Here is a 144179-nt window from a genome sequence, read left to right on the forward strand (position 1 = left end):
GAGAAATGGGTAGGGATTTCCAATTGTCTAGGTATGATTTCAGCTTGGCAATAATAGGGATAAAGTTAAGAGCATAAAGGTCCAATAGTTTAGTCGATATATGAATACCTAAGTATTTAATGGAAGAAAGGGAAATGTGGAAAGCTCGGAGAATAGGCAGCGATTGAAAATAAGAGGGTGAGCCACTAATGGGAAGAATCGCTGATTTGTCTAAGTTAACTTTGGAGCCGGAAATGGAGCCAAAAGAGGAGATAAGATTTAGAACAGCTGGAAGAGAGGATGCCGGGTTGGAGAGAAAAAGTACCATATCATCTGCATATAGGGAAATTTTGAGTAATTTGGAACGAATAGCAATACCTTCAATCAAAGCAGAAAGCCGTATAGCAATCGCCAATGGCTCTATGGCAATGACAAAAAGAAGGGGGGACAAAGGGCAACCCTGGCGTGTCCCGCGTGAGATAGAAAAGGCAGACGATATGGAACCATTACAGGAAATTTGTGACAGGGGGGAGTGATACAGTGTTTGTAATATAGAAATAAAAGCGGGGGGGAAACCAAACCGGCGTAAAGAAGTGAAGAGGTAATTCCAACTTATTAAATCAAAAGCCTTTTCGGCATCAAAAGAAAATATCAAACTAGGAGGAGTAGAAGAGCTCGAGTGGTGAATCGCTGCCAAGATTTTCCGAACATTAACGACTGAATGTCTACCTAAAATGAAACCGGTCTGATCCGGATGTATAATCTGGGGTAGATATAATTTTAGTCTGTCAGCAAGAATTTTAGTAAACAATTTATAATCAAAGTTTAATAAAGAAATAGGTCTATAGGATCCAGGTAAAGATAAATCTTTGCCCGGCTTAGGGAGTAACTTAATAATCGCTGAATTAAAATAAAGTGGAACAGAACTGGTAGATATAATACCATTATAAAATGCAACCAAGTTCTCACCAAACCTAGGCAATAAAATCTTGTAAAATTCTGCCGACAGACCATCTGGACCCGGGGCCTTCAATGGTTTTGATTGCTGAATAACCCTTGTGACTTCTTCGATGGAGACAGGGGCCTCCAATAGTTGGGAGAATTCTTCTGGAAATTGGGGAAGGGGTGGAAACATCCAAGATCTGGGGAGATCATCATCATTAAAAAGAGAATCAGTGCCCTGAGGGTCAGAATAGATGGTCTCATAGAAGTTTTTCATAATATCAGTGATCTGGTCGCTGGAGTCCGCCACAGAACCATCATCTCGGCGTAAAGGGTGAACTAACATAGGTGGTTGTGAACCTTTTAATAGATTGGAAAGAAGACGGCCAGTCTAGTTTCCAAATCTATGAAATTTATAATTAGTGGAGAAAAGGGAGCAATCACTTTTGATTTTAAAATATTCATCAAAATTAATCTTTGCAGTGCAATAAGCCAACCTATTAGAAGGGGTAGGGGCAGATTTGAAAGATTGATAGGATTCAGTCAATTTAGACTGTAAATCAAGATAAATGGTAGCTAAGCGTCTATTCTCAGCCGCTAGGTAGGAGATTATGACACCACGGAGGACCGCCTTGCCTGTTTGCCAGAACAATAGCGGATCCGAAGTTTCACAATCTAAATTAGCATGTTTAAAGTCCATCCAGGCGGCTTCAAGTTTTTGCCGAAAAGATATGGACTGGGACAAGTAATTAGGGAATTTCCATAATCTATAAAGGCCCTTGTCTACTGTAGTTTGCAGAGACAGCCATACTAACGCGTGGTCAGATAAACCTATGGGTTCAATGACATCTTGCACTCTGGGGAACAAGGAGGTAGATAGTAAAATAAAATCTATGCGGGAAAGGGTTTGGTGAGCTGCCGAGAGGCAAGTGAATTCTTTTTCAATTGGATTCATAGCTCACCAAACATTAATTAAGCTAAATTGTTTAGAAAGCGCTGGTTTACCCAATTTAGGGAGGGAAATGGGAGTCTTTGAGGTGGAGGACCTATCGAGAATCGGGGAGGAAATAAGATAAAAATCTCCCAATAAAATCAGGGAATTTGAGCTATGCTGTAATAATTTGGCCAGAAAGGCAGTGAAGAAGGATCTTCTATAAACATTTTGAGCATAAATCGTGCACAGGATATATGGGGAATTATTGTTTAAAATATCAGTAATCAGATAACGCCCTTCCGGGTCAGCTACTGAATTAGAAATAGAAACGGATAGGGATTTTCTGGCTAATACAACTACACCTCAGGATTTAGAGTTATAAGGTGCGGCAGCCAATAATTTCCACCCAGTATTTGTAGTTTCAGAGATTCGCTGTGAGTCAAATGAGTTTCTTGGAGACATATGATATCTAATTTTAGTTTTGAAATATAAGTAAGAATCTTACGTCTTTTGGCTGGGGAATTAATTCCTCCTACATTCCACGTGCCTATGCGAACGGACATTTAAGTGATGGGTGATTAGTGTAGAAACCGGTTACGAACATCCCAGCTTGACCTGTCAGGTAAATAAAAAATGGGAGAAGGGGAGGGAGAGGAGACAAAAGGAGAGGGACAAACACATACATAGGACGACATTAAATGAAAACAAATACAGATCTGCAAAGTTAAATCCATTGCCATTGAAAGCATGGCAAATATTCAATGAATCTAACAGCGAAACACAATGGGCAAGATTAGCCTCTATAAACAGAACATTGAGAAAGAATAGTAACTAGGCCTCGTAATCAAGCATTAAACATATTATCAGTAGTATATCAGTAATATCATGAAATATGACATAGTTGCATAACGTTTAGTAATGAAATTTTGACGAAGAGAGGATTTCTTCATTGGGAAAATATTTCAACAAATTAGAACAAAGTAGTGTCATCATGAATGTTGCGGAGGTTAGCGAGTAGATGGGGGAGGATCCGCAATATCTCCAAGGGGTGCAGAGCGTCTCTCTTCCGCTAAGAAAGCCTCCGCATCAGCAGGAGTGTTGAAATCTTTGTAAGATGAACCATCAAACAGCCTGAGCCTGGCCGGGTAGATCAGGGCAAATTTACGCTGGTCCGCTACTAAGCGGGAGCACACTGGGGAAAATGCCTTGCGGGCTCGAGATAACTCCACTGAGAAATCTTGAAAAAGGTATAACTTCGATGACTCCCACGGAATGAATTTCTTGTTGCGGGACGCTGACCAAAGTAACTGTATGCAAGTAATTAAGACATCGAAACAGAACAACTCGAGGGCGGGTAGAAGTAGTTGAGGAATGTTGACCCACTCTATGAACTCTCTCAATGATGAGATCACGGCATTCAGATTCAATTCCTAAGAGAGTCGGGAGAGTGTTACGAACAAAGTGAGCCAGAGCTGGGCCCTTGACCGATTCCGGGAGCCCCCCTAGGCGGATGTTATTTCTCCTGGACCGATTTTCGAGGTCGTCTACTTTGTTCCAAAGATGGTAGTTGTCTTTTTCCAATTTGGGAACTACTTGTGTAAGATGCGAGACGTCTTGAAACAGGGTGCCGACCCTATGTTCAGTTTCAGCAACACGGTGAGTGAGGTGCTGTAATTGAGAAGTTATATCTGAAACAGCTTGTGAGAGTAGCTGACCCATGGTCGCCTTAATAGCATCCACCACATCGTTATAAGTAACATAAGAGTCCTGAGGAGCCACCGATTTTTTGGCAGCAGGAGATAGCGCCGCAATGGCAGAATCAGAAGACATGTTGGGATCCGCCCTTCTCTTTTCCTGGCGTGGTTGAAGAGGTTGCGTGGATGCAGAAGGCGTAAGGTATTTTTCCATATAAGCAGCAACAAGAGCAATAGAATAACCGAAAAAAAACTCTATAGGTGATAATAGTGAAAATGTCTCTACTGAAGTAATTAAGATGAGGCCGGTGAGTGAGGCTATCAACTCATTGTATAGATGAAATCACATTGCAGAGTACATGGGTAAATATTCCTGTGAGAAAGCCTTCAGAAGCATATGTAAATACACGAACAATGCAGATGCACAAGGTAATAGCCTGACCGGCAGCGCTGCAGGGGTCCTTGTCAAATATAGAGAGCTTCTGGGGCAAATCTCAAGTAGTTCCAATATGTGGTAATGGAAATCACAGGAACCGGGGGGTTAATGTGAAAGATGACAAACTTCACATGCAGCTACAGACCGGGAGTACAGGGGAATATCAGAGGGTGTAGAATGTAGAATAGCAGAGGGTGTACCCATTAGTTGTACTGAGATGTTTATTGTGACATCCAGCGATATGTATAGATAAGCACCAGCAATTTGAGTAATAAAATAAGAGGCTGGGGAGTTGAAACTGCAGTTATGAATAAACTAAAGTTAATAGCTCAGTCTTTTGTTCACAAGCTGGGAGGTAATGCAATGTGCAGGGAAGAAAATGGCCGCCGTTGTAATATACAGCCTGTGGGCAGCTTCATCTGATGTGCCTCTCACCTCTGTTATTGTGTAGAGAAGGGGGTGTTTATGCCCCTGTCCTTGGAGGTCGTCAGGCCAGGAAGAGAGGGCAGGAATGTGCAGTTGATGTCCTAATCAGGAACGGCGTCCGCGGCTCCGAGCACCCACTAGCCCCGCCGTGGAGCTCAGCCGGCGGGCCGGAGCGCAAACTCGAGTCCCCGGCTTTTCTGGCAGGAGAGGCCGCAACCCGGAGAGACCCTTAACAGTGTCTCACGGCACCGCAGCTCACCCCGCACTGAATCGCCGGCGGCAGCAGGGAGCAGGGATGTGGGAAAGAGGGTGATTGGGGTAGGTGGAGCAGGTAAATGGGGCTTTTAGAAGGTTGCTTAGTGGAGAGCTCACAGGAGGAACAGCTATTCCCTATCCCGGTCAGGCCACACCCCCCCAATAAATTGAAATTTAATAAAGCTTTTGTAAATTTTAATGAGTAATAATAACACAGAGCTTCTCAAACGCGGTCCACAATGCACCCCAACGGTCCAGGTTTTAGGTATATCCATGGCCCAGCACAGATGGTTAAATCAAATTGACTGAGGTACTAATTAAGGAGGTGATTCAGACCTGATCGCTGTGCTGCTAATGTTGCTGTCCTGCGATTGGATAGTCGCCGCCCAAGGGGGAGTGGAAATTCACCCATGCAAGTGTGCGATCGCATGTGGGCAACTGCAAATCCATTTGCACCTCACTCAGTGTGTGCACAGCCCAGGACATACTCCTACAGTGCTGAAAGTACTTCTTGATCAAGTCAGGAGCTGACGTCACACACACCCTCCCTGAAAACGCTTGGGAACCCCTGCATTTTTCCGGACACTTCCAGTAAACAGTCAGTTACCTCCCACAAATGCCCTTTTCCTGTCAATAACCTTGCGAACACCCATGCGAATGAAATTTTCGCACCATCCTGTCGCAGACTGGCGATGCACGTTGTTGTCAGCTGACGCACGTGCTTACTGCGGTTATTACCTGATCGCCCGCTGTGCGAAAACGCACAGCAGGGATCGGGTCTGAATTGGGCCCTAAGTTACCTGTGGCCAAGCATGGATATACTTTTTAACCTGGAATGCAGGGGTCTCTTGAGGGCTGCGTTTGGGAACCTCTGTAATAACATATGATCTATATATGCATAGGGATCAACAATCGGAGGTCCAGTATTGATTTTGATTATTATGGGATCATCATCTATGCATTGAATAAAATTAAATATTGTGGAAATAATATCACTTTTTTGCGGGATCGATATTATTTCCACGCATTTGCAGCTGCAAAAAGAAAAAAGGTGGCAAATGCGCAGTTGAAAGAAAAATACTGTGTCACGCATGCACAGCAATGAAAGGGTTCGGTATGAAATACTGGTGGTCTGGATGCCGACGGGCACATGAACGCGGCGGGGGTAAGTATTTTTACTCTCCCCTACTCTAACCCTCTCGGGGTGGCGGCGAGGGCTAACATTCGGGGGGGGGGGCTAAGGCTAACAACCCTCTTTAGTGCCTAACCCTAATCTCCCTTTGTGCCTAATCCTAACTAGTGATGAGCGGGTTCGGTTTCTCGGAAACCGAACCCCCCGAACTTCACCCTTTTTACACGGGTCCGAGGCATACTCGGATTCTCCCGTATGGCTCGGTTAACCCGAGCGCGCCCGAACGTCATCATCCCGCTGTCGGATTCTTGCGAGATTCGGATTCTATATAAGCAGCTGCCCGTCGCCGCCATTTTCACTCGTGCATTGGAAATGTTAGGGAGAGGACGTGGCTGGCGTCCTCTCCGTGTATTGTTGATGCAAATATTTGTGCTTGCTTTACTTATTGCTTAATTGTGGGGACTGGGGAGCAGCTGTATATTAATATAGGAGGAGTACAGTGCAGAGTTTTGCTGATCAGTGACCACCAGTTTTATCCGTTCTCTGCATGAAAAAAATGCTCATTATCTGTGCTCAGTGTGCTGCATATATCTGTGCTCACACTGCTTAATTGTGGGGACTGGGGAGCAGCTGTATTATATAGCAGGAGTACAGTGCAGAGTTTTGCTGACAGTGACCACCAGTATACGTTGTCTGCCTGAAAAACACTCCATATCTGTGCTCAGTGTGCTGCTTTATTGTGGGGACTGGGGACCACCAGTATAATATTATATAGGAGGAGTACAGTGCCTGAAAAACACTCCATATCTGTGCTGCATTGTAGACAGTATATAGTAGGAGTACAGTGCATAATTTTGCTGACCACCAGTATATAATATATAGGAGTACGGTACAGGAGGCCACTGCTGTACCTACCTCTGTGTCGTCAAGTATACTATCCATCTATACCTGTGGTGCATTTCAGTTTTGCACAGTTTGCTGACCACCAGTATATAATATATAGCATTACGGTACAGTAGGCCACAGCTGTACCTACCTCTGTGTCGTCAAGTATACTATCCATCCATACCTGTGGTGCATTTCAGTTTTGCACAGTTTGCTGACCACCAGTATATAATATATATGATTACGGTACAGTAGGCCACTGCTGTACCTACCTCTGTGTCGTCAAGTATACTATCCATCTACATTCTATACCTGTGGTGCATTTTAGTTTTGCAGTTTGCTGACACAGTGACCACCAGTATATATAGCAGTACGGTACGGAAGGCCACTGCTGTACCTACCTCTGTGTCGTCAAGTATACTATCCATCTACATTCTATACATGTGGTGCATTTTAGTTTTGCAGTTTGCTGACACAGTGACCACCAGTATATATAGCAGTATGGTACGGAAGGCCACTGCTGTACCTACCTCTGTGTCGTCAAGTATACTATCCATCTACATTCTATACCTGTGGTGCATTTTAGTTTTGCAGTTTGCTGACACAGTGACCACCAGTATATATAGCAGTACGGTACGGAAGGCCACTGCTGTACCTACCTCTGTGTCGTCAAGTATACTATCCATCTACATTCTATACCTGTGGTGCATTTCAGTTGTGCAGTTTGCTGACACAGTGACCACCAGTATATATAGCAGTACGGTACGGAAGGCCACTGCTGTACCTACCTCTGTGTCGTCAAGTATACTATCCATCTACATTCTATACCTGTGGTGCATTTCAGTTGTGCGCAGTATATATAGTAGTAGGCCATTGCTATTGATACTGGCATATAATTCCACACATTAAAAAATGGAGAACAAAAATGTGGAGGGTAAAATAGGGAAAGATCAAGATCCACTTCCACTTCGTGCTGAAGCTGCTGCCACTAGTCATGGCAATAGACAATTAAATGCCATCAACGTCGTCTGCCAAGGCCGATGCCCAATGTCATAGTAGAGAGCATGTAAAATCCAAAAAACAAAAGTTCAGTAAAATGACCCAAAAATCAAAATTAAAAGCGTCTGAGGAGAAGTGTAAACTTGCCAATATGCCATTTACGACACGGAGTGGCAAGGAACGGCTGAGGCCCTGGCCTATGTTCATGGCTAGTGGTTCAGATTCACATGAGGATGGAAGCACTCATCCTCTCGCTAGAAAAATGAAAAGACTTAAGCTGGCAAAAGCACAGCAAAGAACTGTGCGTTCTTCTAAATCACAAATCCCCAAGGAGAGTCCAATTGTGTCGGTTGCGATGCCTGACCTTCCCAACACTGGACGGGAAGAGCTTGCACCTTCCACCATTTGCACGCCCCCTGCAAGTGCTGGGAGGAGCACCCGCAGTCCAGTTCCTGATAGTCAAATTGAAGATGTCACTGTTGAAGTACACCAGGATGAGGATATGGGTGTTGCTGGCGCTGGGGAGGAAATTGACAAGGAGGATTCTGATGGTGAGGTGGTTTGTTTAAGTCAGGCACCCGGGGAGACACCTGTTGTCCGTGGGAAGAATATGGCCATTGACATGCCTGGTCAAAATACAAAAAAAATCAGCTCTACGGTGTGGAATTATTTCAACACAAATGCGGACAACAGGTGTCAACTGTCAAGCCGTGTGTTGCCTTTGTCAAGCTGTAATAAGTAGGAGTAAGGACGTTAACCACCTAGGAACATCCTCCCTTATACGTCACCTGGACCGCATTCATCAGAAGTCAGTGACAAGTTCAAAAACTTTGGGTGACAGCGGAAGGAGTCCACTGACAACTAAATCCCTTCCTCTTGTAACCAAGCACCTGCAAACCACACCACCAACTCCCTCAGTGTCAATTTCCTCCTTACACAGGAAAGCCAATAGTCCTGCAGGCCATGTCACTGGCAAGTCTGACGAGTCCTCTCCTGCCTGGGATTCCTCCGATGCATCCTTGAGTGTAACGCCTACTGCTGCTGGCGCTGCTGTTGTTGCTGCTGGGAGTCGATCGTCATCCCAGAGGGGAAGTCGGAAGACCACTTGTACTACTTCCAGTAAGCAATTGACTGTCCAACAGTCCTTTGCGAGGAAGATGAAATATCACAGCAGTCATCCTGCTGCAAAGCGGATAACTCAGGCCTTGGCAGCCTGGGCGGTGAGAAACGTGGTTCCGGTATCCACCGTTAATTCAGAGGCAACTAGAGACTTGATTGAGGTACTGTGTCCCCGGTAACAAATACCATCTAGGTTCCATTTCTCTAGGCAGGCGATACCGAAAATGTACACAGACCTCAGAAAAAGAGTCACCAGTGTCCTAAAAAATGCAGTTGTACCCAATGTCCACTTAACCACGGACACGTGGACAAGTGGAGCAGGGCAGACTCAGGACTATATGACTGTGACAGCCCACTGGGTAGATGTATTGCCTCCCGCAGCAAGAACAGCAGCGGCGGCACCAGTAGCAGCATCTCGCAAACGCCAACTCGTTCCTAGGCAGGCTACGCTTTGTATCACCGCTTTCCATAAGAGGCACACAGCTGACAACCTCTTACGGAAACTGAGGAACATCATCGCAGAATGGCTTACCCCAATTGGACTCTCCTGGGGATTTGTGACATCGGACAACGCCACCAATATTGTGCGTGCATTACATCTGGGCAAATTCCAGCACGTCCCATGTTTTGCACATACATTGAATTTGGTGGTGCAGAATTATTTAAAAAACGACAGGGGCGTGCAAGAGATGCTGTCGGTGGCCCGAAGAATTGCGGGCCACTTTCGGCATTCAGCCACCGCATGCCGAAGACTGGAGCACCACCAAACATTCCTGAACCTGCCCTGCCATCATCTGAAGCAAGAGGCGGTAACGAGGTGGAATTCAACCCTCTTTATGCTTCAGAGGATGGAGGAGCAGCAAAAGGCCATTCAAGCCTATACATCTGCCCACGATATAGGCAAAGGAGGGGGAATGCACCTGACTCAAGCGCAGTGGAGAATGATTTCAACGTTGTGCAAGGTTCTGCAACCCTTTGAACTTGCCACACGTGAAGTCAGTTCAGACACTGCCAGCCTGAGTCAGATCATTCCCCTCATCAGGCTTTTGCAGAAGAAGCTGGAGACATTGAAGGAGGAGCTAAAACAGAGTGATTCCGCTAGGCATGTGGGACTTGTGGATGGAGCCCTTAATTCGCTTAACCAGGATTCACGGGTGGTCAATCTGTTGAAATCAGAGCACTACATTTTGGCCGCCGTGCTCGATCCTAGATTTAAAACCTACGTTGTATCTCTCTTTCCGGCAGACACAAGTCTGCAGAAGTTCAAAGACCTGCTGGTGAGAAAATTGTCAAGTCAAGCGGAACGTGACCCGTCAACATCTCCTCCTTCACATTCTCCCGCAACTGGGGGTGCGAGATAAAGGCTAAGAATTCCGAGCCCACCCGCTGGCGGTGATGCAGGGCAGTTTGGAGCGAGTGCTGACATCTCGTCTGGACTGAAGGACCTGCCAAAGATTACTGACATGTCGTCTACTGTCACTGCATATGATTCTCTCACCATTGAAAGAATGGTGGAGGATTATATGAGTGACCGCATCCAAGTAGGCACGTCAGACAGTCCGTACGTATACTGGCAGGAAAAAGAGGCAATTTGGAGGCCCTTGCACAAACTGGCTTTATTCTACCTAAGTTGCCCTCCCTCCAGTGTGTACTCCGAAAAAGTGTTTAGCGCAGCTGCTCACCTTGTCAGCAATCGGCATACGAGGTTACTTCCAGAAAATGTGGAGAAGATGATGTTCATCAAAATGAATTATATTCAATTCCTCCGTGGAGACATTCACCAGCAGCAATTGCCTCCAGAAAGTACACAGGGACCTGAGATGGTGGATTCCAGTGGGGACGAATTAATAATCTGTGAGGAGGGGGATGTACACAGTGAAAGGGGTGAGGAATCGGAGGATGATGATGAGGTGGACATCTTGCCTCTGTAGAGCCAGTTTGTGCAAGGAGAGATTGATTGCTTCTTTTTTTGGTGGGGGCCCAAACCAACCAGTCATTTCAGTCACAGTCGTGTGGCAGACCCTGTCGCTGAAATGATGGGTTCGTTAAAGTGTGCATGTCCTGTTTATACAACATAAGGGTGGGAGGGCCCAAGGACAATTCCATCTTGCACCTCTTTTTTCTTTCATTTTTCTTTGCGTCATGTGCTGTTTGGGGACTATCTTTTTGAAGTGCCATCCTGTCTGACACTGCAATGCCACTCCTAGATGGGCCAGGTGTTTGTGTCGGCCACTTGGGTTGCTTAGCTTAGTCACACAGCTACCTCACTGCGCCTCTTTTTTTCTTTGCATCATGTGCTGTTTGGGGACAATTTTTTTAATCTGCCATCATGTCTGACACTGCAGTGCCACTCCTAGATGGGCCAGGTGTTTGTGTCGGCCACTTGTGTCGCTTAGCTTAGCCATCCAGCGACCTCGGTGCAAATTTTAGGACTAAAAATAATATTGTGAGGTGTTAGGTGTTCAGAATAGACTGAAAATGAGTGTAAATTATGGTTATTGAGGTTAATAATACTATGGGATCAAAATTACCCCCAAATTCTATGATTTAAGCTGTTTTTGAGGGTTTTTTGTAAAAAAAAAAACGAATCCAAAACACACCCGAATCCGACAAAAATTTTTCAGGGAGGTTTTGCCAAAACGCGTCCGAATCCAAAACACGGCCGCGGATCCGAATCCAAAACCAAAACACAAAACCCGAAAAATGTCCGGTGCACATCACTAATCCTAACATACCACCTTCTCCCCCCTGGGCTCTAACCCTAACCGGATGCCCGATACTTACCTTCGGGATGTCGGCTGTTGGTGTTCCAGCATCAGTCTCCTGAGTGGTGTCAGTCACATGACCGCTGGGATGCCGAACGCATCCACAATGAAGACACTGGGAAAGAAGGTTAATTACAATGGAGCCACCTTCATGATTTCAGTACCGTTTTTACTGAGTCAGAATAGATTTGTCTGAGTCACGCCGTGCTTGGATCCTAATTTTGTAAGTGCAGAGTTGCAGTACAGATTTGGATGCATGGTAATTTAGCGGACATGTACTAGATGCTCCTGGTCGCTGTCTGGGAGTTAACAGGGGGTGGCTACAAAAACACACGGAGATGTTGCATCTTAGGGTAGTGTAGCTCAGCCTTAGTGGTGCAAGTAGATAAAATGTCTTCTAGGTACTGTGCGCGCGCCGAATGGGTGTGACCAAATGCCACATGGGGAGTGGCCAATGAAAACGAGGGGCTTGATACACATATGGGGGGGCCAGATACACATATGACCCCAATAGTGCCAGATACACGTTGCCCCACAGTGCCAGATATACATTGCCCCAGAGTGCCAGATACACAAATGCCTCTACAGTGCCAGATACACAAATGCCCCCACAGTGCCAGATACACAAATGCCCCACAGTGCCAGATACACATTGCCCCACAGTGCCAGACACACATTGCCCCACAGTGCCAGATACACTAATGCCCCAGTGTCAGATACACAAATGCCCCCACAGTGATAGATACACAAATGCCCCCACAGTGTCAGATATACATTGCCCCACAGTGCCAGATACACAAATGCCCCCACATTGCCTCACAGTGCCAGATACACATTGCCCCACAGTGCCAGATGTACAAATGCCCCCACAGTGCAAGATAAACAAATGCTCCCACAGTGCCAGATATACATTGCCCCACCATGCCAGATACACAAATGCCCCCACAGTGCCAGATACACATTGCTCCACAGTGCCAGATACACAAATGCTCCAGTGTCAGATACATAAATGCCCCAACAGTGCCAGATACACAAATGCCCCCACAGTACCAGCTATTGACCCAAAGTGCCAGATACACAAATGCCCCCACAGTGCCAGATACACATTGCCTCACGGTGTCAGATACACATTGCCCCACAGTGCCAGATATACAAATGCCCCCACAGTGCCAGATACACAATGTCCCCACAGTGCCAGATATACATTGCCCTACAGTGCCAGATACACATTGCCCCACAGTGCTAGATCCACAAAAGCCCCCACAGTGGCAGATACACAAATGCACCCACATGGGGCGTGGCCAATGAAAACGAGGGGCTTGATACACATACGGTGGGGCCAGATACACATATGACCCCAATAGTGCCAGATACATGTTTACCCACAGTGCCAGATATACATTGCCCCAGAGTGCCAGATACACAAATGCCCCCACAGTGCCAGATACACATTGCCCCACAGTGCCAGATACACGTTGCCCCACAGTGCCAGATGTACAAATGCCCCCACAGTGCAAGATACACTAATGCTCCAGTGTCAGATACACAAATGCCCCCACAGTACCAGATACACAAATCCCCCCACAGTGCCAGATATACATTGCCCCACAGTGCCAGATACACATTGCTCCACAGTGCTAGATACACAAAAGCCCCCACAGTGCCAGATACAGAAATGCCCCCCAGTGCCAGATATACATTGCCCCCACAGTGCCAGATACACAAATGCCCCCACAGTGCAAGATATACATTGCCCCACAGTGCAAGATATACATTGCCCCCACAGTGCCAGATACACATTGCCCCACAGTGCCAGATACACAAAAGCCCCCACAGTGCTAGATACACACATGCCCCCCCAGTGCCAGATATACATTACCCCACAGTGTCAGATATACATTGCCCCACAGTGCCAGATATACATTGCCTCACAGTGCCAGATACACATTGCCCCACAGTGCCAGATACACAAAAGCCCCCACAGTGCCAGATACACAAATGCCCCCACAGTGCCAGATACACATTGCCCCCACAGTGCCAGATACACAAATGCCCCTAGTGTCAGATATACATTGCCCCACAGTGTCAGATATACATTGCCCCACAGTGTCAGATATACATTGCCCCACAGTGCCAGATATACATTGCCCCACAGTGCCAGATACACATTGCCTCACAGTGCCAGATACACATTGCCCCACAGTGTCAGATATACATTGCCCCACAGTGCCAGATATACATTGCCTCACAGTGCCAGATATACATTGCCCCCACAGTGCCAGATACAGAAATGCCTCCCACAGTGCCAGATACACAAATGCCCCCACAGTGCCAGATACACATTGCCCCCACAGTGCCAGATATACATTGCCTCCACAGTGCCAGATACACAAATGCCCCTCAAGTGCAAGATATACATTGCCCCACAGTGCAAGATATACATTGCCCCCACAGTGCCAGATACACATTGCACCACAGTGCCAGATACACAAAAGCCCCCACAGTGCTAGATACACCAATGCCCCCCAGTGCCAGATATACATTACCCCACAGTGTCAGATATACATTGCCCCACAGTGCCAGATATACATTGCCTCACAGTGCCAGATACACATTGCCCCACAGTGCCAGATACACAAAAGCCCCCACAGTGCCAGATACACAAATGCCCCCACATTGCCTCACAGTGCCAGATACACATTGCCCCACAGTGCCAGATGTACAAATGCCCCCACAGTGCAAGATAAACAAATGCTCCCACAGTGCCAGATATACATTGCACCACCATGCCAGATACACAAATGCCCCCACAGTGCCAGATACACATTGCTCCACAGTGCCAGATACACAAATGCTCCAGTGTCAGATACATAAATGCCCCAACAGTGCCAGATACACAAATGCCCCCACAGTACCAGCTATTGACCCACAGTGCCAGATACACAAATGCCCCCACAGTGCCAGATACACATTGCCTCACGGTGTCAGATACACATTGCCCCACAGTGCCAGATATACAAATGCCCCCACAGTGCCAGATACACAATGTCCCCACAGTGCCAGATATACATTGCCCTACAGTGCCAGATACACATTGCCCCACAGTGCTAGATCCACAAAAGCCCCCACAGTGGCAGATACACAAATGCCCCCACATGGGGCGTGGCCAATGAAAACGAGGGGCTTGATACACATACGGTGGGGCCAGATACACATATGACCCCAATAGTGCCAGATACATGTTTACCCACAGTGCCAGATATACATTGCCCCAGAGTGCCAGATACACAAATGCCTCTACAGTGCCAGATACACAAATGCCCCCACAGTGCCAGATACACATTGCCCCACAGTGCCAGATACACGTTGCCCCACAGTGCCAGATGTACAAATGCCCCCACAGTGCAAGATACACTAATACTCCAGTGTCAGATACACAAATGCCCCCACAGTACCAGATACACAAATCCCCCCACAGTGCCAGATATACATTGCCCCACAGTGCCAGATACACACTGCTCCACAGTGCTAGATACACAAAAGCCCCCACAGTGCCAGATACAGAAATGCCCCCCAGTGCCAGATATACATTGCCCCCACAGTGCCAGATACACAAATGCCCCCACAGTGCAAGATATACATTGCCCCACAGTGCAAGATATACATTGCCCCCACAGTGCCAGATACACATTGCCCCACAGTGCCAGATACACAAAAAGCCCCCACAGTGCTAGATACACAAATGCCCCCCCAGTGCCAGATATACATTACCCCACAGTGTCAGATATACATTGCCCCACAGTGCCAGATATACATTGCCTCACAGTGCCAGATACACATTGCCCCACAGTGCCAGATACACAAAAGCCCCCACAGTGCCAGATACACATTGCCCCCACAGTGCCAGATACACAAATGCCCCTAGTGTCAGATATACATTGCCCCACAGTGTCAGATATACATTGCCCCACAGTGTCAGATATACATTGCCCCACAGTGCCAGATATACATTGCCCCACAGTGCCAGATACACATTGCCTCACAGTGCCAGATACACATTGCCCCACAGTGTCAGATATACATTGCCCCACAGTGCCAGATATACATTGCCTCACAGTGCCAGATATACATTGCCCCCACAGTGCCAGATACAGAAATGCCTCCCACAGTGCCAGATACACAAATGCCCCCACAGTGCCAGATACACATTGCCCCCACAGTGCCAGATATACATTGCCTCCACAGTGCCAGATACACAAATGCCCCTCAAGTGCAAGATATACATTGCCCCACAGTGCAAGATATACATTGCCCCCACAGTGCCAGATACACATTGCCCCACAGTGCCAGATACACAAAAGCCCCCACAGTGCTAGATACACAAATGCCCCCCCAGTGCCAGATATACATTACCCCACAGTGTCAATTATACATTGCCCCACAGTGCCAGATACACATTGCCTCACAGTGCCAGATACACATTGCCCCACAGTGCCAGATACACAAAAGCCCCCACAGTGCCAGATACACAAATGCCCCCACATTGCCTCACAGTGCCAGATACACATTGCCCCACAGTGCCAGATACACATTGCCCCCACAGTGCCAGATACACAAATGCCCCTAGTGTCAGATATACATTGCCCCACAGTGTCAGATATACATTGCCCCACAGTGTCAGATATACATTGCCCCACAGTGCCAGATATACATTGCCCCACAGTGCCAGATACACATTGCCTCACAGTGCCAGATACACATTGCCCCACAGTGTCAGATATACATTGCCCCACAGTGCCAGATATACATTGCCTCACAGTGCCAGATATACATTGCCCCCACAGTGCCAGATACACAAATGCCTCCCACAGTGCCAGATATACATTACCCCACAGTGTCAGATATACATTGCCCCACAGTGCCAGATATACCAACATAGGTCAATGCTGGCTGGCTAAACTTCTGTTTAAAAATGTTTTGCAAATTAGTACTGTATTAGCAATAACCAATCAAACCAACTCACAAGTGCATTCATTAGAGAACAATTCAACCAAGAAATGTACTAATAATTGTGTGTGGAATATTATTGCTCAAAAGTAGTAGTAGTTAACAAACAGGAAAGGAATAAAAACCTAAACTGTGTATAAAATAGCAACAGCAGACGTGGATGCCCCCTACACGAGTACACATGCCTCCAGCATGTGTCTATTATCCGTGCCCAGACTGTACCTCCCTCCTGGAGGCCCCAGTCCACTGATGACTGGCACCCATGTAAAGCCCCAATCAATCAGCCTTTTCAGCTGATCAAATACAGTGCAGGCTGGATACACCAATAGTGCACTTACTGTGACAGAGGGTGCCAGCATTGTGCTCAGTGCAGGGGTGCCGGCAGTGTCCACAGTGCGGGGGTGCCGGCGGTGTTCTCAGTGTGGGACTGCTGCCGATGTTGGCAGTGCAGCAGTGCCAGCATTGTCGGCAGTGCAGTCATGCTGGCAGTGTTGTTAGTGTGGGGGTGCCAGCAGTGTTGGCAGTGCGGTCAGAGGCGTCACTAGGGTTGGTGTCACCCGGTGTGGTAACTCATGGTGTCACCCCCCACGTACTTCCTCCCATATTATACCACACGGAATCTTGGCGGGGGGTGGTGACGGGGCGTCGATGCACCGTTTCAGGGGCGTGGTCCGGACAACGCAGACGTTTCTGGACCATATGTGGGGCAGGCTGCAGTGGCTGCATGACAGCACACGCAGCCGCTGCGACCCAAAAGATGGCGGCCAGGCGACTGCCTTTACAGCTAGGCTGCGGAGGGAGAGGGCTACCCTTAAAATGCGAGCGCATCTATGTATAGCAATGCGCTCGCATATCAGCGGGGGGGGGGGGGGGCGGACTTGGCATGTGGGGTGCCCTTAACCTGTGCAGGGGAGCCCCCCCACATGCTAGAGAAAGCAGTTGTAGTTTTGCTACTTTTAGCAAAACTACTACTGATGCTGAATTAGGCCCAAAATCCATTGATATGTCAACAGTCATGGATGAGTGCATACACACGCACCCGCTAGCGACCCAAATATTAAAGCAAAAATTACGGGTAGCTGGAGCACTGCTTCCCACTACCCCTTATTATTCCCCCTTACTGCTCTGGGCAGTGGGAGCATCACTCTCCCGCTGTCTGCGTCCACAATTGAGGCGTTCTATTTCTGTCTGTGTAGTGGGAGCGTGCTACGGTACGCTCTGCTGCTCCAAACTGGCAGCTGAAACGACTGACAGCCAGCCAGGGAGTGACAGCAGCAGCCAGCAGGAGACTCCAAGTTCAATGAACTGCACACTGCATTACAGGTCCTCCCTATTGTAATGCAGCGGCAGCACTACAGAATGCAGTCTCCTCCCACTTCTCCCTCCCAGTATTGCTAGCGGCGCTGGCGGGCATGGTAACATCACGAAGACTGATGTCATAGCCAGTGCCAGATTAAGGTTCACATGGGCCTGGAGCTGAAATTCATGAAAGGCCTATTGTGTGCTGCCGCAGGGGATGTGACTAGTGATGTGGGGGGCATGACCAGTGGTGTGGTGTGGTGGTGTGATCTGCATCATGGGTTGTATCAAGAGCCTTCCTTTAATTGCCCTGCCCCTACACACTTCCATCCTGCAGCTTGGCATATTTGCGTCAATCACGACTAGGGTGCACGTGTGCGTCTAAGTACAAGCACCCATAGGAATACATGAGCAGCGTACTAAACCGCAGCTCAGCTGGTGAAATGTGGTGTCATGTGGTGACATGTGGGGATATGGGGTATCATGTATTGAAATGTGGTGTCATGTGGTGACATGTGGGGATATGGGGTATCATGTATTGACATGTGGTGTCATGTGGTGACATGTGGGGATATGGGGTATCATGTATTGAAATGTGGTGTCATGTGGTGACATGTGGGGATATGGGGTATCATGTATTGAAATGTGGTGTCATGTGGTGACATGTGGGGATATGGGGTATCATGTATTGACATGTGGTGTCATGTGGTGACATGTGGGGATATGGGGTATCATGTATTGAAATGTGGTGTCATGTGGTGACATGTGGGGATATGGGGTATCATGTATTGAAATGTGGTGTCATGTGGTGACATGTGGGGATATGGGGTATCATGTATTGAAATGTGGTGTCATGTGGTGAATTGTGGTGTTGTGGTGAAATGTGGCATCTTGGTGGTGACATGTGGGGATATGTGGTATCATGTGGTGTCTTAGAGGTGGCATTAGATGTACTTGGTGGTGGCACTGATTAATCTCCCCTACACAGCAACCGCAAACATATCCCTGTCCAAGAACCCATTACTGAAGCACTCCATCCACGTACATCCATTACCCCATCTCTCCCCAATTCATTATCAATCCCTCCTCCAAACACCCATTAGCACATTCATCCACCCACCCTTTCAGCTCCCATAAAGCTTCCCTCACAGCAGCACCCACACTACACTCACACAGCACCCATACTACGCTCACACAGCAGCACCCATACTACGTTCACACAGCACCCATACTACGCTCACACAGCACCCATACTACGCTCACACACATACTACGCTCACACAGCAGCATCCATACTACGCTCACACAGCACCCATACTACGCTCACACAGCAGCACCCATACTACGCTCAAACAGCACCCATACTACGCTCACACACATACTACGCTCACACAGCAGCACCCACTCTATGCTCACACAGCACCCATACTACGCTCACACAGCAGCACCCATACTACACTCACACAGCACCCATACTACGCTCACACAGCAGCACCCATACTACACTCACACAGCACCCATACTACGCTCACACAGCAGCACCCATACTACGCTCACACAGCACCCATACTACGCTCACACAGCAGCACCCATACTACGCTCACACAGCACCCATACTACGCTCACACACATACTACGCTCACACAGCAGCATCCATACTACGCTCACACAGCACCCATACTACGCTCACACAGCAGCACCCATACTACGCTCAAACAGCACCCATACTACGCTCACACACATACTACGCTCACACAGCAGCACCCACTCTATGCTCACACAGCACCCATACTACGCTCACACAGCAGCACCCATACTACACTCACACAGCACCCATACTACGCTCACACAGCAGCACCCATACTACACTCACACAGCACCCATACTACGCTCACACAGCAGCACCCATACTACGCTCACACAGCACCCATACTACGCTCACACAGCAGCACCCATACTACGCTCACACAGCACCCATACTACGCTCACACAGCAGCACCCACTCTACGCTCACACAGCACCCATACTACGCTCACACAGCAGCACCCACTCTACGCTCACACAGCAGCACCCATACTACTCTCACACAGCAGCACCCATACTACGCTCACACAGCAGCACCCATACTACGCTCACACAGCAGCACCCATACTACTCTCACACAGCAGCACCCATACTACTCTCACACAGCGGCACCCATACTACGCTCACACAGCACCCATACTACGCTCACACAGCAGCACCCATACTACACTCACACAGCAGCACCCATACTACGCTCACACACCAGCACCCATACTACGCTCACACAGCGGCACCCATACTACTCACACAGCGGCACCCATACTACACTCACACAGCAGCACCCATACTACGCTCACACACCAGCACCCATACTACGCTCACACAGCGGCACCCATACTACTCACACAGCGGCACCCATACTACACTCACACAGCGGCACCCATACTACGCTCACACAGCGGCACCCATACTACGCTCACACAGCACCCATACTACACTCACACATCGGCACCCATACTACGCTCACACAGCACCCATACTACACTCACACCGGCACCCATACTACGCTCACACAGCACCCATACTACACAGCACCCATACTACTCTTACACAGCACCCACACTTCATTCACACAGCACCCATACTACACTCACACAGCAGCACCCATACTACACAGCACCCATACTACACTCACACATCGGCACCCATACTACACAGCACCCATACTACACTCACACAGCTGCACCCATACTACGCTCACACAGCACCCATACTACACACACATTGGCACCCATACTACTCTCACATAGCACCCATACTACACTCACACATTGGCACCCATACTACTCTCACACAGCACTCATACTACAGTCACAAGCGGCACCCATACTACATTAACACAGCCCCAATTAGCTCCCCCCCCCACCTAACACTCAGTAACCCAACAATTTCTACATCCCAATGCCCATTAACACATTCAGCCTCATACACACACACCTCATAAATCGATTCTGCTAATCATGGAGCATTTATAGAAGTTACCTGGCTGGCATCATGCAGCACATCACCAGGAGCTCCTTCCTCCTGTAGTATAGTGTGGGAGGCGGAGCTTGTGTGTGTCAGGCTCAGGACCCGAGTGAGGAGAGAGTGTCCGGACTCTGGAGGAAAGGGGAGGGTCGGCCACTGCACTGCCTGCACGGCTCTGTACTGCGCTGCCTGCTGATCTCACTAAACAGGTGAGAGTGTCGGACTTTAGGAGGCGGGGCCTGGAAGGAGGGGGTATGGTCTCAGCCGTGGACCAGTGTTTCTCATGTCAGGGGATTGGGGGTGCGTGTGAGTGCGCGGCTCGTTTTGGTGTCACCCTATTGAAGGGTGACACCCGGGTGCGGGCCGCACCCACCTCATGACGCCACTGAGTGCGGTGGTGTCGGCAGTGTCCTCAGTGAGGGGGTGTCAGAAGTGTGGAGGTGCCAACCGTGTACTCTGTGCGGGAGTGCTGGCAATGTTAGCAGTGCAGGAGTGCCGACATTGTTGGCAGTGCAGGAGTGCCAGCAGTGTTCTCAGTGCAGGGTTGCCAGCAGTAATAGCAGTGTCGGGTGTGCTGTCAGCGCAGCTGGTGTCCACCATTTTCTGCAAACCCTGACCTGCTCCATGTGCCCATTGAAGTCAATGGGGAAGCACTTATTGGCTGCGAACCGTGAGAGACAGCGCTCTCAGCCAAACAGCAGTCAGTCCATTGATTTCAGTAGGAATTTGAAATTGGCAGCCGGGCAGATCCGATCCCCCAGCTCAAATTGCCTCAGATCCTGGAATTTTCGGGGCAGTTCGGATTTCCTTAAATCCATAATGCTCATCTCTACGTAATATACATGAAATCAAATAACCTAGGATTTCTTCTTATCGCAATCATACTCTCTTATGCCCCGTGCAACTTGGCAGACTTACTTTGAAGAAATGCATTGGACCTCATTCTGAGTTAAATGCAGCCACTTTTCCATCTAGGCGATGCTGCCTGCTTACAACATTGCACTAATGCAGTATCAGCCCATCTGTGTCATTTTCATTTGGATGGCCAAAGTGCTGACTTAGGGGGTAATTCAGAGTTGATCGCGGCAGCATATTTGTTAGCAGTTGGGCAAAACCATGTGCACTGCAGGGGGGGCAGATATAACATGTGCAGAGAGAATTAGATTTGGGTTATTTTGTTTCTGTGCAGGGTAAATACTGGCTGCTTTATTTTTACACTGCAATTTAGATTTCAGTTTGAACACACCCCACCCAAATCTAACTCTTTCTGCAAATGTTATATCTGCCAGACCTGCAGTGCAAATAATTTTGGCCAACTGCTAACAAATTTGTTGCCGCAATCAACTCGGAATTACCCCCTTAGTGCACATTTCTTCTCACACCTCAGAAGGCTGTGGGAAGAAATGCCATCCACACAGCTACCGAGCATCTAAAACTATTGGATGGCTCCGCTTTGGTCCCCCTAGTGGTAGCTGCGGGAAAAAACAATTGAATCGGCCCCCAGGTGTCACGATAAAATGGTTCAGGTACGATCCCGCTTATTTCTCTTTCAATGGACCCTCAATGTATTTGTTCTGCAATTACTGCAGATGTGTGGTATTTCTCTATTCCTAAGTGTACGTCCTGTCATGTCACGGACATCGTGCAGACATTAACTGTTCCAGTTTATACTGACTCTTTTTTTTGTGCTGTAACAGCATCCATTAGAGCCCACTGTGACATTTAAGTATCTCCAAGGCTTTCAAAACAGAAAAACTCTAATAAATGGTGAGATGTTTCTAATGTGAGTTCTTGGGTGACCTTTACTTTTCCAGACATATGCAATTCAGAGTTTATAACAGATGTAAGTTTAAAAAAGAAAAAAAAAAAAAATTAACGTTACTATTGATATTGAGTTCTTTAAATCACTGATGCACAACCTGTAATTGTTTGCAGCCTGCAGGGAACATGACAGATGCATGGGTACCTGCGGACACAAGGGGCGGGATGCATCATGCATTGCATTATGAATGCGGTGCATCCCGCCACTCATTGCTTGCATATCGGCATTTACATGAATATTTCATCAAAGGACAGTTCTCTTGTGGCGCCCAGTGCGAAAGTTTCCACTGGTGCCCCCCCCCCCCCCTGCGGCAAAACAGAGGCGTGGCTTCATAGGGGAGGGTCATGGCCACAGTTATGCCCCAGTAGCTGTGCCCCCAGATTTGCCCCAAGTAGTTGTGCCCCCCAGTTGATTTGCCCCCAGTAGATTTGACCCCTGTAGCTGTGCCCCCAGTAGTTGTGCCCCCCTGTAGATTTGCCCCCAGCAGCTGTGCCCCCAGTAGCTGTTTCCCCTGTAGCTTTGCCCCCTGTAGTTGTTCCCCTAGTAGTTGTGACCCCGGTAGCTGTGCCCCCTGTAGCTGTGCCCAAGTTGATTTGCCCCCTGTAGCTGTGCCCCCTAGTAGTTGTGCCCCCCTGTAGATTTGCCCCCAGTAGCTGTGCCCCAGTTAATTTGCCCCCAGTAGCTGTTTCCCCTGTAGCAGTGCCCCCTGTAGTTGTTCCCCTAGTAGTTGTTCCCCCTGTAGCTGTGCCCCTTGTAGCAGTGCCCCCTGTAGCAGTGCCCCCTGTAGTAGTGCCCCCTGTAGTTGTTCCCCTAGTAGTTGTTCCCCCTGTAGCAGTGCCCCCTGTAGCAGTGCCCCCTGTAGCTGTGCCCCTTGTAGCAGTGCCCCCTGTAGTAGTGCCCCCTGTAGTTGTTCCCCTAGTAGTTGTTCCCCCTGTAGCTGTGCCCCTTGTAGCAGTGCCCCCTGTAGTAGTGCCCACTGTAGCTGTGACCCTAGTAATTGTTCCCCCTGTAGCTGTGCCCCTTGTAGCAGTGCCCCATGTAGTAGTGCCCACTGTAGCTGTGACCCTAGTTGATTTGCCCCCAGTTGATTTGCCCCCAGTAGCTGTTCCCCCTGTAGCAATGCCCCCAGTATGTGCCCCCTGTAGATGTGCCCCTTGTAGCTGTGCCCACTGTATGTGCCCCCAGTAGTGGTGCCCTTTGTAGCTGTGCCCCCTGTATGTGCCCCCAGTAGTTGTGCCCCCTGTAGCCGCTTTGAAACCCTAAAAGAAAAATCCCAATACTTACCAGCCTCGCTCCTGCTTCCGGACCGCTGCTGCTGCTGCTGCTGCTTCTGCTGTCTCCGGGCGCCGGCTCCTCTCTATGGGAGAGACGTAATGACGTCTCTCCCATAGCAGCGCCGCACTGACACTAGGCGCTCGCTGCAGCTGGGGGCCTGGAGCCGAGGAGCGGGGAAGGAGGGAGGATAATAGTAGTGGCTCTTGCCACGGCGGCGCCCTCAGGGTAGCGGCGCCCCGGGCAAAAAGCCTGCTTGCCCGTGGCAAGAGCCGCTACTGCTGGTAGTCCGTCTATCATGCGTCAAGTGCCACATGTGCTGCAGAGGGTGCTGGGATGGATCACATTAGATCACTCTCAAGGGGAAAGATAAAAAGACGCCCATAGGCTTTTGTAGATGGCGCTACCCACCTGACCACGCCTCCTGTGATTAGGCCACGCCCCCTGAAAATGACCTGGGCCAAGCCAGGCTCTCTACTGTCCTGGATCTCGCTGCTGCCTACATAGAAGCATCAGCGATAGCACTAACATGTTAATGCAGCAGGAGGCAACACATCACCAACTAGCACCACTTGCAGCTGCAGGTCCTGTTGACTTTCTGTTCCCTGAAGCCTGGAGAGAGATAAATTGGAGAGAGAAAAGTAGCAGCCAACCAGCTGTCATTTTTCAAACACATCCTGCAACATGGCAGCTAGGAACTGATTAGCTTGGTACTTTAGCTCTCTCCATGGCTTAGTAAATATCCCTGTAGAAAGAGGTGGAAGTGCACAATTTTAGAGCTTCACATGCTTTGTGGAAGGGCGCAAAACCGTTTCCACTCTACACAAACTTTTGAATTTTAGAAATGGCCAGTGATCCGAGCCAGTCCTCCTTAAAAAGTACAATTCATCAAATTTAAAGTGATCTCCAAATTTGCGTCAATGTTTAGGCTAATTGGTGGCAGGTGCTAATAAAATTTCTGGAGTTTCGTACATCTCTATATGGGACAACCCTACCTATGAGCAGATATTTACAGGAACCTGTCCAGGATCTGTCTTTGGAGGTCATTCCGAGTTGATCGCTCGGTAGCTGTTTTTAGCATCCGTGCAAACGCTAAGCCGCCGCCCTCTGGGAGTGTATTTTAGCTTAGCAGAAGTGCGAACGAAAGGATTTCAGAGCGGCTACAAAACTTCAGACCATTCAGTTCCGGATTTGACGTCACAAACACACCCTGCGTTCGGCTAGCCACCCCTGCGTTTTTCTTGGCACGCCTGCGTTTTTTTGGACACTCCCTGAAAATGGTCAGTTGACACCCAGAAACGCCCACTTCATGTCAATCACTCTGCGGTCAGCAGTGCGACTGAAAAGCTTCGCTAGACCTTGTGTGAAAATACATCAGCCGTTGTGAAAGTACGTCGCGCGTGCGCATTGTGCTGCATACACATGTGCAAAAGTGCCAGTTTTTCTTTTCCTTAATCGCAACGCAGCGAACATTTTCAGCCAGCGATCAACTCGGAATGACCCCCATTGTTACTTACTTTATAATTCAACATTTTAGGTTTGTATTTTCTGGCGTCAGGAACCCATGATTTCTTTTATATGTCCTTGTCCGCTGTTTTTATCCTAGTTTTACTCCTAATCTGTGTATCTATTAATTTTAAGAGTTTATGCATATGGTTCACAGCAGTCACTGTTTTTCTAGCTGGAAGCCTGTGAGATTGCATTAACATTTTCTTTGAGCTCAGATTCCTGCTAGACCAAGATTGTGGAGGTGTAGCAAAAATAGATTTTTATAGCTATTTAAATGTGTATGGATACTCAGTGGGAATCATGGGGTGGCAGAATGAGCATGTGGTCATATGGAAATTGATGTTTTTTCGTTTTCTAATCATTGTATATTTTTTAATGAGCAGAGTTATTAAGTATCATTTTTGTTGTAGCCTCTTATACATTTCAAGGATGCTTCTAATAGGCTTCCTTCTTGAACTTTCCAACTGGGACAGCATTAAAGTATATATGTACTTCTAGTACCCCATAATGAGGTACCCATAAAAGTATGGTACATACAGTATACAGGCTGCCCATATACAGGCTTCCCAGTTCTATGGTGGTCATTCCGAGTTGTTCACTAGCTGCATTCGTTCGCTGTGCAGCGATGGGGCAAAAAAAGGGACTTCTGCGCATGCGTATGCGGCACAATTCACACATGCGACGTACTATTACAACGAACGTTGTAGTTTCACACAGGGTCTAGCGAAGCTTTTCAGTCGCACTGGCTGCCGCAGAGTGATTGACATGAGGTGGGCGTTTCTGGGTGAAAACTGACCGTTTTCAGGGAGTGTTCGAAAAAACGCAGGCATGCCAGGAAAAATGCATGCGTGGCTGGGCGAACGCAGGGCGTGTTTGTGACTATCAAAACAAGAACTGAACAGTCTGAAGTGATTGCAAGCGCTGAGTAGGTTTTGAGCTACTCTAAAACTGCACAAAAAAAATGCTTTCGTTCGCACTTCTGATAAGCTGAAATACACTCCCAGTGGGCGGCGGCATAACGTTTGCACAGCTGCTAAAAACTGCTAGCGAGCGATCAACTCGGAATGACCACCTATAGCCCCTGTAGTTTTTTCCACCCTACTTTAGTTTAGAGGTGGGAAGGCAAAACATATTGTGTACCCAAAAGCCTTGGAATAGCAATATTGATAACAGAAGGAAAACTTGACGCCCATCTCGCAATGTATGTACAGTACAAACTGAAGTACCCGGCTTTGCAATTTTAAATCTTCAAGTTATTAAGTTATCAATGAGTTGAATGTTACTGTCAGCATTTTAAAAATAATTTGCAGCTTAGCAGCTCTTCCAACACATCCATGAGGTGGCTGCCAAGTGTCGTTTTTTGGGGGAGGTGTCGCCAGTAGCCCTAATCCCCAGCTTTGCTCTCTGTTCAGTTTTATAATCACTGACATTGTGAGATGGGTGTAAAGTTTTCCCTTTGTTATCAATGTTGCTATGCCAAGGCTTTTGGGTGCACTATATTTTTTACCTTCCCACCTCCATTTCTGTCAGTTCTTTCAGGTCATTGAATTATGGTTATTTCTGTCAGTTATTACAGTTCGTTACATGTTTCATCCAAATCCATCCAGTGGAACGCCCAGAACAGGCTCTCTCTGGTGAACACGGGTATGGGTCATTAGGTCGACCACACTTAGGTCGACCACTATTGGTCAACATGCAGTAGGTCGACATGGTCAATAGGTCAACATGGTCAATATGTCGACATGTACTAGGTCGATAAGCACTGAGTTTTTTTTACTGTTTTTGGTGTTGTTTTCTTCGTAAAGTGACCGGGAACCCCAATTAGTGCACCGTGTTCGCTTGCCATGCTTTGGGCAAGGTGCCTCACTCCGCTACCGCTGCACTCAGCACAGGTTACCGTTCCCAATTGTAGCCCACGTGGAGCGTAAAGTCTGAAAAAGTTCAAAAAATTTTTAAAAAAAATTAAAAACTCATGTCGACCTTTTTCCATGTCGACCTAGAACATGTTGACCACTTCGACCTATTGACCATGTCGACCTAATGCAAAAAATAAAAACTCATGTCGACCTTTATCGATGTCGACCTAGAACATGTTGACCACTTCGACCTATTGACCATGTCGACCTATCGACCATGTCGACCAATAGTGGTCGACCTAAGTGCTGTTGACTTAATGACCGTACCCCGGTGAACTCTAACAGAAGGTCCAAGCAGGACCCCAAACCCGTAGTATATCTTCTGGGATCTAATATTACCACTCTGTCATGTTTTAATTCATATCCATCCAGTGAAAGACCAAGAACAGGCTCCCTGGGTCAAAGTTCTGGTAGGATACAACTGGACCACCTAGTATTGGTCTCATCCCAAACAGTGCAGGTGTGTGCGAATGTATAACTGGAAAAACAGACCAGTGAATTTTATATACAGGTTGAGTATCCCTTATCCAAAATGCTTGGGACCAGAAGTATTTTGGATATCGGATTATTCCGTATTTTGGATTAATTGCATACCATAATGAGATATTATGGCGATGGGACCCAAGTCTAAGCACAGAATGCATTTATGTTTCATATACGCCTTATACACACAGCCTGAAGGTCTTTTAATACAATATTTTTAATAACTTTGTGTATTAAACAAAGTTTGCGTACATTGAGCCATCAAAAAACAAAAGTTTCACTATCTCACTCTCACACAAAAAAGTCCGTATTTCGGAATATTCCGTATTTCGGATATTTGGATATGGGAAACTCAACCTGTATAAGAAAATATATTCCTTTTCATATTGCAAATTCTATGTCCTTTGCATGCTATCTCTTGCAGCCTTTTTCAGTTCCGACCATAGTAAGTCAGTGAATTGGATTTCTGATTGAGCCCCATGTGCTGTGGGTTATTGTTCATACAGATTTCACTACATGATATGCCAAGATATTTTTAGCACACGCATGTTCTTATCCAGGTCACTGCTTTCTGCAAGAAATTAGATTGGACAATTTGTTTTCCCATAGGGAGAATTCCTCTGTGAAACACATCACCGTCTGACAAGTCATCCACTTGTAGAGATTTATGTACTTACGTCTAGTCACAGGCAGTTGTTATTTTCTTTCACACATTAATATCCCCCTGTAACTCATGTAGCAAGTGACTAGGGGCCGGATGCAGAGGCGTACACAGATCATACGCAGCTGAGATTTGTCACAGATTCTCAAGTGAGAAAATATATTCCGTTCCCAGTATAAGCATTCCCCGTGTTCTTCCATGCGACGGACTGGGCGATGCCCACTTTTGTTATCTGAGTATTGCTTAAGTGCGTTTGTGGATCAGATCAGTCCACCATTGGCGCTCCATCAGACGAACATCAACTCCTCCATCAACTCCTCCAGCCTGGCACAGAGTCTCCCAGGTAACGTTCTTTAAAAATGTCCACTGTGACGGCGGTGCTGTGAAAGACACAAAAACACAGTCGCATGATGAAACACGCCCATGACCAGGGCAGTCTTAATAGAATTGAAGACCCTGGGCAAAGCAATACACTGGGTACCCTACCCACCCAGTCATGGGAATACACAAAATAAAAAAATTATAATTTACCCCTCCTGCGGTGCCTCGCACTCTCTCCACATGCTTCCATACAGTGTCAGCACTCTGATTGGTGGATAGATCCAGCCAGGGCTGGTGCTAGAGTGTTCGATGACCCCCCTGCAACTATAAATATGAGTACCCCTACAAATGTGTCCTCTTGACATGTCTCTTTACAATGTTTAATATTTTTAAATGTAATGTGTAATATGTTGTACAGTAAGTGATACAGGGACAGTAGTGTGTGCAGGGTTAGGAGGGTATGGGTACAGTAGTGTGTGCAGGGTTAGGAGGGTATGGGTACAGTCGTGTATGCAGTGTTAGGAGGGTATGGGAACAGTAGTATGTGCGGGTGGTATTCATGTGACCGCCGGTCAGCTGACCAACAGTCACATGACCTCCTCCACCAGCCCGACGGGTCACTGTCCCGATGGTCGGCATGCCGACCAACAGGGACTATTTCCACTCGTGTGTGTCCACGACACCCATAGAGTGGGAATAGAACCCGTGGCGACCACAGGTCGCCACCGAGCCCGCAGCGTGGCGAGCGCAGCGAGCCCGCAAGGGGCTTGCTGCACTCGCCCCTCCCCGCCGGGATCCCGTCGTCGGTATGCTGCAGGGATCCCGGTGTCGGTAAGGAGGCCGCCGGTCAGCCGTACTACACCCATATGTGCAGGGTTAGGAGGGTATGGGTACAGTAGTGTGTGCAGGGTTAGGAGAGTATGGGTACAGTCGTGTATGTAGTGTTAGGAGGGTATGGGTACAGTAGTGTGTGCAGGGTTAGGAGGGTGTGGGAACAGTAGTGTGTGCAGGGTTAGGAGGGTATGGGAACAGTAGTGTGTGCAGGGTTAGGAGGGTATGGGTACAGAATTGTGTGCAGGGTTAGGAGGGTATGTGTACAGTAGTGTGTGCAGGGTTAGGAGAGTATGTGTACAGTAGTGTGTGCAGGGTTAGGAGGGTATGGGTACAGTCGTGTATGCAGTGTTAGGAGTGTATGGGTACAGTAGTGTGTGCAGGGTTAGGAGGGTATGGGAACAGTAGTGTGTGCAGGGTTAGGAGGGTATAGGAACAGTAGTGTGTGCAGTGTTGGGAGGGTATGGGTACAGTAGTGTGTGCAGGGTTAGGAGGGTATGGGTACAGTAGTGTGTGCAGGGTTAGGAGAGTATGTGTACAGTAGTGTGTGCAGGGTTAGGAGGGTATGGGTACAGTCATGTATGCAGTGTTAGGAGGGTATGGGTACAGTAGTGTGTGCAGGGTTAGGAGGGTAAGGGTACAGAAGTGTGTGCAGGGTTAGCAGGGTAGGTGAATCCATGCTGTTTGGGATCCTGTAAAATGCTGGATTTTAGATAATCTACAACTCAGTCAAGAGTGTTTCCATCAATTTCCCTACTACTGATGTAAGACTCACTGGTCTGTAGTTGTTTGCCTCTTCCTTGCTTCCACTTTTGTGCCGTGGGACTACGTTTACTCTTTTCCAGTACTCTGGAATTACTCCTGTAGCTAGTGACTGGTTGAATAATTCTGTTAATGGTGCTACCAGCACCTCTTTAAGCTCTTTTAGTATCCTTGGATGCATCCCATCTGGCCCCATAGATTTGTCCACTTTCAGCTTTGAGAGTTCTGTTAGGACCTTCTCGTCTGTAAATGTACTTGTTTCATTTTCCTGAATATCCCTGCAACTTAACTGTGGCCCCATCCCCTCTCTTTCAGTAGTGAATATTGAGCAAAAATAGTTATTAAGATGATCTGCTATTTCATTGTCTCCCTCAACAAGACTCCCAGTCTCGCCTCCTTTACCCACTGTCTGGTCCATTTTGTCCTCAGCTTGTGCCTTTGCACATCTGATTATCTTCTTAGTCTCCTTCTGTCTAACAAGATATATCTCTTTGTCTTCATTATTTTGTGTCTGCTTATATTTCCTGAAAGCCATACATGATCACTTACAGTCACCTGTCCTGAGCTCAGAGAAAGATGCAGTCAGAGGTAAAAGCAGTGCTCATGTTCAAAGTCCTGAACACCCTTCCTGCACACGCATGATCCATGGTGTGTGACGCCATACACATATGTGTACAACATCGCTATGCTGGGGGTCATTTTAGGGTGGAGACTAGGAGGTGACCTGAAGTCATTGCAAAAAGAGGAGGTGTTATGGCAGTGACATGGGTGCCTTATGGCAGTGACAATGGCGTGTTATGTCAGTGAAATGGGTGTCTTATAACAGTGACATGGGCGTGTTATGGCAGTAACATGGGTGTCTTAAGGCAGCAACATGGGCGTGTTATGGCAGTAACATGGATGTCTTATGGCAGTATTTTTTTTTCCTGTGGTGGCCAACGTCTGGGCGTGCAGGTTGCAAAACTAGGGTATAAGGTAGTCTTTTCCTGCAATACCACACCCCTTTATGCAAAGCCACGCCCATTTCAGCAAGGCCATGCCACTTTTTGCAGCAGATTCATCACTTTACTAGTGGCAATTATAGGGGGGGGGGGGGGGGGGGGGCAGAGAATGTTTTGGCTTGGGGGAGAAAAAATTTTAGTTGCGCCACTGCGGGTGGTATTCATGTGACCGGCGGTCAGCAGACCGATGGTCACATGACCTCCCCCAAAATCCCGCCCCCTCACTATCCCGACATGCTGACCAACAGGGACTATTTCCACTTGTGGGTGTCCACAACACCCATAGAGTGGGAATAGAACCCGTGGCGACTGCAGGTCACCACCAAGACCGTAGCATGGCGAGTGCAGCGAGTCCGCAAGGGGATTGCTGCACTCGACCCTCCCCGCAGGGATCCCGTAGTCGGTATGCTGACCGGCGGTCAGGAGACCATCAATCAGCCATACCACACCCGAATAGACCCCTAGGTATTTGAATTATCTAATGTTTTGAGCGTCTACTCCCCTCTTCCTCTTCCCTCCTCTGTCGTCAGCAGTACATTTTCCCTGCATTATTGTATATTTCATCAGCAAGGGGCCCTGAGTGTAATTAATTGAAGCGGGTGTAGCTGTTTCCCTGATGTTCTTTCATTTTACACTTGCAAAACAAGCTGTTTCCACAGTATTTGTGCAATCTCTGTAGCCCCAGTTAAAGCACTGAATAATAAGCCATTAGCTTCCAGAGATGCACTACTTACATTTAGTATGAACGAGATCACTGCGTGCTGCCAAGACCATGCAAGATTAGCAGTACTTTTGCAAGTGCAACATTGTCAATCATTGTAACAATGGGGATCCGGATTGAAAGTCGACAGTAACTAGGTCGACAATGTCTAGGTCGACCACTATTGGTCGACAGTAACTAGGTCGACAGGGTGTCTAGGTCGACAGGGTATTTAGGTCGACATGTTCAAGGTCGACAGGTCAAAAGGTCAACATGAGTTTTTCACAATTTTTTTCTTTTTTGGAACCTTTTCATACTTAACGATCCACGTGGACTACGATTGGAACGGTAATCTGTGCCGAGCGAAGCGGTAGCGGAGCGAAGGCACCATGCCCGAAGCATGGCGAGCGAAGCGAGCCATGCGAGGGGACGCGGTGCACTAATTGGGGTTCCCGGTCACTCTACGAAGAAAACGACACCAAAATAATATTAAAAGCTCATGTCGACCTTTTGACCTGTCGACCTAGAACATGTCGACCTAAAGACCCTGTCGACCTAGACACCCTGTCGACCTAGTTACTGTCGACCAATAGTGGTCGACCTAGACATTGTCGACCTAGTTACTGTCGACTTTCAATACCACACCCCTAGGGGGCCATTCCAAGTTGATTGCTCGCTGCCGTTTTTTCGCAGCGCAGCGAACAGGTTACTACTGCGCATTCATGTGCACCGCAATGTGCAGGCGCGTCGTACGGGTACAAAGCGGATCGTTGATGGGCGCTGGATTAAACAAAGAATCCATTTGCACAGCCGATCGCAAGGAGATTGACAGGAAGAGGGCGTGTATGGGTGTCAACTGACCGTTTTCTGAGAGTGCTTGGAAAAACGCAGGCGTGTCCAGGCGTTTGCAGGGCGGGTGTCTGACGTCAATTCCGAGACCAAAAAGACTGAAGTGATCGCAAGGGCTGAGTAAGTCCAGAGCTACTCAGAAACGGCAAAAAACTTTTTCATCCTGCTCGGCTGCACACGCGTTCGCACACCTGCAAAGCAAAAGTACACTCCCCCATGGGCGGCGACTATGCGTTTGCATGGCTGCTAAAAGTAGCTAGCGAGCGATCAACTCGGAATGAGGGTCATTGTTAACCTGTGAGTAGAAACAAACTTTTCTTGCAGTCTGATTGGGCTGATGTATAAGGCAGAGTGGAGAAAAGCTGTTTACAAGGGTATCCGGTCTTTAGGCCGACCACACTTAGGTCGACAGTCATTAGGTCAAACACTATTGGTCGACATGCATTAGGTCAACATAGACTATAGGTCGACATAGTCAATAGGTCCACATGTACAAGGTCGACATGAAAAAAGGTCGACATGAGGTGTTTTTTAAACAAAACAAAACATTTTTTGAACTTTTTCATACTTTACGGACTATGATTGGGAATAGTAACCTGTGCCGAGCACATCGGTAACGGACCGAGGCACCTTGCCTGAAGCAAGATGGTGCACTAATTGGGGTTCCCAGTCACTTTACGAAGAAAACTACAACAACATTTTAAAAATAAAACTCACGTTGACCTTTCTCTTACGTCCTAGAGGATGCTGGGGACTCCAAAAGGACCATGGGGTATAGACGGGATCCGCAGGAGCTTGGGCACACTGAAAAGACTTAAGACTGGGTGTGAACTGGCTCCTCCCTCTATGCCCCTCCTCCAGACATCAGTTAGACTTTGTGCCCAGGAGTGATGGGACACTCACTAGGGGAGCTCTACAGAGTTTCTCTGGAAAAGACTTTTTGTTAGGTTTTCTATTTTCAGGGAGACCTGCTGGCTACAGGCTCCCTGCAGCGTGGGACTGAGGGGAGAGAAGTCAGACCTACTTCTTCTTAGTTTAAGGGCTCTGCTTCTCGGCTACTGGACACCATTAGCTCCAGAGGGTTCGATCACTTGGTGCACCTAGCTGCTTGTTCCCAGAGCCACACCGTCACACCCTCACAGAAGCCAGAAGAAAGAAGTCGGGTGAGTATGAGAAGATCAGAAGACTTCAGGACGGCAGAAGACTTCGGTGACCAGGTACAGCGCAGCGGTATCGCTGCGCTCCATGCTCCCACACACGACCACTGACGGCACTCACAGGGTGCAGGGCGCTGGGGGGGGGGGGGGGCTGGGCAGAAGGTTACTGGGGTCCGGGAAGCTGGCAGAAGCATTTTCGGTGCCTCGGCACCGTTTCTCAGCCCCCGCCGGCATTTTCAGAATTTTCAAATCTGGCGCGCTGAAGCTCGTTGGGAAGGGGCGGAGCTTAGCGCGCAGCTCACAGCGCCATCTTTTTCTCCTCCACGCGGCTGAAGGAGATGCTGGGCCGGGACCTCCATCACTCCTCGCAAGTAACGGGGTGATATCTCAGGGGGGTGGGCACAGTGTGGTGCATTTATTATTATTATTTCAAGCAGCGCTGGTCATATATATCCCTTATAGGGATATATAGGCGCTGGGGTGTGGGCTGGCATACTCCCTCTGGGTCCTCTATCTGGGCTTCACTATGGGCCTGTCCCCTAGCTGAGACATTCTGAGCATGTGTCGGTGTGTCGATTAAACGTGTCGGCATGTCTGAGGCTGAATGTGATTCACCGGAGGAGGTTGTTGGGGGTGCGGTTGTGGGTCTGGATTTAGGCCTGTCGGCGCAGCCGACACCTGATTTACTCACATTACTAAGTACAATCAATACGAATGTAGCTTCTTTATCAAAGAGGTTGGATAAGTCTGAGTCACAGACGCAGGTGTGGAAAAAGTACATAGAGGAGGCTTTGTCTCAGGTACAGACCCCATCGGGCTCGCAAAAGCGGCCGTTTACTCAAGTGGTAGATACTGATACCGACACGGACTCTGATTCTGAGGTCGATTTTTCTGAGGCTGCTTTGCATCCACGTTTAGTGAAGAGTATTCAGTACATGATTGTGGCTATAAAGGATGTTTTACACATTTCTGATGAACCTGCGGTGCAGGAAACAAGGATTTGTTTGTTCAAAGGGAAAAAACCTGAAGTGAAGTTTCCCCCCTCTCATGAAATGAATACTCTTTGTGAAAAAGCTTGGGAGTCGCCGGATAAGAGGTGGCAGATTTCCAAGAGGATTTACATGGCGTATCCTTTCACCTCTGATGACAGGGAAAAATGGGAGTCGTCTCCAAATGTTGACAAAGCTCTATCTCGTTTGTCTAAGAAGGTGGTGCTTCCATCTCCTGACACGACAGCTCTCAAGGATCCGGCGGATCGCAAGCTGGAGACGTCTCTGAAGTCCATTTTCGCTAATACGGGTGCATAGCTCAGGCCTGCAGTGGCGTCGGTGTGGGTGAGTAGTGCTATTGCTAAATGGGCTGAGAATTTAGCTGCTGATATGGATACCCTTGATAAAGATAATGTTCTTCTGACTCTTGGTTATATCAAGGACGCTGCAGATTACCTGAAGGCTGCGGCGAGGGATGTTTGTCTCTTGGGATCAAGAGCCAATGCCATGTCAATATCGGCAAGGAGGGCGTTGTGGATCCATCAATGGAATGCGGATGCCGACTCCAAGAGAGCTATGGAAGCTTTACCCTTCAAAGGTAATGTCTTGTTTGGGGACGGCTTGGCGGACCTAGTCTCTACCGCGACGGCGGGTAAGTCCTCTTTTCTTCCCTATGTTCCCACACAACACAAAAAGGCACCACATCAGCAGATGCAGTCCTTTCGTCCCAATAAATACAGGCGTGGAAAAGGTTTGTCCTTCCTCGCTTCTAAAGGTAAAGGAAGGGGTAGGAAGTCGCCTGCCGTGTCAGGCGCCCAGGACCAAAAATCATCCCCTGCCTCTACCAAGTCCACCGCATGACGCTGGGGCTGCCCTGGGGGAGTCCGGACCGGTGGGGGGCCGTCTCCGAGTCTTCAGTCAGGTCTGGATTTAATTAGGCCTTGATCCTTGGGTCCTAGAGATTGTATCTCAGGGATACAAACTGGAGTTTCGGGAGGTGCCCCCTCACCGGTTTTTCGTTTCGCCCTTACCAGCGTCTCTTCCGGACAGGGAGCTGGTGCTGGCAGCAATACAAAAATTGTGTCAACAGAGGGTCATTGTTCCCGTTCCCCCGTCACAATGGGGGGAGGGGTTCTACTTGAGCCTATTTGTGGTGCCGAAACCGGACGGTTCGGTCAGACTGATTCTGAATCTAAAATCCCTCAATCCATACTTGAAAGTTTTCAAGTTCAAGATGGAATCTCTTCGAGCTGTGATTTCCAGCCTAGAAGGGGGGATTGTATGGCGTCAGTCGACATAAAGGATGCCTACTTACACGTCCCGATATTTCCTTCGCATCAGGCCTTCCTCAGGTTAGCGATACAGGAGTCTCATTACCAATTTCAGACGTTGCCGTTTGGCCTTTCCACGGCCCCGAGGGTTTTCACCAAGGTCATGGCAGAAATGATGGTTCTCCTTTGCAAGCAAGGGGTTACAATTATCCCCTACTTGGACGATCTCCTGATAAAGGCGAGGTCCAAGGAAAGGTTGCTAAGGAGTGTAGATTTGGTGCTGTCGGTGCTACGACAGCACGGTTGGGTTGGGTGCTAAATTTGCCAAAATCTCAGTTGATTCCGACCACCCGGCTGTCTTTTCTGGGCATGATTTTGGCTCTAGAACTGCAGTCGATGGTCAGGGAACTTCTGAGGCCGAAGACTGTGTCCATCCATCAATGTACGCGGGTTCTGGGGAAGATGGTTGCGACGTACGAAGGTATTCCGTTTGGCAGGTTTCATGCCCGGGTGTTTCAGTGGGACTTGCTGAGCAAATGGTCTGGGTCTCACCTGCACATGCACCGGAAGATAAGTCTATCTCCAAGAGCCAGAATTTCCCTCCTGTGGTGGCTGCAAGGGTCTCACCTCCTAGAGGGACGCCGGTTCCGTATCCTGGACTGGGTACTTCTGACAACAGATGCAAGTCTCCGGGGCTGGGGTGCAGTCACCCAAGGCAGGAACTTCCAGGGGAGATGTTCGCTCCAGGAAGCGGGTCTCCACATAAATGTTCTCGAGTTAAAAGCCATTTACAACGGCCTGCTACAGGCGAGAAGCCTTCTTCAAGGTCGATCTGTCCTGGTACAGTCAGACAACATCACAGCGGTGGCACATATCAACCTTCAAGGCGGCACAAGGAGCAGAGCGGCAATGGCGGAGGCCACAAGAATCCTTCGCTGGGCAGAACAACACGTGAGCGCTCTGGCAGCGGTTTTCCTTCCGGGAGTAGACAACTGGGAAGCAGACTTCCTCAGCAGACACGATCTCCATCCGGGAGAGTGGGCTCTTCATCAAGAGGTGTTTGCAGAAGTGACAAAGCGTTGGGGACATAGACATGATGGTGTCTCGTCTCAACAAGAAGCTCCCAAGGTATTGTTCCAGGTCAAGGGACCCCCAAGCCAGTGCGGTGGACGCCCTGGTGTCTCCGTGGGTGTTCAAGTCGGTGTATGTGTTCCCTCCACTTCCTCTCATTCCAAAGGTACTGGGGATCATTCGGCGAGCAAGGGTTCAGGCGATTCTCTTAGTTCCAGATTGGCCAAGAAGGGCCTGGTATCCGGATCTTCAGGAATTACTTGTGGAAGATCCTTTGCCGCTTCCTCTAAGAGAGGACCTGTTGTTGCAGGGTCCATGCGTGTTTCCAGACTTACCGCGGCTGCGTTTGACGGCATGGAAGTTGAGCGCCAGATCTTAGCTCATAAAGGTATTCCCGGGGAGGTCATTCCTACTCTCCTCAAGGCTAGGAAGGAGGTTACGGCGAAGCATTATCACCGTATTTGGAAGAAGTATGTTTCCTGGTGTGAGACTAAAAGGGCTCTTGCGGAAGAATTTAATTTGGGGCGTTTTCTCCACTTTTTGCAGGCTGGTGTAGATGCAGGCCTGAAGTTGGGCTCCATCAAGGTGCAGATTTCGTCACTGTCTATTTTCTTTCAAAGGGAATTTGCTGCCCTCCCAGAGGTAGAGACGTTTGTGAAAGGAGTTTTGCATATCAATCCTCCGTTTGTGTCTCCTGTGGCCCCATGGGATCTTGATGTGGTCTTACAGTTTCTCATGTCTTCCTGGTTTGAGCCTTTGCGTAAGGTTGAGTTGAAGTTTCTCACCTGGAAGGTAGTCATGCTGTTGGCGCTGGCATCTGCCAGGCGAGTGTCTGAGTTGGCGGCCTTATCTCATAAGAGCCCGTACTTGATCTTTCATTCAGGTAGGGCAGAATTGAGGACTCGTCAACAATTTTTACCAAAGGTGGTATCTTCGTTTCACATTAACCAACCTATTGTAATACCGGTGGCTACGGCTGCTGTGGCAGTTCCAAGGTCTCTGGATGTAGTGAGGGCTTTGAAGATCTACGTCGCCCGTACGGCTGTTGCCAGGAAAACTGAGGCGCTTTTTGTCCTGTATGCTTCCAACAAGATTGGTCATCCTGCTTCAAAACAGACTATTGCACACTGGATTTGTAGTACGATTCAGCAGGCTCATTCTTCGGCCGGGTAACCGGTACCGAAGTCAGTGGAAGCCCATTCTACCAGGAAAGTGGGCTCGTCTTGGGCGGCTGCCCGGAGCGTCTCGGCTTTACAGCTTTGCCGAGCGGCTACCTGGTCAGGTTCAAACACTTTTGCTAAGTTCTATAAGTTTGATACCCTGGCTGATGAGGACCTTGCGTTTGCTCAGTCGGTGCTGCAGAGTCGTCCGCACTCTCCCGCCCGGTCTGGAGCTTTGGTATAAACCCCATGGTCCTTTTAGAGTCCCCAGCGTCCTCTAGGACGTAAGAGAAAATAGGATTTTGGTACTTACCGGTAAATCCTTTTCTCCTAGTCCGTAGAGGATGCTGGGTGCCCGTCCCAGTGCAGACTGTTTCTTGCAGTGCTCTCTTGTAGGTTCACTTAGTTTATACACGGGTTGTGTACAGTGGCAGATTCAGGGGGGGGGGGGCACCCAGGCATGTGCCCCCCCCTGTCATTTAGGATCACTATGTACCCCAATTCCCCCTGCCACACCACAGATCGGATCTCTCTTCCGATCCGATCTGCGGTGCTGCGCTCCCCGGCTCCTGTCCCCACTACAGTGGCAGCCGCACAGACAGGACAGCTGAGCTGAGCGACGGCTCAGCTGTCCAATAATGTATGAATGAAGCAGCCTGCGTGCCCAGCCAATGACTGAGCAGCAGGCTGCTTCATTCATACATTATTGGACAGCTGAGCCGTCGCTCAGCTCAGCTGTCCTGTCTGTGTGGCCGCTGTGCTGCAGTGGGGACGGGAGTGCAGGGCAGCAGGTCCGCGTGTGCTGCTTGGGGAGGACGTTTTAGTTTTATTAAGCTGCTGTATGGTTTGACCAGACACAGGGACCGGCGTCCCATTAGTGCACTGGTGGAGGGTATTTAAACGAGGTGAGTTAATTTATATCATGTTACCTGCTTGAAAAAAGCTCAATAAATGAGCTGAAACGTTGCACAGTCATGCAGTTTTTATGAGCTTTATTTATCCGTTCGGAGTGCCGCCATTGGAGGGATATATATATATATATATATATATATATGTATGTATATATGTGTGTGTGTGTGTGTGTGTGTGTGTGTGTGTGTGTGTGTGTGTGTGTGTGTATATATGTGTGTGTGTGTGTGTGTGTGTGTGTGTGTGTGTATATATATATATATATGTGTATGTATATGTATATATATATATATATATATGTACACACCTTCTCTTTATTAGGGGCCATACTGTCTCCAGTGACCCGGGCCCCCCATGGTCTTAAGCCGGCTCTGCTGGCATAGTGACAGGGAGAAGCCTGTACTCCATGCCCCCAGCGAGATGAAATAAGGTTGTGGCTTGTGATTACAGAATTCCCTGTGAGGCCACACCCACCATCCCAGGAGTTCACACAAAATACCAACCCCCCCCCCCCCCCCGCCTTTCCCTATCGTGGTGCCCCCACTGTTGTTTTGTTCTGGATCCGCCCCTGGTTGTGTATTTCTGGTTTCAGCTTGTTGCTGTTGTTGTTTCATACTGTTGTCTGGTTTACTGTTACTCCGGTTGTACGGTATGCTTGTGGTGTGGGCTGGTATGTTTGTAGCCCTTAGTTTACACAAAAATCCTTTCCTCGAAATGTCCGTCTCTCCTGGGCACAGTTCCTATAACTGGGGTCTGAAGGAGGGGCATAGAGGGAGGAGCCAGTTCACACCCAGTCTTAAGTCTTTTCAGTGTGCCCAAGCTCCTGCGGATCCCGTCTATATCCCATGGTCCTTTTGGAGTCCCCAGCATCCTCTACGGACTAGGAGAAAAGGATTTACCGGTAAGTACCAAAATCCTATTTTTTCCATGTCGACCTTGTTCATGTCAACCTGATGTCCGCCTCGACCTATTTCGGGTGTCGACATAGTCACAGTCGACCAAAAGTGGTCGACCTAATGACTGTTGACCTAGTTACAGTCGACCCTATGATACGCACTCGTTTAAAACATACTGTAAGATGTTAATTTTAGACAAATTTGATGTGCAATCCTTACAAAGGTATTCAGATTGGATCGCTAACCTTGCTAAAAAGCAGTTGCTGCGATCAAGTAGCTGCCACTCAAAAATAGAGAAAAAATGCCCATTGCAGAAATAGAGAAAGCATCGCAATGCGCAATGTGATCACATAACCACCATACGCAAATACCGGAACATCGCATAGTTTTTCCATATGCACCAGAGAAGGTTGTCCAAAATTCAGCATATGTAAGAGGCTGGAAGTGGTCATCGCGAAAAACGCCCACAAAAGGCCGTGGGGGTCATTCCGAGTTGTTCGCTCGTTATTTTTTTTTCGCAACGGACCGATTAGTCGCGAATGCGCATGCGCAATGTCCGCAGTGCGACTGCGCCAAGTAAATTTGCTATGCAGTTAGGAATTTTACTCACGTTTTTTTCTTCGTTCTGGTGATCGTAATGTGATTGACAGGAAGTGGGTGTTTCTGGGCGGAAACTGGCCGTTTTATGGGTGTGTGCGAAAAACGCTACCGTTTCTGGGAAAAACGCGGGAGTGGCTGGAGAAACGGAGGAGTGTCTGGGCGAACGCTGGGTGTGTTTGTGACGTCAAACCAGGAACGACAAGCACTGAACTGATCGCAGATGCCGAGTAAGTTTGAAGCTACTCAGAAACTGCTAAGAGGTGTGTAATCGCAATTTTGAGAATCTTTCGTTCGCAATTTTACTATGCTAAGATTCACTCCCAGTAGGCGGCGGCTTAGCGTGTGCAATGCTGCTAAAAGCAGCTTGCGAGCGAACAACTCGGAATGAGGGCCCATGTTTCCTCCCCTAAACGCTGGCTTCCTGTCAATCAAAATGTGATTGTATTGAAGCACAATGCGTTTGCAGAAATAATCGCTATTCGCGGGTGCGATAATCGGCCAGACTACGTTTCTTAAATTTTGCAATCCTACCAGAATAGTGTCCAAAGTCCTTACTGAGAGTTAATTTTGATTTATTTATTTATGTTTATTAAAGTTGCATTTATACAGGTCTTTAATATAATTATATTTATTCGGACAGCTAAATTCACTTTCTGGATGGAAAATGTTTCTTTGTAATCATTGTATTAAATGGGCCAATCAGTTCTTTATCCTCGGCAATGCCTTTGACATGGAACCACTAAAAGTTCTTCAAAGCAAATAATTATTGAAGGACAGAAACGAAAAAAAGCATGTTTTTCCTTCTAGTCTAAGTGCAGTTTGTGCCAGTTCTGTTATAAGATAGACACAAATGCATCAACGTACGTTTGTGACAGACCTCAAGGTCACACATAGAAAAAGTGAAGCTGAGGGTATGGCCTGTAACCCATAGAGACCAAAACAGCTTATTTATAATACAAAGGGATGGGAGACAGAACACTGAGAAACTGATTAGATGAAATTCAATGTCATTTCATTGGTAAGAAGAGCCGTAACAGAAAAATAATAAAAATTAAAAAAGTCATAAAGAATTATTTTGAAACAATTTTTCATGAGCACAAAGCTCCAATAAACCAGAAGAAAATGTAATATGTTTTCCCTGTTATCAGATCTTCATTGATGCCATTTTGCTTTGGGATGGTAAACATTCCATAAGAACATAAGGACATAATCTCACTAATTTCATTTGATAGTCACAAAGCAAATCTGAAAGGAGGTCTCATTTTCCTCTATATTAAATATGTAACAGTCTCCCCAGAATCGTTACAGCTTTCCAAGTTATTTTTAAGCTGTTATTAACTGCTTCATCAATGCTATGTATAGTTTTATAGCAGTATGTACAGTGTAACTGGAGTTGAGAGGAATTTTGAGTTTCTTCACCTATTGTATAATGCAGTGGTTTCCAAACTTTTTTGAATCACGGCGCCCTAGAATATCAGAATTTTTTTCACAGCACCCCTAGACCAAAAATTTCTTATTGAGAAATTTAGAAAGAAATATTACATTAAGTAGATCGCGTTTATATTAGAGATGAGCGGGTTCGGTTCCTCGGAATCCGAACCCCCCCGAACTTCAGCCTTTTTACACGGGTCCGAGGCAGACTCGGATCTTCCCGCCTTGCTCGGTTAACCCGAGCGCGCCCGAACGTCATCATCCCGCTGTCGGATTCTCGCGAGGCTCGGATTCTATATAAGGAGCCGCGCGTCGCCGCCATTTTCACACGTGCATTGAGATTGATAGGGAGAGGACGTGGCTGGCGTCCTCTCCGTTTATAGTTACTGTTAGTAGTTAGTTGATCTGATTGCTGCTTAGCTTATTGTGGGGAGGATTGGGGAGAGCTGTTAGGAGGAGTACAGTCAGTGCAGAGTTTTGCTAGTTTTTTTTAATCCGTTCTCTGCCTGAAAAAAACGCTCCATACCATATCTGTGCTCAGCCTCAGTGTGCTGCATGATATATCTATGTATATCTGACTGTGCTGAGTGCTCACTGCTCACACAGCTGAATTGTGGGGGAGACTGGGGTGCAGTTATAGCAGGAGTACAGTGCACACTTTTGCTGCCAGTGTGACTGACCAGTGACCACCAGTATATTGTCTGCCTGAAAAAGTTAAACACTCCTGTGGTGTTTTTTTTTTTATTCTATAAACGCATTCTGCTGACAGTGTCCAGCAGGTCCGTCATTCATTATATTATATAAATATTTACCTGCAGTAGTGTTATATTTTTTTTGTTCATCTCTATCATCTTTATCATCTCTATATTAGCAGACGCAGTACGGTAGTCCACGGCTGTGGCTACCTCTGTGTCGTCAGTGCTCGTCCATAATTGTATACCTACCTGTGGTGGGGGGGTTTTTTCTATCTTCTTCATACTAGTAGTTTAGGAGTCTGCTGACAGTGTCCAGCAGGTCCGTCATTATATTACATATACCTGCAGTAGTGATATATATATATTTTTATATCATTATCATCTCTATACTAGCAGACGCAGTACGGTAGTCCACGGCTGTAGCTACCTCTGTGTTGTCAGTGCTCGTCCATAATTGTATACCTACCTGTGGTGGGGGTTTTTTTTCTATCTTCTTCATACTAGTAGTTTAGGAGTCTGCTGACAGTGTCCAGCAGGTCCGTCATTATATTATATATACCTGCAGTAGTGATATATATATATTTTTTATATCATTATCATCTCTATACTAGCAGACGCAGTACGGTAGTCCACGGCTGTAGCTACCTCTGTGTCGTCAGTGCTCGTCCATAATTGTATACCTACCTGTGGTGGGGTTTTCTTTTCTATCTTCTTCATACTAGTAGTTTAGGAGTCTGCTGACAGTGTCCAGCAGGTCCGTCATTATATTATATATACCTGCAGTAGTGATATATATATATTTTTTATATCATTATCATCTCTATACTAGCAGACGCAGTACGGTAGTCCACGGCTGTAGCTACCTCTGTGTCGTCAGTGCTCGTCCATAATTGTATACCTACCTGTGGTGGGGTTTTTTTTTCTATCTTCTTCATACTAGTAGTTTAGGAGTCTGCTGACAGTGTCCAGCAGGTCCGTCATTATATTATATATACCTGCAGTAGTGATATATATATATTTTTTATATCATTATCATCTCTATACTAGCAGACGCAGTACGGTAGTCCACGGCTGTTGCTACCTCTGTGTCGTCAGTGCTCGTCCATAATTGTATACCTACCTGTGGTGGGGTTTTTTTTTCTATCTTCTTCATACTAGTAGTTTAGGAGTCTGCTGACAGTGTCCAGCAGATCCGTCATTATATTATATATACCTGCAGTAGTGATATATATATATTTTTTATATCATTATCATCTCTATACTAGCAGACGCAGTACGGTAGTCCACGGCTGTAGCTACCTCTGTGTCGTCAGTGCTCGTCCATAATTGTATTCCTACCTTTGGTGGGTTTTTTTTTTCTATCTTCTTCATACTAGTAGTTTAGGAGTCTGCTGACAGTGTCCAGCAGGTCCGTCATTATATTATATATACCTGCAGTAGTGATATATATATATATTTTTTATATCATTATCATCTCTATACTAGCAGACGCAGTACGGTAGTCCACGGCTGTAGCTACCTCTGTGTCATCAGTCACTCGTCATCCATAAGTATACTAGTATCCATCCATTTCCATTGTTTACCTGAGGTGCCTTTTAGTTGTGCCTATTAAAATATGGAGAACAAAAATGTTGAGGTTCCAAAAATAGGGAAAGATCAAGATCCACTTCCACCTCGTGCTGAAGCTGCTGCCACTAGTCATGGCCGAGACGATGAAATTCCATCAACGTCGTCTGCCAAGGCCGATGCCCAATGTCATAGTACAGAGCATGTAAAATCCAAAACACAAAATATCAGTAAAAAAAGGACTCAAAAATCTAAAATAAAATCGTCGGAGGAGAAGCGTAAACTTGCCAATATGCCATTTACCACACGGAGTGGCAAGGAACGGCTGAGGCCCTGGCCTATGTTCATGGCTAGTGGTTCAGCTTCACATGAGGATGGAAGCACTCAGCCTCTCGCTAGAAAAATGAAAAGACTTAAGCTGGCAAAAGCACAGCAAAGAACTGTGCGTTCTTCGAAATCACAAATCCACAAGGAGAGTCCAATTGTGTCGGTTGCGATGCCTGACCTTCCCAACACTGGACGTGAAGAGCATGCGCCTTCCACCATTTGCACGCTCCCTGAAGGAGCACCCGCAGTCCAGTTCCTGATAGTCAGATTGAAGATGTCAGTGTTGAAGTACACCAGGATGAGGAGGATATGGGTGCTGCTGGCGCTGGGGAGGAAATTGACAAGGAGGATTCTGATGGTGAGGTGGTTTGTTTAAGTCAGGCACCCGGGGAGACACCTGTTGTCCATGGGAGGAATATGGCCATTGACATGCCTGGTTAAAATACCAAAAAAATCAGCTCTTCGGTGTGGAAGTATTTCAACAGAAATGCGGACAACAGGTGTCAAGCCGTGTGTTGCCTTTGTCAAGCTGTAATAAGTAGGGGTAAGGACGTTAACCACCTCGGAACATCCTCCCTTATACGTCACCTGCAGCGCATTCATCATAAGTCAGTGACAAGTTCAAAAACTTTGGGCGACAGCGGAAGCAGTCCACTGACCAGTAAATCCCTTCCTCTTGTAACCAAGCTCACGCAAACCACCCCACCAACTCCCTCAGTGTCAATTTCCTCCTTCCCCAGGAATGCCAATAGTCCTGCAGGCCATGTCACTGGCAATTCTGACGAGTCCTCTCCTGCCTGGGATTCCTCCGATGCATCCTTGAGTGTAACGCCTACTGCTGCTGGCGCTGCTGTTGTTGCTGCTGGGAGTCGATGGTCATCCCAGAGGGGAAGTCGTAAGACCACTTTCTCTAATGTCCTAGTGGATGCTGGGGACTCCGAAAGGACCATGGGGAATAGCGGCTCCGCAGGAGACTGGGCACAAAAGTAAAAAGCTTTAGGACTACCTGGTGTGCACTGGCTCATCCCCCTATGACCCTCCTCCAAGCCTCAGTTAGATTTTTGTGCCCGAACGAGACGGGTGCAGGCTAAGGGGCTCTCCTGAGCTGCTTAGTGTAAAAGTTTAAAGTAGGTTTTTTATTTTCAGTGAGACCTGCTGGCAACAGGCTCACTGCACCGAGGGACTAAGGGGAGAAGAAGCGAACTCACCTGCGTGCAGAGTGGATTGGGCTTCTTAGGCTACTGGACATTAGCTCCAGAGGGACGATCACAGGCCCAGCCATGGATGGGTCCCAGAGCCGCGCCGCCGTCCCCCTTACAGAGCCAGAAGACGGAAGAGGTCCGGAAAATCGGCGGCAGAAGACGTCCTGTCTTCAATAAGGTAGCGCACAGCACTGCAGCTGTGCGCCATTGCTCTCAGCACACTTCACACTCCGGTCACTGAGGGTGCAGGGCGCTGGGGGGGGGGGGCCCTGAGACGCAATAAAAACACCTTTTTTGGCAAAAAAAAAAATACATCACATATAGCTCCTGGGCTATATGGATGTATTTAACCCCTGCCAATTTTTACATAAAAAAGCGGGAGAAAGGCCGCCGAAAAAGGGGCGGAGCCTATCTCCTCAGCACACTGGCGCCATTTTTTCCTCACAGCTCCGTTGGAGGAAGGCTCCCTGACTCTCCCCTGCAGTCCTGCACTACAGAAACAGGGTAAAACAAGAGAGGGGGGGCACTAAATTGGCATATAAATATATACAGCAGCTATATTAGGGAAAAACACTTATATAAGGTTATCCCTGTATATATATAGCGCTCTGGTGTGTGCTGGCAAACTCTCCCTCTGTCTCCCCAAAGGGCTAGTGGGGTCCTGTCCTCTATCAGAGCATTCCCTGTGTGTGTGCTGTGTGTCGGTACGTTGTGTCGACATGTATGAGGAGGAAAATGGTGTGGAGGCAGAGCAATTGCCTGTGTTAGTGATGTCACCCCCTAGGGAGTCGACACCTGACTGGATGGTCTTATGGAAAGAATTACGTGATAGTGTCAGCACTTTACAAAAGACTGTTGACGACATGAGACAGCCGGCAAATCAGTTAATACCTGTACAGGCGTCTCAAACACCGTCAGGGGCTCTAAAGCGCCCGTTACCTCAGGTCGATACAGACACAGACACGGACACTGACTCCAGTGTCGACGGTGAGGAAACAAACGTATTTTCCAGTAGGGCCACACGTTACATGATCACGGCAATGAAGGAGGTTTTGAACATTTCTGATACTACAAGTACCACAAAAAAGGGTATTATGTGGGGTGTGAAAAAACTACCCGTAGTTTTTCCCGAATCAGATGAATTAAATGAGGTGTGTGATGAAGCGTGGGTTTCCCCCGATAAAAAACTGCTAATTTCTAAAAAGTTATTGGCATTATACCCTTTCCCGCCAGAGGTTAGGGCGCGTTGGGAAACACCCCCTAGCGTAGATAAGGCGCTCACACGCTTATCAAAACAAGTGGCGTTACCGTCCCCTGATACGGCCGCCCTCAAGGAACCAGCTGATAGGAAGCTGGAAAATATCCTTAAAAGTATATACACACATACTGGTATTATACTGCGACCAGCAATCGCCTCAGCCTGGATGTGCAGTGCTGGGGTGGCTTGGTCGGATTCCCTGACTGAAAATATTGATACCCTGGACAGGGACAATATATTATTGACTATAGAGCATTTAAAGGATGCATTTCTATATATGCGAGATGCACAGAGGGATATTTGCACTCTGGCATCAAGAGTAAGTGCGATGTCCATTTCTGCCAGAAGAGGATTATGGACGCGACAGTGGTCAGGGGATGCGGATTCCAAACGGCATATGGAAGTATTGCCGTATAAAGGGGAGGAGTTATCTGGGGTCGGTCTATCGGACCTGGTGGCCACGGCAACGGCTGGAAAATCCACCTTTTTACCCCAAGTCACCTCGCAGCAGAAAAAGATACCGTCTTTTCAGGCTCAGTCCTTTCGTCCCCATAAGGGCAAGCGGGCAAAAGGCCACTCATATCTGCCCCGGGGCAGAGGAAGGGGAAAAAGACTGCAGCAGACAGCCTCTTCCCACGAACAGAAGCCCTCCCCCGCTTCTTTCAAGTCCTCAGCATGACGCTGGGGCCTTTCAAGCGGACTCAGGCACGGTGGGGGCCCGTCTCAAGAATTTCAGCGCGCAGTGGGCTCACTCGCAAGTGGACCCCTGGATCCTGCAGGTAGTATCTCAGGGGTACAAACTGGAATTCGAGACGTCTCCCCCTCGCCGGTTCCTGAAGTCTGCTTTACCAACGCCTCCCCCCGACAGGGAGGCGGTATTGGAAGCCATTCACAAGCTGTATTCCCAGCAGGTGATAATCAAGGTACCCCTCCTACAACAGGGAAAGGGGTATTATTCCACGCTGTTTGTGGTACCGAAGCCGGACGGCTCGGTGAGACCCATTTTAAATCTGAAATCCTTGAACACTTACATAAAAAGGTTCAAGTTCAAGATGGAGTCACTCAGAGCAGTGATAGCGAACCTGGAAGAAGGGGACTATATGGTGTCTCTGGACATCAAGGATGCTTACCTCCATGTCCCAATTTGCCCTTCTCACCAAGGGTACCTCAGGTTTGTGGTACAGAACTGTCACTATCAGTTTCAGATGCTGCCGTTTGGATTGTCCACGGCACCCCGGGTCTTTACCAAGGTAATGGCCGAAATGATGATTCTTCTTCGAAGAAAAGGCGTCTTAATTATCCCTTACTTGGACGATCTCCTGATAAGGGCAAGGTCCAGCGAACAGTTAGAGGTCGGAGTAGCACTATCTCAAGTAGTACTACGACAGCACGGATGGATTCTAAATATTCCAAAATCGCAGCTGATTCCGACGACACGTCTGCTGTTCCTAGGGATGATTCTGGACACAGTACAGAAAAAGGTGTTTCTCCCGGAGGAGAAAGCCAAGGAGTTATCCGACCTAGTCAGGAACCTCCTAAGACCAGGCCAAGTGTCAGTACAGGATGTAACCGTACAACATTATCACCGTATTTGGCGTAAATATGTTGCGTGGTGCGAGGCCAGGAAGGCCCCTACAGAGGAATTTCAACTGGGTCGTTTCCTGCATTTCCTGCAAACAGGACTGTCTATGGGCCTCAAATTAGGGTCCATTAAGGTTCAAATTTCGGCCCTGTCAATATTCTTCCAAAAAGAACTGGCTTCTGTTCCTGAAGTTCAGACGTTTGTCAAGGGAGTACTGCATATACAGCCTCCTTTTGTGCCTCCAGTGGCACCTTGGGATCTCAATGTAGTTTTGGGATTCCTAAAATCACATTGGTTTGAACCACTCACCACTGTGGACTTAAAATATCTCACATGGAAAGTGGTAATGCTGTTAGCCCTGGCTTTAGCCAGGCGTGTCTCAGAATTGGCGGCTTTATCCTATAAAAGCCCTTACCTAATTTTTCATACGGACAGGGCAGAATTGAGGACTCGTCCTCAGTTTCTCCCTAAGGTGGTTTCAGCTTTTCACTTAAACCAGCCTATTGTGGTGCCTGCGGCTACTAGGGACTTGGAGGATTCCAAGTTGCTGGACGTAGTCAGGGCCCTGAAAATATATGTTTCCAGGACGGCTGGAGTCAGAAAATCTGATTCGCTGTTTATCCTGTATGCACCCAACAAGCTGGGTGCTCCTGCTTCTAAGCAGACGATTGCTCGTTGGATTTGTAGTACAATTCAGCTTGCACATTCTGTGGCGGGCCTGCCACAGCCAAAATCTGTAAAAGCCCATTCCACACGGAAAGTGGGCTCATCTTGGGCGGCTGCCCGAGGGGTCTCGGCTTTACAACTTTGCCGAGCAGCTACTTGGTCAGGGGCAAACACGTTTGCTAAATTCTACAAATTTGATACCCTGGCTGAGGAGGACCTGGAGTTCTCTCATTCGGTGCTGCAGAGTCATCCGCACTCTCCCGCCCGTTTGGGAGCTTTGGTATAATCCCCATGGTCCTTTCGGAGTCCCCAGCATCCACTAGGACGTTAGAGAAAATAAGAATTTACTTACCGATAATTCTATTTCTCATAGTCCGTAGTGGATGCTGGGCGCCCATCCCAAGTGCGGATTGTCTGCATTACTTGTACATAGTTATTGTTACAAAAATCGGGTTATTGTTGTTGTGAGCCATCTTTTCAGAGGCTCCTTCTGTTATCATGCTGTTAACTGGGTTCAGATCACAAGTTGTACGGTGTGATTGGTGTGGCTGGTATGAGTCTTACCCGGGATTCAAAATCCTTCCTTATTGTGTAAGCTCGTCCGGGCACAGTATCCTAACTGAGGCTTGGAGGAGGGTCATAGGGGGAGGAGCCAGTGCACACCAGGTAGTCCTAAAGCTTTTTACTTTTGTGCCCAGTCTCCTGCGGAGCCGCTATTCCCCATGGTCCTTTCGGAGTCCCCAGCATCCACTACGGACTATGAGAAATAGAATTATCGGTAAGTAAATTCTTATTTTTACTACTTCCACCAAGCAATTGACTGTCCAACAGTCCTTTGCGAGGAAGATGAAATATCACAGCAGTCATCCTGCTGCAAAGCGGATAACTGAGGCCTTGGCATCCTGGGCGGTGAGAAACGTGGTTCCGGTATCCATCATTACTGCAGAGCCAACTATAGACTTGTTTGAGGTACTGTGTCCCCGGTACCAAATACCATCTAGGTTCCATTTCTCTAGGCAGGCGATACCGAAAATGTACACAGACCTCAGAAAAAGACTCACCAGTGTCCTAAAAAATGCAGTTGTACCCAATGTCCACTTAACCACGGACATGTGGACAAGTGGAGCAGGGCAGACTCAGGACTATATGACTGTGACAGCCCACTGGGTAGATGTATTGACTCCCGCCGCAAGAACAGCAGCGGCGGCACCAGTAGCAGCATCTCGCAAACGCCAACTCTTTCCTAGGCAGGCTACGCTTTGTATCACCGCTTTCCAGAATACGCACACAGCTGAAAACCTCTTACGGCAACTGAGGAAGATCATCGCAGAATGGCTTACCCCAATTGGACTCTCCTGTGGATTTGTGGCATCGGACAACGCCAGCAATATTGTGTGTGCATTAAATCTGGGCAAATTCCAGCACGTCCCATGTTTTGCACATACCTTGAATTTGGTGGTGCAGAATTATTTAAAAAACGACAGGGGCGTGCAAGAGATGCTGTCAGTGGCCAGAAGAATTGCGGGACACTTTCGGCGTACAGGCACCATGTACAGAAGACTGGAGCAACACCAAAAACGCCTGAACCTGCCCTGCCATCATCTGAAGCAAGAAGTGGTAACGAGGTGGAATTCAACCCTCTATATGCTTCAGAGGTTGGAGGAGCAGCAAAAGGCCATTCAAGCCTATACAACTGACCACGATATAGGAGGTGGAATGCACCTGTCTCAAGCGCAGTGGAGAATGATTTCAACGTTGTGCAAGGTTCTGCAACCTTTTGAACTTGCCACACGTGAAGTCAGTTCAGACACTGCCAGCCTGAGTCAGGTCATTCCCCTCATCAGGCTTTTGCAGAAGAAGCTGGAGACATTGAAGGAGGAGCTAACACAGAGCGATTCCGCTAGGCATGTGGGACTTGTGGATGGAGCCCTTAATTCGCTTAACAAGGATTCACGGGTGGTCAATCTGTTGAAAGCAGAGCACTACATTTTGGCCACCGTGCTCGATCCTAGATTTAAAACCTACCTTGGATCTCTCTTTCCGGCAGACACAAGTCTGCAGGGGTTCAAAGAACTGCTGTTGAGAAAATTGTCAAGTCAAGCGGAACGCGACCTGTCAACATCTCCTCCTTCACATTCTCCCGCAACTGGGGGTGCGAGGAAAAGGCTCAGAATTCCGAGCCCACCCGCTGGCGGTGATGCAGGGCAGTCTGGAGCGACTGCTGATGCTGACATCTGGTCCGGACTGAAGGACCTGACAACGATTACGGACATGTCGTCTACTGTCACTGCATATGATTCTCTCCCCATTGAAAGAATGGTGGAGGATTATATGAGTGACCGCATCCAAGTAGGCACGTCAGACAGTCCGTACGTATACTGGCAGGGAAAAGAGGCAATTTGGAGGCCCTTGCACAAACTGGCTTTATTCTACCTAAGTTGCCCTCCCACAAGTGTGTACTCCGAAAGAGTGTTTAGTGCCGCCGCTCACCTTGTCAGCAATCGGCGTACGAGGTTACATCCAGAAGATGTGGAGAAGATGATGTTCATTAAAATGAATTATAATCAATTCCTCCATGGAGACATTCACCAGCAGCAATTGCCTCCACAAAGTACACAGGGAGCTGTGATGGTGGATTCCAGTGGGGACGAATTGATAATCTGTGAGGAGGGGGATGTACACGGTGATGAATCGGAGGATGATGATGAGGTGGACATCTTGCCTCTGTAGAGCCAGTTTGTGCAAGGAGAGATTGATTGCTTCTTTTTTGGTGGGGGTCCAAACCAACCCGTCATTTCAGTCACAGTCGTGTGGCAGACCCTGTCACTGAAATGATGGGTTGGTTAAAGTGTGCATGTCCTGTTTATACAACATAAGGGTGGGTGGGAGGGCCCAAGGACAATTCCATCTTGCACCTCTTTTTTCTTTCATTTTTCTTTGCGTCATGTGCTGTTTGGGGAGTGTTTTTTGGAAGGGCCATCCTGCGTGACACTGCAGTGCCACTCCTAGATGGTCCAGGTGTTTGTGTCGGCCACTAGGGTCGCTTAGCTTACTCACACAGCTACCTCATTGCGCCTCTTTTTTTCTTTGCGTCATGTGCTGTTTGGGGAGTGTTTTTTGGAAGGGCCATCCTGCGTGACACTGCAGTGCCACTCCTAGATGGGCCAGGTGTTTGTGTCGGCCACTAGGGTCGCTGAGCTTAGTCACACAGCTACCTCATTGCGCCTCTTTTTTCTTTGCGTCATGTGCTGTTTGGGGAGTGTTTTTTGGAAGGGCCATCCTGCGTGACACTGCAGTGCCACTCCTAGATGGGCCAGGTGTTTGTGTCGGCCACTTGGGTCGCTGAGCTTAGTCATCCAGCGACCTCTGTGCAAATTGTAGGACTAAAAATAATATTGTGAGGTGTGAGGTGTTCAGAATAGACTGAAAATGAGTGGAAATTATGGTTATTGAGGTTAATAATACTTTGGGATCAAAATGACCCCCAAATTCTATGATTTAAGCTGTTTTTTAGGGTTTTTTGAAAAAAACACCCGAATCCAAAACACACCCGAATCCGACAAAAAAAATTCGGTGAGGTTTTGCCAAAACGCGTTCGAACCCAAAACACGGCCAAGGAACCGAACCCAAAACCAAAACACAAAACCCGAAAAATTTCCGGTGCACATCTCTAGTTTATATGTCATCCTTAGGGTCAGCTGTGTGGTGAGGGACAAGATTTGCTTCTGTTTGGCCACATATTTTATGACCGGCAGCCACCAGCACTGGTTTTGCCTATTATATTGACCATGAATAATTTGAATTGGTCCTGGACCACCAACCCAGGGCACCCCTGCAAGTGTCCCGAGGCACCCCAGCGAGCCACGGCACACAGTTTGGGAACCTCTGGTATAATGCATTAAAGGAGAAAGGAAAGGTAAATGTAAAACAACCAAAACTATAACTGTAATTATATTCTCTCCAGGAGGGGATATGCTGAATATATAAGGTAGAGAGTAGTAGTACTCTCTACCTTATATAATTCAGATCTGATCGTAATTCAGATCTGGTCGTAGATGTGCTAAATTTAGCATATCTATGATTAGTTATTCAGACATGCAGGTGACGCCCAGCACAGGGCTAGTCCGCCCGCAAGTCAGGCCCTATCCCCCGCTAGGGTGCAATAGCATTGCACAGCAGCAATGCTTTTGGACCAGCTGAGTAGCTCCCTGCCAGCACAGCTCCTGCGCGCTGGCAGACCGCTACTAGCCGTGTACCGGGTCACAGCGGCTGCGTGTGACATCACGCAGCCGCCGCTACCCACCCCCACAACAGTCTGGACACACCTCCGTTGTCCAGTCCCCTCCGTTGGCACACCCCCTCCCACTTCGCAACCGCTTCTGCTTGACAATCAGGCAGAGGCGATCGCAGCCCTGAGATGCTTATAGTATCTCACTGGGCTCCCGGGTGCGCACTCCACCAAAGGATTCAGACTGTGATCGCTAGTCTGAATTAGGTCCATTGTACGCATGTTGCTGTGCACTTGTGCCCCCACCCCTATTCTTACACTTGGGGGGTGATGTATCCAGCAGTGAAAAGATTGGAGAAGCGTACAAGTGTAGAAGTTGCCCATAGCAACCAATCAGCTTTGAGGTAGTATTTATCAAATGTACGCTATAAAATGATAGGTGGTATCTGATTGCTATGAACAGCTTCCCTAGTCTGCTTCTCCACACTTTCAGTAATGTGCACTAGCACCAGCCCTATGGGCACCAAAATTTAAGGGCACCATTTTGAACTCCATCCACAATGTCATCCAGCAGCCATTGTTCCTGTTTTTGCTACCAGGTCATGAACAGGTACGGCATCAGGGAGAAAACACTAGGATTGCAGGAACCAGGAACGAAGCACAGGGACGACAGAAACCAGTAAAGGAGAACAGGGAAGATCGGAACCAGGAACGGAGTACACTGGAAGAGCACTGGGTAGCACTTAGGATGAACACTGGAATAAGGTAAATCGCTTTTCAGTCTACCAGAAATTGGACCATGCTCTGAGTAACACTGGAATCCACGATCTGCTTGACTTCATACTCATCTTGATGATTCACCAAAATGGCAGGAGAGGATCTACTGGATGATGAGAACTGATTCAGAACCAGGGGTTTTAGAAGAGAAACACTGCCTGGATAATTGGAAAAGGGCCGATATATCTTGGTGCCAGCTTCATGGTAGGAACCTTCAACCGTAGATGCCGAGTTGACAGCTACACCTTAACCCCAGGATTAAATAGATGAGTTTTCCTTATCTTCCTGTCAGTGAAGAATTTGTATCAGGAAGAGACCTTGCTTAGATTCTTCTTCACCTCCCTCCAAATACTGAAAAAGCATCTCATGGTACCATGAAATGAACGCCTAGAAGAGATATCCGCTAGGGGGCTGGCAGTTCTGGTAAAACTGGAATTTGCCAATACTGTATAAAGAATGGAGAATGACCAGAAGATTTGTGAAATATAATATTATGGCCAAACTTACTGTGACAAAGAGACCAAATCATCCTGATTGGCGGAAGTTTCTCTGCAAGCACTTCATTCCCAATTCCTTTGATCGTAATAGTATCCCAGGTGACTATTTTAGTGAACCACTATTCTGGACCATTATTCACTGCAGATGAAATGCCTGGTAGCACCTGTATCGATATAACAACAATCTTTTCTGTGGCTATCTTGGGCACTTAGGGCCAACTCATCTTTGTCTTTGCACTTCTTATTCTGCATAGCATTCACATTCTTTTGCTTACATGCAAATCCATTGTGACCTATTTTGTGACATACATAGCACTTGTACTTTTTCAATTCACTCAGCATGCGTTCTGAGAGCCTAATTCAGACCTGATCGCTGTGCTGCAAATTACACTGTCCCGTGATTAGTTAGTCGCTGTCCAGGGGGCAAGTGTGCGATTGCATGTGTACACTGTTCATAAATTCCCGTCAGTCAGCGGACAGCTGCAAAACCATTCGCATCACACTCACCATCGAATCTTTTTCCCATTCTGTGCAGTGTGTGCAGTCTGTTCATAGCTCAATACTTACTCTTCCAGTGCGATGGAATTAGGCTGATCGGGTCCGGAGTCCACGTCACACACCCACCCTGAAAACTCTTGGGAACGTCTACATTTTTCCTGACGCTCCCAGAAAAAAGCCAGTTACCACCTACAAACGTCTGCTTCCTGCCAATCACCATACGAACGTCCGTGCAATCTAAATTTTTACACCATCCTGTCACTGTTTGGCGAAGTGCGTGCACATTGCGGTGCATACGCATGTACATTTGTTCGATAATCGTCCGCTGTGCGAAAATGCACATCAGTGATCAGGTCTGAATCAGGCCCTTAGACCTGTAGTAGCTTTGCTCTGTGTCTGTAGTTAACTTAACTGAGTTTGCTTCCAACACAATTACTAGAAAGTCAAACTCAGATGATGTTTTGTAACATTGCTGTAGCAATCACTTCATCTTCTTGCACTCCTACAGATGTTAGTTGCTGAGAAATAGTCAATATTCTGTCAATGTAGTAATTCATACTGCTGCTTTCACGGGTATGGGTAGTTGGGTTGACACAACTTAGGTCGACAATCATTAGGTCCACCACTATTGGTCGACATGCATTAGGTTGACAGGGTCACTAGGTCGACGTGGTCATTAGGGCGACATGTACTAGGTCGACAGGTCAAAAGGTCGTCATGAGTTTGTTTTTTTTACTTTTTTTGGTGTCGTTTTCTTCGTAAAGTGATGGGGAACCCCAATTAGCGCACCGTGTCCCCTCGTATGGCTCGCTTCACTCGCCATGCTTTGGGCAAGGTGCCTCGCTCTACTACCGCTGCGCTCGGCACAGGTTACCTTTCCCAATTGTAGTCCCCCTGGATCGTAAAATATGAAAAAGTAAAACAAATTGAAAAAAATTTGAAAAACTTGTCAACCTTTTGAACTGTCGACCTAGTGCATGTCGACATAATGATCATGTTGACCTAGTGACCCTGGTGACCTAATGCATGTCGACCAATAGTGGTCAACCTAATGACTGTCGACCTAAGTGGTGTTGACCTAGTGACCGTTTCCCAGTTTCACTTAGCTTGGTATTATACAATACACATCTTAGATGAATTCTTCTCATTTGACCCCCATCTTAATATGCTGCCTGCAGTGTTGTTTACATGTATTTTGTTTACACTTTCCCATGTATGGTAGAGTACACATGTTGCACAATACTCAACCAATCATACCCATTGCTCTCTCTACATCATCTTGATTTGGACTGTCATCAGGATCTACTGTAACTTTTCACAACCTTTCACGTTTAAGTTGCATCTCTGTAGCAAACTTCCATGTGGTGTAATACTCTGCACCACTAAGTTTGATTAACAGCAGTATGGGTGTAATGCCCTGTATGGATACTTCTTACTGACATGATTATGCAGGTTCAGTGCTCTGCTTGGCTTCTGTGCTGACACGCTGTGCTGTCTTTACTCTGTTGCATGTGTCTAAAATGGAGTCTGTGTGTGCTGGGCATTCTAGAAACTTGCTGCCTGTGTAACTATAGCTTGTGTGCCTGAACCCATAGCCAGTTGGAATATGTGTGTACAACTAGCAGTGGTATAGCAGAGTTTAGGTACACACACCAGCGGATGCCCTGAGATAACAAACGGACCAATACTTAACAAGTGTTATGGTTTATTCAGCAGTTATGTACAGCCACCCTCACAGTTATGCTTATACACTTGCAACCTATGTGGAGCTTAAGGGGAGCATACAGGTCACCGGTGACTGAATCAGGGTAGCAGTGCTGGTTGCAAGTGGTATCAGCCTCTCTGAAGGCACCGTGGAATTTGGTAATTGTAGGGTTTCATTGAGCTAAGTGAAAGACTTCTGTCTCCCACTGTGGTGCTCTAACACAGTGACAAGAAGGTGCTGCAAATGCGGCTATCTTGGTAAGGGAAGCCTCCCTGAAAGAACTAATATGGAGTTTGTGAAGTAAAGCTCTACAGCTTCAAAAATAATACACAACCACCCAAAAATATTCGGTGGTTGCGTATCATCGATGGCGGGGAACCATCTGGTTCTCAACCATCAATGGAAAAAGTATTCCACATCAGCCATAGACCATCCATGATTTTGAAAATCAAAGGTTGATGGCCATCCCTAGCCAACTATAATAAGCAGGAGTAGTGTGTGTGGCCGTACACATTGTTGGTCTGATGAAGAAACTGCAAAGGATAGGAGCAGCATGAGAGAAACTCTGGAGCCAACATCTGCTGATTGTACTGTATGTATCCAGATACCATTATAATTCCATCTTTCTTTACACACAAGTTATAAAATTCTTATCATTGCTGATTACAACTCACACCATAAATGTGCTCTCACATGTATCTGACAAACCTCACTGATTATATGCCCCAAGCATAAATACACAGTACCATTATCATTGTCAACTGTCATTACTATTTGCAGTATTAGTTAGAACCAGGCTTGGACTGGTCCACAGGGGTATAGGGGAAACCACCAGTGGGCCCCACTGCCTGGGGCCCCACCTCCTTCTCTAAGGATTAGGTTCCAGACTGTGCACTTGAATTATACATTATACATATGTGACCTTATACTGGACTATGGTGTATTTTCTACAGTGCATTGCTGTTATTAATCTGCTATTAATCTGGTACATTATCATGCATGCAGCAGCTGAATTTACTGTATATTTCTCTGACGTCCTAGTGGATGCTGGGAACTCCGTAAGGACCATGGGGAATAGACGGGCTCCGCAGGAGACTGGGCACTCTAAAAGAAAGATTAGGTACTATCTGGTGTGCACTGGCTCCTCCCACTATGACCCTCCTCCAGACCTCAGTTAGATTTCTGTGCCCGGCCGAGCTGGATGCACACTAGGGGCTCTCCTGAGCTCCTAGAAAGAAAGTATATTTTAGGTTTTTTATTTTACAGTGAGACCTGCTGGCAACAGGCTCACTGCAACGAGGGACTAAGGGGAGAAGAAGCGAACCTACCTGCTTGCAGCTAGCTTGGGCTTCTTAGGCTACTGGACACCATTAGCTCCAGAGGGATCGACCGCAGGACCCGTCCTTGGTGTTCGTTCCCGGAGCCGCGCCGCCGTCCCCCTTACAGAGCCAGAAGCATGAAGATGGTCCGGAAAATCGGCGGCAGAAGACTTCAGTCTTCACCAAGGTAGCGCACAGCACTGCAGCTGTGCGCCATTGCTCCTCATGTACACCTCACACTCCGGTCACTGATGGGTGCAGGGCGCTGGGGGGGGGCGCCCTGAGGGCAATATAAACACCTTGGCTGGCAAAATAATCACAATATATAGCCCCAGAGGCTATATATGTGATAAATACCCCTGCCAGAATCCATAAAAAAGCGGGAGAAAAGTCCGCGAAAAAGGGGCGGAGCTATCTCCCTCAGCACACTGGCGCCATTTTCTCTTCACAGTGCAGCTGGAAGACAGCTCCCCAGGCTCTCCCCTGTAGTTTTCAGGCTCAAAGGGTTAAAAAGAGAGGGGGGCACTAAATTTAGGCGCAATATTGTATATACAAGCAGCTATTGGGGAAAATTCACTCAGTTCTAGTGTTAATCCCCACATTATATAGCGCTCTGGTGTGTGCTGGCATACTCTCTCTCTGTCTCCCCAAAGGGCTTTGTGGGGTCCTGTCCTCAGTCAGAGCATTCCCTGTGTGTGTGCGGTGTGTCGGTACGGCTGTGTCGACATGTTTTGATGAAGAGGCTTATGTGGTGACGGAGCAGATGCCAATAAATGTGATGTCGCCCCCTGTGGGGCCGACACCAGAGTGGATGGATAGGTGGAAGGTATTAACCGACAGTGTCAACTCCTTACATAAAAGGCTGGATGACGTAACAGCTATGGGACAGCCGGCTTTTCAGCCCGCGCCTGCCCAGGCGTCTCAAAGGCCATCAGGGGCTCAAAAACGCCCGCTCCCTCAGATGGCAGACACAGATGTCGACATGGAGTCTGACTCCAGTGTCGACGAGGTTGAGACATATACACAATCCACTAGGAACATCCGTGACTTGATCCCGGCAATAAAAAATGTGTTACACATTTCTGACATTAACCCAAGTACCACTAAAAAAGGGTTTTATGTTTGGGGAGAAAAAGCAGGCAGTGTTTTGTTCCCCCATCAAATGAGTGAATGAAGTGTGAAAAAGCAAAAAAGTTACTGATGGCGTACCCTTTCCCGCCAGAGGATAAGTTACGCTGGGAGATATCCCCTAGGGTGGATAAGGCGCTCACACGTTTGTCAAAAAAGGTGGCACTGCCGTCTTAGGATACGGCCACTTTGAAGGTACCTGTTGATAAAAAGCAGGAGGCTATCCTGAAGTCTGTATTTACACACTCAGGTTCTAGACTGAGACCTGCAGATAGGGCTGCTGCAGCGTGGTCTGTGACCCTGTCAAACAGGGATACTAGTTTGCTAACATAAGAGCATATTAAAGACGTCGTCTTATATATGAGGGATGCACAGAGGGATATTTTGCCGGCTGGCATCCAGAATTAATGTAATGTCCATTCTGTCAGGAGGGTATTAGAGACCCGACACTGGACAGGTGATTCTGATTTTAAAAGGCGCATAGAGATTCTGCCTTATAAGGGTGAGGAATTGTTTGGGGATGGTCTCTGGGACCTCGTATCCACAGCAACAGCTGGGAAGAAAATTTTTTACCTCAGGTTTCCTCACAGCCTAAGAAAGCACTGTATTATCAGGTACAGTCCTTTCGGCTTCAGAAAAGCAAACGGGTCAAAGGCGCTTCCTTTCTGCACAGAGACAAGGGAAGAGGGAAAAAAGCTGCACCAGTCAGCCAGTTCCCAGAATCAAAATTCTTCCCCCGCTTCCTCTGAGTCCATCGCATGACGGTGGTGCTCCACAGGCGGAGCCAGGTATGGTGGGTGGCCGCCTCAAAAAAATTTCAGCGATCAGTGGTCTCGCTCACAGGTGGATCCCTGGATCCTTCAAGTAGTATCTCAGGGGTACAAGCTGGAATTCGAGGCGTCTCCCCCCCGCCGTTTCCTCAAATCTGCCTTGCCGACAACTCCCTCGGGCAGGGAGGCTGTGCTAGAGGCAATTCACAAGCTGTATTCCCAGCAGGTGATAGTCAAGGTGCCCCTACTTCAACAAGGATGGGGTTACTATTCCACACTGTTTGGGGTACCGAGACCGGACGGTTCGGTGAGACCCATTTTAAATTTGAAATCCTTGAACACATACATAAAAAAATTCAAGTTCAAGATGGAATCGCTCAGGGCGGTTATTGCAAGCCTGGACGAGAGGGATTACATGGTATCCCTGGACATCAAGGATGCTTACCTGCATGTCCCCAGTTACCATCCTCACCAGGTGTACCTCAGATTTGTGGTACAGGATTGCCATTACCAATTCCAGACACTGCCGTTTGGACTGTCCACGGCACCGAGGGTGTTACCAAGGTAATGGCAGAAATGATGATACTCCTTCGAAAAAAGGGAGTTTTAATTATCCCGTACTTGGACGATCTCCTTATAAAGGCGAGGTCCAAGGAACAGTTGTTGGTCGGAGTAGCACTATCTCGGGAAGTGCTACAACAGCACGGATGGTTTCTAAACATTCCAAAGTCACAGCTGGTTCCTTCCACACGCCTACTGTTTCCTGGGGATGGTTCTGGACACAGACCAGAAAAAAGTGTTTCTCCAGCAGGAGAAAGCCAAGGAGCTATCATCTCTAGTCAGAGACCTCCTGAAACCAAAACAGGTATCGGTGCATCACTGCACACGAGTCCTGGGTAAAATGGTAGCTTCATACGAAGCAATTCCATTCGGCAGGTTCCATGCAAGAACCTTCAGTGGGACCTCTTGGACAAGTGGTCGGGATCGCATCTTCAGATGCATCAGCTGATAACCCTGTCTCCAAGGACCAGGGTGTCTCTGCTGTGGTGGCTGCAGAGTGCTCATCTTCTAGAGGGCCGCAGATTCGGCATACAGGACTGGGTCCTGGTGACCACGGATGCCAGCCTTCGAGGCTGGGGGGCAGTCACACAGGGAAGAAATTTCCAAGGACTTTGGTCAAGTCAGGAGTCGTCCTTACACATAAATATTCTGGAACTGAGGGCCATTTACAATGCCCTAAGTCAGGCAAGGCCCCTGCTTCAAAACCAGCCGATACTGATCCAATCAGACAACATCACGGCAGTCGCCCATGTAACCCCGACAGGGCGGCACGAGACGCAGGATGGCGATGGCAGAAGCCACAAGGATTCTCCGATGGGCGGAAAATCAAGTCTTAGCACTGTCAGCAGTGTTCATTCCGGGAGTGGACAACTGGGAAGCAGACTTCCTCAGCAGACACGACCTACACCCGGGAGAGTGGGGACTTCATCCAGAAGTCTTCCAACTGTTGGTAAACCGTTGGGAAAGGCCACAGGTGGACATGATGGCGTCCCGCCTCAACAAAAAGCTAAAGAGATATTGCGCCAGGTCAAGGGACCCTCAGGCAATAGCTGTGGACGCTCTAGTGACACCGTGGGTGTACCAGTCGGTTTATGTGTTCCCTCCTCTGCCTCTCATACCAAAGGTACTGAGAATAATAAGAAGGCGAGGAGTAAGAACGATACTCGTGGTTCCGGATTGGCCAAGAAGAGCTTGGTACCCAGAACTTCAAGAAATGATATCAGAGGACCCATGGCCTCTACCGCTCAGACAGGATCTGCTACAGCAGGGGCCCTGTCTGTTCCAAGACTTACCGCGGCTGCGTTTGACGGCATGGCGGTTGAATTCCGGATCCTAAAGGAAAAGGGCATTCCAGAAGAAGTCATTCCTACGCTGATAAAAGACAGAAAAGATGTAACCGCAAACCATTATCACCATATTTGGCGCAAATATGTTGCGTGGTGTGAGGCCAGGAAGGCCCCAACAGAGGAATTTCAGCTGGGTCGTTTTCTGCACTTCCTACAGTCGGGAGTGACTATGGGCCTAAAATTGGGTTCCATTAAGGTCCAGATATCGGCTCTGTCGATTTTCTTCCAGAAAGAACTGGCTTCACTGCCTGAAGTTCAGACAATTGTAAAGGGAGTGCTACATATTCAGCCCCCTTTTTGTGCCTCCTGTGGCACCTTGGGATCTCAACGTGGTGTTGAGTTTCCTAAAATCACATTGGTTTGAGCCACTTAAGACTGTGGATCTGAAATATCTCACGTGGAAAGTGGTCATGTTATTGGCCTTGGCTTCGGCCAGGCGTGTGTCAGAATTGGCGGCTTTGTCATGTGAAAGCCCTTATCTGATTTTCCATATGGATAGGGCAGAATTGAGGACTCATCCCCAGTTTCTCCCTAAGGTGGTATCAGCTTTTCACATGAACCAACCTATTGTAGTGCCTGCGGCTACTAGGGACTTGGAGGATTCCAAGTTACTGGACGTAGTCAGGGCCTTGAAAAATTATGTTTCCAGGAAAACTGACTCGCTTTTTATCCTGTATGCACCCAACAAAATAGGTGCTCCTGCTTCTAAGCAGACTATTGCTCGCTGGATTTGTAGCACAATTCAGCTGGCGCATTCTGCGGCTGGATTGCCGCATCCTAAATCAGTAAAAGCCCATTCCACGAGGAAGGGGGGCTCATCTTGGGCGGCTGCCCGAGTGGTCTCGGCTTTACAACTTTGCCGAGCTGCAACTTGGTCAGGGGCAAACACGTTTGCTAAATTCTACAAATTTGATACCCTGGCTGAGGAGGACCTTGAGTTCTCTCATTCGGTGCTGCAGAGTCATCCGCACTCTCCCGCCCGTTTGGGAGCTTTGGTATAATCCCCATGGTCCTTACGGAGTTCCCAGCATCCACTAGGACGTCAGAGAAAATAAGATTTTACTCACCGGTAAATCTATTTCTCGTAGTCCGTAGTGTATGCTGGGCGCCCATCCCAAGTGCGGATTGTCTGCAATACTTGTATATAGTTATTGCCTAACTAAAGGGTTATTGTTGAGCCATCTGTTGAGAGGCTCAGTTATATTTCATACTGTTAACTGGGTATAGTATCACGAGTTATACGGTGTGATTGGTGTGGCTGGTATGAGTCTTACCCGGGATTCAAAATCCTTCCTTATTGTGTCCGCTCTTCCGGGCACAGTATCCTAACTGAGGTCTGGAGGAGGGTCATAGTGGGAGGAGCCAGTGCACACCAGATAGTACCTAATCTTTCTTTTAGAGTGCCCAGTCTCCTGCGGAGCCCGTCTATTCCCCATGGTCCTTACGGAGTTCCCAGCATCCACTACGGACTACGAGAAATAGATTTACCGGTGAGTAAAATCTTATTATTTATGAAGGGGCCCAAAAGTTGCACTCTCTAATGGTTAGTCAAGCCAATGAGCTGGCAGGCCACACACCCCCTGCAGACTGGCCACACCCCTAACATGGGCCCCTACCACTGCATTTTCCCGGTGGGCCCTACATGCCCCAGTCCGAGACTGGTTAGAACTCCTATTATAACGCACCTCACTAACACTTCAATTAACTACTGCCACTGTTACTTACTGTGCAAACACCACCAATGACCTACTGTTAGAATGGCGGCCTCTATTGTGGCAGTGCCTTATTAGGGCACTGACACATTATGTGGACTGTGGTTTCAGGAGATAAGCAACTGGAAACAGCCGATGGGTTTAAGGCTTGATAATCAGGCCCCTTAATGTACAGTAAATAGTTATAACATTTATAGAAAGATATAGAGAAATATCATCACCTATAAACAGAGAGAAATGATGCTACCATGCCACCCATTCCCAATAAAACAAGTGACTTTCATTTACAAGGAGCAGATGCAGACACGGGTTAATTGACTGCTATTGGTTAACTGCCCACTGCATTGCTATGTTAATAGAAGCACAAGTAGGATCTTGCCTGAAACCACAGCCTCAAACTATATTTCTCTATCGTCCTAGTGGATGCTGGGGTTCCTGAAAGGACCATGGGGAATAGCGGCTCCGCAGGAGACAGGGCACAAAAAGTAAAGCTTTAGGATCAGGTGGTGTGCACTGGCTCCTCCCCCTATGACCCTCCTCCAAGCCTCAGTTAGATTTTTGTGCCCGGCCGAGAAGGGTGCAATCTAGGTGGCTCTCCTAAAGAGCTGCTTAGAAAAGTTTAGCTTAGGTTTTTTATTTTACAGTGAGTCCTGCTGGCAACAGGATCACTGCAACGAGGGACTTAGGGGAGAAGAAGTGAACTCACCTGCGTGCAGGATGGATTGGCTTCTTTGGCTACTGGACATTAGCTCCAGAGGGACGATCACAGGTACAGCCTGGATGGTCACCGGAGCCTCGCCGCCGGCCCCCTTGCAGATGCTGAAACGAGAAGAGGTCCAGAATCGGCGGCAGAAGACTCCTCAGTCTTCTTAAGGTAGCGCACAGCACTGCAGCTGTGCGCCATTTCCTCTCAGCACACTTCACACGGCAGTCACTGAGGGTGCAGGGCGCTGGGAGGGGGGCGCCCTGGGAGGCAAATGTAAACCTATTTTTGGCAAAAAATACCTTACATATAGCCTCCGGAGGCTATATGGAGATATTTAACCCCTGCCAGAATCCGTTAAAGAGCGGGAGACGAGGCCGCCGAAAAAGGGGCGGGGCCTATCTCCTCAGCACACAGCGCCATTTTCCCTCACAGAAAGGCTGGAGGGAAGGCTCCCAGGCTCTCCCCTGCACTGCACTACAGAAACAGGGTTAAAACAGAGAGGGGGGGCACTAATTTGGCGTTAGAAATATATAAAAAAGATGCTATAAGGGAAAACACTTATATAAGGTTGTCCCTATATAATTATAGCGTTTTTGGTGTGTGCTGGCAAACTCTCCCTCTGTCTCTCCAAAGGGCTAGTGGGTCCTGTCCTCTATCAGAGCATTCCCTGTGTGTGTGCTGTGTGTCGGTACGTGTGTGTCGACATGTATGAGGACGATGTTGGTGAGGAGGCGGAGCAATTGCCTGTAATGGTGATGTCACTCTCTAGGGAGTCGACACCGGAATGGATGGCTTATTTAGGGAATTACGTGATAATGTCAACACGCTGCAAGGTCGGTTGACGACATGAGACGGCCGACAAACAATTAGTACCGGTCCAGACGTCTCAAAAACACCGTCAGGGGTTTTAAAAACGCCCGTTTACTTTAGTCGGTCGACACAGACACAGACACGGACACTGAATCCAGTGTCGACGGTGAATAAACAAACGTATTCCTTATTAGGGCCACACGTTAAGGGCAATGAAGGAGGTGTTACATATTTCTGATACTACAAGTACCACAAAGGAGGGTATTATGTGGGATGTGAAAAAACTACCGTAGTTTTTCCTGAATCAGATAAATTAAATGAAGTGTGTGATGATGCGTGGGTTCCCCCCGATAGAAAATTATTGGCGGTATACCCTTTCCCGCCAGAAGTTAGGGCGCGTTGGGAAACACCCCTTAGGGTGGATATGGCGCTCACACGCTTATCAAAACAAGTGGCGGTACCGTCTATAGATAGGGCCGTCCTCAAGGAGCCAGCTGACAGGAGGCTGGAAAATATCATAAAAAGTATATACACACATACTGGTGTTATACTGCGACCAGCGATCGCCTCAGCCTGGATGTGCAGAGCTGGGGTGGCTTGGTCGGATTCCCTGACTAAAAATATTGATACCCTTGACAGGGACAGTATTTTATTGACTATAGAGCATTTAAGATTCCAAACGGCACAAAGGTGTATTGCCGTATAAAGGAAGAGGAGTTATTTGGGGTCGGTCCATCGGACCTGGTGGCCACGGCAACTGCTGGAAAATCCACCGTTTTTACCCTAAGTCACATCTCTGCAGAAAAAGACACCGTCTTTTCAGCCTCAGTCCTTTCGTCCCTATAAGAGTCATATCTGCCCAGGGATAGAGGAAAGGGAAGAAGACTGCAGCAGGCAGCCCATTCCCAGGAACAGAAGCACCGCTTCTGACAAGCTCTCAGCATGACGCTGAGACCGTACAGGACCCCTGGATCCTACAAGTAGTATCCCAGGGGTACAGATTGGAATGTCGAGACGTTTCCCCTTCGCAGGCTCCTGAAGTCTGCTTTACCAAGGTCTCCCTCCGACAAGGAGGCAGTATGGGAAACAATTCACAAGCTGTATTCCCAGCAGGTGATAATTAAATTACCCCTCCTACAACAAGAAAAGGGGTATTATTCCACACTATATTGTGGTACTGAAGCCAGAAGGCTAGGTGAGACCTATTCTAAATCTAAAAAAATTTGAACACTTACAAAGGTTCAAATCAAGATGGAGTCACTCAGAGCAGTGATAACGAACCAGGAAGAAGGGGACTATATGGTGTCCCGAGACATCAGGGATGCTTACCTCCATGTCCCAAATTTGCCCTTCTCACTAAGGGTACCTCAGGTTCGTGGTACAGAACTGTCACTATCAGTTTCAGACGCTGCCGTTTGGATTGTCCACGGCACCCCGGGTCTTTACCAAGGTAATGGCCGAAATGATGATTCTTCTTCGAAGAAAAGGCGTCTTAATTATCCCTTACTTGGACGATCTCCTGATAAGGGCAAAGTCCAGGGAACAGTTGGAGGTCGGAGTAGCACTATCTCGGATACTGCTACAACAGCACGGGTGGATTCTAAATATTCCAAAATCGCAGCTGATCCCGACGACAAGTCTCCTGTGCTTAGGGATGATTCTGGACACAGTCCAGAAAAAGGTTTTTCTCCCGGAAGAGAAAGCCAGGGAGTTATCCGAGCTAGTCAGGAACCTCCTAAAATCAGTGCATCATTGCACAAGGGTCGTGGTAAAAATGGTGACTTCCTACGAAGCAATTCCATTCGGCAGATTTCACGCAAGAACTTTTCAGTGGGATCTGCTGGACAAATGGTCCGGATCGCATCTTCAGATGCATCAGCGGATAACCCTATATCCAAGGACAAGGGTGTCTCTCCTGTGGTGGTTACAGAGTGCTCATCTTCTAGAGGGCCGCAGATTCGGCATTCAGGATTGGATGCTGGTGACCACGGAGGCCAGCCCGAGAGGCTGGGGAGCAGTCACACAAGGAAAAAAAAAAAAAAAAAATTCCAGGGAGTGTGATCAAGTCTGGAGACTTTTCTCCACATAAATATACTGGAGCTAAGGCTAAATTTATAATGCTCTAAGCTTAGCAAGACCTCTGCTTCAAGGTCAGCCGGTATTGATCCAGTGGGAAAAACATCACGGCAGTCGCCCACGTAAATAGACAGGGCGGCACAAGAAGCAGGAGGGCAATGGCAAAAACTGCAAGGACTTTTCGCTGGGCGGAAAATCATGTGATAGCACTGTCAGCAGTGTTTCATTCCGGGAATGGAAACTGGGAAGCAGACTTCCTCAGCAGGCACGACCTCCACCCGGCAGAGTGGAAACTTCATCGGGAAGTTTTCCACAGGATTGTAAACCGTTGGGAAATACCAAAGGTGGACATGATGGCGTCCCGTCTGAACAAAAAACGGGACAGGTATTGCGCCAGGTTAAGAGACCCTCAGGCAATAGCTGTGGACGTTCTGGTAACACCGTGGGTGTACCAGTCGGTGTATGTGTTCCATCCTCTGCTTATCATACCTAAGGTACTGAGAATTATAAGACGTAGAGGAGTAAGAACTATACTCATGGCTCCGGATTGGCCAAGAAGGACTTGGTACCCGGAACTTCAAGAGATGCTCACAGAGGACTTATGGCCTCTGCCGCTAAGAAGGGACTTGTTTCAGCAAGTACCATGTCTGTTCCAAGACTTACCGCAGCTGCGTTTGACGGCATGGCGGTGGAACGCCGGATCCTAAGGGAAAAAGGCATTCCGGAAGAGGTCATTCCTACCCTGGTCAAAGCCAGAAAGGAAGTGACCGCACAACATTATCACCACATGTGGAAAAAATATGTTGCGTGGTGCGAGGCCAGAAAGGCCCCACGAAGAAATTTCAACTCGGTCGATTCCTGCATTTCCTGCAAACAGGAGTGTCTATGGGCCTCAAATTGGGGTCCATTAAGGTTCAAATTTCGGCCCTGTCGATTTTTCTTCCAGAAAGAATTGGCTTCAGTTCCTGAAGTCCAGAAGTTTGTCAAGGGAGTATTGCATATACAACCCCCTTTTGTGCCTCCAGTGGCACTGTGGGATCTCAACGTAGTTCTGGGATTCCTCAAATCACATTGGTTTAAAACCAGTCAAATCTGTGGATTTGAAGCATCTCACATGAAAAGTGATCATGCTCTTGGACCTGGCCTGGACCAGGCGAGTGTCAAATTGGTGGGTTTTTTCTCAAAAAAGCCCATATCTGTTTGTCCATTTGGACAGGGCAGAGCTGCGGACTCGTCCCCAGTTCTCTCCCTAAGGTGGTGTCAGTGTTTCACCTGAACCAGCTTATTGTGGTGCCTTGCACCTACTAGGGACTTGGAGGTCTCCAAGTTGCTAGATGTTGTCAGGGCCCTGAAAATATAGGTTCCAGGACGGCTGGAGTCAGGAAAACTGACTTGCTGTTATCCTGTATGCACCCAACAAACTGGGTGCTCTTGCTTCTAAGCAGACTATTGCTAGTTGGATGTGTAATACAATTCAGCTTGCACATTTTGTGGCAGGCCTGCCACAGCCAAAATATGTAAATGCCCATTCCACAAGGAAGGTGGGCTCATCTTGGGCGGCTGCCCGAGGGGTCTCGGCTTTACAACTTTGCCGAGCGGCTATTTAGTCAGGGGCAAACACGTTTGTAAAATCCTACAAATTTGATACCCTGGCTAAGGAGGACCTGGAGTTCTCTCATTCGGTGCTGCAGAGTCATCCGCACTCTCCCGCCCGTTTGGGAGCTTTGGTATAATCCCCATGGTCCTTTCAGGAACCCCAGCATCCACTAGGACGATAGAGAAAATAAGAATTTACTTACCGATAATTCTATTTCTCGGAGTCCGTAGTGGATGCTGGGCGCCCATCCCAAGTGCGGATTATCTGCAATACTTGTACATAGTTACAAAAATCGGGTTATTATTGTTGTGAGCCATCTTTTCAGAGGCTCCGCTGTTATCATACTGTTAACTGGGTTCAGATCACAGGTTGTACAGTGTGATTGGTGTGGCTGGTATGAGTCTTACCCGGGATTCAAAATCCTTCCTTATTGTGTACGCTCGTCCGGGCACAGTATCCTAACTGAGGCTTGGAGGAGGGTCATAGGGGGAGGAGCCAGTGCACACCACCTGATCCTAAAGCTTTACTTTTTGTGCCCTGTCTCCTGCGGAGCCGCTATTCCCCATGGTCCTTTCAGGAACCCCAGCATCCACTACGGACTCCGAGAAATAGAATTATCGGTAAGTAAATTCTTATTTTATTATTTCCAATTATACTTTCAGCATAACTGCTAATAAATGATCAAAACAGCCCTGGTTGTTCAAGTGTTTTAGGGTTAGGCCAAGTGGATGTTATACAGTACATTATTTTTGAGTTGCCATGACTACAGAGGCATTGTGTTATCATTACCCCAAACTCCCACCAACCCAAATATATAATTTATTTTTGTTTTTTTAATCATTCGATACAAATACCTTTGAATCAAAATGTAAGAAGGTTCAAAGCTGTCGGCAACACAGCAAGGACAATGATACTGAGTCAGAAGCTATGTCATTGTTTACTCAAGTTGGCGATTATTTTGCGGCTGCGCATGCATGAAAATCCTGGTGTGTGAGCACAGGGTCACAGCTGTGCCTTTATGCTAAAGCTGCTAACACATTTATGGCACTGTGCTAATCGGCCAACAGTAGGGATGGCCATCGGTGGGTTACCCATCAATGGTTACCATCGATGGTACCATTGATGGGTAACCTTGATGGTGTGAAACCATCTGCAAGGGAAGCATCAATGGTTTCACCCACTGATGATCACCCCTGTTTTACTATTCATAAAGCAGCCGGGGAGCAGATCTTCGTGGGAGTGTTGGAGGTCGGAACTAGGCTTCGTGTCCTGACACCATAAAAAAAATATTTGGTGGTTGTGTATCATCGATGGCGGGGAACCATCTGGAAAAACTATTCCACATTGGCCATAGATCATCAATCATTTTGAATCAAAGATGGTTGATGGCCATCCATAGCCAACAGTGTGCACACCATAACAAGCAGGTGTAGTGTGCACAGCCGTAACACATTGTTGGTCTGATGAAGACTAGAGATGAGCGCCGGAAATTTTTCGGGTTTTGTGTTTTGGTTTTGGGTTCGGTTCCGCGGCCGTGTTTTGGGTTCGACCGCGTTTTGGCAAAACCTCACCGAATTTTTTTTGTCGGATTCGGGTGTGTTTTGGATTCGGGTGTTTTTTTTAAAAAACCCTAAAAAACAGCTTAAATCATAGAATTTGGGGGTAATTTTGATCCCAAAGTATTATTAACCTCAAAAAACATAATTTACACTCATTTTCAGCCTATTCTGAACACATCACACCTCACAATATTATTTTTAGTCCTAAAATTTGCACCGAGGTCGCTGTGTGAGTAAGATAAGCGACCCTAGTGGCCGACACAAACACCGGGCCCATCTAGGAGTGGCACTGCAGTGTCACGCAGGATGGCCCTTCCAAAAAACCCTCCCCAAACAGCACATGACGCAAAGAAAAAAAGAGGCGCAATGAGGTAGCTGACTGTGTGAGTAAGATTAGCGACCCTAGTGGCCGACACAAACACCGGGCACATCTAGGAGTGGCACTGCAGTGTCACGCAGGATGTCCCTTCCAAAAAACCCTCCCCAAACAGCACATGACGCAAAGAAAAAAAGAGGCGCAATGAGGTAGCTGTGTGAGTAAGATTAGCGACCCTAGTGGCCGACACAAACACCGGGCCCATCTAGGAGTGGCACTGCAGTGTCACGCAGGATGTCCCTTCCAAAAAACCCTCCCCAATCAGCACATGATGCAAAGAAAAAGAAAAGAAAAAAGAGGTGCAAGATGGAATTATCCTTGGGCCCTCCCACCCACCCTTATGTTGTATAAACAAAACAGGACATGCACACTTTAACCAACCCATCATTTCAGTGACAGGGTCTGCCACACGACTGTGACTGATATGACGGGTTGGTTTGGACCCCCCCCAAAAAAGAAGCAATTAATCTCTCCTTGCACAAACTGGCTCTACAGAGGCAAGATGTCCACCTCATCTTCACCCTCCGATATATCACCGTGTACATCCCCCTCCTCACAGATTATCAATTCGTCCCCACTGGAATCCACCATCTCAGCTCCCTGTGTACTTTGTGGAGGCAATTGCTGCTGGTCAATGTCTCCGCGGAGGAATTGATTATAATTCATTTTAATGAACATCATCTTCTCCACATTTTCTGGATGTAACCTCGTACGCCGATTGCTGACAAGGTGAGCGGCGGCACTAAACACTCTTTCGGAGTACACACTTGTGGGAGGGCAACTTAGGTAGAATAAAGCCAGTTTGTGCAAGGGCCTCCAAATTGCCTCTTTTTCCTGCCAGTATAAGTACGGACTGTGTGACGTGCCTACTTGGATGCGGTCACTCATATAATCCTCCACCATTCTATCAATGTTGAGAGAATCATATGCAGTGACAGTAGACGACATGTCCGTAATCGTTGTCAGGTCCTTCAGTCCGGACCAGATGTCAGCATCAGCAGTCGCTCCAGACTGCCCTGCATCACCGCCAGCGGGTGGGCTCGGAATTCTGAGCCTTTTCCTCGCACCCCCAGTTGCGGGAGAATGTGAAGGAGGAGATGTTGACAGGTCGCGTTCCGCTTGACTTGACAATTTTGTCACCAGCAGGTCTTTCAACCCCAGCAGACCTGTGTCTGCCGGAAAGAGAGATCCAAGGTAGGCTTTAAATCTAGGATCGAGCACGGTGGCCAAAATGTAGTGCTCTGATTTCAACAGATTGACCACCCGTGAATCCTTGTTAAGCGAATTAAGGGCTGCATCCACAAGTCCCACATGCCTAGCGGAATCGCTCCGTGTTAGCTCCTTCTTCAATGCCTCCAGCTTCTTCTGCAAAAGCCTGATGAGGGGAATGACCTGACTCAGGCTGGCAGTGTCTGAACTGACTTCACGTGTGGCAAGTTCAAAGGGCATCAGAACCTTGCACAACGTTGAAATCATTCTCCACTGCACTTGAGACAGGTGCATTCCATCTCCTATATCGTGCTCAATTGTATAGGCTTGAATGGCCTTTTGCTGCTCCTCCAACCTCTGAAGCATATAGAGGGTTGAATTCCACCTCGTTACCACTTCTTGCTTCAGATGATGGCAGGGCAGGTTCAGTAGTTTTTGGTGGTGCTCCAGTCTTCTGTACGTGGTGCCTGTACGCCGAAAGTGTCCCGCAATTTTTCTGGCCACCGACAGCATCTCTTGCACGCCCCTGTCGTTTTTTAAAAAATTCTGCACCACCAAATTCAAGGTATGTGCAAAACATGGGACGTGCTGGAATTTGCCCATATTTAATGCACACACAATATTGCTGGCGTTGTCCGATGCCACAAATCCACAGGAGAGTCCAATTGGGGTAAGCCATTCCGCGATGATCTTCCTCAGTTGCCGTAAGAGGTTTTCAGCTGTGTGCGTATTCTGGAAAGCGGTGATACAAAGCGTAGCCTGCCTAGGAAAGAGTTGGCGTTTGCGAGATGCTGCTACTGGTGCCGCCGCTGCTGTTCTTGCGGCGGGAGTCCATACATCTACCCAGTGGGCTGTCACAGTCATATAGTCCTGACCCTGCCCTGCTCCACTTGTCCACATGTCCGTGGTTAAGTGGACATTGGGTACAACTGCATTTTTTAGGAGACTGGTGAGTCTTTTTCTGACGTCCGTGTACATTCTCGGTATCGCCTGCCTAGAGAAGTGGAACCTAGATGGTATTTGGTAACGGGGGCACACTGCCTCAATAAATTGTCTAGTTCCCTGTGAACTAACGGCGGATACCGGACGCACGTCTAACACCAACATAGTTGTCAAGGACTCAGTTATCCGCTTTGCAGTAGGATGACTGCTGTGATATTTCATCTTCCTCGCAAAGGACTGTTGAACAGTCAATTGCTTACTGGAAGTAGTACAAGTGGGCTTACGACTTCCCCTCTGGGATGACCATCGACTCCCAGCGGCAACAACAGCAGCGCCAGCAGCAGTAGGCGTTACACGCAAGGATGCATCGGAGGAATCCCAGGCAGGAGAGGACTCGTCAGACTTGCCAGTGACATGGCCTGCAGGACTATTGGCATTCCTGGGGAAGGAGGAAATTGACACTGAGGGAGTTGGTGGGGTGGTTTGCGTGAGCTTGGTTACAAGAGGAAGGGATTTACTGGTCAGTGGACTGCTTCCGCTGTCACCCAAAGTTTTTGAACTTGTCACTGACTTATTATGAATGCGCTGCAGGTGACGTATAAGGGAGGATGTTCCGAGGTGGTTAACGTCCTTACCCCTACTTATTACAGCTTGACAAAGGGAACACACGGCTTGACACCTGTTGTCCGCATTTCTGGTGAAATACCTCCACACCGAAGAGCTGATTTTTTTGGTATTTTCACCTGGCATGTCAACGGCCATATTCCTCCCACGGACAACAGGTGTCTCCCCGGGTGCCTGACTTAAACAAACCACCTCACCATCAGAATCCTCCTGGTCAATTTCCTCCCCAGCGCCAGCAACACCCATATCCTCCTCATCCTGGTGTACTTCAACACTGACATCTTCAATCTGACTATCAGGAACTGGACTGCGGGTGCTCCTTCCAGCACTTGCAGGGGGCATGCAAATAGTGGAAGGCGCATGCTCTTCACGTCCAGTGTTGGGAAGGTCAGGCATCGCAAACGACACAATTGGACTCTCCTTGTGGATTTGGGATTTCAAAGAACGCACAGTTCTTTGCGGTGCTTTTGCCAGCTTGAGTCTTTTCAGTTTTCTAGCGAGAGGCTGAGTGCTTCCATCCTCATGTGAAGCTGAACCACTAGCCATGAACATAGGCCAGGGCCTCAGCCGTTCCTTGCCACTCCGTGTGGTAAATGGCATATTGGCAAGTTTACGCTTCTCCTCCGACAATTTTATTTTAGGTTTTGGAGTCCTTTTTTTTCTGATATTTGGTGTTTTGGATTTGACATGCTCTGTACTATGACATTGGGCATCGGCCTTGGCAGACGACGTTGCTGGCATTTCATCGTCTCGGCCATGACTAGTGGCAGCAGCTTCAGCACGAGGTGGAAGTGGATCTTGATCTTTCCCTAATTTTGGAACCTCAACTTTTTTGTTCTCCATATTTTATAGGCAGAACTAAAAGGCACCTCAGGTAAACAATGGAGATGGATGGATTGGATACTAGTATACAATTATGGACGGACTGCCACGGTTAGGTGGTATAAAAAAACCACGGTTAGGTGGTATATATTATAATAATAATACAATTATGGATGGACGGACTGCCTGCCGACTGCCGACACAGAGGTAGCCACAGCCGTGAACTACCGCACTGTACACTGGTTGATAAAGAGATAGTAGTATACTCGTAACAACTAGTATGACACTATGACGACGGTATAAAGAATGAAAAAAAAACCACGGTTAGGTGGTATATATTATAATAATAATACAATTATGGATGGACGGACTGCCTGCCGACTGCCGACACAGAGGTAGCCACAGCCGTGAACTACCGCACTGTACACTGGTTGATAAAGAGATAGTAGTATACTCGTAACAACTAGTATGACACTATGACGACGGTATAAAGAATGAAAAAAAAACCACGGTTAGGTGGTATATATTATAATAATAATACAATTATGGATGGACGGACTGCCTGCCGACTGCCGACACAGAGGTAGCCACAGCCGTGAACTACCGCACTGTACACTGGTTGATAAAGAGATAGTAGTATACTCGTAACAACTAGTATGACACTATGACGACGGTATAAAGAATGAAAAAAAAACCACGGTTAGGTGGTATATATTATAATAATAATACAATTATGGATGGACGGACTGCCTGCCGACTGCCGACACAGAGGTAGCCACAGCCGTGAACTACCGCACTGTACACTGGTTGATAAAGAGATAGTAGTATACTCGTAACAACTAGTATGACACTATGACGACGGTATAAAGAATGCAAAAAAAACCACAGTTAGGTGGTATATATTATAATAATAATACAATTATGGATGGACGGACTGCCTGCCGACTGCCGACACAGAGGTAGCCACAGCCGTGAACTACCGCACTGTACACTGGTTGATAAAGAGATAGTAGTATACTCGTAACAACTAGTATGACACTATGACGGTATAAAGAATGAAAAAAAAACCACGGTTAGGTGGTATATATTATAATAATAATACAATTATGGATGGACGGACTGCCTGCCGACTGCCGACACAGAGGTAGCCACAGCCGTGAACTACCGCACTGTACACTGGTTGATAAAGAGATAGTAGTATACTCGTAACAATTAGGATGACACTATGACGGTATAAAGAATGAAAAAAAAACCACGGTTAGGTGGTAGGTATATAATAATAAATAATACAATTCTGGTCGGACGGACTGCCTGCCGTGTGCCGACACAGAGGTAGCCACAGCCGTGAACTACCGCACTGTACACTGGTTGATAAAGAGATAGTAGTATACTCGTAACAATTAGGATGACACTATGACGGTATAAAGAATGAAAAAAAAACCACGGTTAGGTGGTAGGTATATAATAATAAATAATACAATTCTGGTCGGACGGACTGCCTGCCGTGTGCCGACACAGAGGTAGCCACAGCCGTGAACTACCGCACTGTACACTGGTTGATAAAGAGATAGTAGTATACTCGTAACAATTAGGATGACACTATGACGGTATAAAGAATGAAAAAAAAACCACGGTTAGGTGGTAGGTATATAATAATAAATAATACAATTCTGGTCGGACGGACTGCCTGCCGTGTGCCGACACAGAGGTAGCCACAGCCGTGAACTACCGCACTGTACACTGGTTGATAAAGAGATAGTAGTATACTCGTAACAATTAGGATGACACTATGACGGTATAAAGAATGAAAAAAAAACCACGGTTAGGTGGTAGGTATATAATAATAAATAATACAATTCTGGTCGGACGGACTGCCTGCCGTGTGCCGACACAGAGGTAGCCACAGCCGTGAACTACCGCACTGTACACTGGTTGATAAAGAGATAGTAGTATACTCGTAACAATTAGGATGACACTATGACGGTATAAAGAATGAAAAAAAAACCACGGTTAGGTGGTAGGTATATAATAATAAATAATACAATTCTGGTCGGACGGACTGCCTGCCGTGTGCCGACACAGAGGTAGCCACAGCCGTGAACTACCGCACTGTACTGTGTCTGCTGCTAATATAGACTGGTTGATATTTAAAGAGATATTAGTAGTATACAACAATACTATACTGGTGGTCAGGCACTGGTCACCACTCCTGCAGCAAAAGTGTGCACTGTTAATTAATATAATTGTACTCCTGGCTCCTGCTAACAACCTGCAGTGCTCCCCAGTCTCCCCCACAATTAATTATAAGCTTTTAATTTATACATTGATGACTGTGCAGCACACTGGGCTGAGCTGAGTGCACACAGACTGAGTCACACTGTGTGACTGACTGTGCTGTGTATCGTTTTTTTTTTCAGGCAGAGAACGGATATAGCAGAGAGAAGTGAACGGATATATTATATTAAATAAAAGTTAACTAGCAACTGCACTGGTCACTGACTGTGGTAAACTAACTCTGTCTGCGACTCTGCACAATCTCTCTCTATCTAATCTATCTATCTCTATTCTAATGGAGAGGACGCCAGACACGTCCTCTCCCTATCAATCTCAATGCACGAGTGAAAATGGCGGCGACGCGCGGCTCCTTATATAGAATCCGAGTCTCGCGATAGAATCCGAGCCTCGCGAGAATCCGACAGCGTCATGATGACGTTCGGGCGCGCTCGGGTTAACCGAGCAAGGCGGGAAGATCCGAGTCGCTCGGACCCGTGGAAAAAAAAGTGAAGTTCGTGCGGGTTCGGATTCAAAGAAACCGAACCCGCTCATCTCTAATGAAGACAAGTCCATTTTTCAGACTGATCTTGCAGATTTTCCCACTGCGCATGTTCTCTTTCCAAACGTGCAAACTTGAGCAATTATGGGCAATTTGGAGCCTCATGCTTATCAGCCGCATCTCCTTTTGCTGCTGAGTGGGTAGGAACTGGGTGGGCATGTAGGTAGAACTGAGGGACATTCAGAGCTGAGCAGAGAACCATTTGATGTCAGATGGATCTTTTGTGCCATGTTCATGGCTGGTGGAAATGCTGTTGATAAGGGAGGCTTTCACAAGCAGATGACTAGGGGAAGACTGGTGGCATACAGTAGATGTGGCCATTTCTAAATATGAGGGAAGACCTGCATTTATTTCTGAGCACGCAATGGGACTGCATCTGCAGATAACTTGCCTGCAACTCGTTCAATGAAAAGTTTTGATGACTGAAAAAGTCATGTACTATCACAGACAAGATTTATGAGAGCGCAGGTAATAGTTTTTACGAGTAAAAAATAAAAAATATTATACAGTACTCCAGTGGGTCCCAAACTTTACGGAATTACAACAACCTACAGTATCAGATTTTTTTATTTTAACATCACCAATAGTCCAAGAGTTTTTATTGAGAAATTTATAAAAATTTATAAATTAGGTAAATTGTGTTTACACGTCATCCTTAGGTTCAATTATGTGGTGAGGGTCAAGAAGTAGTTTTGCCTATTGCATTGCCCATAAATAATTTGAATTGGTCCTGGACCACCAACCTTTGCAACTGCCCCGAGGCACCACATTCTTTCCCCTTTATCCCTCGTATGTCATAAAGCAAGAATAAACAAACATTTTTCAATGCTTCAAGGAGAAGGGGGAAAAAAAACACCCAGCTGGATTCCTTAGCACTCTATCACTATAGTGACCTGAGAAGAAGAGACCTGCCGGAGCTACCAAGCACAGATATATTCTTTGGCACCTCCAAAGAGCCATCAGTGTCCGGGGATTGCCCAAAATGCATTAGTGGAGTAAAAAGGAGATAGTCATGTACAGTATATCAGTGGTTCTCAGGACCCCAAACAGTTCATGTTTTGTAGGTCAAATGTGGATCTTTAAAATGTGACAGTTGGTGACACTACTATACACCTGTAGGTGCTCTGGAAAATGTGAACTCTTAAGGTGCATTCACACTGAGCGCTTTTCCCCCTTGCCCAGCGATGTCAGCGGGGGTGAGCGGCTTTCCATAGTAGGACGCTATGGAAAGCCGCTCACTCCACCGTTCATCTACTGGTAATACCAGTAGATGAATGGCGGCCGCTGGCGATATAGCGGGAGCGCACATCTGCGCTCACCGCTCATCGTTTGGCCATACACACTGGGCGGTTCTGAGCTGAAAACAGCTCAAAACACCAAAAGTGAGCTGCTTTCAGCTCAAAATCGCCCAGTGTGTATGGACCTTTACGGAGCTGAGAAACATTGATCTATATAGTCATTTTGCAGGATTACTGCTATTTGTATCAGCAAGTGTAGAGCAGGGAGATGCTCTGATCTGTGGGGATTCACTACACCATCAGCTGCAGCTGCTTGAGGTAAATCAATAGTTACTGTATCCATCAGGGGTGTCTACCTGTATCACTACAGAGAATACTAGCCAGTGACTGCACTATGAATCAGTAAAAAGTGCTAACCTGGGGTTCTTCCTGTAGCAGCAGCTGTTGTTCAAGTAATTAAGTGTGCGGGTTAAAGTGGATTGATTGTATATAAGCTTCCATGCTCACTGTGGCCCTCATTCCGAGTTGTTCGCTCGCAAGGCGATTTTAGCAGAGTTACACACGCTAAACCGCCGCCTACTGGGAGTGAATCTTAGCTTCTTAAAATTGCGAACGATGTATTCGCAATATTGCGATTACAAACTACTTAACAGTTTCAGAGTAGCTTCAGACTTACTCGGCATCTGCGATCAGTTCACTGCTTGTCGTTCCTGGTTTGACGTCATAAACACACCCAGCGTTCGCCCAGACACTCCTCCGTTTCTCCAGCCACTCCCGCGTTTTTTCCGGAAACGGTAGCGTTTTTATCCACACGCCCATAAAACGCCGTGTTTCCGCCCAGTAACACCCATTTCCTGTCAATCACACTACGATCGCCGGAGCGAAGAAAAAGCCGTGAGTAAAAAAACTATCTTCATAGCAAAATTACTTGGCGCAGTCGCAGTGCGAACATTGTGCATGCGTACTAAGCAGAAAAACGCTGCGATGCGAAGAAAATTACAGAGCGAACGACTCGGAATGAGGGCCTGTATGTTAATGGCCATAGACCTAAACGTGCTTGTTATTACAGAAAGTGCCTGCTCAATCACATTGGACTTGTGATTCATTAACGACATACTGGTCCTTTAATGAAGATCTTACCGTTCACTTGCTGTTTCCATATATCCTATTGATACTGGAGTTCCTAAGGATCTTCTTCAGGGTCATGCTTCTCCTAGGCAAATCATTACTGTCCCCGTCCCCGTCCCCTAATGTTACTATTTTATTGAGATATAATGATAGTTAATTAGAGGTAAATTCACCACTGACTTCAAGTGCTCTCCAATAATTCTATTTCTCCAAGTCATTAACATTGACATTTATAGCCAAAAGCTGTAATATATTAAAGCTCATATATATTATCTCTCCACTAATGTGTGCCTATTATTTGACTGTATATTTATATATTTAGATGTTTTTATATATTTACTAGCGCTCTCCAAACTTTTTTTTTCTTAAATTGTTAACATTATAAATATTTAATTCTCTAGCCAGTGTCATACCTAACATACCTTTATACTGTTTTTTATTACTGAATCCTATTTATTAACATTGTTTTAGCATTGTTTTAGCAAATGTAATCTGGACCACCCTATTTGTCTTATGTAAATAGATAAATAACTGGGATTTTTTTTTATTTTATTTTTTATTTTGAGCAAAATTTGCTTTTAAATAATAATTATGAAACAGTGAGACCCTTAAATGCGGTATGGGTCATTGGGTCGACAAGACTTAGGTCGACAGTCATTAGGTTGACCACTATTGGTCGACATGCATTAGGTCGACATGGTCATTAGGTTGACATGGAAAAAGGTCGACATAAGTTTTTTTTCTTTTTTGGGTGTAGTTTTCTTCGTAAAGTGACGGGGAACCCCAAAGGTGCCTCGCTCCGCTACCGCTGCACTCGGCACAGGTTACTATTCCCAATTGTAGTCCACGTGGATCGGAAAGTATGAAAAAGTAAAAAAAAAAAATGTGAAAAACTCATGTTGACCTTTTTCCATGTCAACCTAGTACATGTCGACCTAATGACCATGTCGTCCCAATGTGTGTCGACCAATAGTGGTCAAACTAATGACTGTCGACCAAACTGTTGTCGACCTAATGACAGTAAGACCCTTAAATGCTGGCTTTACTTGCAGGTCACCGTCAGTCATTAAAACTGTTTTCCATAAAATTGTGTTTGAGCATTCACATATAGGTACACGTGCCAGAAGCATACAGATTTCCTATTTTTCTAACATTTCCGTCTCAGTCTTTGTTACATAACTGCTTTCAAATTATTAATGTATTTAATATGTATGGGGAAAGTCATCAATAAAAGTGCCTTCATTTCAAAATATACAGCACCGTGGATGTTGCTAGCAGCTTATAAATAAGTGATAATGATGATAATAAGAGTTTTCAGTCAAAAAAAAAAAACAGAAAAAAAGGAAAAGGAAATTTGAGCAGTGTTTGGAAAATAAATGAGTAAACAACAACCAAGATGCAGTACTATAATTACTGTTTATTGTTCCAATACTTATCTCATGACTTATTGGGTAACTCAAAGGTTCATATAAACTGAAGACACTGAACCATTGTCACCCAAATCCACACGGGTGCCGAGAGGTGGGGGTGGAAGGGTACTAATTACCTGGACCCACTCTTGTTGTAGAGGCCCAACAGGGATCTGGTCCAGCTGTGCTGGGGAAAGAGTGCCCCTTCCTCTGCGCACACAGACACTGCTGGGCAACTCATCATTCGTCACTCATCATTTTCAGGCTTTTTTTTTCGGGTGGGTGTGGCCATGGTCAAACTGGGGCATGAAGGGCCTATCGGGGGAATGCAGTGGTAGGGCCCATGTTTAGGGGTATGACCAGTCACCAGAGAAGAGTGTGGCCAGCCACCACATTGGTTTGCCAATTAGAGCGTGCATGGGTTGGTCCCCTTGATAAAAATATACAGTAAATATGTAAATATGACTAGTGCAAGCATGGTAATGAACCAAAATAATAACAGCAATGCACTGTAGAGAATACACCATAGTCCTGTGCAGTATAAGGTAACATATAGTATGTATATAGTATAATTCAAGTGCACAGTCTGGAATCTGATCCCTAGAGGATGAAGTGGGCCCTCAGACAGTGGGGTCTACTGGGGGGGTTTCCTTGTATCATTGTACCCCCTGTGGGCCAGTACAACCCTGGGTGTTGCTATGCTCCCAAGATTTGGCTATGCCTATCCATCATCCAGCCCTGTCATTTCTCTCTACAACCCTGTAAATCCATGCCCATTAATCTCACCCAGGCCGGGCGATAGGAAGGGGTCAAAGGGGACACTCGTCCCGGGCCCCGACGTTGTGAGGGACCCCAAGGTAAAGGTGTGGCAGTGCGGCAGCAGCAGTATGGCATGGATTTAAATAATTGTATAAATCATGGCAGCGCACCGGCCGCAGCCCACCCGCTGTGTAGTTAAAAGCTTTCTCTGACGTCCTAGTGGATGCTGGGAACTCCGTAAGGACCATGGGGAATAGCGGCTCCGCAGGAGACTGGGCACATCTAAAGAAAGCTTTAGGATCACCTGGTGTGCACTGGCTCCTCCCCCTATGACCCTCCTCCAAGCCTCAGTTAGATTTCTGTGCCCGACGAGAAGGGTGCACACTAGGGGCTCTCCTGAGCTCTTTGTGAAAGTTTTAGTTTAGGTTTATTATTTTCAGTGAGACCTGCTGGCAACAGGCTCACTGCATCGAGGGACTAAGGGGAGAAGAAGCGAACTCACCTGCGTGCAGAGTGGATTGGGCTTCTTAGGCTACTGGACATTAGCTCCAGAGGGACGATCACAGGTTCAGCCTGGATGGGTCACCGGAGCCGCGCCGCCGTCCCCCTTACAGAGCCAGAAGAGCGAAGAGGTCCGGAAAAATCGGCGGCAGAAGACGATCCTGTCTTCAGATAAGGTAGCGCACAGCACCGCAGCTGTGCGCCATTGCTCTCAGCACACTTCACACTCCGGTCACTGAGGGTGCAGGGCCCTGGGGGGGGGGCAGCGCCCTGAGACGCAATAAATCGATAAAAAAACCTTATATGGCTAAAATAAATGCATCACATATAACTCCTGGGCTATATGGATGCATTTAACCCCTGCCAAAACATACAGAAAAAGGATGATAAGGACGCCGAGAAAGGGGCGGAGCCTATCTCCTCAGCACACTGGCGCCATTTTCCCTCACAGCTCAGTTGGAGGGAAGCTCCCTGGCTCTCCCCTGCAGTCACTACACTACAGAAAGGGGTTAAAAAAGAGAGGGGGGCACAAATTAGGCGCAGTATATAACAATACAGCAGCTATAAAGGGAAAAACACTTATATAAGGTTATCCCTGTATATATATAGCGCTCTGGTGTGTGCTGGCAAACTCTTCCTCTGTCTCCCCAAAGGGCTAGTGGGGTCCTGTCCTCTATCAGAGCATTCCCTGTGTGTGTGCTGTGTGTCGGTACGTTGGTGTCGACATGTATGAGGAGAAAAATGATGAGGAGACGGAGTAGAGTGTCTGAAATAGTGTTGTCACCCCCTAGGGGGTCGACACCTGAGTGGATGTACTGTTGAAATTGCGTGACAGTGTCAGCTTTGTATAAAAGACAGTGGTTGACATGAGACAGCCGGCTACTCAGCTTGTGCATGTCCAGACGTCTCATACAGGGGCCCTAAAGCGCTCGTTACCTCAGATACAGACGCCGACAGGGGTACTGACTCCTGTGTCGACGGTGAAGAGACAACCGTGATTTCCAATAGGGCCACACATTGCATGATTGAGGCAATGGAAAAAGTTTACACTTTTCTGATAATATGAATACCACCAAAAAAAGGGGTATTATGTTTGGTGAGGAAAAACTTCCTGTAGTTTTCCTGAATCTGAGAAATAAAATGAGGTGTGTGATGATGCGTGGGTTTCCCCCCGATAACAATTGATATTTTCTAAAAAGTTATTGGCAGTATACCTTTTCCCGCCAGAGGTTAGGGTGCGTTGGGAAACACCCCCTAGGGTGGATAAAGCGCTCACACGCTTGTAAAAACAAGGGCTCTACCCTCTCCTGAGATGGCCGCCCTTAAGGATCCTGCTGATAGAAAGCAGGAGCGTATCCTAAAATGTATTTACACACATACTGGTGTTATACTGCGACCAGCAATCGCCTCAGCCTGGATGTGCAGTGCTGGGTTGGCGTGGTCGGATTCCCTGACTGGAAATATGATATCCTAGATAAGGACAGTATATTATTGCCTATAGAGCAATTAAAAGATGCATTTCTATATATGCAGGATGCACAGCGGAATATTTGCCGACTGGCATCAAGTATAAGTGCGTTGTCCAATTATTCCAGTAAAGTGGTCAGGTGATGCGGATTCCAAACGGCATTTGGAAGTATTGCCTTAAAAGAGGGGATGTACCCCAGGTCGCCTCTCAAAATAAGACGCCGTATTATCAGGCGCAGTCCTGGTTGGCAAGCGGACAAAAGGGTTCCTCTTTTCTGCTCGTGACAGAGGGAGAGGAAAATGGCTGCAGAGATCAGCCAGTTCCAAGGAACAGAAACCCTTTTCCGCCGCTGCCAAGCCCTCAGTATGACGCTAGGGCTTTACAAGTTCAGGCACGGTGGGGTCCCGTTCTCAATGAATTTCAGTGCGCAGTGGGCTCACTCGCAAGTAGACCCCTGGATCCTTCAGATAATATTTCAGGGGTACAAATTGGAATTCGAGACGTATTCCCCTCGCCGTTTCCAAAAGTCTGTTTTACCGACGTCTCCCGCTGACAGGGAGGCAGTTTTGGAAGCCATTCACAAGCTGTATTCCCAGCAGGTGATAATCAAGGTACCCCTCCTGCAACAGGGAACGGGGTATTATTCCACACTATTGTGGTACCGAAGCCAGACGGCTCGGTGAGACCGATTTTAAAATCTAAAATCTAAAATCTTTGAACACTTGCATACAGAGGTTCAAATTCAAAATTGAGTCACTCAGAGCAGTGATTGCAAACCTGGAAGAAGGGGACTACATGATGTCTCGGGACATCAAGGAGGCTTACCTTCATGTCAAAATTTACCCTTCTCACCAAGGGTATTTCAGGTTATGGTACAGAACTGTATCAGTTCGGACGCTGCCGTAGGGATGGTCCACGGCACCCCGGTCTTTACTGAAGTAATGACCGAAATGATGATATTCCTTCGAAGGAAGGGAATTTTAGTTATCCTTTACTTGGACGATTCCCTGATAAGGGTAAGATCCAGGGAACAGTTGGAGATCGGTGTAGCACTATATCAGGTAGTGTTGCGGCAGCACGATTGGATTTTCAATATTCCAAAATCGCAGCTGGTTCCGACGACTTGCCTTCTGTTCCTAGGGATGATTCTGGACATAGTCCAGAAAGAAGGTGCTTCTCCCGGAGGAGAAAGCCAGGGAGTTATCCGAGCTAGTCAGGAACCTCCTAAAACCGAACCAAGTCTCAGTGCATCAATGCACAAGGGTTCTGGGTAAAAATGGTGGCTTCCTACGAAGCAATCCCATTCGGCAGATTCCACGCACAGTGGAACCTTCTGGACAAATGGTCCGGGTCGCATCTTCAGATGCTTCAGCGGATAACCCTGTCACCAGGGACAAGGGTATCCCTCCTGTGGTGGTTGCAGAGTGCTCATCTTCTAGAGGGCCGCAGATTCGGCATTCGGGACTGGGTCCTGGTGGCCACGGATGCCAGCCTGCGAGGCTTGGGAGCAGTCACACAGGGAAGGAATTTCCAGGGCTTATGGTCAAGCCTGGAGACATCTCTTCATATAAACATTCTGGAACTAAGGGCCATTTACAATGCCCTAAGTCAAGCGAAACCCCTGCTTCAGGGTCAGGCGGTATTGATCCAATCGGACAACATCACGTCAGTCGCCCACGTAAACAGACAGGGCGGCACGAGAAGCAGGAAGGCAATGGCAGAAGCTGCAAGGATTTTCGCTGGGCGGAAAATCATGTGATAGCACTGTCAGCAGTGTTCATTCCGGGAGTGGACAACTGGGAAGCAGACTTCCTCAGCAGACACGACCTTCACCCGGGAGAGTGGGGACTTCACCCAGAAGTCTTCCACCTGATTGTAAACCGTTGGGAAAAACAAAAGGTGGACATAATGGCGTCCCGTCTAAACAAAAAACTAGACAGATATTGCGCCAGGTCAAGGGACCCTCAGGCAATAGCGGTGGACGCTCTGGTAACACCGTGGGTGTACCAGTCAGTGTATGTGTTCCCTCCTCTGCCCCTCATACCAAAAGTACTGAGAATCATAAGAAGGAGAGGAGTAAGAACTATACTCGTGGTTCCGGATTGGCCAAGAAGGACTTGGTATCCGGAACTTCAAGAGATGCTCACGGACGAACCGTGGCCTCTACCTCTAAGAAAGGACCTGCTCCAGCAAGGGCCTTGTCTGTTCCAAGACTTACCGCGGCTGCGTTTGACGGCATGGCGGTTGAACGCCGGATCCTGAAGATCCCTACCCTGGTCAAGGCCAGGAAAGACGTAACCGCAAAACATTATCACCGCATTTGGCGAAAATATGTTGCGTGGGGTGAGGCCAAGAAGGCCCCTACAGAGAAATTTCAACTGGGTCGTTTCCTCCATTTCCTGCAAACAGGACGGTCTATGGGCCTAAAATTAGGGCCCATTAAGGTTCAAATTTCGGCCCTGTCGATTTTCTTCCAAAAAGAACTGGCTTCAGTGCCTGAAGTTCAGGCATTTGTAAAAGGGGTACTGCATATACAGTCTCCTTTTGTGCCTCCAGTGGCACATTGGGGATCTCAATGTTGTGTTGAGTTTCCTAAAGTCACATTGGTTTGAACCACTCACCACTGTGGACTTAAAATATCTCACATGGAAGTGACGAGTTAGCCCTGGTTTCAGCCAGGCGGGTGTCAGAATTGGCGGCTTTATCATATAAAAGCCCTTACTTAATATTTCATTCTGAAAGGGTAGAATTGAGGACTCGTCCTCAAATTTTCTACCTAAGGTGGTTTCTGCATTTCACATGAACCAACCTATTGTGGTACCTGCGGCTACTAAGGACTTGGAGGATTCCAAGTTGCTTGACGTGGTCAGGACCCTGAAAATACATGTTTCCAGGACGGCTGGAGTCAGAAAATCTGACTCGCTGTTTATCCTGTATGCACCCAACAAACTGGGTGCTCCTGCTTCTAAGCAGACTATTGCTCGTTGGATTTGTAGTACAATTCAGCTTGCACATTCTGTGGCAGGCCTGCCACAGCCAAAAATCTGTAAATGCCCACTCCACAAGGAAGGTGGGCTCATCTTGGGCAGCTGCCCGAGGGGTCTCGGCTTTACAACTTTGCCGAGCAGTTACTTGGTCAGGAGCAAATACGTTTGTAAAATTCTACAAATTTGATATCTTGGCTGAGGAGGACCTGGAGTTCTCTCATTCGGTGATGCAGGGTCATCCGCACTCTCCCGCCCGTTTGGGAGCTTTGGTATAATCCCCATGGTCCTTACGGAGTTCCCAGCATCCACTAGGACGTCAGAGAAAATAAGAATTTACTTACCGATAAATCTATTTCTCGTAGTCCGTAGTGGATGCTGGGCGCCCATCCCAAGTGCGGATTGTCTGCAATACTGGTACATAGTTATTGTTACCAAAAAAAAAAAAATCGGGTTATTATTGTTGTTGTGAGCCATCTTTTCAGAGGCTCCGCTGTTATCATGCTGTTAACTGGGTTCAGATCACAGGTTGTACGGTGTGATTGGTGTGGCTGGTATGAGTCTTACCCGGGATTCAAAATCCTTCCTTATTGTGTACGCTCGTCCGGGCACAGTATCCTAACTGAGGCTTGGAGGAGGGTCATAGGGGGAGGAGCCAGTGCACACCAGGTGATCCTAAAGCTTTCTTTAGATGTGCCCAGTCTCCTGCGGAGCCGCTATTCCCCATGGTCCTTACGGAGTTCCCAGCATCCACTACGGACTACGAGAAATAGAATTATCGGTAAGTAAATTCTTATTTTTACTAATTGCTTTTTTCGTCATTCAGCCCCCCCACTGCCCCCGGCCAAGCGCACAGGTCAGCTGTCCGGAACTTCGGAAGCCAGTACCCGTGTGCAGTGAGGTAGTGCTGTGCACGTTGCTGCGTTCTACCCTCCTCTCCTCCTAGTAGGATCGAGACTGTGGCCAGAGACTGCAGGGATGGTGCGCAGACACATTCAGGCAGGCTGGCTGGCTGGCAGCTTGTTGTGGGGACTCGGGACTATGTATATATATATATATTGTCAAAATGTATAAATGTGCGCTCATGTGGATCAAATATAATCTGTAGTAAAATATAAAAATATTCTCTTCTAATTAAAATATTTTCACATGCATTCCTCACAAACGTGGGTGGCAGCTGATAACAAATTATGGCGATTAGAATGCGTAAAAAATAGAAGTAATCAGCGCCTAATGATGCCCAGAAAATGACGGTGGGGACAAAGAATTAAATCTAGTGAAAAAAATGGGACAAACACTTATCTCAGATAGGTATCACTTTTGCATATCACTGTGATGATATTGGTCTGAGGACCGAAGATCTCTATCTGAGATAAGTGTTTGTCCCATTTTTTTCACTAGATTTAATTCTTTGTCCCATTTATTTAAAGTGCCATATGATGTTAATATTATGGTCTTAGGCCCTCATTCCGAGTTGATCGGTCGCAAGGCGAATTTAGCAGAGTTACACACGCTAAGCCGCCGCCTACTGGGAGTGAATCTTAGCTTCTTAAAATTGCGACCGATGTATTCGCAATATTGCGATTACTAACTACTTAGCAGTTTCAGAGTAGCTCCAGACTTACTCTGCCTGTGCGATCAGTTCAGTGCTTGTCGTTCCTGGTTGACGTCACAAACACACCCAGCGTTCGCCCAGGCACTCCCACCGTTTCTCCAGCCACTCCTGCGTTTTTTCCGGAAACGGTAGCGTTTTCAGCCACACGCCCCTGAAACGCCGTGTTTCCGCCCAGTAACACCCATTTCCTGTCAATCACATTACGTTCGCCGGAGCGAAGAAAAAGCCGTGAGTAAAAATACTTTCTTCATAGTAAAGTTACTTGGCGCAGTCGCAGTGCGAACATTGCGCATGCGTACTAAGCGGATTTTCACTGCGATGCGATGAAAAATACCGAGCGAACAACTTTGGAATGAGGGCCTTAGTTTCTGATTGAAAAAGGAAGTTGTGATAGAGATGAATCACAGCTGTGTAAGTAAAAAGGGTCAATTGGACCTATGCTTTGATTCGGCCCTATAATGATTGATTGTTAATTCCTCCCAATTTTTCTGCATTATTATGGACAGTATTGATCAATTAGCAATTTTCTTTCGATAATCAGTATGTAGTAAAACGTTTAGTATATAAAAAATCCCTTACAGAAGTAATACTAATGAGGAGGTTAATGAACTATGCATAAAAACTGACATCAGCATGGTCTCCTATATTTAAGTGAGTAAGATGTATTCATTGACCTTTAAATTCCACCTGTAAATGATATTGTTGGTATCATCTTTGTTATATAGGTGGCATATAAGATGGCCACAACAATATTTCTTATATACAATTTTTGTATATTATATTGGAGTGATAAAAAACTGTTTTACTCTTATCCCTTTTAGGGAATATTACATCATCTAATTTCAACCTAATTGTTATTTTCTGTTACGATGAAGTCTATTTAGGTATGTATTGCCCAATGAATTATATTGTGTATATATATGTTTGGTTGTGGTGAATTAGTTTTTATTTCATAAATTGTGTGGACCCTAAAATGAGTGCCACTACTGTAGGATATTTTATAGCTTTTGGTTGCCTCTTCACTTCTAGACCCCCCTTTATGTATTATTCCCACCAATTGAATAGAAGTAATGATAAAGATGATTGGTTTACTCTATATACTGTATATCTCACATATTATTGATGAGAATATAAATGTTGACGAATCTGGTGAATTCTGTTATAAGGTCCATATCTTCCGACCCTCCCTCCCTCTTGCTTGGATTATGAATATAGGTATAATGTTTATTGATTATTGTAACGGTAATGTTTCAGATACCTTATCAATTGAAACGAACGTGTGATTGGATGTAACATTGAGAATTGAAACCAGTTTTAACCAGTGATAATCCATTCTGTTATAAGAACTGGTATGTATGTCCATCCATACTTGATTTCAACAGAGTACTCGTTATGATAATTTTGTGTTGATTTAAAATTAGTTATGAAGATTATGTGATTTACATATTTCCCTCTGTAACTATTTAGATTGTAAACCCCTGATGAAGTCCTAATGGACGAAACGCGTTGGGTTTCGCGATATTGGGTTAATAAAGCCTTTACTACAAGCATCTGGTTGGAGACACATCTCTTTCAAGTTCTGACTGTGATCACCTGACTGTAAATTCCTCACATCAACTGAAAAATGTTCATGTATAAGATTGTTATATTGTTTTATTGAATTTTTAGAAATTTGTACCAATGACGAATGTTTAGGTTACAAATATCGTTCGTTTGTGTATGAATAAAAACTTTTAAACATTGTCATACTAAAGGCGTATTGGCTCCCACGAGAATCTTTTTCTATTCCCTATCTACTCTTAATACCTCATCTGACAGAGGGTATTTCTTAGTGGTTTGAGACTAGTGGTATAGCGCAAAAAAAGGGTTACCTTTTGTTTTGTAATATATATATATATATATATATATATATAATATATATATGTATTTATATATAAATTTTAACCTACCAGTATATTTTTGGATTGTGGGAGGAAACCCATGCAAGCACAGACAGAATATACAAACTCCACACAGGTAGGACCATGGTGGGAAATTAACCCATGACCTCAGTGCTGTGAGGCAGTAATGCTAACCCTTACACCATCCGTACTGCCAAATATATATAACGGATCCCCTGTGTAACGCTACGGGTCCACCGGAGAAAGAATCGGCGGCACTTCTGATTTTTTTTTAAGTGATATATTATTCGATCGACTGTATTCATGGATTTCGATTGAATAATATATATCACTTGAAAAAACGTCAGGAGTGCCGCTTATTCTTTCTCTGGTGGAGCCGTAACGTTACACTAGGGATTCAAAGAAACACAGGAAAAACAAATACACTGATTCATGCTCTTTACAATATTTGTAATTTTTGGTCCTTATAGTAATGCCCCTTACACATTATTCCACGCACCGTAATGCCTATTACACATTATGCCACATATCATAATGCCGTTACACATTATTCCACACACCGTAATGCCCATTACACATTATTCCACACACCGTAATGCCCATTACACATTATTCCACACACCGTAATGCCCATTACACATTATTCCACACACCGTACTGCCCATTACACATTATTCCACACACCGTAATGCCCATTACACATTATTCCACACACCGTAATGCCCATTATACATTATTCCACACACCGTAATGCCCATTACACAATATTCCACACACCGTACTGCCCATTACACATTATTCCACACACCGTAATGCCCCTTACACATTATTCCACGCACCGTAATGCCTATTACACATTATGCCACATATCATAATGCCGTTACACATTATTCAACACACCGTAATGCTCATTCCACATTATGCCACACATCGTAACACCCATTACACATTATGCCACACACCGTAATGCCCATTACACATTATTCCACACACCGTAATGCCCATTACACATTATTCCACACACTGTAATGCCCCTTACACATTATTCCACACACCGTAATGCCCATTACACATTATTCCACACACCGTAATGCCCGTTACACATTATTCCACGCACCGTAATGCCTATTACACATTATGCCACATATCATAATGCCGTTACACATTATTCAACACACCGTAATGCCCATTCCACATTATGCCACACATCGTAACACCCATTACACATTATGCCACACACCGTAATGCCCATTACACATTATTCCACACACTGTAATGCCCATTCCACATTATTCCACACACCTTAATGCTCATTACTCATTATGCCACACACCGTACTGCCCATTCCACATTATTCCACACACCATAATGCCCATTCCACATTATACCGCACACTGAAATGTCCATTGCATATTATGCCCCATACAGTTATGCCCCTGACACCATTTTATGCTCCACAGTAAACATTAAGGGCCTAATGAAGAAGTGGAGGAATATGCCCTCAGGAGGTACACAGGAAAGTGATGAACATACAAAAAAAGCATATTTTTAGTCAGATGTATCTGAAGGTGGGATTAGACCCAAAATACTTACAGCAGGCCACTCTACTGATGCCATTAAAATTAGGCCATTTTCAAAAAGCAGGTAGAGGACTGCATGCTCCAGCAGCAGCATGTTCGGGACCCGGGCGCACCCCATGTGTGTGACCAGCGGGCTCTAGCAGCGGCAGGTGCAGGAACCGGGCGCACCACATGTGTGCGTGCAGCGGGCTCCAGCAGTGGCGGCTACATTAACCGGGTGCACCCTATGTGGGCTCCAGCAGTGGCGTGTTCGGGAACCGGATGCACCACACATAGGCGTCCAGCGGGCTTCAGTGGCGGCTATGGGAACTGTGTGCAGTGCACCCCACCTGCAGGCTCCAGCGGCGGTTGGTGTGGGATCCGGGTGTACCCCACATGGACACATAAGCAGAGTAGCTTCCTGGCTGTAAACAGTGCACCAGGCTGGCCACTCCCGCCACCTCCTGCTGCACAGCGCTGCCTGTATAGTGTCTGGTTCTGCACACTATTATTCATTAAAAAAAACTTCAGAGTCAGTGAAGAAGTGCCGGTATGCCATACCGCTGCATACCTGCGCACTTCGACCACTGACTGTGTGTGTGTGTTTATATATATATATATATATATAGTGTCAAATCATGACTTACATTACCAGCATTGTATTGTAGCAGCCAGGCTGACAGCCAGCTCCTCACCTCACTTCATGAGGCTCAGTCACTCTGCCTGCATGGAGCAGCCTGTTCAGCAGCCGTAACACTGTGCACTCAGTCAGTCCTGCTGCTGCCTCTGCCGCTTCCTTCAGCGCGTGTGCGGTGGGGCTCGGAGCGGCAATGTCACATGTGCTGACGTCACTTGCGCAGTGAGGCCAGGGCTAGTGAAGCAGCCTCCCATTGTGCCGCCATACCAACAAAGTTTATGGCGACAGTGGAACGGGAGGAGGAGAAGGGGGGTCGCGGCCGGGAGGGCGGGGCTTCGGGCACCCTTTGGATGGCTGCTGTATCAGGAAAACATGTTTTCCTGTCTACAGCAGCAGCAGAGCAGATGTAGTGGGCCTATTTTGATGGGGGGGGGCCTGGAGCTGCAGCTCCATCCGCCCCATTGTTAATCCGGCCCTGGATATAGATATAATATAGCAGAATATAGATATAAACTGTATTTACTGTACATTTGGTATGCGGCGGGAACCCAGAGGAGACCACCCACAAGTGCATCTGGAACAGACATCGCCCACCTATTCAAACCAACCTATGACCTCTCCTGTACTGTAAATGACCATCCCTGTGTCCAATGGACAAAGAGATTACAGTATCCATTTTGGAAGATTGTATAAAGGAGCCAGCTGCAGGCCTGGTCTAAAACAAGACTCTAAAGCAGGGGTGGCCAACCTGTGGCTCTTGAGCCGCATGTGGCTCTTTCTCTCTTTAAATGTGGCTCCCGACACTCAGTCACATTACCACAATAGATCCGGTAACCACTCCACTCCAGAAAGACACGCGGAAGCACTACGAGGGCTGTGGACTGAGGAAGCCAGATACTAGAGATAAAACACCTACCGTCATATAGAGGATCCTTAAGCCCCTTTCACATCGCCAATGCAGGATCTCACCCGGGAATTAGAAACGGTCCTTCCTGGGTGGGATCCGGCATTGGACCCTAAAAGGTGGCTTCCCGAATCGGCAATTTACTGGGTCGGTTGCCATAGCTGCAGGGAGGGGGCGCGGCAGTGGGGGTGGAGGCTGCGTTGGGAGATGAGCTCATCTCCCTATGTAGTAAACGGGTCCCATCGACCCGGGAAGCCGTTTATGCTGCCACTGACCTGGTATTCATCTCAGTGTCAAAGTCGAAAAATATTGTAATGCATATACCCTGTACTAACCCCATGCACATGCCCGCTGCGCGTGCACTCGGTCTGCCGTGCGTGCACATATCCGCAATTTGCGTAAAGTAGCTTCCCACGGCCATGCGCCTTAGCGCGTGGTATGCGCATTTACGGTAGAGTTTGTGAGCGCGTAGAGGGTTATTAGAACATTACATATTTAACCAAAATAGTGCATTTTGTACCCATAGCTCCCCTGCACCACATCAGCGAGTATTAATAGTTTAAACAGTTCCAGGACTAAGAGATTCGCCTTTGCATGATAGGAAGGGTCAGATAAAGGTTGGAAGGTGATGTCTAGTATCCAGCTGTAGGGTATTTTAAGGGTAACATTCCGGTGTTGGTTAGAGAAAGATCGCATGTTCCAGCGTATAGTAATGTGCAAAAGTAGAATATAGATATTAACTGTATTTACTGTATATTATGTATGTGGCGGGAATCCAGTGGATACCACCCACCAGAGCAGTTGGAGAAAGACATCGCCCATCTATTCAAATCAACCTATAACCTCTTCTGTAATGAAAAGACACATCTCTGTGTCCAATGGACAATGAGATTACAGTGACCATTGTATTGTGTATGTAAGTTGTGTATAAAAAGACCATTGTTGCCTGGCCGGTCAGAAGACTCTGAACGCTTTCTATCTGACAAGCGGAGGACCGGCCGGGTTGCGCTTGCGAACATTCTCACGTATGTACATTCTCTGTAGCCATTACTCTGTTTAGATTTATCTTGTTAGCCTGTAGTGTATGATTTGTACTGTTTTACCTTTTGGAATAATCCCTGGTGGCCTAAGAACCCTGTGGTTTCAACTACAAATCGGTGTTGTGTCTTCACTTTCCTGCAAGGGTTTTTTTTAAAGTATATTTATCTGTATAAGGTTTATAAGTCTTGATAAGGTGTACGCACTGCGGGTACTTTATACCGTCAGCGTTACTTAAGGTTTAAGGTATAACATCGTTGCAGTACTTTGCTGCTAAGGGTTAAAAGTATAATCATATCATTGCATTGTATCACTATCAAGGTTTAAAGGTTATAAATTGTGTGTGCGCACGCTGTGTGTACTCTGTTATCACTGACCTGGTTTGGGAGTGTTGTGGACTCGGGGTTTCTTCCGGTGACCGGGAAGAGGAACCGCAACTGGGCCACAGCAGAGATGGCCGGATGTAAGTTTTACTCATGCAGGATTAGGTCGGCAGACAGGAGGCACGTGTGGACGCTGAAGGTCTCCTGAAAGACAGAACTTGAAAGGTGCTGGTGAATCAGAGAAGAATACTAGGTGCTGGAGGCACAACTGCGCAAACGTGCACTGGGGCTTGGAGACACTGAAGTGTTTGTAGGCGCTGAAGTGCTTGGAGGCGCTGAGGTGCTTGGAGGCGCTGAAGCGCGTGGAGACACAGGTGCCTGGAGGCACTGAGGTGCTTAGAGGCACAGAGGTGCTTGGAGGCACGGAGGTGCTTGGAGGCACGGAGGTGCTTGGAAGCACAGAGGTGCTGGAGGCACGGAGGTGCTTGGAGGCACGGAGGTACTTGAAAGCATGGAGGTGCTGGTGGCACGGAGGTGCTTGGAGGCACGTGCTTGGGGGCACGGAGGTGCTGGAGGCACGGAGGTGCTTGGAGGCACGGAGGTACTTGAAGGCACGGAGGTGCTGGTGGCACGGAGGTGCTTGGAGGCACGGAGGTGCTTGGAGACATGGAGGTGCTGGAGGCACGGAGGTGCTTGGAGGCACGGAGGTGCTGGGAGGCACGGAGGTGCTGGAGGCACGGAGGTGCTTGGAGGCACGGAGGTGCTGGAGACACGGAGGTACTTGGAGGCACAGAGGTGCTGGGAGGCACGGAGGTGCTGGAGGCACGGAGGTGCTGGAGGCACGGAGGTCTGGCGATCACCACTCCTGGGGTACTGATGATACTCAGGCACTGATACAGTGCCTGATGCCTGAATTTATACTTCCCACCACCAGCTGGTTGGTGGGAAGTACCTGATGACGTCACCCGCCCAGACGCCGGGCCGAGCGCCGGGAGCCGCCAGCGAGGATGGCCGCAGAGAGGACCAGCGCGCCCGGAGAGGTAAGTAAGGAGCCCGGGGCGGCAGCGTGACAGTACCCCCTCCTCTAGGGGTGGCCCCTGGACACTTACCGGGTTTCGTAGGGTGCTTGGCGTGGAAGATCCGGATTAGTCGAGGAGCTGAGACCTCAGAAGCTCCTATCCAACTTCTCTCCTCAGGACCATAACCTTTCCATTCTACCAGGTATTGCAGGTTCTTATGAAGATAACGAGAGTCCAGAATAGTTTTGATCTCGAAGTCTGTCCCAGTTTCAGTTTCTACCGGAGTAGGGTTTGAGGGCTTAGAATGAAAACGATTAAAGATGAGAGGACGAAGGAGAGAAACATGAAAGGCATTCGGTATGCGTAGGTGGGAAGGTAATCCCAACTTGCAGACCACAGGATTCAGGATTTGTAGCACAGGGTATGGACCGATGAACCTTGGGGCGAACTTCATGGTGGGTACCTTTAGCCGAAGGTTATGTGTGGAGAGCCATACCCTGTCACCAACCTTGTATTGAGGAGCGGCTCGCCGTTTCTTGTCCGCGAAGAACTTGTATCGGACAGAAACCTTTTTAAGACTAGCATGAACCTTACTCCAAATTTGTCTGAAGTGTAGTAGAGTGGAAGTCACAGCTGGAACCTCCCCTGTTGGCAGAATTGGTAATTCCGGAACCTGTGGGTGGAAGCCATAGTTGATGAAGAACGGAGATTCGCCAGCAGAGGAATGAAATGAATGATTATGTGCAAACTCTGCCCAAGGCAATAACTCTACCCAGTTGTTCTGTGAAGGGGATAGATACAGGTGGAGGAAAGTCTCCAAGTCTTGATTGACCCGTTCCGTTTGCCCATTAGTTTGGGGGTGATAAGCGGATGAAAACTTAAGTTTAATTTGTAAGGCCAAGCAGAGAGCTTTCCAAAACCTTGCGGTGAACTGTACCCCTCGATCAGAGACTGTTTCTTAAGGCAACCCATGCAACCGAAAATGTTCTCGGACAAATATTAGAGCTAATTTAGGAGCTGTCGGCAGACCAGTCAAAGGAACGAAATGCGCCATCTTCGAAAAAACGGTCGACGATCACCCAGACAGTGTTGAACCCTTTCGAACAGGGCAAGTCGGTGACGAAGTCCATGGAAATGTGAGTCCAGGGTTTCATAGGAATGGACAGAGGACGAAGTAACCCAGCAGGAGGTAGACGGGGAGATTTATGCTGTGTACACTGGGGACAGAAATTAACGTAATCCTGTACATCCTTCCGCATGGAGTCCCACTAGTAAGATCTTTGCAGAAACTTGTACATCTTCTGGGTGCCGGGATGACCGGAAAACTTGGAGATATGTGCCCACTGTAGTATACTCGACCGGAATTTAGCTGGTACGGACATTCTTCCAGGGGGAGGACCTGGAGTAGTTGAGGCAGCAGAGACAGAAATTGGATTCAGAATTAAACTCTGTTCAAAAAAATCCTCTTCATCTGTGGGAGTCTGTGAACGGGACAGTGCATCCGCTTTAGTATTGAAAGTCCCGGCTCGGTACTTGATAACAAAAGAAAATCGAGTGAAGAAGAATGCCCATCTAGCTTGGCGAGGATTCAAGCACTGTGCGGTTTTGATATACAACAAATTTTTGTGATCAGTGTAAATGGTAATCACATGTTTGGCCCCTTCTAAGAGATATCTCCACTCTTCCAAGGCAGATTTAATCGCCAAGAGTTCCTGGTCTCCAATAGTGTCATTTCGTTCAGCCAGAGAGAATTTACGAGAGTGAAAGCCGCACGGATGTAATTTCTTATCTGAGGCGTACTGAGAGAGAACGGCCCCAACTCCGACCGAGGATGCGTCAACTTCTAGGAAGAAAGGTTCCTCGAAATTTGGTTGTTGGAGTACTGGAGCGGACATAAAAGCCGATTTCAAGTGGGAAAAGGCCTCTATGGCTTTGGGAGGCCACAAACCCGGGTTGGAACCCTTTCTCGTCAAGGCGGTAATGGGTGCAACAATGGTGGAGAAACTTCTAATGAACTTCCTAAAATAGTTCGCAAAACCCAGGAATCTTTGTATTGCTTTCAAGGAGAGTGGCTGTGCCCAGTCCCGAATGGCGGAGAGTTTCTCCGGGTCCATGCGAAGCTCTATCCCCGAGATGATATAACCGAGGAACGGTATTGATGTTACTTCGAAGGTACACTTGGATATCTTGGCATAGAGATGATTCTCACGTAGACGGCGGAGTACCTCTTTGACCTGTATCCTGTGTTCAGCAAGGTCTTTTGAAAAAATCAGTATGTCATCCAAATACACCACGACACTTAGGTATAACATGTCTCGGAAGATTTCGTTGACGAATCCCTGGAAGACAGCAGGAGCATTGCTAAGACCGAACGGCATCACCAGATACTCATAATGCCCATCCCAGGTATTGAAGGCGGTCTTCCATTCATCTCCCTCTCTGATGCGTATAAGGTTATAGGCCCCCTCAAATCGAGCTTGGAAAAAACGTGGGCACCATGAACTCTATCAAATAGCTCTGTGATTAGAGGCAAGGGGTATTTATTTTTGATGGTAATATCATTTAGGTCGCGGTAGTCGATACATGGTCTTAACCCTCCGTCCTTCTTTTTCACGAAGAAGAAGCCCGCTCCAGCCGGGGAGATAGAGGGGCGGATGAATCCCTTGTGAAGATTGGACTTGATATAGTCTGACATAGCTTGTGTCTCTGGAAGGGACAGAGGATAAATGCGACCCCGAGGCGGCATTTTCCCTGGGATAATGTCAATGGGGCAGTCCCAAGACCTATGGGGTGGTAGCTGGTCAGCCGCCTGTTCCGAGAATACATCCCTGAACTCTTGGTACGCCTCTGGGATAAGTTCTTCCTCCGCCTTAGTAGAAACACGAAGCGGACAGACAGGAGTGAGAGAGTTAGCGTGACAAAAAGAACCCCAAGACCGAATCTGTGCGGTTTTCCAATCGATATGGGGATTGTGAATTTTGAGCCAAGGTATTCCGAGAACCAGAACGTGATGCATTTCCAGAATCACCAGGAACTCCAAATATTCTTGATGTAGAGCCCCGACCTGTAATTTAACTGGAACCGTGCGTTCTGTTATGATACCCTTGGATATCCTAGTACCATTGATAGCTGTCAAGGAAATAGGCCGTTTGATGGACCGTACTTCCAAATTCAGGCTTTGGACACAGAGGGAAGAAACGAAATTCCCCGCAGCCCCGGAGTCCAACAGGGCTTCAAAAGACTTGGAAGTAGCCTTGGTGATTAACGTTACAGGAAGCAAACAGTCCAAAGTCGGAGAAGATTTGGTCGTAACCCCCAACTTGACTCCTCCGGAACAAGCTAGGCCTGCCCGTTTCCCGGACGGGATTTGCAGGACTTGATGAAGTGACCCGCAGCTCTGCAGTACAGACAGAGCTTACCCTCATGACGACGCTGTCGCTCCTCCGGGGACAACCGGGATCGGTTAATCTGCATGGGTTCGTCCGGACTTGGGACCACCGCTTGCCTTGCAGGAGGAAGCCGGAACCTAGAACGATCCGATCGACTACGTTCATCTCCACGTTCCTGCATCCGGAGATCTACCTTGACACAGAGAGAGATCAATTCCTCTAAAGAATCCGGAAGCTCTCGAGTGACCAACTCATCCTTCAGGCGATCAGAAAGACCGTTCCAGAAAGCGGCTCTCAGAGCCTCATTATTCCAGCGAAGTTCAGAGGCAATGGTTTGGAAATGAACCACATACTGACCCACGGATCGGGAGCCTTGACGGATGCGGAGCAAGTCAGAAGAGGCCGGGCTCGTCAAAAATTTGTCGAAAAGACGTGATGAATTCGGAGTAATTGGAAACCAGTGAATCAGAACGTTCCCATAATGGAGACACCCAATCCAAGGCAGATCCTTCCAGCAGAGAAATAATATATGCCACCTTGGACCGGTCTGTAGGAAAGTTGTGTACAAATAGCTCGAAATGTACCTCGCATTGGTTTAAAAAACCACAACAATTTTTAGGATTCCCATTATAACGGGACGGAGTAGGCAGCTGAAGGCGCGGAGTGGCACCGGCCGATGGTTGGACATTGCTGGAAGCGGCAACTGGTGCGGCTACTGGAACTGGTGCCGGAATTACCGAGGCTAGAGACGCCTGAATCTGATCCAGACACCCGGACAACTCCTGGAGGTACTGCATCACCTGACCTTGTGCCGCTTCCTGACTTTGTACTCGGGAAGCCAGGTTCTGGATGGCACTTGAGTCCGTGTTCCGATCCCCCGGGTCTATGGGGCCTGAGTATACTATCACTGACCTGGTTTGGGAGTGTTGTGGACTCGGGGTTTCTTCCGGTGACCGGGAAGAGGAACCGCAACTGGGCCACAGCAGATATGGCCGGATGTAAGTTTTCCTCATGCAGGATCAGGTCGGCAGACAGGAGGCACGTGTGGACGCTGAAGGTCTCCTGAAAGACAGAACTTGAAATGTGCTGGTGAATCAGAGAAGAATACTAGGTGCTGGAGGCACAACTGCGCAAACGTGCACTGGGGCTTGGAGACACTGAAGTGTTTGTAGGCGCTGAAGTGCTTGGAGGCGCTGAGGTGCTTGGAGGCGCTGAAGCGCGTGGAGACACTGAGGTGCCTGGAGGCACTGAGGTGCTTGGAGGCACGGAGGTGCTTGGAGGCACGGAGGTGCTGGAGGCACGGAGGTGCTTGGAGGCACGGAGGTGCTGGAGGCACGGAGGTGCTTGGAGGCACGGAGGTGCTTGGAGGCACGGAGGTACTTGAAAGTACGGAGGTGCTGGTGGCACGGAGGTGCTTGGAGGCACGGAGGTGCTTGGAGGCACGGAGGTGCTTGGAGGCACGGAGGTGCTGGAGGCACGGAGGTGCTTGGAGGCACGGAGGTACTTGAGGGCACGGAGGTGCTTGGAGGCACGGAGGTGCTTGGAGACACGGAGGTGCTGGAGGCACGTAGGTGCTTGGAGGCACGGAGGTGCTGGGAGGCACGGAGGTGCTGGGAGGCACGGAGGTGCTTGGAGGCATGGAGGTGCTGGGAGGCACGGAGATGCTGGGAGGCACGGAGGTGCTTGGAGGCACGGAAGTGCTGGAGACACGGAGGTGCTTGGAGGCACGGAGGTGCTGGGAGGCACAGAGGTGCTGGAGGCACGGAGGTCTGGCGATCACCACTCCTGGGGAACTGATGATACTCAGGCACTGATACAGCGCCTGATGCCTGAATTTATACTTCCCACCACCAGCTGGTTGGTGGGAAGCACCTGATGATGTCACCCGCCCAGACGCCGGGCCGAGTGACGGGAGCCGGGAGCCGCCAGCGAGGACAGCCGCAGAGAGGACCAGCGCGCCCGGAGAGGTAAGTAAGGAGCCCAGGGCGGCAGCGTGACATCTGTACACTCAGCGCGACGTGGGTACGCCAAGTACGTACCACGTGCGGGACTCTGTATGCAAATAGCGTACAAAGTGCGTAGCACGTGTATTCAGTCTAGCGGCCATAGCGGCTCCACGGTAAAAGTGTATCTAGATGTATAGCTTTACGGTCTAAGATAATATCGACATTATCACCAGGAATAACACTGCTTATAACCCGGGTTGAATTATCGGGTCAGGCAACCCAGGAATTCGACCATGGCCCATTCACACCGCACACCAACCCGGCTCGATACCGGGATATTTGTGCTGTGTGAAAGGGGTAATAAGGAGCTGCTACAATGGCATGAGTTGGGGGGGAAGCTCTGAAGTGACACATGAGCGTTCTAGCAGGAGTGACACATGGGAAAGCTGGATGAAGTGACATAGGACGGTGCTAGCAGGAGTGACAAGTGGGGAGCTGTCTGGAGTGACACAGCAGGGTGCTGGCTGAAGTGACACATGGGAGAGCTGAAGTGTACTATGTGAATCATCTTTCATTATATTTTATATGGTTCTGGCTTTTTCAATTATTTTATGCGGAAGTGACTTCTTCAATGTATTTTATGTTGGATCTGGCTTTAAAAATGTTTTTATGTGGATCTGGATTTTTCAATGTATATTATACCAGGGCATGGCCTAGCGGGCACAAGGCCAAACCCCATTTTTGCATGCTCACCTTTGGCTCTTTGACGTACCTAACAAGATTTTTTGGCTCTTTGACTCTGACTGGTTGGCCACCCCTGCTCTAAAGGTTATCTATCTAGATGACTGAGGACCAGACTGGGTAGCGCGGTGAAAACCAAACACGTATGTACCATTGACTGTAGCCATTATTATTTTGTATTGTATTGCTTTGTTATTGTAACCCCCTTTCAGTAATAATATGTTGTGGTGTCAGAACCCGGCATTTTAAATACAAACTGGTGTCGTGTTTTCCTTTCCCATCTAAGGTTATAAGTGTATTACTATCGCTTGCATAGCTGTTAAGGGTTCACGGTGTATCTTTGGGTGTGTACGCACTGAGTGTACTTTGTACAGCCAGCGCGGCGTTTGTACGCAAAGTATGTACATGGTACGGGGCTCTGTACGCTAATGGTGTAATAAGTACGTAGGTTGAGGATTAAGTATAGCGGCCGCAGCGGCTCCATTTAAAGTGTATGAAATGTCTTTTTAAAGTGTTGCTTTTAGTCCTGTATGTAAATCAGCATTTACAATTGGGGGCTCGTCCGGGATTCCACATACTCACAGCCTAACAGGTCATAGCAGACTTACTCTATCAGCAAAGGGCGGAAAGAAGTTATCCTACGTAACTTTTTTTTGGTCGATGGATACACTGAAAACCCAACTTGTGTGCTGATTAGATGGCGTCTGCTCTGTATGGTCTGCAGAGGTGCTGGTAGAATCCGTAAAACACAGGAAAAAAGCTATTTAGGCTGTGAATTTTTTTGGGTGCCAAAAAGCATACACAAAGGGCACCCATACTTTGCATACCCTCTCACATTTTTGCCACAAGACTCATATTGCTAGATTCATTTAGATCTGTGTGAAATCGGATACATTTGTTGCTATATAGTTAAAACTAAAATAAAAGTGTTTAAGGAAGTAAGTGTAAAGACACAAACGCAGGTCTGCATAAAAGTTTATACAGAACAAGTTGTGTCTAGTGGGCAATAGTAATCAGCATTGCTCACATTTATAGAGGTTGTGGGATTTGTTTTATTGCAGATGCATTGTTTTGTACACGTGTCTCGGACAAAGTACAGGACTGCGCACGCAGCGTAAAAGACACGCACGGTCGTGTGTTTACGCAAAGTGCGTAAGAGTGCAGGCGTTAAGTACAAATTACACAATAGTGTCGTTTAGTTCAAAGGTGGGACAGTAGCCATGCTACAATAGCACAAAACTATCCGGTTTCTAAAGCAGATTAGTATAAAACTTTTGTTTAAACTGTATTGCCTCTGGGGGTAAAGCTGCCAATCAGAACGAATGAAAATTTTCTGTACAGAAAAACAAAGTGTATTTGAGTGAGCGAAAGCGGAGTGAGTAGATTTGAACCCCGGAAATCGGGTCCCGTGGTACACCAAGTGAGTGGAGGCTTGGTGGCGTGAGGCGGCTGAATCACGTTAATATAGATTGAAATACGTAAGTCGTGAGGAGACTTGCACAGGAGCGTGGTAGGGAATTGTGTATTGTGAATTGTGACCCATATAGTTTTTTTGATACGCTCCGGACGAGGTTTCGCAGCTTGTGATTCGATTCCAGTGGTCGTACGGCAGATAGGTAACAAGTACCTATACGCTGTGCAATTGGACTGCGCGTTTGTGGGTGCGATATATAGCGCAACTTGATACCCCTTTTACGAGCTTTTGTGTAAAATCGCGGTATCATTAGCGCTGTGTACAGCATACGCAAGCGTGATTTGTGTACAAGTGCATAAAGGGAGTTTTCGCTGGTCTCTCTCAGGAAAATCTCCAACAACAGATACTTTACTGGAAAGGGTAAGTTATTCCTAAAAACTTCCAGTAAATATAGGTCAACAGGGGCCCTAAGTTGGGTACATCGCCTTCGCTATCGACAGTGTATGGTAGTACTGGCCAATGTGGGCAAGAGTGGGTGGAAGCGCTCAGAGAACTTTCACCGTCACCTTATATTGAGTATTTTGGTGTTTGTGGGAAAAGGCCCACAATTATGGGAGCACATTTAGCCAGGGTTCAGGCTGAAGTGCCGCGGCTGAGAGGGTCAGCGAGGTTTATTATGTGTGAAAAATAAGGTTCACACATGGAGGTTTTTGCAATGAATGGTTACGTATGACTGACAAAGATAGGGTACCATTCCCTAAGGTGGGCAGCTTTGAACCGGAGGTATTGCAGAACTTAAGGATAAGGATATGTCAGATAAAATCCAGAAAACAAAGGATTAGACATACAGATTGTTTAAATTTATGGCAGCAAGAGGGGGAGATGCAAAGGGAATTAGCTCTTGCAGCAGGTTCCAAACCTAGCGGGAAAACAATGGCGACCGCACCACCACCACCACCATATATTGTTGGGGAGAAAGTGGCTACAAGCAATGGTGCATTAGTACAGGATAGGAATGTGATTGATAAATGTACTAATGCTAACCCTTGCCAGCTGTATCCCATTTAAAATTTTCCCCAGGATTGTGAGCAGGAAGATGATCCCAGGACGATATCGGCACTCTCTCTAGCAGCCACCATACAGGATACTCAGGTGGGCACGGCCCAACCATCAAGAGTTGTATCAAGGCCCCCTAGCGGAGGGATAAGTGAGGTCGTGTCCACAGGTAAGTACGGTAACATACATTATGCAGAAACTATAGCTCCCCACATTCTAGAATCAAACCAGAATGATGTAATTGAATTAAATCCTGTCAGGGTAATTGCAGTTCCCAACGGGAAAACTGACAATCAGGGAGTAACTCCCATCAGGAACATTGCCATGCATTGTCCCTGGTCCCGAGCAGAGTTAAGGTCAATTATGTCTGAATTTCCCGATCCCAGAAAAGATCTAGTCGGATGCCAGAGATTCATTAAAGAGTTAGGTAACGCCCATGAGCCTACAAATAAAGATTGGCGAACAGTGCTACGAGTTTGTTTACCCTCAAATATTGACACCACGAAATTCATAGCAGACAGTAAGTTAATTGCAGAAGTACCTCTCACTGATGAATACAATCAGGAGAACGTAAAGCAAATCAATCTGCAACTAGGAGTGTATTTCCCTACTGTTGTCAAATGGAATAAAAAAAATTCATAAGACAAAAGGAAGGTGAAACGGCATCCGAATATTTCCATCGAGCACTGCAACGAAATGGCTAGATACACTGGGATCGAGGACATTAAAGATAATGCACATCACAGGGAGGTAGCTGTTACTGTATTAATGGACGGGTTAAAGGAGGCATTAAGAACAAGGGTACAAACCTCTCTACCTAACTGGAGAGGTATCTCGGTGGCTGCATTGAGAGAGTCCACTATCGAGCACGACCGGAACATCAGTAAGCACAGGGAGTCTCAGGGGGATAAGCTGATGACAGTAAGTATAAATGCTCTTACAACAAAACTACATCAGCCAAAACTCCAGACCCCTGATGGTAAGTCACGGTCAATAATATGCTTCTATTGTAAAAAGGAAGGACATTTTGCAAGGGACTGTAGGAATGAAGGTACACATAACATATACCGACCCCCTAGACCAGGATATGAACCACACTACAATTCACATAATTGGGATCAGGGACCACCTAGGAGAAATTACGAGCCACATGCAGGGGAAACAAGGAGGTACCCAAGGAGAGATTGGCAGACCTCCGAAAATTCTCAGCTACCCCCCTCACATATTGTAGCTGCAAATGCGCTGCGGGAGGGTCCCAATAAACAATAGGGGTTGGGCCACACCTGTAGTCTGCAGCCAGCAAAATTGATTGCTAGCCTTGGTAGCGAACCTGAGGGCACGGTTGATGTAGCTGGTGTACCATTACCATTTCTTGTAGATACAGGGGCGGCCAGGTCAGTGTTGAATTCCACATCAGGTATAAAGACCATGGGAGAAATGATTTCGACAATGGGAGTAACAGGAATGGTGCAACAATATCCTTTGAGTAGACCTGCAGAGATTACGATAGGGCCCTTGCAAACCAAACATTCTTTTCTGTTGGCTGCATCGGCTCCGACTAATCTACTTGGCAGAGACTTATTGTGTAAAATGCGGTGTGTCATATATTGTACTCCTGAGGGTGTCTTCTTGGATATACCTGAGAACCATGCTCAAGAAGTGCAAGATATATTAGACACCCCTCAAAGGCTAATGTCGCATTCTACTGTTATAGACAAGTGTCCATCAAAGGTAGAGGAAATGATCTCACAAATACCGGGTTCCCTTTGGACCAAAGATAGACAAGACACTGGATTGATGGCGAATGTAGCTCCAGTAGTAGTACAAGTAAAAGATGGTAGGATAGCTCCAAAAATCCCTCAGTATCCTCTGAAGCCAGAGGTAGAATTAGGAGTGTACCCCGTCACAGAGCGGCTGCTACAGCAGGGCATCCTAGTCAGGATGTCCAGCACCGCCAATAGTCCCATCTTCCCTGTGAAAAAGAGTGGGGGGAGGGGTTACAGGCTAGTGCAGGATCTAAGGGGGATAAACAAGATAGTTGAGAGTCAATTCCCCGTAGTGCCCAATCCAGCTGTCATCCTCATGCAAATTCCTGACTGGCATTCCTGACAAACACCTCTCTCCACTCCAATCTATCCTCAATGCTGCTGCCCGGCTCATTTTCCTCACCAAATGCACTACGTCTACCTCTCCTCTCTTACTAGACCTTCACTGGCTCCCCTTCCCTTTCAGAATCCATTTCAAGCTTCTCACACTCGCTTACAAAGCCCTCACCCACTCCTCTCCCATCTACATCTCTGATCTTATCTCCCTTTACATTCCCACACGTCCTCTTCGCTCTGCTAATGTACGACGACTTTCCTGCCTTCGGATCACCTCCTCCCACTCCTACCTCCAAGATTTTTCACGTGCTGCACCACTTCTCTGGAATTCCCTACCTCTCCCCCTCAGACTCTCCACCTCTCTTCAAAACTTCAAACGGGCTCTCAAGACCCACTTCTTCACCAAACCCAGCCAAATCTCATCCTAACCCTCTGTTCTACACTCTCCATGTACCTCATCTGTGTCACCACTGTCTGTCTACCCCTCCCCTTTAGAATGTAAGCTCTCACGAGCAGGGCCCTCTTCCCTCATGTGCTTATCCTTTCTTACTTTAATAATCTTCAAATGCATCAACTCCAGCAGTCTTCTGCCACCTGATACTTATTCCAGTGTCATCTGCTGATGTAACTATGTTTATTTACCCTGTACTTGTCCTATACTGTCATCAACTGTAAGTTGCTGTTTTCCTGTTTGATTATTCATGTACTCTGTAATTGGGCGCTGCGGAACCCTTGTGGCGCCATATAAATAAAGGATAATATTAATAATAATAATAATTCCCTCTACTGCAAAATTCTTCACTGTCATTGACCTCTGTTCTGCTTTCTTTTCTGTCCCTCTTCACCCAGACAGCCAGTACCTTTTTGCCTTCACATACAGGGGAGTACAGTACACCTGGACTCGTCTCCCCCAAGGTTTCATTGACAGCCCAAGTATTTTCTCCCAGGCTTTGCATGACTGTTTACAATCCTTTCAACCTGAGAGTGGATCAGTACTAATACAGTATGTTGAAGACTTATTGTTGTGTTCTGACTCACTCGAATCGTTCTTGAAAGACACAAAACAGCTTCTGTTTCATCTTTCCAAAATGGGACACAAGGTTTCAAAGGATAAGTTGCAGTTATGCCGACCAGGGTCAAATATTTGGGACATTGGGACAAGGACTTAGACACCTCACTGCTGATAGAATACAGGCGATTCGCGACATGACTCTGCCACAAACTCAGCAACAGATCCGCACTTTCCTTGGAATGTGTGGGCACTGTCGAAACTGGATTCCAGGGTTCTCTATAACGACTTTACCTTTGCAAGAAATGGTCTCTTCGAATAAACCAGAACGGATCTCGCACACAGATGAGTCCGAACTGGCGTTTGAGAGACTCAAACAGTGCCTATCACAGGCACCTGCATTAGGTATGCCAGATTATGAGAAGCCCTTTGAATTGTACGGTACAGAAAGTGCGGGGTGCGTGGCAGGGTTTTAACTCAGAGACATGGTGATGCCAGCAGACTGGTAGCTTACTACAGTGCAAGGTTGGACACTGTAGCGCGGTCTCTCCCCACTTGCTTGCGAAGTGTTGCAGCGATAGCTTTGCTGGTAAGTAAAAGCGAGGATGTAGTGTTAGGACATGACCTGACCATTCATACACCTCATGCAGTATCAGCCTTACTAAACTCAGCCCAAACCAGACATGTCTCTTCTGCTCAGTTTACAAAGTGGGAATTTTCACTGATGGCCCCGGTAAACATCACCATTAAGAGATGCAGCTCACTAAATCCTGCAACTTACTTGCCAAGTGTGCCTGGACAGGCACAAAGGGTGGAGGATGAGAATGTTGGTGAAGGAGGATTTAGTGCAGACACTGATACGCATGATTGTATGGAATACCTGAATCAGACTTTCACAGCGAGACCTGACATCAGTGACAACCCACTGGAAGGAGTAGACTTTACCTTCTACACTGACAGTAGTTGCCACAGACAGACAGAATCGGGAGATTTGTGCACTGGATATGCAGTTGTAGATGATGAAGGTATCATAGAAGCTGAACCCCTGGGCCCACCGCACTCAGCACAAGTTGCTGAGTTGGTCACCCTAACCAGAGCGTGTGAATTGGCCAAGGGTAAGTCAGCTAATATATACACAGATTCTAGGTACGCCTTTGGAGTAGTGCATGATTTCGGGGCCCTATGGCGCCTCCGAAATTTCATGACGGCAGCTGGCACACCTGTAGCGCATGTGTCCCACATAAAAAGGCTTTTGACAGCAATACAGGAACCAGACAGAGTGGCTGTTATCAAGTGCAAAGCACACACTTACAACCAAGACCCAATTTCACTTGGTAACAGCCGGGCAGATGAAGCTGCTAAATCAGCAGCAAGCACCCCCATACAAATGAACATCACATCACTGATGACATTTAACACGATCAACACACAACAATTAATCAAAATGCAAAATTTGTATTCCCTACAGGAAAAGGCAGTCTGGAGGGCAAAGGGGTATGGCCAGGAGTCCTCAAGACTGTGGACAGGTGGACACGGTGAGGAAGAATATTGGAAAGACAATGCCAATAAAGCCATCCCATATCCCTCCTACAGACGGACCTTTTCAGGTAATACAAATCGATCTCATACAGTTACCACCCTGTAGGAATTTGAAATATGTGTTAGTTTGTATTGATGTATTTTCCAACTGGGTAGAAGCGTTGCCTGCTGCCACAAATACTGCTACGTTCACTGCAAAGAAAATTGTGCAGGAATTTGTGTGTAAATATGATATCCTTAGAATAATTGAAAGTGACAGGGATACCCATTTTACAGGTGAAGTCTTTCAGGTCATGTGCAAACTGATGGGAATTAATAGCAAGCTACATACTCCGTACCATCCACAGGCAAGTGCAAAGGTAGAGAGAGTGAACAGCACAAGCTGAGCAAATTAATGGCTGAAACTGGATTGTCGTGGCCAGAAGCTTTGCCACTAGTGTTGTACAGCATCAGAACCACTCCCAGGTCTCCCCTTAACTTATCACCCTTTGAAATTATTTTTGGTCGACAACCTCATGTAATGATAGACCCCCAGGATGATTTGAAATGTAATAATGAAATGACTGTGAAATATTTAGTTGGGAAGAGCCAGCAGCTGAGAAATCAACAAAGAAATTTAAAGCTGGTGATTCCTGACTTACCGAACAGTAATTGTCATGACATTGAGCCTGGGGATTGTTTGATGATTCAAAATTTCTTACGCTCAGGTTGCCTCATAGACAGGTGGGAAGGACCATACCAAGTCTTGTTAACCAGCACGACAGCATTGAAGGTCGCTGAAAGAGAGACTTGGGTCCACTCGTCCCACTGCAAGAAGGTCGCTGACCCGGAGAGAACTCGTGACAAAGAGCAGAGTGTAGAGAATCTCGTATCACTGGAGTGTTTGTTCCAGGAAAGTTGAGAGGCAGGACTGTTGAGGGGCATCTGAGCACAGAGAGCAACAAGATCTAGAACGGTTGTCACACCATTTTCTTTTTTCACCTCCCCCTGCATTTTCCTTTCTTTTCTCCTTCTTATTTTTCCTCCTTTCCCCTAACAAAATGGATCGATCACAAGAGACTGCGTTTCGGGTTCTGTTAGTAACTCTGGTTTTGATCAGGACAGTTTGTTTTGGTGAGGGTCCCAGAGAGGTCGAGCAGGGATCTGGAATGGGTTCTGATGGCGAGTATGAATTTGTAGGATCTCAGGAGCAGCACATCACTCGAGTAAAGGCTGGCATCAGTAAGCGCTCTGGTAGTCAGGGAGCTCGGAGGCACTGTGAAGGGTTATTGTCTGATGAATATTGTATTTGTAGGAATTGTGAGAATATAGTAGAGGATGGGTGCATCCAGAGATGTCAGTCCAACCTTAATGTCGACGTGGACCGCCATCCGTTGGGTGATTGCCACTCACTAGTGGGTAGGGACTTGGAAAAGACAGGGTGCTGGGTGTGCTCACAGGTACCTCGGGGTCGGAGTAAGTCAGGATTAGTACCGTGCCCTTTAGCGATAGATGAGGTACTCGAATTGTGGGGTAGGGGACCGGTGGACAAGAGATTCAATATCTCTAGGCTCCCTAGTTTGAAGCTCCACCAGTATCATGTAGACAGGTCCTTATTGTGTTTTAATATTTCCAATTGCCGAAAACCGGGAAATTGGGAAGTGACGTGTAATAACCAGACAATGACCTTTTCACACAGAGCTGATAGGATACCCATAGACTCTGAACTTGTACGCCAAATAGCCAACAGTGGGAGGTATTTTCGGTATAGGTATACCCGTGGAAGCAAGACCATGTGGGTTGGAAAAGTATCGTCAGGGTGTTGTGCTCATATCATCCAGACCGATACTTGTACTGAGCAGATGGGAGAACTAGGGATTGGTTTCTTTACTTGGAAAGTTTGGATTATGGTGATGTTATATTTTGTCCCCTATGTTCTCCCAGATGACGCCTATTTCATATGAGGGAGGAAGGCGTACAAGTGGCTTGCCCCGAGCTCAGAGGTTATATTGTGTTATATTGGTAGAGTACTACCGGAGGTCATGACCATAACCCATGATAAAATGAAAGACGTTCACCGTAGTGCTCAGGCTCCTTATACTCATACTCACTACGAACACATCATCAAGAGACACCTCATAGATAGGGCAGAGCACGCAGCCTCTGATTTGATCCACAAATCCACCGGGATTCAGTTCCTTCTCGCAATAGACATTACCCGTACTGCCAGAGGAACTATAAATTATAGGTATATCCATGCGCTAGCGAACTTGATAGATAATATCACTGAGATGTATTATGACACCTTCAGGTACACAGGAAGGGAGTTACAAGCCTACAAGAAGGAACTGATTCAGCACAGGATGGTCCTTAATTATGTCACAGCCGTGACAGGTGGGTACTGTGTTACTCTGGCAACTCAATATGGTGTGAAGTGCTGTACATATATTACAAACAGCACTGATGACCCAACGGAGATCATCGATCAAAAGATGGACGATATCTTGCAGTTGAAGTGGGAGTTCAGGAGGAAGCACAACCTTACCTTAGCGACTGTGAGTAATGAACTGACCGGCTGGGTCTCATGGTTGAACCCACGCAAATGGTTCTCAGGTTTAGGAGAGTGGGCTCAAAATGTCATTATGAGTGTGGGGAAGTTTCTCCTTTGTATCCTGGGAGTCGTCATAATTATTGGTTCGATATTTAGGCGTGTTCAAATTCTAATGCTGCGCAAGCACGGCACAAATTTGATGAGTCTAAGGAGCAAGGGTGCTGTTATAGCAGCAGATTTAATTTACAACCCATCCATAGAGACAGTGTTATGATAAGGATTGCAAATGAATTTCATGGCCTGTTTCTTTCACCCGTTTTTCTTTGTCTCCCCCTCTGCCCAGATACATCCATCAGGAAAAGACGTCAGCCCTACCCAAAAATGTTTATGTGAATGTATTTTTATATATGAGTATTGGGGGTCATTCCGAGTTGTTAGCTCGGTATTTTTTTCTCGCAACGGAGCGATTAGTCGCTAATGCGCATGCGCAATGTCCGCAGTGCGACTGCGCCAAGTAAATTTGCTATGCAGTTTGGTATTTTACTCACGGCATTACGAGGTTTTTTCTTTGTTCTGGTGATCGGAGTGTGATTGACAGGAAGTGGGTGTTTCTGGGCGGAAACTGGCCGTGTGAAAAAACGCTACCGTTTCTGGGAAAAACGCGGGAGTGGCTGGAGAAACGGAGGAGTGTCTGGGCGAACGCTGGGTGTGTTTGTGACGTCAAACCAGGAACGACAAGCACTGAACTGATCGCAGATGCCGAGTAAGTCTCGATCTACTCAGAAACTGCACAGAGATGTATTTTCGCAATTTTGCTAATCTTTCGTTCGCAATTTTGATAAGCTAAGATTCACTTCCAGTAGGCGGCGGCTTAGCGTGTGCAATGCTGCTAAAAGCAGCTTGCGAGCGAACAACTCGGAATGACCCCCATTATCTTCATCTCTGCAACCTCCAGCTAATGGCACACATAGTCGACAGGTGATATCCACACATACTAGCACTCACATATGTTTCCCCCTCCATGTATCATCAACTAAATGTGCACCCCATTTGTTGGAACAAGAAGCCGAAAAGAGCTCGGTAGTGTTTGTTGGCCCATTTACAGACCCTTAATACGGGATGAGAAGGATTTAATGTATACTTCGCAATACCTCGAAGCTTATGTAGAACATATACGGCACAATGATACATGCCCCTCAGACATGGATTCATACATACATGCATTTACTATCCCACTAGATCATATATTTTCCACCTACAACTCTCCCCCGACCATCCAAGCTTCTGTAGATATTGTATAGATATTTTTCTGTTTATTGATTAGATAGTGGCAGTTATTGGTGACTGCCAAAGGGTGGACTGTCAAAAAATATTGCAGTACACACATCACGTACAAACTACACACAGATGGCCTCCGTGCGTGTACTTGTTCTGCCGTGCGTGCGCATATTCGCAATTTGCGTATGGTCGCTCCCACGGTCCTGCGCATTAGCGCGTGGTATGAGTATTTATGGTAGAGTTTGTGAACGCATGGAAAAGCCATCAAAACACATTACATATTTAATCCAAATAGTGCATAATGTACACATAGTCTCCCTGCACCACACCAGCAAGTTACAACAGTTTAAATGGTATCAGAACAAAGGGATTCACCTTTACAGGATGGGAGGGGACAGAACAAGGTTATAAGGTGGTGTTTGGTATCCAGCTGTAGGGTATTTTAAGGGTAATATTCCGGTGTTGGTTTGCAGCAGATCGCACGTTCCTGCAAATAGTTATGTGCAGGAGCAGAATATAGATATAAACTGTATTTACTGTACATTTGGTATGCGGCGGGAACCCAGAGGAGACCACCCACAAGTGCATCTGGAACAGACATCGCCCACCTATTCAAACCAACCTATGACCTCTCCTGTACTGTAAATGACCATCCCTGTGTCCAATGGACAAAGAGATTACAGTATCCATTGTGTTAAGTTTTGGAAGATTGTATAAAGGAACCAGCTGCAGGCCTGGTCTAAAACAAGACTCTAAAGGTTATCTATCTAGATGACTGAGGACCAAACTGGGTAGCGCGGCGAAAACCAAACACGTATGTACCATTGACTGTAGCCATTAATCTTTTGTATTGTATTGCTTTGTTATTGTAACCCCCTTTCAGTAATAATATGTTGTGGTGTCAGAACCCGGCATTTTAAATACAAACTGGTGTCGTGTTTTCCTTTCCCTGCTAAGGTTATAAGTTTATTACTATCGCATGCATAGCTGTTAAGGGTTCACGGTGTATCTTTGGGTGTGTACGCACTGAGTGTACTTTGTACAGCCAGCGCGGCGTTTGTACGCAAAGTACGTACACGGTACGGGGCTCTGTACGCTAATGGTGTAATAAGTACGTAGGTTGAGGATTAAGTATAGCGGCCGCAGCGGCTCCATTTAAAGTGTATGAAATGTCTTTTTAAAGTGTTGCTTTTAGTCCTGTATGTAAATCAGCATTTACAATATATACATATATACACACACACACATATATATATATATATATATATATATACACACAACATTTTTTTTTATTCCACCCTCTGCATTAAAATAGGGGTCAAGGAGGGTTGTGGGGGCCCCAGAGATATATTTTGTACCGGGCCCCAAGATATCTGTTGCCGGCCCTGATCTCACCACCTTAAACGTAAATTACTTTTGACCTGTGACGGGCATAACGAGCAGATAAAAACATGGAAAAATGTCTTCCATTCATAATGTTTTGGCTATTCCTAAATGAGAAATGTATATATAACTTAGGGTTTTGCAAATATAAAAAGTAATTAAGAACAGGAGGTGATTTAATTGAAATTATAGCAGGATTATATTACCAGCGGACTCCATTACTAATAGTTATAATAAACTAGTATGGATCCGTGTAATGAATAATGCATTTGTTTAAATTAAACTATGTTGGATCATCAAGCCAATGTCTAATTAGCTACTAATATAGCCATGTGGGGTCGGTCTGTTTATTTCCATTATGTGACTCATTACAACCCATTAACAAATCTCCATAGGATCAGATATACCACATGATCCTCTGGCACCAATCATATTATCTCTGTGTGTTGGCCAAGTGATTGTATTAGTATAATAAAGCTTTGTTCACCAGTGATTCCATCACACAAATCTGGTCAAGTTTTCTAGGACATATGATTGGTTGGTGACCAATCTGACCAATCAGTTCATGTCACAGAGCTCCGTCTGAGTCGTTTGTCAGATAACCGTCTTTCTCAGGTCCTGGCTTTATTTCATTATTTAAATAGGATGAATTGAGACTAGCTTATGGTGGGATTGCTTTGAATATTAATATAATAGTTTTATATGTGGATCTATGCATTATATATAGCAAATAAAGACTGCCCTTGCCAGGATTTACATTTCATGCCTCTGAAGAAGTTGTGTGTCTTGCGCAGTGAAACGCATTAAGCTTTCTAATTATTTGGAGGATTACTTTATTAGATATGGATTTAATCACACGCCATCCTAACCAGCCACCTTTGGATGCCTTTCCATGCCCCTTGGAGTCACCGTGGACGTAACACCAAGGCATCATTGCCAACATGCCAGTAGAAACCCCATGGTATATTCCACTCTCACCATCAATGAACTAGACCCTATTTTGGATGATAATAATACCTCTTATACATCTTCGTTATACATCTTCATTATTTGAGATTTTCAATTAACTAATTTCATCTTGACATTTTCTATTTTATTGTGATCCTTCTCTAGATTTCAGTCATCAATGGCCATTTTACATTTATTTACATTTTTGTAATCCCATATCGAGGGAACCTTAGTCAGCGAGTGCCTGCCTTTCTGAAAATTACTGTTAAACAGGGGGCGTGACCCTGACATGACCAATAGTAACAGCCGACCCAGCCATATCACATCATTTTAGTGCTAGCAGTGTCCTAGACATTGAAGCAGCAGCATCGGTGTAGATCAAAAGGCTCCATTCACATTTCCTCGCCCAGAGTTACCAACTATCAGGGCACTTACTCACTGTCACTAAAATCAGTCATTCTCCAGTCACCATAATACACAGAGAAACATAACTATAATGATTTTTAAATTGCGCAGGGTTCTAAACCTTACGTACTGTATATGCAGGCTTTATGCAGGTGTTATATATACAGTAATGTTTCTACTTAACTGTGCACATTTCGAGACAGCAGATTAATGCATCAATAAAAATGCTACACATCCGTGATTTTTTGGTAAAGTAAACACCAGCCTTCTCTCTCTCTCTCTCTCTCTCTCTCTCTCTCTACCTATAAAACTTGCTGCATATGATAAATAGTGCTCCAGCCACTTAGCTCCTGTCATGTGTTCTGCTCCCAACTGTCATGTGTTCAGCGCATAACTGTTATATGTTTGAAAAATGACAGTTAGGAGCTGATTGACTGGTGCGCCACTTATCTTACGCAACAAGTTTTATCATTCATAATTTGTTTTCTCACTCATTGATAAATGGGCCCCTAAGTGTACTAAGTCCCATATACTATATATAAATATGACAAAAGATACTCAGAGATATGCAAGGCCGGACTAGCCATCTGGCACTTCTGGCAAAAGCCAGAAGGGCCAATGATGACCAGTTGGGCCAGTCCGGCCACAGAGAGAGTCGGGATGGCTGCACGTAGCGCAGCTTCCGGCTCTATTTTGCCCGCCCCCTCACCTGGCATGCTTGTCTGCAAAAAAAGATGGAGGTGTGCAGCGAGTCCACACCCCCCTTAACTCACGGCATGCCCCCGTGAGCAGTGTCCACGCCACCTTAACCGTGCACTGCTTCACCTTAACCACATGGTGCACCCCCTGTGACGTGCGCACAAATAAATGCCAGGGCCAAAAAGTAGCCCCAGTCCGTCCCTGGAGATACTGCACGTGGAGAGAAAACCGAGGGATAGAGATAAGATGAGTGGCTTGTGGATGGGCTGGTGAGACGCCAGTGGAAGAAAAAGCGTTGAATGGTGGGTGGGTGGACCTGAAGACCTTAGAAGTTGGAAGGCAAAGAATGGAGTAGGTATAACCCAGGGAGTATGAGAGAGAAGGATGGAGAGAATTGGACCCAGGAATCCCTGAAATGAGATGGGACAAGGAAATCGAGAGAGAAGTCGGAGCAGACCCATTGGGGTTTGAGAGATGGGATTTTTAGAGCCCATTAGCCAGGGGCAGATCCAGGAAGTGGGGGGCACAATAGTTGTCTCTAACCACCCCCTGCAGGAGGAGAAGACTGCTGCACTAAGTGACAGCGTTATCCCTACACCCACCACATCCCAACACACAGCAGTGAGTGCTGGGCTAGGGAGAGAAGCTGGGGCTACCCGATATGTAAGTGAGGGTGGTTAGCGCAGCCAGGCCCCTCCCACAAGCCCAGGCCCGGGTAATTAGTACTCCGCCTCTCTGCACCACTGCCTACATGTAAAATTATAGCGCTTCTACATACTCAAACATTTGTTTTCAATAAACTGATGACCACATTTAACACAAGCTCTTGTTGTTTGTTTGTATCTTTAGTGTTTAACATTGTTATTTCACTGTATAGTACAGTAGTACATAGCTGGCATGTGGAATTCGGGGGTTTAATAGTAAGTGCTTTTTTGTGCAATCATGTTTTCCATTAGGTGCCCATGAGATTTTCTGATAGTGGCTGGAAAGTCTCTAATACATACAAAAGGTACTATATGCCATGAGATAAAAAGAAAGAGGTTTATGATATTAGACTGGAATGTAAATGCATGTTTCGAATAGGTCACATAGGAGCTAGGACAAAACTGATGCTTGAACATTTAGAACATAGCTGCTATAATAACATTTAAAGCCTGCTAAATGCGTTTTTCCACATGACTGTGAATATGACATATGGGCCTTGACATTTCCATAAGAAAATTTGCTCTGTCTTTTATCCCTACAAACTTCTCTGCAAAAATAAAATGTATTTCAAAAAATGTAAACACTGTTCCCTTTGTTAATGAGAAATCTATGCAGTCTTCCCATATCAGAGTTACGGCATCTGTAAGATGACCAACTCCTCATTCTACTGTATTATACTGTAATCCAAACACTTTGAAGTTTGAACACACACAGGAAACGTTCCACAGTACAATGACAAACACATTTATGATTTTGAGATAATTCCCTTTCCTGAGAACATGGGGCAAGGGTATGCAGGAGCAGGGAGTGCACTGCTATGGGGCCCAGAGCTGAGAGGGGCCCGCCTTCCCTGTCACAGTTACATGTGTTATATACATTTTTCGGGTGGTCTTCAGTATGCCGACTGACGGGATCCCGGCGCCGGGATCCCGACAGCCGGCATACCGACACTTATTCTCCCTCTTGGGGGTCCACAACCCCCCTGGAGGGAGAATAAAATAGCGTGGCGCGCGTAGCGCGCCCCCGTGCCCGTAGCGTGGCGAGCGTTGGTAAGCCAGCGGTCGGGCTCCCGGCGCCGGTATGCTGGTCACCGGGAGCCTGACCGCCGGCATACCATAGTGAACCCCATTTTTCACCATTGGTAGATATATAGGGGCCCCTACATACTTTACCCTGGCCCTACAATATATTTAGTTACACCCTTGGACTTGCTCATTGTAATGTGGTATAAAATTACCTGGATGGCATTACAATGTTACATAATAGGAACTGGGGCACTGTACTGTGGCACAATATGAAGTGGAGGCACTATAGGGTGGCATAATATGGACTGGGGGCACTGTAATGTGGTATAGTAGGAACTAGAGACACTATGTTATAATGTGAATTGGGGGTACTGTGTGGCATAATGTCTTGAATAACTCTGCAAGCATTTAAGGTGATAGGTAGTTCTAGTAAATAACTTGCCATTTTCACTCCTACCCTCCCTTCTGTCTGTGTCTCTACAGCCCTAATGGCCAAACACAGTCCAAACTTTCACTGTATAATATGCAATATGAAGTTAACCACCACTACTTATCTGCTGGAGTAGTGGTCCCAGGACCAGCGGCGGCTCCTACCTTGATGGAGAAGGGGGCTGCCAATGCTTATGCTGCTGGGTCTCTCCTCCCTTGTCCACCGCCGGCTGGGTCCCGGCATCTGTACAATGTAGTTCACAGATGCCAGGACCGGCGCATTCGCAATAGCAGTACAAGCGCAAACCCCCATTGGCTGCAGTCCGTAGAAGCTGGTTAGTGCTACCCAAAAGGCAGAGAGCTGGCTTCTCGCTGCAAATCGCAGCCTGGTCTGGCTGTCCTGGAGAGAGGAAACACCTCCCAATGGGACTGCCTGTAGTGTCTCTGACTGGCAGGTAGGACTTCCAATAGAAAGTCACTGCCAGTCACAGTGAAGCCAGTGCAGACTCATGGACTGCATCTGGCTTCACAGACTGTGCTGAAGTGGTGGATTTTACCTAGGGGGGCTGCAGTCCTGCAGACCATAGCCAAAATCCGCCACTACCCAGGATTGTATCCAGAGGTCTCCCACCTCAGCGGATTCAGGTTAAATCCTCCACTACATTCCAAACTGTGACTTCTACAGCAGGCTCTGTCCAAGGCCCTCTCTGGGATATCACCAATGACATATCTATATCAGGTGAACAAATTTCTTGAATACTCACCCCTCCAGAATCCCACATCAGCTGCACAAATCACAGAGAAAATGGAGCAGCAGCCAGCGCACTAGGGAAATCACTGGGATAATGGCCACCGCATGATTTTAAAAAAGACCTGCGCATGAACACTAGACTATGGTACAGCACTAGGGTCTCCTAGTGACCCCATTGCTTAGAATCTACTTCACTACCGGCTAAAAAGGAGGGGGCCCAGACGGAGAAAGTAAACGGTGTCGAAGTCGAAAATATTATACCCACATGCATCACGTGCAAACACCACACAGAGTGGCCTCCGTGCGTGTGCTTGTTCTGCCTGCACGCTGCGTACATTGGCTCACGAAGACCTGCGTATTAGCGCGTGGTATGAGTAAATACGGTAGCATACGCATTCGCATGGAAAAGCCACAAAGACATATCTGATATTTAATCCACATAGTGCATAATTTACACATAGTCTACACGCACCACACCAGCAAGTTACATTTATTTCAGGAAAGGAACAATAGAGATATTCAACTTTACAAGATGTGATGGGACAGAATTAGGTTGGGACATGGTGTTTGGTATCAACATGTACAGTATTTCAAGGGCAATATTCCGATCACAGTTTGCAGAATGTAGCATGCTCCTGCGCATAGATATGCGCAGGAATACAATATTAATATCTCACTATATTTAGTGTACTCCCGATATTCTGCAGGAACCCAGTGGAGGACACCTGCAAGGACACCTGGACCAGGCATCGCCCACCTATTCAAACCGACCTATGACCCCCCCATGTACTGTAAATGACCAACCCTCTGACCTATGAAAGAAGAGCTTACAGTTTCCTTTGTACTATGTTTTGGACAAATGTATAAAAGCCAAGCCTCCTGGCCGTTCCCAGTCTAATTATCTGGAGGTCATCTTGTTAGACTGACTGAGGACCGGATCCGGGTGGCACAGGCGAACAAACGTATGTATCTATTGGTTTTAGCTGTTCTTTTGTATTATTGTTGTATTTCTGTTGTACCCCCTTTTAAGTAAATATTTGTTGCTGCATTGAACCACAACATAACATATACAATTGGTGTCTATTTCCATTCCTGTTAGGGGTTTTAAAGTGTATTCAGCCCCACCTGTAGCTACATGATGCTCACAGCGTGTCGGCGTGCTTACGCAACGTGTACGCATTCATAGAGGTTTATCGCACACACTTAGCGGTCGCAGCGGCCCGAACACTGGTGTAATAAGGTATTGCTTTTTCCTGAAAGTTAATCAAGCTTAACAGTTGGGGACTCGTCCGGTTCACCACATACTTACAGACTTGCAGGGCATAACAGACTTTGGTCTGTCAACAAAGGGTGGAGATGCATCTTAAGTAATTTTGTATTGTGCTTAAAACCATCTTGTGTTGTTAGACCACATCTGTTCTGTATACTCTTAGAGGTGCTGGTGTAACCCAAGGGACAAACAGGAAAAAAGCTATTAATTATTTGTGTGTAACTTTTGGCGCAAAAGCATGCACAAAGCGTACCGATACTTTGCATACATTCTCACATATTGTTGCCATAGGTTATAATAGTTATTATAGATCTGTATAAAGTCGGATACGTTTATTTGTTAGATATTTGAGATAGTGTGTTAAGGGAGTAATTATAAAAACACGAAACGCAGTTCCGGCCTAAAAGTTTAGGTAAACACTTAAAAGAGGATTACCTTTGGGGGGTAACTTCCGGCGAGTGTAAGGAACAATTGTGTATTGTGTAAGTGAGCAGTAGTATTTTGTTGCTCACATTTATCGTGATATAGTGTGGTTTATTTAGGCGCGAACGCACAGTGAACATGTGGCACATTGTGTGTGGTAAGCGCGTGGGAACTCGCATTTAGCGCGGGAACGCACGGTTGCGTGCATACGCACGGTTACGTGAAGGAGCAAGCGCAGGTTATAACTACACGATAGCAGTTCAAGTTAAGGTGGGATAAAGGATTTGTAGTTATACAACAGCAAATAACTATCCAATTTCAAAAAGCAGATTATTAGAATATTTTGTTTAAACTGTACTACCTCTGGGATAGGCTATCAATCAAAGGGAGTGATATTTTTCTGTACAGAAAAACACTGTGTACTTGTGTGAGTGGAAGGTAGGAGTGGACGTATTGAACCCCGGAAATCGGGAACCCCCGTGGAAGACGCTGAGTTAGCAGAGGCTCGCGGCGTGTGAAGGGTCGCAACCTTACGTATTGACTAGGTGGATTGAGGCACGTACTGTGTGAAAACGTGCAAAAAAGCAAGATAAGTAGATTGTGAAGTTTAAGGTTTTTGTGTTACGCTCCGGCTGAGGAGCGCAGCTTGTGAATTCAACTCTCGTGATCGTAGGGCATATAGATAACAAGTATCTATAGGCCGTGCAATTGGACCACGCGTCCGTGTGTTATACGCGGCGCAACGTGATACCATTTGCCTTATTTTGCGCAGTTGTGTCATATGCCCTTTGTAAAGCATACGCAGACGGGATTTGTGTAAACAAAGGGGTTTTTCGCTAAGTTTCCTCAGGAAATCTCCCTGGTGGGCATTCACTGGAAACGGTGATCGATAAGGTGTTTCTCATCCTACAAAAATTCCAGCGGAAAGATACCTAAAAGGAATTTTTCACTGGCTCTCTCAGGAAAATATTCCAACAGAACCTCCACTGAAAGAAATTATGGTGCTGAAGGGTCTGATAGGAGCCTAAGGTTGTGTACATCGGGTTTTCCACTGTTGCAGTGGGTCATAGTACAGGCCAGCGGAGGCAGGAGCAAGTGAAAGCGTTTGGTAAGAACTTTCACCGTTTTTCTTTGTGCATTTGGGGATTGTGTATAAAAAGCCCACAATGGGAGCCAAGTGCACAAGTGAGAGATGTTTGGCAGCCAGGGTTCAGGCTGGAGAAGAAGGGCCAAGAGGGTCCGCTAGGTTGATAATGTGTGGGAAGTATGGTCCACACGCAGAGGCTTTTTGTGATAAATGGGTATGTTTGACTGCTGATGATAAGGCATCATTTCCTAGGATGGGTAGTTTTAAACCAGAGGTACTGCAGAATGTAAGGAATAGAATATGTCTGATCAAAGCTAAGAAACAAAGGATCAGACATACAGTAACGACTGTTTAAACATATGGCAACAAGAGGGAGATGTGCAAAGGGAGCTTGCTCGCACAGCGAGTTCCAAACCTGACAGGAATGTGAATGCAAATACACCATCACTACAACCAATGTTACATCCGTAAATAATAGGAACATGCATAACAATTGTATTAACCCAAACCCATGCATATTGTACTCTGTTTTAAGTTCGCTCAAAGGTCATAGGTCAGGGGAAGATGATGGATCCAGTCTAAGCTCAGCCCTCTACCAGGCAGCCACCTTGCAGAAAAATCAGGTGGGCACGGCCCAACCAGTAAGAGCAGTGACGGTGTCTTCCACTGAAGGGAGACGGGTGAGATCATAGCCACCGGTAAGTGTGAGACTGTTCATTACGCAGAGACAGTAACGCCTCACAGTGAGCTGATTAGGAATGGAATGGTAGGGTTATATCCTATCTGGGTAATAGCAACTCCCAATGGGAGAACCGATAGCCAGGGAGTAACCCTCATCAGAAATACTCATGGACCAGATCGGAACTACGGTCAATCATTTCAGAATTCCCCGATCCCCGGAGACATAGAGCTAGCTGTCAGAAGTTTATTAAGGATCTGGGTAATGCCCATGAACCTACAAACAAAGAATGGCGGACAGTTTTAAAAGCGTGCCTACCCCCTAATATTGACACCCAAAAATTTAGCACGGTTTGTAAGATAGAGTCAGACGGTCGTCTGACTGACGAATGCAATCAGGAGAATGTGAAACGAATCAATGAACAACTACGGTTGTATTTCCCCACAATTGTAAAATGGAGCAAAATTTTCTCAATCAAACAGAGAGAAAATGAAACGACATCTGAGTATTTCCATAGAGCTTTACAAACTATGGTTAAGTATACTGGGGTATCGGATATAAGGAACAACGCAAACCACATGGAGATGGCTGTCTCTGTGCTAATGGACTGGCTCTATAAGGCATTGAAGGTCAGAGTACAGACTTCTTTGCCTAATTGGAGAGGGGTCACTGTAGATACTCTCAGAGAGTCTGCTATTGAGCATGACAGGAATATCTCCAAACGTAAAGAACAGCAGGAGAGGAGGTTGATGACAGTGAGTATACAGGCACTTGAAGGGATGCCCGATCAACCAAGACCCACGGCCCCTAAAGACTGGAAACGGGTAAGAATATGTTATACTTGCAAAAAGGAGGGACATTTGGCCAGAGAATGTAGGAATACAGGGACATATACTAAATATAGACCCCCTAGACCAGAATACGAACCACGTTACCAGACACATAGACGGTACCAAGGGACATATAGTAAGGATTTAACACCATATAGAAAGAAATATCACTAGTAAACACTAATTTGGCAAATGGGAAGAACGGAAAAAGTGCAACATTACCCTTTGACAAGACCTGCTGGGGTTACGATTGGGGCCTCTATGATGCTAAACCTTTTCTTTTCTTTCCTAGCAGCAGTGGCCCCTGACTAACTTAATCAACAGAGACTTTATTAAATATGAAATATATATAGTGTACTCCCGCTCAGGAAGTACAAAGTATGTTAGATACCCACAAAAGACTAATGTTGCATTCCACTGTTCTAGATTCATGTCCATCACAGGTAGAGGAAATGATCTCGCAAAATAACGGGTTCCCTATGAACTTAGGATGGACAGGACGCTGGATTGATGGCTGGGATAGTCCCAGTAGTGATACAACAAGCACAAACTTTAAAGGGCAGTAGACCAAGTAGAGAAGCAATTCCCCGTAGTGCCCAATCCAGTTGTCATTTTAATAAAATCCTCTTCACCTCTACAAACCTATCTGTCACCGACCTCTATTCTGTTTTTCTTCACAGGTTCCTCTTCATCTTTTGCGTTCACCTACACGGGGGTACAATACATGGACCTGATTCTCCCAAGGTCAAGTGACAGCCTGGGTATTTTCTCCCAAGCCCTACATGACTGTTTACAGTCCTTTCAGCCTGAGAATGGGGCGGCGCTGATACGATATGTTCATGACTTCTTGTTGTGCGCTGATTCATTCGAATCGTCCCTGACAGATACAAAATAGTTTCTGTTTCGTCTCTTCCAAACAGGACACCAGTTCTCAAGGGATACGCTACAGTTGTGTGGGACAGGGGTCAAATACCAGGGATGTAGTACTGGTACATAATTTGACAGTTCATACACCACATGCCTTATCGGTCCTTCAAAGTTCTGCCCGAACCCTGTATGTCTCACCAGCACGATGGCACCAGTATTACTGCAGTGTGCATTGTCATGCACAAAGGGTGGAGAGTGAGAATACTGGTGAAGGGAAATTTTGTATAGACACTGATATGCATGATGGTGTGACAGCCCGTTGGTGAACGTAAACCTGATATTTTCTTTTTTTCTCTTCTCTCTCTTCTAGAGATGTTTTTACCCTACACAACAAATACACAACAGTTAATCGAAATGCAAAATTTGTGTTCCCTACAGGAGAAGGCTGTCTGGAAGGCGAAGGGATATGGTCAGGAGTCCTCGGGACTCTGGAGAGATGGACAAGGTAAGCCAGTGGCCCCCAGGGCATATCTCCCGAGCCTAGCTGAAGCGGCACACGGTCTGATTCATCTGGGCAAGGAAGGTATGTGCAAATTGGTAAGAGCCTACTGGAGTGCACCAGGGTTCTCTTCTCAGGCGAGCAAGAAAGCAATGACATGTCTTACTTGCTTGAGAAAGAATATTGGTAAGACAATACCAACGGAGCCATCCCATATCCCACCTACAGACGGACCTTTGCAGGAAATACAAATCGACTTCATACAGCTACACCCTGTAGGAATTTAAAGTATGTTTTAGTATGTACTGATGTCTTTTCAAACTGGGTAGAAGCATTCCCCGCTGCCACAAATACTGCCGTATTCACTGCAAAGAAAATCGTGCAAGAATTTGTGTGTAGATATGGTATCCCTAAAATGATTGAAAGTGATAGGGGTACCCATTTTACAGGTGAGGTCTTTCAGGTCATGTGCAAACTGATGGGTATTAATAGTAAGCTACATACTCCATACCGGCCACAGGCCAGTGCGAAGGTGGAGAGAATGAATATCACTATTAAGAACAAGTTGAGCAAAGTGATGGCTGAAACTGGACTGTTGTGGCCAGAAGCACTGTCACTAGTGTTGTACAGCATCAGAACCACTCCCAGGTCACCGCTTAACCTATCACCCTTCGAAATTCTTTTTGGACGACAGACCCATGTAATGATAGACCCCCAGAATGATTTGAAATGCAATAATGAAATGACTGTGCAATATTTGGTTAGGATGAGCCAGCAACTGAGAAACCAGCAAAGGAATCTGAAACTGGCGATTCCTGACCTACCAAACAGTAATTGTCATGACATTGAACCTGGGGATTATGTGATGATTCGAAATTTTCTACGCTCAGGTTAGCTCATTGACAGGTGGGAAGGACCGTATCAAGTTTTGTTGACCAGCACGACAGCACTGAAGGTTGGCGAGAGAGAGACTTGGTCCACTTGTCCCACTGCAAGAAGGTCGCTGACCCGAAGAAAACTCGTGAGAAAGAGAAAGGTGAAGAGAACCTCGTATCACTAGAGAATCTGTTCCAGGAAAGCTGAGAGGTAGGACTGTTGGACGGCACCTGAGCGTGGTGAACAGCAAGATCAAGGACGGTTGTCGTCATTTTTCTTCCTCCAATCACCCCCACGCTGCATTGTTCTTTTTTCTCCCTTCCTAATTTTTTTCTCCTTAACGAAATGGATCCACACCAAGAGACTGTGTCCGGCTTTTTCTTGTGACTCTATTTTTGTTCAGGACAATTTGTTTTTGTGAGGCCCCCGAGAAGTCGAGCAAGGATCTGGAATGGGTTCTGATGGAGAGGATGGATTCGTAGGACCCCAGGATCAGTCCATTACTTTGGTCAAAGCTGGTAATAGTAAGAGATCTGGTAGTCACGGAGCTCGGAGGCAATGTGAAGGGTTATTGTCTGATGAATACTGCATATGTAGGTACTGCAAAAACATAATTGAAGATGGGTGCATCCAGAGATGTCAGTCAAACAATAATATCGACATGGGCGGACATCCTTTGAGTGATTACCACTCATTAGTGGGTACGGTCTTAAACCAAACAAAATGCTGGGTGTGCTCACAAGTACCTCAAGGACAGAGTAAGTCGGGATTAGTGCCATACCCTTTAACAGTAAATGAGGTACTCGAATTACACGGGGGGAGACCGGTGGACAAGAAATTCAACATATCTAGGCCCCCTAGCTTGAAGCTGCACCAGTACCACTTAGATAGGTCACTGCTGTGTTTTAACGTGTCCAATTTCCGGAAACCAGGAAAATGGGAAGTGACATAGAACAATCAGACAATGACCTTCTCACATAGAGCAGATAAAGTACCCATCAACTCCGAAATTGTACGTAAGATAGCCACAAGTGGGAGGTACTTCCGATACAGGTATAAACGTGGGATCAAAACCATGTGGGCTGGAAAAGTGTCACAGGGATATTGTGCCCACATCATCCAGCCCGATACTTGTACTGAACAAATGGGAGAACTGGGGATCGGTTTCTTCATAAGAAAAATCTGTGATATGATTTTGTTGCATTTTGTCCCCTATGTTCTTCCAGATGATGCCTATTTCATATGTGGAAGGAAAGCGTACAAGTGGCTTATTCCGAGCTCTGAAGGGTTATGTTATATAGGCAGAGTACTACCAGAGGTCATGACCACTGCACACGACAGAATGAAAGATATTCACTGCAATGCTCAGACTCCTTATACTCATACACACTATGAACACATTGTCAAGAGACACCTCATAGATAGGACAGAGCCCGCAGCCTCTGATTTGATCCATAAATCCACCGGGATTCAAATTCATCTCGCATTAGATATCACCCATACTGCCAGAGGAATTATAAATTATAGGTACATCCATGCACTAGCGAACTTGATAGATAATATCACTAGTGATGAGCGGGTTCGGTTTCCGAGAAACCGAACCCACCCAAGCTTTACCTTTTTTACACGGGTCCGAGCAGACTCGGATCCTCCCGCCTTGCTCGGCTAACCCGAGCGCGCCCGAACGTCATCATCCCGCTGTCGGATTCTCACGAGATTCGGATTCTATAAGCAGCCGCGCGTCGCCGCCATTTTCACACGTGCATTGGAGATGATAGGGAGAGGACGTGGCTGGCGTCCTCTCCGTTTAGTAGAAGTCAGAAGACAGTTGATTTGATTGCTTGTGCTTGTTTATTACTATAATTGTGGGGAGGATTGGGGAGCAGCTGTTAGAAGGAGTACAGTGCAGAGTTTAGTTTTTTTTATCCGTTCTCTGCCTGAAAAAAACGCTCCATACCATATCTGTGCTCAGTGTGCTGCATGATATATCTGTGCTGAGTGCTCACACTGCTTAATTGTGGGGACTGGGGAGCAGCTATAGCAGGAGTACAGTGCAGAGTTTTGCTGACAGTGACCACCAGTATAAGTTTGTCTGCCTGAAAAACACTCCATATCTGTGCTCACAGTGTGCTGCTTTATTGTGGGGACTGGGGACCACCAGTATAATTATTATTATATATAGGAGGAGTACAGTGCAGAGTGCACTGCTGTACCTACCTCTGTGTCGTCATCCATTAAGTATACTATCTATCTACATTCCTATACCTGTGGTGCATTTTAGTTTAGCAGTTTGCTGACAGTGTCCACCAGGTCCAGTATACTATATATAGCAGTACGGTAGGCTACTGCTGTACCTACCTCTGTGTCATCACTCGTCATCCATTAAGTATACTATCCATCCATCTACATTGTATACCTGTGGTGCCTTTTTTTTAGACTAGTTTAGCAGTTTGCTGACAGTGTCCACCAGGTCCAGTATACTGTATATAGCAGTACGTTAGGCCACTGCGTGCTGTGTACCTACCTCTGTGTCGTCACTCGTCATCCATAAAGTATACTAGTATCCATCCATCTACATTGTATACCTGTGGTGCCTTTTTTTTAGACTAGTTTAGCAGTTTGCTGACAGTGTCCACCAGGTCCAGTATACTGTATACAGCAGTACGGTAGGCCACTGCGTGCTGTGTACCAACCTCTGTGTCGTCACTCGTCATCCATAAAGTATACTATCCATCCATCTACATTGTATACCTGTGGTGCCTTTTTTTTAGACTAGTTTAGCAGTTTGCTGACAATGTCTACCAGGTCCAGTATACTGTATGTAGCAGTACGGTAGGCCACTGCGTGCTGTGTACCTACCTCTGTGTCGTCACTCGTCATCCATAAAGTATACTATCCATCCATCTACATTGTATACCTGTGGTGCCTTTTTTTTAGACTAGTTTAGCAGTTTGCTGACAGTGTCCACCAGGTCCAGTATACTGTATATAGCAGTACGGTAGGCCACTGCGTGCTGTGTACCTACCTCTGTGTCGTCACTCGTCATCCATAAAGTATACTAGTATCCATCCATCTACATTGTATACCTGTGGTGCCTTTCTTTTAGACTAGTTTAGCAGTTTGCTGACAGTGTCTACCAGGTCCAGTATACTGTATATAGCAGTACGGTAGGCCACTGCGTGCTGTGTACCTACCTCTGTGTCGTCACTCATCATCCATAAAGTATACTAGTATCCATCCATCTACATTGTATACCTGTGGTGCCTTTTTTTTAGACTAGTTTAGCAGTTTGCTGACAGTGTCCACCAGGTCCAGTATACTGTATATAGCAGTATGGTAGGCCACTGCGTGCTGTGTACCTACCTCTGTGTCATCACTCGTCATCCATAAAGTATACTAGTATCCATCCATCTACATTGTATACCTTTGGTGCCTTTTAGTTGTGCGCAGTAAATATAGTAGTAGGCCATTGCTATTGATACTGGCATATAATTCCACACATTAAAAAATGGAGAACAAAAATGTGGAAGTTAAAGGGAAAGATCAAGATCCACTTCCACCTCGTGCTGAAGCTGCTGCCACTAGTCATGGCCGAGACGATGAAATGCCATCAACGTCGTCTGCCAAGGCCGATGCCCAATGTCATAGTAGAGAGCATGTAAAATCCAAAACACAAAAGTTCAGTAAAATGACCCAAAAATCAAAATTAAAAGCGTCTGAGGAGAAGCGTAAACTTGCCAATATGTCATTTACGACACGGAGTGGCAAGGAACGGCTGAGGCCCTGGCCTATGTTCATGGCTAGTGGTTCAGCTTCAAATGAGGATGGAAGCACTCATCCTCTCGCTAGAAAAAAGAAAAGACTTAAGCTGGCAAAAGCACAGCAAAGAACTGTGCGTTCTTCAAAATCACAAATCCCCAAGGAGAGTCCAATTGTGTCGGTTGCGATGCCTGACCTTCCCAACACTGGACGGGAAGAGCTTGCGCCTTCCACCATTTGCACGCCCCCTACAAGTGCTGGAAGGAGCACCCGCAGTCCAGTTCCTGATAGTCAAATTGAAGATGTCACTGTTGAAGTACACCAGGATGAGGATATGGGTGTTGCTGGCGCTGGGGAGGAAATTGACAAGGAGGATTCTGATGGTGAGGTGGTTTGTTTAAGTCAGGCACCCGGGGAGACACCTGTTGTCCGTGGGAGGAATATGGCCCTTGACATGCCTGGTCAAAATACAAAAAAAATCAGCTCTTCGGTGTGGAATTATTTCAACACATATGCGGACAACAGGTGTCAAGCCGTGTGTTGCCTTTGTCAAGCTGTAATAAGTAGGGGTAAGGACGTTAACCACCTCGGAACATCCTCCCTTATACGTCACCTGCAGCGCATTCATCATAAGTCAGTGACAAGTTCAAAAACTTTGGGTGACAGCGGAAGCAGTCCACTGACCACTAAATCCCTTCCTCTTGTAACCAAGCTCCTGCAAACCACACCACCAACTCCCTCAGTGTCAATTTCCTCCTTACCCAGGAAAGCCAATAGTCCTGCAGGCCATGTCACTGGCAAGTCTGACGAGTCCTCTCCTGCCTGGGATTCCTCCGATGCATCCTTGAGTGTAACGCCTACTGCTGCTGGCGCTGCTGTTGTTGCTGCTGGGAGTCGATCGTCATCCCAGAGGGGAAGTCGGAAGACCACTTGTACTACTTCCAGTAAGCAATTGACTGTCCAACAGTCCTTTGCGAGGAAGATGAAATATCACAGCAGTCATCCTGCTGCAAAGCGGATAACTGAGGCCTTGGCAGCCTGGGCGGTGAGAAACATGGTTCTGGTATCCATCATAAATTCAGAGCCAACTAGAGACTTGATTGAGGTACTGTGTCCCCGGTACCAAATACCATCTAGGTTCCATTTCTCTAGGCAGGCGATACCGAAAATGTACACAGACCTCAGAAAAAGAGTCACCAGTGTCCTAAAAAATGCAGTTGTACCCAATGTCCACTTAACCACGGACATGTGGACAAGTGGAGCAGGGCAGACTCAGGACTATATGACTGTGACAGCCCACTGGGTAGATGTATTGCCTCCCGCAGCAAGAACAGCAGCGGCGGCACCAGTAGCAGCATCTCGCAAACGCCAACTCGTTCCTAGGCAGGCTACGCTTTGTATCACCGCTTTCCAGAATAGCCACACAGCTGAAAACCTCTTACGGCAACTGAGGAAGATCATCGCAGAATGGCTTACCCCAATTGGACTCTCCTGGGGATTTGTGACATCGGACAACGCCAGCAATATTGTGCGTGCATTACATCTGGGCAAATTCCATCACGTCCCATGTTTTGCACATACCTTGAATTTGGTGGTGCAGAATTATTAAAAAAAACGACAGGGGCGTGCAAGAGATGCTGTCGGTGGCCCGAAGAATTGCGGGCCACTTTCGGCGTTCAGGCACCGCGTACCAAAGACTGGAGTACCACCAAACATTCCTGAACCTGCCCTGCCATCATCTGAAGCAAGAGGTGGTAACGAGGTGGAATTCAACCCTCTATATGCTTCAGAGGATGGAGGAGCAGCAAAAGGCCATTCAAGCCTATACATCTGGCCACGATATAGGCAAAGGAGGTGGAATGCACCTGACTCAAGCGCAGTGGAGAATGATTTCAACGTTGTGCAAGGTTCTGCAACCCTTTGAACTTGCCACATGTGAAGTCAGTTCAGACACTGCCAGCCTGAGTCAGGTCATTCCCCTCATCAGGCTTTTGCAGAAGAAGCTGGAGACATTGAAGGAGGAGCTAAAACAGAGCGATTCCGCTAGGCATGTGGGACTTGTGGATGGAGCCCTTAATTCGCTTAACCAGGATTCACGGGTGGTCAATCGGTTGAAATCAGAGCACTACATTTTGGCCACCGTGCTCGATCCTAGATTTAAAACCTACGTTGTATCTCTCTTTCCGGCAGACACAAGTCTGCAGAGGTTAAAAGACCTGCTGGTGAGAAAATTGTCAAGTCAAGCGGAACGTGACCCGTCACCATCTCCTCCTTCACATTCTCCCGCAACTGGGGGTGCGAGGAAAAAGCAAAGAATTACGAGCCCACCCGCTGGCGGTGATGCAGGGCAGTCTGGAGCGAGTGCTGACATCTGGTCCGGACTGAAGGACCTGCCAACGATTACTGACATGTCATCTACTGTCACTGCATATGATTCTCTCACCATTGAAAGAATGGTGGAGGATTATATGAGTGACCGCATCCAAGTAGGCACGTCAGACAGTCCGTACGTATACTGGCAGGAAAAAGAGGCAATTTGGAGGCCCTTGCACAAACTGGCTTTATTCTACCTAAGTTGCCCTCCCTCCAGTGTGTACTCCGAAAGAGTGTTTAGTGCAGCCGCTCACCTTGTCAGCAATCGGCATACGAGGTTACTTCCAGAAAATGTGGAGAAGATGATGTTCATCAAAATGAATTATAATCAATTCCTCCGTGGAGACATTCACCAGCAGCAATTGCCTCCAGAAAGTACACGGGGACCTGAGATGGTGGATTCCAGTGGGGACGAATTAATAATCTGTGAGGAGGGGGATGTACACAGTGAAAAGGGTGAGGAATCGGAGGATGATGATGAGGTGGACATCTTGACTCTGTAGAGCCAGTTTGTGCAAGGAGGGATTGATTGCTTCTTTTTTGGTGGGGGCCCAAACCAACCAGTCATTTCAGTCACAGTCGTGTGGCAGACCCTGTCGCTGAAATGATGGGTTCGTTAAAGTGTGCATGTCCTGTTTATACAACATAAGGGTGGGTGGGAGAGCCCAAGGACAATTCCATCTTGCACCTCTTTTTTCTTTCATTTTTCTTGGCATCATGTGCTGTTTGGGGAGTATTTTTTGGAAGGGCCATCCTGTCTTGATTGACACTGCAGTGCCACTCCTAGATGGGCCATGTGTTTGTGTCGGCCACTTGTGTCGCTTAGCTTAGTCACACAGCCACCTTGGTGCGCCTCTTTTTTTCTTTGCATCATGTGCTGTTTGGGGAGTATTTTTTGGAAGGGCCATCCTGTCTTGATTGACACTGCAGTGCCACTCCTAGATGGGCCAGGTGTTTGTGTCGGCCACTTGTGTCGCTTAACTTAGTCACACAGCCACCTTGGTGCGCCTCTTTTTTTCTTTGCATCATGTGCTGTTTGGGGAGTATTTTTTGGAAGGGCCATCCTGTCTTGATTGACACTGCAGTGCCACTCCTAGATGGACCAGGTGTTTGTGTCGGCCACTTGTGTCGCTTAGCTTAGTCACACAGCCATCTTGGTGCTCCTCTTTTTTTCTTTGCATCATGTGCTGTTTGGGGAGTATTTTTTGGAAGGGCCATCCTGCCTGACACTGCAGTGCCACTCCTAGATGGGCCAGGTGTTTGTGTCGGCCACTTGGGTCGCTTAGCTTAGTCACACAGCGACCTTGGTGCGCCTCTTTTTTTCTTTGCATCATGTGCTGTTTGGGGAGTATTTTTTGGAAGGGCCATCCTGCCTGACACTGCAGTGCCACTCCTAGATGGGCCAGGTGTTTGTGTCGGCCACTTGGGTCGTTTAGCTTAGCCATCCAGCGACCTCGGGGCAAATTTTAGGACTAAAAATAATATTGTGAGGTGTTCAGAATAGACTGAAAATGAGTGGAAATTATGGTTATTGAGGTTAATAATACTATGGGATCAAAATGACCCCCAAATTCTATGATTTAAGCTGTTTTTGAGGGTTTTTTGAAAAAAACACCCAAATCCAAAACACACCCGAATTCGCCAAAAAAATTTCGGTAAGGTTTTGCCAAAACGCGTCCGAATCCAAAACACGGCCGCGGAACCGAACCCAAAACCAAAACACAAAACCCGAAAAATTTCCGGAGCACATCACTAAATATCACTGAGATGTATGATGACACCTTCAGGTATACGGGTAGGGAGCTACAGGCCTACAAGAAGGAGCTGGTCCAGCACAGGATGGTCTTAAATTACGTCACGGCTGTGACAGGTGGGTACTGTGTTACTCTGACAACTCAATATGGTGTGAAGTGCTGTAAGTAAATTACAAACAGTACTGAAGACCCAACGGAGATCATCGATCAAAAGATGGACGAGATCTTGCAGTTGAAGTGGTAGTTCAGAAGGAAGCACAACTATACCTTAACGGCTGTGGGTAATGAATTGACCGGCTGGGCCTCATGGTTGAACCCACTCAAATGGTTCTCTGGGTTAGGAGAGTGGGCACAAAATGTAATTGCAAGTGTGGGAAAGTTTCTCCTCTGTGTCCTGGGTGTCATCATAATTATCGGTCTGATATTCAGATGTGTTCGAATTTTGACGCGGCGCAAACATAGGACAAATTTGATGAGTCTAGGGAGCAAGGGCGTTGTAGCAGCAGCAGATTTGATATATGACCCAACCGTAGAAACAGTGTTGTGATAAGGAATGCAAATTAATTTCATTGCCTGTTTCTTTCACCTTTTTTTTCTGTTTTCCCCTCTACCCAGAGACCTACAAACCGGAAAAGACTTCAGTGTACCCTTAATTATGTGAATGTATTTTTATATGTCCTACCCTCATCTCTGCAATCTTCAGTTAATAACACACATAGTCGATAAATGTTATCCACACATAACAGCATGCACAAACATCTCCCCACATGTATCATCAGATAAATGTGTTCCCCATTTGTTGTTATAAGAAGCCGGAAAAGGTAAGGGCTAATGTTTGCCCATGTACAGACCATTAATACAGGATGAGAAGGATTAAATGTATACTTCGCAGTACCTCGAAGCTTACTTAGAACATATACGGCACGATAATACATCCCCCTCAGACATTTACTCATACATACATGCTTTTTCCTATCCCACTAGGCCATACATTTCCTACCTACAATTCTTCCCCTGTTATCCGAACGTTGTACATATTGTAAATGCAATATTTTCAATGTTATTAGTTGAGAGTGGCAGTTATTGGTTTACTGCCAAAGGGTGGATTGTCGAAGTCGAAAATATTATACCCACATGCATCACATGCAAACACCACACAGAGTGGCCTCCGTGCGTGTGCTTGTTCTGCCGTGCGTGCGCATGCCCGCACGCTGCGTACATTGGCTCACGAAGCCCTGCGTATTAGCGCGTGGTATGAGTAAATACGGTACCATACGCATTCGCATGGAAAAGCCAAAGACATATCTGATATTTAATCCACATAGTGCATAATTTACACATAGTCTACACGCACCACACCAGCAAGTTACATTTATTTCAGGAAAGGAACAATAGAGATATTCAACTTTACAGGATGTGAGGGGACAGAATTAGGTTGGGACATGGTGTTTGGTATCCACATGTACAGTATTTCAAGGGCAATATTCCGATCACAGTTTGCAGAATGTAGCATGCTCCTGCGCATAGATATGCACAGGAATACAATATTAATATCTCACTGTATTTACTGTACTCCTGATATTCAGCGGGAACCCAGTGGAGGACACCTGCAAGTACACCTGGACCAGGCATCGCCCACCTACTTAAACCAACCTATGACCCCTCATGTACTGTAAATGACCTGCCCTCTGACCTATGAAAGAAGAGCTTACAGTTTCCTTTGTACTATGTTTTGGACAAATGTATAAAAGCCAAGCCTCCTGGCCGTTCTCAGTCTAATTCTCTGAAGGTCATCTTGCTAGACTGACTGAGGACCGGATCCGGGTGGCACAGGCGAACAAACGTATGTATCCATTGGTTGTAGCTGTTCTTTTGTATTATTGTTGTATTTCTGTTGTACCCCCTTTTAAGTAAATATTTGTTGCTGCATTGAACCACAACATAACATATACAATTGGTGTCGCATTCCATTCCTGTTAGGGGTTTTAAAGTGTATTCAGCCCCACGTGTAGCTACATTGGTCTCACAGCGTGTCGGCGTGCTTACGCAACATGTACGCATTCATAGAGGTTTATCGCACACACTTAGCGGTCGCAGCGGCCCGAACACTGGTGTAATAAGGTATTGCTTTTTCCTGAAAGTTTATCAAACTTAACAACGGGCTCCCTCCTTTCTTAAGGCGCCCCTGGATATTGCCTCTCTCAGCTGTCAGCTCTCTTGCTTCAGGTCTGCAGCTTGGTGTCTCTTAGCCCTGGGCCACCTTTCCCGATGCCCCTCACCACTCTCACCTCTTTCTTGGTCCCAATGCTGCTTCCTCCACAACTTTCCTGGGTCTCTTCACTGGCAGTAATCTGATTTGTGGGCGTTAATTCTGTCACCTCACATGTGGGCCTGGTAAGCTTCCTCCCCTTTCTTCCCCAGACTTCTGAGAAATGTAGTTCTAGAACCTCAGCGTGTCAAACCACACTGCCCCTCTGCTCCTCCTCTGTCCTCTGGGCTTCAAACTATTATTCACCCCAGGGTGCTTGAGACAAGCTGGAAGGCGTGTAGACAGAATTGTGAACTATGATGACTTGGATGTACAGTAAGTGTAAATACGCCTGTTTCCAGACATATCTTCTGTACTGACTGCAAGGAAATGCTGAGATCTATCTAACCAGGGTACAGATGGGGGTAAACACAGCAAGATAAGTAGAGCACTGCACACAAGTGTCAGTTTACCCATATATGCACTAGGACTAGGCCCTTGTATAGCTCACCTCCCACAGTGTAACCTTAGTAGTGCGCCCAACATGGCTGCCTAATCTGGTACGCTTGTGGATGGGATGAAAAATACATGGACCTGACTGTTTTGTTGGGACCGTTCTCTGAACGTCTGATCACCCCACCCATTTTGTGTCATCTCTTCTAGGGGTAGACTATTTCCACCCACATTAATCCTACACAGTACACCCAAGATGGCTGCCTCACCTGGTTCCTTGTGAGGATGGAATACACAACCCGTGGAAGCAGGGGTGTCTCTAGAGAGGAGGGGACCCATATGCAGACTCCGTGTGTGGGCCCCCTCCTCTCCCGTAGCCATTGTGCCGCTGCTAGCGCTCTGAGCACTGTAGACTCTAGCACAGTGCCAGAGTCTACAGCGCATGCGCAGGACTCTGAAAAATGGCTGCCGCGCCATTTTTTTGAAGTCCTGCGCATGTGCTATAGACTATGGCACTGTGCCAGAGTCTCTAGTGGTTAGTGCGCTAGCAGCGGCGCGACGGCTATGGGAGAGGAGGGGGCCCTCACACGGTCAGCGACCGGAAAGGTAAGTATAGGAGAAATGGGTGCAGTGTGTGCGGTGTGGGCCCCACCCCCCCACCCCCCAGGACTATGGGGACGTGTGCACCGCACACACTGCACCTATTATAGAAATGCTAATGCATGGTAGTTATTACCCAAAATGCCTACACCAATCCTGTATTATGCTTAATGACCATACAAGAGCTATATTGCAGTATACTCACGTTCATGTACAACAGCCCTAAGTGTCACTTATTTCTAGTGACTGTTCCAAGTTTTAAAGCTTTGTTCCTGGATATTTTTGTGCCTGTAAAAATCCATATGTATCAGCACATATCCATTGCGCAGTACAGTCCTCTTATTCTGCATAACAGATGTCATTATCACTATCTAGTTTCATTCTCAGGGCTTTAGTGCACGAAGGTCTCTCGAGTCTAGACAGTACAGCTCGTGATGTTTTTAGAACTCAATGCATGTATTCACCAGCAAAGTGTCCCTGGAAATAATTTTATCTTGTTGCCACGTACTGTATGTGCAGTACACTGGCAGCAGCAGTATATACACCAACTATACAGCAATAGAAAGTATTACATTTTCATGTACCATACATCAGCGGAGTACATTGTAAATGTACCGGTAACAGTGGCGTAACTACTGCCCCCGCAGTCCTCGCGGTGGCTTGGGGGCGAGGGGCTGCGGGGGCGCCACTGATTTACAGCAGACTGACATGCGGACGAGCGTCCGCATGTCAGTCTGCAGTCTCCTTCCCTCCGCCGCTTGTTGGAGGGACACGGAGGGACAGCGCGCCTCCCTGTGTCCCTCCTGCTGCATCATCTTCGGCGGCCGCGGGTCTAATAGGGGGAAGTGCCGTCCGTGAGCTCTAATTGGCTCACGAACCGGCACTTCCCCCTATTAGACCCGCGGCCGCCGGAGATGATGCAGCAGGAGGGACACAGGAGAGGTGAGCTGTGCCCTCTGTGTCCCTCCAAAAAGCGGCGGCGGGGGGGGGGGTAAATATCTGGCACTGGGGGCATATATGGCACGGGGGGGGGAGGGAGGAATATCTGGCACTGGGGCATTTCTGGCACTGGGGGGAATATCTGGCACTGGGGGCATATATGGCACTGGGGGGGGATATCTGGCACTGGGGGCATATATGGCACGGGGGGCATATATGGCACTGGGGGGAATATCTGGCACTGGGGGCATATATGGCACTGGGGGGGGGATATCTGGCACTGGGGCATATATGGCACTGGGGGGAATATCTGGCACTGGGGGGGGGGATATCTGGCACTGGGGGGAATATCTGGCACTGGGGGGAATATCTGGCACTGGGGGGGGGATATCTGACACTGGGGGCATATATGGCACTGGGGGGGATATCTGGCACTGGGGGCATATATGGCACGGGGGGAATATCTGGCACTGGGGGGGAATATCTGGCACTGGGCTCATATATGGCACGGGGGGAATATCTGGCACTGGGGGCATATTTGGCACTGGGGGGGAATATATAGCACTGGGGGCATATCTGGCACTGGGGGCATATGTGGCACTGGGGGGGGAATATCTGGCACTGGGGGCATATGTGGCACTGGGGGGGTATATGTGTACCTGGCACATGGGGGGGACGACTATATTTGGCACTGGGGCATGTAAGTACCTGGCACCGTGGGGGAATATCTGGCACTGGGGACATATGTGGCACTGGGAGCACAGCCCTAGCAACAAGGACTACCTCCTAGCAACGAGCATGACACCCAGTGCATGAAACACCTGGCAACGAGCATGACACCCAGTGCATGAAACACCTGGCAACGAGCATGACACCCAGTGCATGAAACCCCTGGCAACGAGCATGACACCCTGAGCATGAAAACCCCTGGCACCGTGCATGGAACCAAGAGCATGAAACCCCTGGCAACGAGCATGACACCCAGTGCATGAAACCCCTGACAACGAGCAGGTAATTGAAAAGTAATTAGAAGCCTTACTGTAGGACTTAATGTGTAATGGGCATTACGGTGTGTGGCATAATGTATCACGGACATTGCGGTGTGTGTCATAATGTGTCACAGGCATTACGGTGTATGGTATACTATATCGCGGGCATTGTGATATGTGGTATAATGTCTCAGGGTCATTGCAGTGTGTGGCATAATGTATCACGGACATTGCGGTGTGTGTCATAATGTGTCAGGCATTACGGTGTGTGGTATACTATATCACGGGCATTGTGGTATGTGGTATAATGTCTCAGGGTCATTGCAGTGTGGCATAATACATAACGGGCATTGCGATGTGTGGCATAGGGTATAACGGGCAGGGCATTGCGGTATGTGTCACAGGCATTACGGTGTATGGTATACTATATCACGGGCATTGTGGTATAATGTCTCAATGTCATTGCAGTGTGTGGCATAATGTGTCACAGGCATTGTATGTGCTATAATGTATCGGGCATTGCAGTGTGTGGCATAATGTATCACGGACATTGCGGTGTGTGTCATAATTAGAGATGAGCGGGTTCGGTTTCTCTGAATCCGAACCCGCCAGAACTTCATGTTTTTTTTCACGGGTCCGAGCGACTCGGATCTTCCCGCCTTGCTCGGTTAACCCGAGCGCGCCCGAACGTCATCATGACGCTGTCGGATTCTCGCGAGGCTCGGATTCTATCGCGAGACTCGGATTCTATATAAGGAGCCGCGCGTCGCCGCCATTTTCACACGTGCATTGAGATTGATAGGGAGAGGACGTGGCTGGCGTCCTCTCCGTTTAGAATAGATTAGAGAGACACTTGATTTACTAATTTTGGGGAGCATTAGGAGTACTCAGTACAGTGCAGAGTTTTGCTGATAGTGACCAGTGACCACCAGTTTTATTTATAATCCGTTCTCTGCCTGAAAAAAGCGATACACAGCACACAGTGACTCAGTCACATACCATATCTGTGTGCACTGCTCAGGCTCAGGCCAGTGTGCTGCATCATCTATTATCTATATATAAATAATATTATATATATCTGTCTGACTGCTCAGCTCACACAGCTTATAATTGTGGGGGAGACTGGGGAGCACTACTGCAGTGCCAGTTATAGGTTATAGCAGGAGCCAGGAGTACATAATATATTATATAGTGAGTGACCACCAGACACACAGTGCAGTTTATTTAATATATCCGTTCTCTGCCTGAAAAAAGCGATACACACAGTGACTCAGTCAGTCACATACCATATCTGTGTGCACTGCTCAGGCTCAGGCCAGTGTGCTGCATCATCTATATATATTATATATCTGTCTGACTGCTCAGCTCACACAGCTTATAATTGTGGGGGAGACTGGGGAGCACTACTGCAGTGCCAGTTATAGGTTATAGCAGGAGCCAGGAGTACATAATATTATATTAAAATTAAACAGTGCACACTTTTGCTGCAGGAGTGCCACTGCCAGTGTGACTAGTGACCAGTGACCTGACCACCAGTATATATAATATTAGTAGTATACTATCTCTTTATCAACCAGTCTATATTAGCAGCAGACACAGTACAGTGCGGTAGTTCACGGCTGTGGCTACCTCTGTGTCGGCACTCGGCAGCCCGTCCATAATTGTATATACCACCTAACCGTGGTTTTTTTTTTCTTTCTTTATACATACATACTAGTTACGAGTATACTATCTCTTTATCAACCAGTCTATATATTAGCAGCAGACACAGTACAGTGCGGTAGTTCACGGCTGTGGCTACCTCTGTGTCGGCACTCGGCAGCCCGTCCATAATTGTATATACCACCTAACCGTGGTTTTTTTTTCTTTCTTTATACATACATACTAGTTACGAGTATACTATCTCTTTATCAACCAGTCTATATATTAGCAGCAGACACAGTACAGTGCGGTAGTTCACGGCTGTGGCTACCTCTGTGTCGGCACTCGGCAGCCCGTCCATAATTGTATATACCACCTAACCGTGGTTTTTTTTTCTTTCTTTATACATACATACTAGTTACGAGTATACTATCTCTTTATCAACCAGTCTATATTAGCAGCAGACACAGTACAGTGCGGTAGTTCACGGCTGTGGCTACCTCTGTGTCGGCACTCGGCAGCCCGTCCATAATTGTATATACCACCTAACCGTGGGTTTTTTTTCTTTCTTTATACATACATACTAGTTACGAGTATACTATCTCTTTATCAACCAGTCTATATATTAGCAGCAGACACAGTACAGTGCGGTAGTTCACGGCTGTGGCTACCTCTGTGTCGGCACTCGGCAGCCCGTCCATAATTGTATATACCACCTAACCGTGGTTTTTTTTTCTTTCTTTATACATACATACTAGTTACGAGTATACTATCTCTTTATCAACCAGTCTATATATTAGCAGCAGACACAGTACAGTGCGGTAGTTCACGGCTGTGGCTACCTCTGTGTCGGCACTCGGCAGCCCGTCCATAATTGTATATACCACCTAACCGTGGTTTTTTTTTCTTTCTTTATACATACATACTAGTTACGAGTATACTATCTCTTTATCAACCAGTCTATATTAGCAGCAGACACAGTACAGTGTGGTAGTTCACGGCTGTGGCTACCTCTGTGTCGGCACTCGGCAGCCCGTCCATAATTGTATATACCACCTAACCGTGGTTTTTTTTTCTTTCTTTATACATACATACTAGTTACGAGTATACTATCTCTTTATCAACCAGTCTATATATTAGCAGCAGACACAGTACAGTGCGGTAGTTCACGGCTGTGGCTACCTCTGTGTCGGCACTCGGCAGCCCGTCCATAATTGTATATACCACCTAACCGTGGTTTTTTTTTCTTTCTTTATACATACATACTAGTTACGAGTATACTATCTCTTTATCAACCAGTCTATATATTAGCAGCAGACACAGTACAGTGCGGTAGTTCACGGCTGTGGCTACCTCTGTGTCGGCACTCGGCAGCCCGTCCATAATTGTATACTAGTATCCAATCCATCCATCTCCATTGTTTACCTGAGGTGCCTTTTAGTTGTGCCTATTAAAATATGGAGAACAAAAATGTTGAGGTTCCAAAATTAGGGAAAGATCAAGATCCACTTCCACCTCGTGCTGAAGCTGCTGCCACTAGTCATGGCCGAGACGATGAAATGCCAGCAACGTCGTCTGCCAAGGCCGATGCCCAATGTCATAGTACAGAGCATGTCAAATCCAAAACACCAAATATCAGTAAAAAAAGGACTCCAAAACCTAAAATAAAATTGTCGGAGGAGAAGCGTAAACTTGCCAATATGCCATTTACCACACGGAGTGGCAAGGAACGGCTGAGGCCCTGGCCTATGTTCATGGCTAGTGGTTCAGCTTCACATGAGGATGGAAGCACTCAGCCTCTCGCTAGAAAAATGAAAAGACTCAAGCTGGCAAAAGCAGCACAGCAAAGAACTGTGCATTCTTCGAAATCCCAAATCCACAAGGAGAGTCCAATTGTGTCGGTTGCGATGCCTGACCTTCCCAACACTGGACGTGAAGAGCATGCGCCTTCCACCATTTGCACGCCCCCTGCAAGTGCTGGAAGGAGCACCCGCAGTCCAGTTCCTGATAGTCAGATTGAAGATGTCAGTGTTGAAGTACACCAGGATGAGGAGGATATGGGTGTTGCTGGCGCTGGGGAGGAAATTGACCAGGAGGATTCTGATGGTGAGGTGGTTTGTTTAAGTCAGGCACCCGGGGAGACACCTGTTGTCCGTGGGAGGAATATGGCCGTTGACATGCCAGGTGAAAATACCAAAAAAATCAGCTCTTCGGTGTGGAGGTATTTCACCAGAAATGCGGACAACAGGTGTCAAGCCGTGTGTTCCCTTTGTCAAGCTGTAATAAGTAGGGGTAAGGACGTTAACCACCTCGGAACATCCTCCCTTATACGTCACCTGCAGCGCATTCATAATAAGTCAGTGACAAGTTCAAAAACTTTGGGTGACAGCGGAAGCAGTCCACTGACCAGTAAATCCCTTCCTCTTGTAACCAAGCTCACGCAAACCACCCCACCAACTCCCTCAGTGTCAATTTCCTCCTTCCCCAGGAATGCCAATAGTCCTGCAGGCCATGTCACTGGCAATTCTGACGAGTCCTCTCCTGCCTGGGATTCCTCCGATGCATCCTTGCGTGTAACGCCTACTGCTGCTGGCGCTGCTGTTGTTGCCGCTGGGAGTCGATGGTCATCCCAGAGGGGAAGTCGTAAGCCCACTTGTACTACTTCCAGTAAGCAATTGACTGTTCAACAGTCCTTTGCGAGGAAGATGAAATATCACAGCAGTCATCCTACTGCAAAGCGGATAACTGAGTCCTTGACAACTATGTTGGTGTTAGACGTGCGTCCGGTATCCGCCGTTAGTTCACAGGGAACTAGACAATTTATTGAGGCAGTGTGCCCCCGTTACCAAATACCATCTAGGTTCCACTTCTCTAGGCAGGCGATACCGAGAATGTACACGGACGTCAGAAAAAGACTCACCAGTGTCCTAAAAAATGCAGTTGTACCCAATGTCCACTTAACCACGGACATGTGGACAAGTGGAGCAGGGCAGGGTCAGGACTATATGACTGTGACAGCCCACTGGGTAGATGTATGGACTCCCGCCGCAAGAACAGCAGCGGCGGCACCAGTAGCAGCATCTCGCAAACGCCAACTCTTTCCTAGGCAGGCTACGCTTTGTATCACCGCTTTCC

General features: G+C 47.0%; 1 long non-coding RNA gene across 1 annotated transcript; it reads left to right on the plus strand.

The window, feature by feature from the left end:
- Positions 1-20952: 20952 nt before the first annotated feature.
- LOC134911823 (uncharacterized) lies at positions 20953-90655 on the plus strand. Its single transcript, XR_010176873.1, has 4 exons — positions 20953-21132; positions 89849-89911; positions 90282-90376; positions 90495-90655. It is a non-coding gene; the product is annotated as an uncharacterized LOC134911823 (long non-coding RNA).
- The last annotated feature ends 53524 nt before the right edge of the window (positions 90656-144179 follow it).

This window comes from Pseudophryne corroboree, chromosome 4, assembly GCF_028390025.1.
Source record: "Pseudophryne corroboree isolate aPseCor3 chromosome 4, aPseCor3.hap2, whole genome shotgun sequence".
Taxonomy (NCBI): domain Eukaryota; kingdom Metazoa; phylum Chordata; class Amphibia; order Anura; family Myobatrachidae; genus Pseudophryne; species Pseudophryne corroboree.